General features: G+C 40.1%; 3 protein-coding genes across 3 annotated transcripts; all 3 read left to right on the top strand.

Moving 5' to 3' along the window:
• The first annotated feature begins 470 nt into the window (after positions 1 to 470).
• Positions 471 to 35,287, top strand: LOC142140864 (hydroperoxide isomerase ALOXE3-like). The gene is made up of 15 exons (XM_075198824.1): positions 471 to 633; positions 870 to 1,056; positions 2,234 to 2,438; positions 2,781 to 2,862; positions 7,681 to 7,803; positions 19,965 to 20,068; positions 20,570 to 20,742; positions 20,903 to 21,049; positions 23,462 to 23,665; positions 24,431 to 24,517; positions 24,712 to 24,881; positions 26,628 to 26,749; positions 27,531 to 27,631; positions 34,406 to 34,576; positions 34,823 to 35,287. The coding sequence occupies exons 2-15, from the start codon at positions 910 to 912 to the stop codon at positions 35,000 to 35,002; spliced, it is 2,016 nt and encodes a 671-aa protein (XP_075054925.1). The 5' UTR covers positions 471 to 633; positions 870 to 909; the 3' UTR covers positions 35,003 to 35,287.
• A 12,313-nt stretch (positions 35,288 to 47,600) lies between these two features.
• On the top strand, positions 47,601 to 73,146 carry LOC142140865 (polyunsaturated fatty acid lipoxygenase ALOX15B-like). Its single transcript, XM_075198825.1, has 14 exons — positions 47,601 to 47,879; positions 49,071 to 49,275; positions 49,633 to 49,714; positions 52,540 to 52,662; positions 56,627 to 56,730; positions 57,211 to 57,383; positions 57,544 to 57,694; positions 58,565 to 58,767; positions 59,535 to 59,621; positions 59,816 to 59,985; positions 60,272 to 60,393; positions 61,177 to 61,277; positions 72,231 to 72,401; positions 72,648 to 73,146. Exons 1-14 carry the CDS (start codon positions 47,733 to 47,735, stop codon positions 72,825 to 72,827), a joined length of 2,019 nt encoding a protein of 672 aa, XP_075054926.1. The 5' UTR covers positions 47,601 to 47,732; the 3' UTR covers positions 72,828 to 73,146.
• A 12,726-nt stretch (positions 73,147 to 85,872) lies between these two features.
• On the top strand, positions 85,873 to 111,148 carry LOC142139792 (polyunsaturated fatty acid lipoxygenase ALOX15B-like). The gene is made up of 14 exons (XM_075197662.1): positions 85,873 to 86,233; positions 87,426 to 87,630; positions 87,986 to 88,067; positions 90,891 to 91,013; positions 94,951 to 95,054; positions 95,535 to 95,707; positions 95,868 to 96,014; positions 96,893 to 97,096; positions 97,862 to 97,948; positions 98,142 to 98,311; positions 98,598 to 98,719; positions 99,504 to 99,604; positions 110,555 to 110,725; positions 110,972 to 111,148. Exons 1-14 carry the CDS (start codon positions 86,087 to 86,089, stop codon positions 111,146 to 111,148), a joined length of 2,013 nt encoding a protein of 670 aa, XP_075053763.1. The 5' UTR covers positions 85,873 to 86,086.
• The last annotated feature ends 33,031 nt before the right edge of the window (positions 111,149 to 144,179 follow it).

Genomic DNA, 144,179 nt, shown 5'->3' on the forward strand with positions numbered 1-144,179 from the left:
TTGTTAAAAATAAACCAGTTGACATAACATAGCCTGCGTATCTAAACACATATATTATATGGATTGTGGTGCTTATAGCCAGTTACATAACTTTACTGAATCAACAGCTTCCTAACAGGGGTTTTACTGGTTAACTGACTAAATGTGCACTGACAATGAATGATAACAGTTGCTCCTGTAATGTAAGACCTAACAGATATGATTACAGTGTAAAATGCAGTACAGTGCTATTAATATACGTTGTATTACTTTACACTCAATATAGGTTTCATGTTGTATGATTTTTCATTATATGTATTTTAAGCCCAATGTATTCTTGTCTCCATATATATATATACATCTCAAATACCTATATTAGGTTTTGTATGCTATATTGAGTACTAACATTGAAGCGTAATGTGCTCCAATTGGGAACTGAGATGTAAAAAGGGAGTCGTCCTCACTGACACTAGGACATAAAAAGGACCCACAGACACGCTGATTCATACAGACTCTCACACGTGCTGTATCTAGTATACATTATTTTGGTCAATCATTTCTTCTTTCATGGTATAACTTTAATGTATTTTGTACACGGGACTTTTTCCATAAACAGAGGTCACGTTGTAGAGCAACAGAAGACTCCCTGATTACGTGAGTATGGGTTTAATTGATTTTTATGCTGAGAAAAATCGTGGAGAGTTCAAGATTTGGCTTTTTAGCTCTTCAGATACAGATTATGGTGTAGAATAAATAAAAGCATTCTTACAGTTGGTAAAGATAAGAAGTAATTGAGAAGTTTAATGGAAATTCTAATACTTTGCACATGGAGGAGCAAGATATTTTGTATGGTATAATATCCTAATCTAAAACATTCCCGACTTTTCTAGTTTCCTACAGTGCTTCTCTCGCAAGGTCACTGGCTCCGACATGGGGATCTACAAGCTGAAAGTTGCAACAGGGAAGGACCTGTGTGCTGGGACCTCTGATCAAGTTTCCATTGTTCTTGTGGGGGTCCAAGGCGAAAGTGCTAAACATCAACTACCCCATAAGTGGAATAACTTCAAACCTGGAGCAGTGAGTATCTTATAAGAGTCACAATATGGGAATAATGTTATACTACAAATAAATAGAATTAAATAAGGATTTCACTCAAACTAAAACATATTTACAGATGATGCTCTATAAGCTTATTGCTTGGCCTCTTTTAAACAGGTGAATATAAAATTTATAGGGGTCACTGACCCAAGCTTAGCCTGCTTGAAACAGGCCTAGCGGTAAGAGGAGAGAGTGGTAGTCATGGAACCATTACAGCCAATGGGAACCCCAGTGGATCCGGCAAATCCAAGGTGGTTCTTGTTATTCTTTCATTTTCTATAGAATCAGATCACTATGTTTTATTTTCAAAGATCGGAAACCAGAGAGAGTTTATAATAAGGAAACATCTTATTTAAAGTAAAATAGCAATATGTGTGGGACCGACAGTAATAAATCTTCAGAACAGTGCCGGCAAGTCATTGCTACAGTTTCTAAAATAAAACTCATATATACCATGTTACAAATATGCATGCTTTGGCTGAATAGCCTTTAAAAAAAACAACTTGTTAGTGGAAATACCATTTAAAAATTAATGTGAATATACTGAATATTTCGTTAGTCCCTACTATGTATATCTGTCATAAGCATTTTTTTCAGATATAGGAAAGTAGAACATTACATATGTTAATTATTGTGTACATTTTTAAAGGTCTCATAAACAATTATATTACGCAGTGGATAGACCCCAGAAGGGCTACTGTTCTTGTATATAACTTAAAAAGGTCTAGCCTAACCCTTAAACCATTCTGTATCCAATGAAATAAGAAACAATTCATAAAAAACACAAGTTAGGATTTAAAGAAAAGTAAAAACAACTACATATATTCTATTGGAATTCTACCCCCTTGTACGACTTGTCATGAAGAAATGTTAGAATGTTTTATATTTGATTGTTTCTTTAATTAATTCATATAATGGAATTCCCTGATAACTACATGTTAAACATATAAACCAAGACGTCTGCAAAATATGCAATTTTCTATAAAAATGCTATTACCATTGTTATATACTTGTCTATGTCCACAAGGTCCCTGAACTCTATTGGAAAAAAAACTATCACATCTCCTTGTATAAATGGGACACTCATGGTCTACCCTAGTGAGGATTCTAGACTTATTCCATGCAAGTTTTTTAAGGCTCTACTCTGCTTTTCTAGGTAACTGACTTTGATGTTAACATTGAGGAAGATCTGGGAGAGCTCCTGCTGATTCGGCTGTCAACAGAGCACTACAAAAAATTTAATATGGATGCCTGGTACTGCCGGTATGTTGACGTGACCTGTCCCAATGGTCAACTCTACCAGTTCCCTTTCTATCGGTGGATCCCTGCCTTTACTACTGTGGAGATCCCAGAGGGGAAGGGTGAGTTGGAATTTATTGCAGGACTTGGATATAGATAGGAACGCTTACCCAACTTATACTTTAGTAATTAATGCATCACAAAATCACTAATATAAGTCGCTCCACTTGAATGTTAGTGCACAGGACTAGATATTACAGAGCTGAGAAGACTGGCTCTATGTAGAATTGCTGCTCAGCACAGGAGTACATGTCACACTATAATTGTGAAGGTTTCCATGTGGGGACTATCTGGTACTTAAAGAGATGGTTTAGCCATGTGAGACATGTCACATTTACTTAATTACAATAAAAACTGTACTGGTGGTTGTTGGAGGCTGTGTCATGACAAATTCTCTCTTTCAGGAATTATATTATCTGGGAAAACTGATCCTATTCTTCAGCAACAACGGAAAGTAGAACTGGAGAAGGAGAGAGAAACACACAAGTGAGTGACCAATGTACATGAAGTAATGTTTTGTTTACCTGCTGCCTATGGAAAAATGTCTTGTCTTCCAGGGGAGAGGAGATTCACTTACAATTTTAGATTTTTTGAAAACTGGGACACAAGTAATACTTGCCACAGTATATATATATATATATATATATATATATATATATATACAATCAAAATAGAAGATATATCTGGCGCTAATCACCACAGCGTGACAATTTTGAATTAAAATAATATAGTATCAGTCCCACATATAAAATCCATAAAAATCACTTTACTTTTGTAAGAGTGGCAGCCTCAGTAGCCTGAAACCAGATGGTTGGTCCGGACGGATGCAATGCTGTAATACAAAGACAGGCAGGGCGCCTCTAAGTGGAATATCAAATATACAAGGTGGAAATGCGTAATAATATGCGTACCGTAAGGTAAGCAGCAATGGGTTTCCTGGAAAAAATGGAGCAGTCTCTGCTGTTCTTATAGTCCTCCAAATCTCCACCAATCAGTCATACAATATAAAAAGGAGCAAACATAGTGTAACACTGAAATGTAATTGGTAAGGGCCGTTCACCAAATACCCCACAATCCTATGGAGTGTCTGAGATTATTGTCTCAGATTATCATATACAGGACACCCAAATGAGTGCAACAAATATGTAATAAAATCTGCGTACCAAAAATCATGTAGATCTCACGTCTAGGAACTTAAGACATATGCAACATCAATGACTTCACAGTCCCAGCTTAGACTAACACTAATCAGTGTCCTCTTTCCATTAGGATGTCACTTTGCAAAGAGAATGCTATTAAACGGGTTGCACTGATAACTGTTATCTGCAACCCGTTTAATAGCATTCTCTTTGCAAAGTGACATCCTAATGGAAAGAGGACACTGATTAGTGTTAGTCGAAGCTGGGACTGTGAAGTCATTGATGTTGCATATGTCTTAAGTACCTAGACGTGAGATCTACATGATTTTTGGTACGCAGATTTTATTACATATTTGTTGCACTCATTTGGGTGTCCTGTATATGATAATCTGAGACAATAATCTCAGACACTCCATAGGATTGTGGGGTATTTGGTGAACGGCCCTTACCAATTACATTTCAGTGTTACACTATGTTTGCTCCTTTTTATATTGTATGACTGATTGGTGGAGATTTGGAGGACTATAAGAACAGCAGAGACTGCTCCATTTTTTCCTGGAAACCCATTGCTGCTTACCTTACGGTACGCATATTATTACGCATTTCCACCTTGTATGTATATATATATATATATATATATATATATATATATATATATATATATATATATATATATATATATATGTAACCAAGTATGTTACCTGGTGCCTTATTCCAACCAATCATTTGTTTGCTTTTAATTTATAAACTATACTAGATAAATGACACAATCTGATTAATCAGTATGAGCTGTAGCATATATTACTTGTACACCAATTTTCAAAAAATCAAAAAGTTTTAAGTGAATCTCCCATCTATATATATATATATATATTGTATATCCATTAGAGATAAGCAGTCGGGTTCGGAGATATCTGACAGGTCCATATTTTGGGTTTCCGAGTCGACCAAGCCATGACTCGGTCTTGAGTGCCAAACTCTTATTTGAATCAAGTCAAAACACCATTTCTGGTAAAATTTTGGTTCTCATGAGTTGGGTCGATATCTTCTATATAGAGCCCTCCCACCACTGTTTTAATTTGCCATTTTCGAAGTGATAGTATATGGGTCGGTGGTTTGCTGCAATTCTGTGCTCAAAAAAAATCGCTTGTACAGGGTTGGACAGGGTGAAAGAAGCAATTTATAATGCAAAAACTGTGATTTTATTGCAGAAATGTAGAGTTTATTTAGAGATCAGTCTGCTGGAATTGTCTGCTGATCAATTGTGTGAGAGAGTGAAGAGTAGACAAGCAGTGTCTACTGGTTGTTTTAATAATATAGTATAGTATATATGGTATAGACAAGCAAGGTGCTGTATGACTGTGAGCAGCACATGCCAAAAAACAAATATATTTCTTGTTTTTAAAGAAAATGTAAATAGCTAACTTTCCATTCACCACCCACAGTGGCAAAAAGGACTCAGACTATGCCCAGATTTTGCTAGTAGGGGTCCTGTTACTTCTGACACCCATACTAGAATGCCTATTGAAAAAGCGTGCCCAACACAGTCATGTATCTTCCATAACTTCCCCTGCACCACTTTCTCACTCAGAATACAAGTCTGTCACCTCTAAAACAGCCACATCAATACATGAAATGAACACTCAGGCTGAAGAACAACTTGGGCATCTAAAGGTATCATGGATACCTTTAGACGCCATAAGTGTTATATGCAAGTCTGATATCAGATTCTGACACTGTAATTATAGAGCAGCTTTCTTCTGAAATGTCTCAAACATTTGCAAATGTGAGTATAAGTAGTAATGATGATGATTTAGACTAATAAATTGAGGATGCTACTTTGGAACTTACAAACATACAAGAGGATGAGGGAAATAATTGTGGATCTAAAAATGAATGTGTTGTACTTGTACATGATAATGAGGAGAATGATGATGATTGTGTCAAAGTACAGAAGCCACCAATGGTACCACCTCATGCCCATGATAAGCGCATTGTCATGCCAGGGCATTAGACTCAAAATATAACCTCTTGTATTTGGAAATGTTTTCATCCCAACCCAGACAACATTTGTTAAGTAAACTGCAGCCTTCGTGGTGCCACAGTAAGTAGATGTAGGGACGTTGATAATCTAGGCACCTCCTCCCTGTTATGTCACTTGCAGCGAGTTCATTCAAGAAGTTTTTCAAATGGGAAATCGTGTGTAGTAACAAACAGCCCAGCATCAGCTAGCAGCCGAATGAATGGCCACCTAATGCAGTCTTCACCGTCAATACCTTCATCAAGTTCTTAATTTTTCAGCATCAAATTTTCCAATTCAAACTGACTCCCCTAAAGCAATCCATGATTTCCAAGAGACATTCTTGTGCACTACAGCTGCTGCTGAGGGTGATACTTCTATACAGACAGGTACCAAGAAGAATATGCAAAGTTATAAACAACAATTGTCTGTGAAGCTAGGGTTTTACAAAAGGAACTAAGCATAACAGTCAGCATCCTGTTGCACATTGGATCACTGAAGCCATGATAGCTATGTTAGCATTGGATTTGAGTCCATTTCCCACCATCAATGCATCAGGTTTTAGCTGATTAGTGGAGGTCCACATTATCAAATTTCATCTCGTTTCCACTTCTGACAAACAGCGATTCCTCAGCTGTGTCGGGAGGTTGAAGAAACAATAGGTTGGACACTAAAAAATGCCATTGTACCAACTATTTACTTAACTATGGATATGTGGAAAAGCAGCACTGGTAAAACAAAAGACTAGATGACCATGACAGCCCACTGGCTGGGAGCAGCATTCGCCAAAAAACAAATATATTTCTTGCATTTAAAAACCTGTTATTCAGTCTGAATGCAATTGTGTGAGGGGCATTATAAGAGACATCTTTAGTAGTAAGCAGCCCCAAAACAGGGTGTTCTTTGACTCTGAGGAGCACCCCCCGTCACAGAAAAAAATAAAACATCTAAAAAGGATATTTTTGAAGAACATATTGTCTAAATTTGAATTATATTGCGGAGCAGCGTCAGAAGAATCGTAAGGTAACATTCCCTCCTTTCCCTATCTCATTGGGCATCACCTGGTGTGGTCGCAGCTGCAAGTAGCTCCAACTTCAAGTAACTTTACTCAGTCCACAGATCAGGAGCATCCCAGTACCAGTGTCAGCAGTAGTAGTGCTTTTTCGACCTCTACTAGTGTGGAAGTCGAAAAATTGGATGAAGTAAACCAAATTGATTAATTTTGTTTTACCATGCGATTGTGATTAATACGCCACGTGTTATGACGCAATTGCACGGGTTCATTAAACACACATTTACATTTGCACTTACACTTGTAAATAATACACATTTGTTAAGGTTCCAATCCACATTTATTTATTGGTAAAATGTATTAGATTGTTTATTTATGCATAGATAATACTATAGTAAAGGTATTTATGGTTCAGGTGTTTTAAAATGTAAAGAGTTTGGTCTCATATTAAAGCTTATTTCTCCAGCATTAACCCGTTTTGGACAGAGTAGCGATCGCAAGTCTTAGTCATACAAGTCCCAGCATGCTTTGCCAGTAGATAACCATGAGATAGGTGGCAAGGCATGCTGGGATTGTAGTTTCACATCACCTGGAGAGCCGCAGGTTGCCTACCCCTGGTCTATGTGGTCGACATCTAGACTTTACTTTGGTCGACATTAGGAAAGTTGACAACATTAGTTTGACAGTTCAAGTGTCGACACTATTAGGTCGTCAATTCACATTGTCAACAGTATTATTGAGGTAAACAATTCAAATTTAGAGTGGTAGAGTGGTTTGTGTTAAGGTTAGGGATATTATGGTCAACCTAAAAATACTGTCTACATTTGAATTGTCTACCTAATAAAACTGTCGATGTCATCAATGTCGACTTTGCAACCATATCTATATTATAGCTTTGACATTTAAAAGTAGATCATATCTGTTGAACATATGTATCACACCCAACAAGAAGTAGTAGGGTAGTGGAATTCCACACTTCATAGATTATATATATTCTCATGTTTTGTTTCCAAATATAAATGTTTTGTTTCTAAATATAAACAGAAGGTCTGTGAATCAGTAAATGCATTGTTGATGTATGATTGGCTTATATGAATGTATTCTATAGCATATACTTACTTTGTGTCCTGCAGGTGGAAAGTCTATGCAGAAGGTGCCCCTCACTGCATCGATGTAGAAAAGGCTACGGATCTGCCAGCTAATGACCAGTTCTCCTTCCTAAAACGGACCAGCTTTGGCTACACTTTGATATCTACGTATGTATCTAGTCTGAGAAGACTACAACCTAGTCATAAAACTGTAATGACCCCTGAATCCCAAACCTGACTCTTATTACTATTTATACATTAACGTCTACCTCTGTGGGGTTAGCTGGTATGTTTTAAGGTTCTAATCTATCTGTTGTGTGCAGACATATAACTGAGCTTTCAAAGTCTGCTGCTCAGTTCACAGGTGAGAAACAGTACAAGGTAGAATCTTCATCATCATCAGCTATTTATATAGTGCTACTAATTATGCAGCGCTGTACAGAGAACTCACTCACATCAGTTCCTGCCCCATTTGGAGCTTACAGTCTAAATTCCCTAACACACACACACACACACACACACACACAGACAGAGAGAGAATAGGATCAATTTGAAAGCATCTAATTAGCCTATTAGTTTGTTTTTGGAATGTGGAAGGAAACCGGAGCACCTGGAGGAAATCCACGCAAACACAGAGAGAACATACAAACTCCCCACAGATAAGGCCATGGTCAGGAATTGAACTCATGACCCCATTGCTGTAAGGCAGAAGTGCTAACCACTAAGCCACCATGAATCTTATGATTTAATGTTACAAATACTCATGAAGAAAGTATATTTCTACATGGATATCATTAATGGTGAAGTGCTAACAAAGATAGTGACCAGGATTATTGATCCCTATGTAAAATACTGGAAAAGTAATAATAAATAATATTTATGAGGGGCACTCCTAACATAATTGATACAGATCAATAGAAATTTAGGTGTGTGAATAGTTCCAGATTATGATCCCCCTATCAGAGACGGTCATAGAATTCTATATGTCGTCATTAAGGACAGAAAGATACATAAAAAAATCTAACTTATTTTGTACCCATAAAATGTTGCAATGTTAAGAAGAGAAATATTCTAATATTAAAATAATTGAGTGTTCATAGGGCGTCATTTCAAATATGGACCTAAAATGTGAGTAATATGGGAATTATATGGAATTGGACCCAACTATATGAGCCATACAATCTCTACTGTTGCGATTAAATGTAACTTTTTTGAGACACTTAATATAAGTATTAGTTTTCGAACCCCGGAGGGGAATGTATTTTGAACTGTAACATTGGTAAGAGTACTTCTGTCTATCCACTAATAATTGTGGTTTTGTGGTTGGGTACAATCCCATATAGTTTCCATGTTACTCACCTTTTAGGTCAGTGGTTCCCAAACTTTTGCAGTTCGCGGCACCCTTAGAGTCTCCAAAAATTTTTCAAGGCACCCCTCCAAAAAAATTACCGAGCAGTCCCGTTTTATAAGTAGTCAAAAAGACGTAATAAGTATTTAGGTCAGAACAGAAATACTTATTTAGTTGTATACAAAAATAATACACATAAATCCAAGGGAAAAGAATTTATTTATGTATATGTTTTTCAATTATATTTCTGTCAAAGAATAATTTACAGCTAACACACTCTTTGCCCCCTGCATCCACACACACAGTGCCCCCTGCATCCACACACACAGTGCCCCCTGCATCCACACACACACACACACACACACACACACTGTGCCCCCACGCTCTGCCCCCTCAGCCTCTGTCCCCTCAGCCTGCTCTGTCCCCTCAGCCCGCTCTGTCCCTTCAGATCGCTCTGTCCCCTCTGCCCGCTCTGTCCCCTCAGCATCTGCCCGCTCTGTCCCCTCAGCCTCTGCCCGCTCTGTCCCCTCAGCATCTGCCCCTTGCTGTGCCCTCAGCATCTGCCCCTTGCTGTGCCCTCAGCATCTGCCCCTTGCTGTGACCTCAGCCTCTGCCCGCTCTGTCCCCTCAGCATCTGCCCCTTGCTGTGCCCTCAGCCTCTGCCCGCTCTGTCCCCTCAGCATCTGCCCCTCGCTGTGCCCTCAGCATCTGCCCGCTCTGTCCCCTCAGCATATGCCCGCTCTGTCCCCTCAGCATCTGCCCGCTCTGTTTCCTCAGCATCTGCCCGCTCTGTCCCCTCAGCCTCTGCCCCTCGCTGTGCCCCCGCCGTGGACAGGAAGAAAAAAAAACTACTTACCAATCCAGCGGCGCCTGGGACCCAGCATCCTCCTCCTTCCTCGTTTCTCACTGAATGCCGGGCGTGACGTCACACCCGGCATTCAGTGAAAAACGAGGAAGGAGGAAGGAGGAGGATGCTGGGTCCCGGGCGCCGCCGGATTGGTAAGTCGTTTTTTTTTCTTTTTCCTTCCTCTTCTTCCTGTTCACGGCACCCCTGTGACAGTGCCGCGGCACCCCTGGGAGCCGCGGCGCACAGTTTGGGAACCTAGGTTTTAGGTCCATATTTGACTTTAGGCTCGGTTCGGTACTTGGATCTGCTATGTTCGAGTGTGTTCGGTTCTCGGGGAACCGAGTGTGAGCATCTCTAATCTGTGTCTCTTATGTTAGGATTGCCCCTCATAAATAGTATATCCTCTTTTTTTTAGTATCTTAGTAGCGTGTGTGTATGTATGCGTGTGCGCTCCTGTATATGTGTAATATATATATAGCACATCAATTCCTGTAAAACAAGATTGGAAACCAGCACTCCATATAAAAATACGCTTTATTATTACTTTTAAAGTCCATTATATTATCCATGGCATGAAATCAGATAAAAAGAATTCAGCAGCATGTCAGAAAAAGACGGAAACAACATAATTGTTTCACAAAATGCTCATCTTGTGCTGGTGTTCATGGAACAGAGCTCATGATAGCGTATGTCATAAAATACCCAACGGCCGTTCCGGTGCTCCTATGGCACCTTTATCTTTATTATTAGCAACCCTTGATAAAGGTGCCATAGGAGCACTGAAATGGCCATTGGATATTTTATGGCATACACGATCATAAGCTCTGTTCCATGAACACCAGCACAAGATGAGTATTTTGTGAGACAATTATGCTGTTTATCTTTATTTATTTTTTTTACATTCTGCTGAATTGTTTTTATCTGATTTGCTGCCATGGATGATATAATGGAATATATATATATATATATATATATATATATATATATATATATATATATATATATATATATATATATACACACACACACACACACACAACACATGCATGCACACACTATAGAGGGAAGACCCTATATACTGTACATACTAATCATTGTTTGATCTATTATTCTAAGGGGACTATTTTTATATATATATATATATATATATATATATATATATATATATATATATATATATATATATATATATGAAAAGTAATTATTGAACAACTGGTATCATCTAGTCCGATGGGAGGTATCCAGAAGTCACAGAAGAAGGTTTCTGTAAGCCCCACTGATGGGATTTTCAACTTGTCTAATCATGAATTAAGTAAATCTGAGATGAGCATACTCAACAAGGGGCTATCATTTGCCCCTACAAAACATCTTAATAAATTCCAAATGTTTATTGATGTACAAAAATATGTCCGTAAACTAACATTGAAGAGATATTTTGTCAAACATGATACGGCCTGTCTAAAGAATTTTGAATCACCTTCCAAATCAGACTTAAAATTACCATCTAAGTTTTATCCGTTAGAATCAAAAAGTAGCCATTTACATATTTTTCAAGATCTTGTAACTCAGGACCTTTGCTATTCTGAGAATGCCAATATGAGCTACGATAATCTTACTCAATTGGAGAAACAAGCTTTAAATGATTTACATACTAATGAAAACATAGTTATAAAATCGGCAGATAAGGGGGGAGGGACAGTAATCCTTAATCGATCTGACTATGTAGCGGAAGCACATAGATTACTAGGCGACCATTCATCCTATCATTAACAAGCGATCCTACTCAAGAGTATGTAGATTCATTACGGATAATATTATGTAGAGGACTCTATGATAACATCATAAAAAAGAGGAATTTCAATTTTTGTTTACGTCTAGTCCCGTGATTCTTATTTTTTACTATCTTCCGAAAGTCCACAAGGACCCAATAAAACCACCGGGTCGCCCCATAATATCTGGCATTGATTCTTTGACCTCAAATGCATCAAAATATGTGGACGTCTTTCTGAATAAATATGTAATTACCCTAGAATCATATCTTAGGGACACGAATAATGTCCTTCAGATATTACAAGATTTTAAATGGGAGAGTAGTTTTTTCTGGGTCACAGTCGATGTCCAATCTCTATACACGTCGATCCAGCATGAGAAGGGCATCAGTTTTTGTAGGAAAATTCTGGACAAAGATTTGTCCATCTCAGCTAAACATAAGGATTTTATTTGTGACCTTATTTACTTAATTTTGTCTCACAATTATTTTAGTTTTTTGGAGTCTTTCTATTTACAAACGTGTGGCACGGCCATGGGTACAGCATTTGCGCCGAGTTTTGCCAACCTCCATATGGGGAGTTGGGAAAACAAGTATATATACCAGTGTAGCGCTTATTTGGATAAGAATAAATTATATAAACGCTACATTGATGATATTTTAATTGTTTGGAGTGGCAATTTGGAAGAATTTGGAGAATTCATGGAGTACCTTGGTAGTAATGAGTATAACCTTAAGTTTACTTACAATATCAGTAACATACAGGTTGAATATTTAGATCTAATTCTCACATCAGAGAACACCAGAATTGTCTCAAAGAACTATATTAAAAAAGTGGATACAAATAGCTATCTCCACTATAAAAGCTGCCACCAAAAAAAGTGGAAAAATAACATACCCTTTTCACAATTCAATAGACTTAAACGCAATTGTAGCAATAATAGGGACTTTGAAGAACAGCTTACAATATATGCCAATAGATTTAGGGAGAGAGGATATCCCAGTGAATTAATTGAGGAAGCCGTCGATAAAATCAAAGGACGAGATTGATCCGAAACTCTTAAATATACAATAAAACAAACAAAAAACAAAATGGTCCCTTTTATAACAGAGTTTAATAAAAGTGAGAACATTATCACATCAACACTCAATAAGCATTGGGGTATCTTAAAGAGAGACCCGATCCTATCTAGGATTCTTCCAGAAAAACCAATGATAGTTTTTAGAAAGAATAGAAATTTGAAGGAATTGTTGGCTCCGAGTTTATTATCCAATACATCTGGGATGCAAAAACCGGCCACTTTTCTTCCAGACATTGTAGGATCCTTCAGGTGTAATCATTGCAACATATGTAAATATCTCAATCCAGCTAAAACATATTTCATGAATTTTAACAACAGTAGGAAATATGTCATCAAACAACGTATGGATTGTCTGACATCCTCCGTTATTTACATGTTAGAATGTTCATGTCAGCTGAGATACGTAGGAAAAACTAAACGCCCACTTACAATCCGTATTCAGGAACATGTTCGCAATATTAAACACAGAATGGAGAGTCACTCTGTCTCTAGGCACTTCTCCCAGGCACACAATGGAGACCCTAGTTGCCTTAGATTTCTGGCACTAGAAAAGGTCTCATTGTCTGTCAGGGGAGGAGATCTCCAACAAAAACTATCATGCCGTGAAATGTTCTGGATTTTCAAACTGGGTACACTTATTCCAGCAGGACTTAATGAGAACTACGAAATAGCCCCTTTTTTGTAGTTACTCATGTTTCGGTAACCCCTCTCCCGTTTTTCTGTTATATTTCATCTCAGATCCAATGTAACCTTTTTCTATTTCTCCCCCAATACCAATATCACATTGATGATAATCATTCTTGAATTGTTTCAGATATTTCAAAAATTTATTTTATTTTTTATCTAGACACCATGTAGTTCTCGTGGTTGATTATAGTTCTAGTGATACTTTAGTACTCGAGTACACTGTGGATTGTAGTCATTCGTAGAAATGACGTTAGGGTTATTATGTTGCATATTAAGATAATAGCACTATTCACCTATTTTGCACTATGAAAGAATTCATCTAGACACCCATTTTTGATATCTCATTAGTGTCATTAGATGGATGAAACAGATAGTCTCTACACTTTATTATTATTAAAAAAAATAGTATTTTTTTATATATGTTCACAGATTACAAAATAAAAGATAGGATATAGTATTTGTGATTTAAGAATGATCACTGAAATGTATCTTGTGGATCCTTAAGATTCTATTTATTGTTTTATTTATGTTTATTTCACTTCCGTTTTTGTTGCTCTATGTATTTGTATTGATAAAGCTATTTCTGTTTTCTGCGCATGCGCGATGATGGGCTCACGCCGCGCATATGCTAACATAGTTTGGCTCTGTTATAAATAACTTGAGCTTATGTGCCATGTAAATATCAAAAGAAGAGGTCATGCAATCATGGGGGACTCTCTTTATTAATTTATTTATTAATTTGTTTAGTTTACCACTTCCGTGTCTGTTTGTTCTCTGCTCTTGTAATAATAAAGCTATTTTTACGTTCGGCGCATGCGCGATAAGTGGCGGTCAACGTGCATGGGCAAATTAACGAGGCTGTGTTATAAATAGCCACAACAGGTAGTACATGTATATTTTATGCTCCTGATGAAGTCTTGAGTGGTGCAAGACGAAACGCGTTGAGCTGTATCCAGTGTGTTTTCCAATACCTCATGTGAGTGCTTTTATTATATTTTATTAAATTTTTATATGCATACCAAAATATCTTCCGTTTTTTCAATCTTATGCATTTTCGCCATCTGGATGAGGTTGTGACTGTGAAGTCATTGGTGTTGCACACGTTTTAATATCCTTCAGAAGTGGGACACTTCATGATATCTGGTACGCAGATTCTGATGTTTTTTTCTGCACTCATATGGGTGTCCTGTAAATCAGTAATTTGGGACATCAATCCCACACACCCCATAGGACTGTGGGGAATTTGGTGATATTGCCCTTATTAAGAATATTACAGTGTTATACTATGTCCGTTTTTTCTGCATTATTGTACTGATCGGTGGAGATCTAGAGGATTACAAGCACAGTAAAGACTACTCCACTATCTCCTAAAGACCCATCACTGTCTACCTCACGGTACGCATGCTATTGTTCTATTCCACGTTGTATATTTGATATTACACTCAGAGGCGCCCTGCTTGTTCTTTTGTTACAGCATATATATATATATATATATATATATATATATATATATATGAAAAGTAATTATTGAACAACTGGTATAATCTAGTCTGATGGGTTTGCTTTTATTTAATCCATATGTAATTCAGAATGTGCATAACTGACTTATTGCATGAACGCGAGCTGATACTTTTTTGTGATTTCGGTGGGTATGTATCACTCTACCATGTTACCTAGGAATCATTAATCTTTTTACAATATCTAGATCTCCACTTTAAATTCTGTGAATGCATTGCAGCACATCTATATGTGTTTACCCTGAGCTATTGACCCTTATGCTTACAAAACATCAGGTGGTTCTAGACTAATTCATAGTAGTTACGGAAATAGGTAAAAATGAAGAATTTAATTTTTACCTGGTGTTATGTTTCTTCTAACAGTCTGTTCAAAGGAAATTGCCTAGTATACTTACCAAGATCGTCCTAGTTTCAATGTGCCCCCCTTTATTTTGAACTCTCCTATACATATGTGACTTTTTATATCTGTTTGCTAAGCTCAATATAATTACAAATATACCATGTACAAGTTTAGTGATAATAGCTGGGTATAGTGAGCTTTGCTTCATATAACTTTGTTCCTGAAGATGCACTGAAGCAAGAGTTTATAAATGCCAACATAAATACATTTATTAATAGTAATTATTCAATACCATCTCTTCACCACTAATCTAGACTGTGATCAGATGTCAGGGCCGGACTGGGACTAAAAATCAGCCCTGGCATTTAAATTACACAGGCCCACCTGAGGCCCAGTAGGAAAGAAATAGTGTGAGGTTTCCCTTTACAAGGCAGCGCCGCTTTAAATTTAAGCTGCGAAGACGTCGATCTCCCGCGAGTTGAGAAAAACGGGGTATGATACATTTACCCCCTGGTGTTTAATCAATACAACCCATGTTTTATAATTAGGCCTCCCTCCAGTCTAAACATTAAAATACTAGTATTCACATTTAATAAACCTATATACCTCCCTCCAAACAACCCCAACAATAAATTAAATCGCATTTACGTTTAAGAAATATACCTATTTCCCACAACCATCACTGCCATGAAATAATTCCTATTCACATTTAATAAATAGACGTTATTTTTTTCCCAAACAGCCCTACTTTCAATTAATAGCCCCCAAATCATATTATGCCAGAAGAGTGCCCCAGTTCGTACAATAGTATGCCCAATTGATATTATACCACAATACTGCCCCCAGTTGATATTATGCCACAATAGTGCCCCCAAATCATATTGTGCCATACAGTAGTGCCTCCAAATCCTGTGTGGCATCCTGGCTCTTCTCACCCCCCCTGGGTGGCATCCTGGCTCTTCTCCCCCCCCTCTGAGTGGCATTCTCCTGTCTCTTCTCCCCCGCTGAGTGGCATCCTGTCTCTTATCCCCCCCCATCTCCTGAGTGGCATCCTGTCTCTTATTCCCTTCCCCCTCGAGTGGCATACTGTTTCTTACCCCCCCACCGAGTGGCATACTGTCATGTCTCTTATTTCCACCCCCCTAGTGGCATACTGTTTCTTATTATCCCCCCCCGAGTGGCATACTGTCTTGTCTCTTATTTCCCCCCTCCAGTGGCATACTGTTTCTTATTATTCCCCCCCCCCCCTGAGTGGCATACTGTCTTGTCTCTTATTTCCCCCCCAGTGGCATATTGTTTCTTATTATTCCCCCCCTCCCCCGAGTGGCATACTGTCATGTCTCTTATTCCCCCTCAGTGGCATACTGTTTCTTATTATTCCCCCCCCCCGCCCCCGAGTGGCATACTGTCTTGTCTCTTATTTCCCCCCCCAGTGGCATACTGTTTCTTATTATTCCCCCCCATGTGGCATACTGTCTTGTCTCTTATATCCCCCCGTGGCATCCATTCACTTCTCCCCGTTTTCTATGTACAATCGTCCTCCCCCCCTTTATTGTACTCACCTGCATGTCTCTACTCATTTCCGCTGTCATCTGCCTTTTTCTGCTGTCCGCTCCTCTGGCAGCTGCAGGACCCGGCCAGGGCATGCAGCGCTGCGCGCGGCACATTTCTTCTGGTGGCTGGTTCCTGGGGAGGAGCCAGCCACCAGGAAGCCTGTCAATGACAGGCTGTACTACACTGACTGCCCTGGACGCGATCATGTGAGTATACAAATACTCACATGATCGCTGCGCAGGGGACCGGACCGGCCCAACTGACAATCGGCCCTTCTGGCAAATGCCCGAAGTGCCGGATGGCCAGTCAGGCCCTGTCAGATGTAATGTGTTTAAGTTAATGTAATGCTTATTTTTATGCACCAATTGTTTGTTTAAAGATTTTTTTGCTGGCCTTTGTAGGGTGAGGTTAATGGGGGATGATTGCAGTCTATCATCATCATCATCACCATTTATTAATATAGGGCCATCAATTTCACAGCACTGTACAGAGAATACGTTTATCATTCACATTAGTCCCTGCCACAAAGGTGTTTACAGTCTAAACTTCCTAACACACACGTCTCCGCTATCCTTACATATTCAGTCTGTATTGCTGCAAGTCTGTGTTGTCAGCTTGGCTAATATTTTAGTGTGTGCTTGTTACAAGTTTGCAACTATATATATATATATATATATATATATATATATATATATATATATATAGCATAATTGATAGTTATACAGGAGATAAACATGGGGTAATGAGGGGAACAACCTGCTACCTGGAAATACTGCTCAAGGAGGACAACATCTAACACTCTCCTGTTACGTTATCCTCATGCATCTGGCTTATGCACTCCCTGCACACTCCCTACTGAACTGTTTGAAAACATTGATTCATAAAAATGCATGTACTTTTATTTTTGTTGTTTCTTGTGACCTCTTCTCCCCACTCCACCTTTATGCTGATGTTATCTATCACCCTCAGGTTCTCATTCTGAATACCTTGACAACATTTCCACCTAGCTTTCTTACATCCTTTCCACTGACCTACCCATTCTTATTCTATTTCAACATCCATATGAACAACTCTACTGGCACTGCCACCTCTAAACTCCTCTCACTTAATTCATCCTGATATCTCTCCCAATGGATATCATCTCCCATCCATCATGATGTACACTTACTAGACCTTGTGTTCTCCCATCTCCACCCCCACCTGCACCCCATGCGCACAGTGCAACACCTAAATGGCTTTGACCTGATTCTCTGCTCAGCCTCGCTTGAACTATTACTCTTTCCTATATCTAACCTCTTCTGCCCTAATGCTGCAGTGCCATTCTACAACATAACATTCACAGTTGCAAATCCAAACTCTAACTCTGACACTCCAAACAGAAAGTGCTCTAGTACCACCAAGAGTGAATGGAGAAATACTCATTCTAATGCAGACTTCCTCCATTACAAATGTTTACTGTCTTCTTAGTATACCATCGTCTCTCTCTTACTTTACTTTAGATCCTTAATATCCACCAAGTTAATCCAACCCCACCACCTGTTTGCCGCCATCAACTTGCTTCTCTGCCCACCTCACCATTCTCTACTAGTTCCCTTACTGCTCATGATTTTGCTACTTACTACTAATAAACTCATCAGATTAATCACCCTATACCCAACTTCTCTTCCATTTAGCTACTCACCCTCAGTTCTTTCTTGATTATTACTGAAGACAATGTCTTCATATTCCTTGATTCCTCTTCCCTCTCAACCTGTCCTTTCAATCCCGTTCCCACCCAACTCCTCCAGACCTTGCCCCCAATACTTGACTGCATCTAGCTCACCTCTTCAACATGTCCCACTCCACGGGTGCTTTCCATTCCATCTTCAAACATGTGCACATCTCTTCTCATCAAGAGTCCATCCCTTGACCCTAATTCTCTCTTGCTACCACACCATTTCTCTACTCCCTTTGCTTCCAGCCTTTTGAAGTGGGCTGTGTATAACCAGATGATACACTTTATCTGCTCACTCTCTTAATGACACTTTACAATCAAGCTTCCTCCTTCTGCATGCCATGAGACTATCCTCTCTAGAGTGCCATATTATCACTTCTCACTACTCTTCTTCCTTGACCTCTCTGTCCTCATCTCTTTGAAACCCTTCACTACCTTGGCCTTCACAGCACTGTTATCTCCTGGTTCACTTCCTACCTTCTAAACATAGCCAGAATATGCCCCTTTCTCATTCAGGACGATCCCAAACCCATATCAAATATCTCATTATCTCCCGCCCTGACTAATACAACCACTTCTATTCGTCTTTCACCTCTACAAACCATCCTAAACACTGAGATGAGACTGATCTTTCTTTATTGTCACTCTACATCTGCTGCAACACTCTGCTAAACCATATACTGGCTTCCCATTCCTCCAGAACTCAATTTAAACTACTCACATTCATCCTCAAACTCCACCAACTCCTCATATACCCCTGACATCATCTGAGATATACTACCTCTCTGCCTCTTTGACCTGCATCTGACCTATTCCTCTTCTCCTTTCTGGAAACCACCTCTAACTACCACCTCCAAGACTTCTGCCATGCTGCTCCTCACTTATGAAGATCCCTATCCTACCTGACAGAACTCCACCCCCAACTTTCAATATTTAAAGTGATCTCTCAAAACCCCCCTCTTAATTATAGCCTATCCTGCCCCCAACTGAATCTACTATATTTTTCTACCAGCTACAGTTCTGGGTCCCCTGTGAGTCCTTCTAGCTCCTAATGTGTCAGCATTGCCCTTTACCTCTAGATATATAGGCAATTGTATTTTGAAGGATTTGTAACTCTGACAGTCCGGTGCTGCAGTGTTTTGTGGTGTGTTACAAATAAATGCTGATCATGATGATGAACCTGTAGAAGATGAAGTACCTCTTGGTCAGTCACCCAAGGTATCCTAATGTTTTATCTTTTTATTCAGGAAAGAAAGACTTGAAATTAATTAACTTATTGACCCCCACAAAATAAAACCACAGCAATGATCTCTATCTTCTTATTTGAACATACTAGTTCCCATCTTGTGCATTGATATGGTTACTTCTCTTTCAACTTAGCTATTAGATGTTAGAGTAATAGACTTAGTCCAGGCAATTGTCAGTACTGTGCCTATGGTTGTTTGACACCTTTATCCTACTTACTCTCACAGAGGACTTGAAATGAAGTTGAAAGGATTCACAGACAATCAGGATTCATGGTCTAATATAGAAGATATTAAATTGGTGTTTTGCCTCAGACAGTCAGAACATTCAGGTATGTTTATATTGTCTCTTTCCAGAACTTCTATACAGCCGAATTTTACCTCAAAAACATCTCATGCAAAATGAGCTTTATGTTACTCTTTGAACTATGCAATTTATCTGTTCTGATAACACTCACCTAATTCTGCATGAAAAGAGATGTCCTTATATATATCAGCCTACAAAGGTCTTAAACTCCAAACTACTTGCCTGTAATGACTAAAATAAAATTAATCTGTAGAAAATATAATGTTGGCAAAATGCATGTTTACTTTGATATTTGGATGGTAATTATACACTACTGAGAGTAGGAATAACTGACTTGAAGGTTTGTGTGATTACTTTTGAGTCATTATTAGAAGTTTCTCCTCTCATAACATTAGAATCTTATTCCCATGTTGTTGTACAATCTTGTGAAATGATTTGTATTGTTCACAGTAAAAATCTTGGTAGCTCCACCTTTCACACATAATAATTGTATAATGTTTCTGGACATCATGTCTTTTCTCCATAGAGGAGGTGTCTGAGATATGGAAAGAGGATTACTTCTTTGGTGGCCAATTTCTGAATGGAATTAACCCTAGACTAATCAAAAAATGCTTCAAAATCCCTGAAAACTTTCCAGTTGGTGATGATATGGTGGCTGCATCTCTGGGGACGTCCACCAACCTTCACAAAGAGCTAGAGGTGGGTTTTGTATAGCAAGTGATGACTAGTGTTGGTTCTTGAATGGAAATGACTTAGAAACTTGTTGACTCTCCCATTTATTCCTTTTGTGCATATTCAATTTAAACGTATGCTTTTTGACTCATATATCTTTCAGTAAACTGCATGATATGTCTTGCAGAATGGCAACATCTTTCTGGCAGATTACAAGTTTCTTCATGGGATCCCACCCAACAACTCTATTAATGGAAAACAACAATACATTGCTGCCCCTATGTGTCTACTGTGGAAAAATAATCAAAATCAACTTGTCCCAATAGCCATCCAGGCAAGTTTCAATTTTGTAATGTCTATTTACTGTAAGAGGTAAAAACAAATTACATGAAAAATTATTCAGAATTCTGTTCTTTTTGAAATATCTAGTATGGTGTCCAATATAATAATCCAGGGCCACCTTAACTACATTATGGGCCCCCGGGCAATGCAGTGCACCGGGGCCCCTAAATATAAATAAATAAATAAATATCTATCATATAAAAGCCTAGCGGCGTGTGTTAGTCTGTGTGTGGAAAAAAAAAAACAAGCTGCAGCGCCACCTGCTGGGCGGAGTTATACACTGACCTACTAAATTCTTAGCATTATCTAATATATAAAAGTAAAAGCCTAGCGGCGTGTGTTAGTGTGTGTGTGTAAAAAACTATTTTCTCAGAAAGGGCTCATCCAATTGACCTGAAATTTAGTATACTGACATTATTTGAAAAAAAAATTAGAATAGTGAAGTCAGTTAACTTCCATCACCCCCCCTTCTCCCCGTGGGAGGGGTAGTAAAGGCTAAATTTACGAGTTGAGGGCTCAAACTCATTTTCGTGAGGTAATTTTACCTCATGAACACACATGTGTAGCGGCGTGTGTTAGTGTGTGTGTGTGTGTGTGTGGAAAAAACTATTTTCTCAGAAAGGGCTCATCCAATTGACCTGAAATTTAGTATACTGACATTATTTGACAAAAAAATTAGAATAGTGAAGTCAGTTAACTTCCATCATCCCCCCTTCCCCCCGTGGGAGGGGTAGTAAAGGCTAAATTTACGAGTTGAGGGGTAAAACTCATTTTCGTGAGGTAATTTTACCTCATGAACACACATTAAAAAGGGCGCTTGCGTCGGGAAGTAACGCTCTTCCCCTGAGGAGGCCTGGGCTAGGCCCAAATGCATGATAAGAACCTTTTTAAGACCTTAAGTAGTTTGATTTGACTAGAATGCATGAGTATCATGCACGGGTTAACTTGTGTGTATATATATATATATATATATATATATATATATATATATATATATATATATATATATAATCACTTTTTTTACATTCATATATTCTTTTTTTTTTCACACACACACTAATATATATATATATATATATATATATATATATATATATATATATATATATATATATATTAGTTTGTGTGTGTAAAAAAAAAGAACATATGCATGTAAAAAAAGTGATTTTATATATATATATATATATATATATATATATATATATATATATAATATATCTCTTTTTTGTTTTATATATATATATATATATATATATATATATATATATATATGTATATATATATGGGCCCCCTTAACTTTCCTTAGGTCCGGTTCCCTTCTCTTCTTTTTTCTGCGCTGAGTCTCTTCTGCGCTCCTCCATGCTGTACATGCAATTAATGTTGGGCGTGACATCACGCCCAACATTCCCTGCGAGCACAGTATGAAAGAGGGGACCAGGGAGGGAGCCGGATCGCCAGCTGACGTGACCACGTGACCGCAGGGGGTAAGTATTGTCTTTCTTTTTTTTCTTTTGCATGATTTTTTTTTTCAGCGCTGCCTCAGATGGGCCCCCTTGCCCGCAGGGCCTCCGGGCACCTACCCTTTGTGCCCAATGGAAGAGATGGCCCTGTAATAATCTAGATACATGACAATAGACACCAAAAACTTTCATGGCTCCAGTTTTCCCCAGTCCTGTAGATCAGCAATCCAGTAATTGGAACATGTTTGCTGGTATGGCCACAAACTTCAGGGCACCAATTCCTCCAAATGAGTTCTGCACATTCTTCTTATATGTCTTCTTTAAAGAATAGTGAAGGTTTAGCACATCAGCATGCTGATAACTGTATACAATGTGGTACACTGCATACCTTTTGTTCCCAGTAACAGTCTTGGCACTTGTATGTCCTTGAACATGGGAAAATTATCTGTGAAAGGTATTAAGGAGCTAAAAATAAATTATTTACAGCAGATACATATCAAAACCAGATTTAGACCCCAGTTGGTAGACAAACAGATTGTACGCCTTCTGGCTCATTCTTCCAACCCAAATCAGAAGACCCTGCTCTTAAATTAGAACAATGTTTACTTGAGCATAAATTAATTTGTGGTTTCCCCACCTGTTGACCAAATGGTAATTGACTCATTTAGAAAATTCCTAAGAAACATCAGTTGAAGCATTACTTGGATACACGTTTTTTTCACAACTAAGATTCCCTAACATTTTAATATATTCAGCTGTTTTATGGTTAAACACATGAAAATGTCTCTGCAGTACAAAGGGCTTATTCACAAATTTTAGCATAGCTGCACATGCAGTGAAGATGCACTGATCGCTTCTAAACCACATGGTATAGGATACGTAGATGATAAAGAATATGTGGATCTAGATGGTGCTGTAGAGTGACACATCTGTTTCTCTTACAGTTGATGCAAACCCCAGGAGAGAACACTCCAATTTTTCTACCCAATGACTCTGAATCTGACTGGTTACTGGCCAAGATCTGGGTGCGCAATTCTGACTTCCAAGTGCATGAAGTGGACACTCACCTTCTCCGCACTCATCTCTTCGCTGAGGTTTTTAACATTGCAACCACCAGGCAACTTCCAATGGGCCATCCAGTGCACAAGGTGAAACCTGTTTAAACCATGGTCCTGAAGAGAGTTTGGCTCACTGCAGTGTTTCAATAAACAAGAGAAAGGGTCAACCACATAAAGACCTTCATTGTGGCTTAATGTTGGTAACATATGTGGATGCTAACTATTTAGTTACCATCAAGGCATAGGTCGTCATTTAGCATTGCTAAATATTGCTAATCTTGTTTCCAAGGTCTTTAAATTTTCCATGTTGTTGTTGTGGTTCATATGGCGAATTGGATTGTTTAATCGGGAAGAGCTGAATGCAAATATCATCCACTGCCTGACAGCATAAGATCTGTATTTATATTTTATTATTGTAGACTTTGGTTTGATTTGTGGAAATGTTCAATAAGAAGACATTTTTGTGGCCTACAAAGCATCAGATGACATTTTCCTAATTTTAAATAATGGTGTAGTCATTGTGTTTTCTGATGGGACAAAATGAAATGGTGCTATGATCATGCCTCTCACAAACTAACATGATCATTTGTCTAAGACTTGATTAAATATTTTGACATCAGCCATTCCAATATATGCCGGAATTGTAAACACCACTAATGCAGGACTTTTACGGACTTGTTTTCACTTTCTTAATAGGCTATCATTTTTGAGCTGCTGATTCTAAGGCACAAATTACTAATTGAAGCAGATTTGAAGGGCTTTATATTTTCTGCATGTAAAATGAATCTCATCAGGCCCTCATTATGGCCTAGAATAGATGTGTCTATAAGCAGTATTTCTTTCTCCCCCCACCAGCTTATTACTCCACATCTTCGCTTCACCCTGGAAATCAATGTCCTTGCCAGAACTCAGCTCATTGGTCCTGGAGGCCTCTTTGATCAGGTGAGACCCTGACTATGCAAAGGTTACACACAGTCTTCATTCCAATGCCAGCTCCAATCTGTTTAGTGCTTTGTCTTGACTTGATCCTGTAATATCAGCATTTACAGTACCGCGGTCTATAAATGATTGTCAGGAAATTAACAAAATGCAAAATTGCAGAAAACATATCTAACACTTAGTCCACTTTTCTCCAGGCTGTGGTGACTGGAAATGGAGGTATTGCAATACTGCTGAAAAGAGCAATGGATGAGGTCACTTACAGCAGCCTCTGTCTCCCTGAAGACATCCAGACAAGAGGAATGGAGTCCGTTCCCAATTACCTGTACAGGGATGATGGGATGAAGATCTGGCTGGCTGTGGAGAGGTAAAGATGCAAATAGATTTGCAGAACATTGGCCTGTCTCAACTACCCAACCAGAGGGAGATGACCTAATTTCCATCTTTAAAAATCCTCAAACTGGTTTATACATACAAGTTTCCATACAGCATAAAAATGCTATAAAGCAACCAACACATAGCAATTTCTCAAACATGTCTTATAAGGTGTGTTCCAGACATCTATAATCCCAGACCCCCTTCTAGCCCCCTTTCTAGCCCATGTATACTCTCCATATTTCACCATCATCAACATTTATTAATATAGCGCCAGCAAATTCCGTAGCGCTTTACAATTGGGAACAAACATTGATAAGACAATACTGGGTAATACATACAGACAGAGAGGTAAGAGAACCCTGCTCGAAAGCTTACAATGTATAGGACAATAGGAGTTAGAAACACAAGGACATGTGCTACATCATATTTTACAATGGACCAGCTAGACTGCAAAGGTAAAAGTATTGAGTGTGCTGTGTGTGTTGCAATGTTGGTCAGAGGGTTGTTGTCTTGCGTTAGCAGTGTAGAGGATTGTAGTAGGGTAATCTAGGGAAATTAAGATGCTGGTTGAGGAATATCATAACCTTGTCTGAAGAGGTGGGTTTTCAGAGAATGCTTGAAGGTTTGAAGACTAGAGGAAAGTCTTACTGTGCGTGGGAGGGAATTCCACAAAGTGGGTGCAGCCCGGAAAAAATCCTGTAACCGAGAATGGGAGGATGTGATGAGAGTGGAGGAGAGACGTAGATCTTGTGCAGAACGGAGGTGTCCAGTAGGGAGATATTTTGAGACAAGTGAGGAAATGTATGTCAGTGCAATTTTGTTATTCGCCTTGTATGTTAGTAGAAGAATTTTATATTGGATTCGTTGAAATACAGGCAGCCAATGTAGAGAATGACAGAGTGGCTCAGCAGAGGAATAACGGTTTGTAAGGAAAATCAATCTAGTCACTGCGTGCAAAATAGATTGTAGGGGTTCAAGTCTTAGTTTGGGAAGACCAGTAAGGAGGGAATTGCAATAGTCGATGCGGGAGAGGATGAGTGCATGAATTAATGTTTTTGCGGTGTCTTGTGTCAGATATGTGCGTATTCTGGAAATGTTCTTTAGGTGTATGTAACATGATTTAGATATAGAGTTGATGTGGGGAATAAACGACAGTTGTGAATCAAGGATTACACATAGGCAACGAGCTTGCAGGGTGGGATTTATGGTCATGTTATCAACATAAATAGAAATGTCAGGCAGGAAGCTTCTGTTTTTGGGTGGGAATATTATTAATTCAGTTTTTGAAAAATTGAGTTTGAGTTGCCGAGAAGACATCCAAGATGAAATGGCAGAAAGACAGTCAGTAACGCGAGACAACACAGATGGTGAAAGATCAGGAGAGGATAGATAAATTTGTGTATCATCCACATAGAGATGATACTGAACTCCAAAGGAACTTATTAGTTTTCCAAGAGAAGTACTGTAGATAGAGAATAGCAGAGGACCTAGGACTGAGCCTTGTGGTACTCCCAACTGATAAGGAAGTGGAGCAGAGGTGGATCCAGAGAAATTAACACTGAAAGAGCGATTAGATAGATAGGATGAGAACCAGGACAGGACAGTGCCTTCAAGACCTAGGGAATGTAGCGTTTGTATGAGGAGAGAGTGGTCAACAGTGTCAAATGCAGCAGAGAGATCCATACTTGAAATGCAATTATTTGTACCTCCAATATTTTTTTATTTCTCCCCTCAGCTTTGTGTCCAACATAATTCATTACTACTATGAGAGTGATGCAGTGGTCAGTGCAGACCCTGAACTTCAGGCTTGGGTAGCAGAGATCTTTAAAGAAGGTTTCTTGTCATATAAATCTTCAGGTAAGAATTAAGAACTTTCTACTGTATTTCGTTAATCTGAGTTGCAAAGCACACTGGTCAGTCCGACTGTTTTATGTCCTTCCATCCTCATCCTCTTCTCCAAAGCTTATGCTGGCCTCACAGTCAATGTGTCTAGTATGGTAAAGGGAAAAGGAAGAACGACTATTTGAATGGGGCACTCTTGGGATACTAACATGTCAGCATTTACATTACGGTTCTAATCAACAGAGTAAAAGACCTACCTAAACAAATTATAAATTCAAATTTAGCTTTTGTTATATAATCATAAAATATAAATTAAAATTCGATATTTAGTATATTTCTACTACTGAGGGAGCACACAGTTATTGAGAGAATATAGAACTCAATATGTACTTTCACAAATACTATTAAAACTGGTTTGAAGTTGACTATCAGCTTGCAGTCACTTTGGACATTGATACTGGCATTCAGACCAATGGTATCAGCTTGTAGTCACTTTGGACATTGATACTGGCATTCAGACCAAGGGGATCAGCTTGTGTGTGGCTGACTTTAGATATATAGCTTTCAAGACAATGCTTTCCTGGCCTTTAAAAAGCTTGGAGACAAATTGAATAACATATAGCTTGACTCTAGCAACACTAAGATTGCTTCCTGATATTAAAATTCTCTGTATATGGTAATTATGTTACATACATTAGAATTTTGCAAGATTCCTTTTTGCATCAAATCACATTTTAGATCATCCTGTAGAGTGTTGGTGGGGTCTAGTTTATTAATGGACTATTCTCTCTGATAGGAATGCCATCGTCTTTGGAGACCAAGTCCTCTCTGATCAAGTTCCTGACCATGGTTATCTACACTTGTTCTGCTCAGCATGCAGCTGTCAACAGTGGTCAGGTGAGTGACACAGAGCATCACAACGTAGAATGTTATAAACTTACTATGCAGAGTGAGTCTTTCCTATTTTCTTTGTCATTCACTGGGGGACACTGGACCATGGGTTATAAAGCCTCCTTCAGGACATGGGCACTTTAAATAATTCTAACAATTAAATTCTCCTCCCTCTTATACCTCCGCATCCTACAGGGAAATCAGTGCCCTCATTACAGGGTGTTCTTTTCTGGGCTGCCTCGGCTGCCTGTTTCTCTTATTTTTTTTTATTTTAATTTTTGGTCACCTAGAGCAGATAGTCCTGCTGGGCAGCAGACCGCATCGGGAGAGCGGCAAGGTAAGTTCTCCTTCCGGGCACCGGAAGGAGATGTTAAAAATGTGGTCAGCTTCTGGTGGGGCCTGGAGCCTGCCAAGCAACCGCACTGTAGAGCGAGGGCTCTACTTGGGAAGCAGGATCAGGTGGGGCCACCTCATCAAAGGCAGGCCTTCACTAGGCACAGTCGTAGCACAAGGGGGTGTCCTCTAGGATGCTGGCTGCACACATGCTGGGCCCTGGGGGGAGGTGTAGACCCCTGCACTATATTATTCACCTCCTCCCTGACGGATTTCAGCTGTGTTCTGAAGATCAGTCTAAACCAGTCACTTTGCCAGCAACTCTGCTAACTCTTTAACTACTCTTTTTCTTATAATGTTGGATAAAGAGAGGTCTATGACTATTAAGTCCTACGGGGGGTGCAGGCCCAAGCAGCATCATTGCACTCCCCTCCTTGACTGATTTCAGCTATGTAATGAAGATCAGACATTGTGCCATTAGCTATACTCTCTTCTGTCTCTACAGCAGCAGGTAAATACTGCTAGCTAGAGTAGGATTGCATTGGAATTATGTGATATATTCGTGCTCAAATTCTGGTGAGTTTTATTGTTTATTGGTACCTTGTTCACGTTTCAATATTGTGTACTTTGTATCTGCCTTTTTGCTGCGCTTTTTCTTTTCAGATTGGAAAAGAGAGGACTATAACTACCAAGTCCTGGGGGGAGGTGCAGGTACAAGCAGTATAATTTACAGCAAAGAAAAAGATCTAACTGGCGCACCATAGGTGTAATTGGATGATAAAATGAATATATATAATGTATATAATATATAAGAGTATAGTGATAAATTATTAATTATTATATTTGATCAGTAGCACATCTGTAATATGGGGTGTGTTAGGCCCCACTTAATCAAGGCAAACTATAAAGAGAGAAAAAGATTATTACAGCACTACAACTGGTCAAAATATAACCATGTCACACATGATGCTGAAAAGTTATATTAAAAAGAATTTATTTATAATATAAACAGTATCACATCTAAATAGATAAAAAAAGTCTCTTAAAAATGCACATATAACACACATATAAAAAATATCTGAATGTGAGCTAAAAATAATAAAAACAAACACAAGTGTAAGTTGTAATAACGCTGTTCCAATAGCTTTGAAAAATGATAAAGCTTAAGAACTCGTTTGATTTTGCAATCTCCAAGATCACTAATAGGAGTTCAACTAAGAAAATTACATGTAGAGACTCTTAAGGAAAGTCGTACCGTGCTGATGTAAATGGATAAAATAAAGTTTTTCAATATTATCCAAAGGTACAGAAAGGATATTTGGGCCACTTCACCCGATTGATGTCTTTGGTCCCGTATTTTTTTTAAAGGTCCCAATCGCTCATTGAAATGACTGAAAATAGATTTAACTTCCAATTTAGTGGAACAGCACAGAGATTTATCCTGATGCATTTCATCACCTGCGCATTAATTTCTTCAGAGGGGAAATACAGCTACACATTTGGCTAGATTTACTAAGCTGCGGGTTTGAAAAAGTGTGGATGTTACCTATAGCAACCAATCAGATTCTAGCTTTCATTTGTTTAGTACCTTCTACAAAATGACAGCTAGAATCTGATTGGTTGCTATAGGCAACATCCCTACTTTTTCAAACACGCAGCTTAGTAAATCTAGCCCATTGTGTTAAGCCACTTTTGTTTTCAATTCCGAGCCACTTTCGCACACTCTCGGAATTGAAAACGAGTCAAAACGTCAGATCTCAGAAGTTTTGGATGCTATAAGTACTGCCCTCCATGGTGTTCTAGCGCCATTTCACAGAGGGACACAGAAGGGGTAACGGGTAGCACAGTCTGTAGAGCAGTTGGGCAGCTTGATAGGTAGAATAGAAAGAGGGGGTAGCAGTGTTCAAAGTCTACAGTGACATTCAAGAGAGCTCCATTGCTAATTGTCATTGCTGAAATACAAAGAGTAGGTCTGGCAGGCTTGGTCTTCTAAATCTACAGTCTTTGTTTGAAAGTGTATGAAAATAATATTATGACCTGTCAGGTGTTCAAAAGTGACTGCAAATTACTTGAAATTAGTGTTATGAGATTAATAATAATAGGAACAAAAATAGAGCAAAATTATGTGATTTTAGCAATTTTTTTAATAAATACAGATCCAAAACCAAAACACATGAGGGTGATTTTGCCAAAACCAAAACATGAAGTTAATCCAAAACCAAAACCAGAACATGGGGGTCAGTGAACATCTCTAATTAAAACCTATTTGCATCGTGTTGGCAAAAAAACTAGAAAAAAACAATATACCATAATAACAATATGAACATTTTTTTACCTGAATTCTATAAACCCTTTCTTGTTTTATATTAATTCTGTATAACATAATTAAAAGTTTATTAAAATTTCCGAAAAGATATGACCATGGAAAACAGGTTTGAAGTTTATATAAACTTGTAAAGACAAATGTCAAATGTTATCACTTGCATATCAAGCTATTATTAAATTTATCTTTACTAGTAACAATTGCTTTATAGTTATATAAAAAATTACCCAACATTTATCTTAATCACAAAAAAATAGAACCCCGCTAAAATCAACCTAGATGGAACTTGAACTCCCAAGATCACAATCAATGCTGTTCCCATAGTATTGTCTATTGTGTTGTGCCACCAGAAATCTGGTCCTCATCTTCTGAAAATCTTTATATATTTTGTTGTGTATAACAATTAGTCAACATTTATCCTATTAACTATCAAAAAAAAAAGTCAGCTAGAAAAGACCATTCAAAGCACTGAGTAGCTTAATAGTTCCTAATTGACAAGTTCCTATTGTTGCAAGTAAACACGGTAAATAACAGAAGTATGGTCTGTCGGATCTTCTATAAAGGAGAGAGGACTCTCTGACACATTTCGTCTGATCACAACAAACTTTCTCAAAGCAATGGAGTCCTCTCTATAGTATCCAACTATATAAAGCTTGAGCACATCTTGAATGTTAAATGAGACTTCTGAGTACACTTGACCAACATCCCAGAGAATTAACTCTTTTGTAATATTTTACAAATACACATTCTTAGACATTTTAAATCATAAACTTTTACTAATGATAAAATTAAGTTTACCATGCCGATTGAAACTTTCAACATACAGAAAAAAGGGGGATTTAGGAAGATCTGACTTCTCACATATATAAAAAAATAATTGAGTAAATATATATCTATAAAGTTCAATTAAATACATGCACATGTCCATACATATGTATAATGCATAAAAGCAGACATATGATGATATATTCATATTTGACTACAAAAATAGATAAATATTCATGTTAATATATAACCAGAACCCCTCAAAGAAGAGCTCAATATCTTTTTAAAAATTAAAACAAATAAACTAAAACTGACTAATAACCTACATCAATGGGTGTCAGCTAGTAATTGAACTCTGTTCATAGAGATATAAATGTACTGAATAGATGTAAAACTAGGATTTATTTTCACAAAAAACCCTACAAAAAGACGTCCTAAACAGTGTATCTATATATTCTACCTACAAATACCAATCATTAAATTCAATTTTATTATTTAACCCATCTGGTGACAGTCTGCAATTTAAAAATCTATGCGGCTTCGCCCCGACACAGATTTGTAGAGTTCATTTTAGAGTTCATATAGAAGAGTCTTCTCTTCTATAGTTCTTCGATAGTTCATTGTAGATTACTATTTTTGGATTAAAAGCTGCTGACAACAGATGAAAACATCAGTGGTGAGTATTCTGGGTATTTATTTATTTTAATAACAATATGTGGTACAAATGAGGGTGTTTTGTGTCTTCATTGGGGTTTTATTATTTTTAATAAATGTATGTGGTTTTAATGAGCTTGTGGTGGTTTGTAAACATATTTTCTTTTGTGGAACTACAGGTCCAAGCCAGCCCATGGTGTCAGGGCATGTTGGCACTTGTTGTTCTCTAAGTGCCAACATAACCTGGCTGCCATGGGAATGCTAATGCTTGTAATTATACAAGTATCAGCACACACTGTTTAGGGCACCCTGGCTTGATGGGACTTGTAGTTCCACAAAACAAAATGGTGGTCATTTATTTTACACTTTTATCTCCATTTATTACCCTACACCCACCACCCAGGGGTGTAGGAAGAGACCTAGTGCTTTCAGCACTGTGCTGGCTGTCCCAAGAGGAGGGGCCCGCTCATTATTTTTATTTTTTTGCCAGACCCCTCTCCCTAGAGAATCCATCCCAGCACCGAACAGCCTGGGGTTGGTTGCATTTTAGCGGGGGACCCCTGCCACGTGTCCCCCTGTTATAGTGCCACCAACCCGGCTGGTTTGCCTAGTGCTGGTTATGTGAAATGGGTGGGTCCTCACGCAAATTTTTTCCAGGATTTTCACGTAACCAGCAGTAGGCTGCCAGCACTAGGGTTAATAGTGAATAGAGGGGGACTCCACGCTTTCTTTTTTTTTTTTATCAGTTTTTTTATTAGTTTTGACAGCTGTCGGGACCTCCCGCTCTATAGACAGGGCAGTGTAACAGTGATGGGTTTACTAATCTCGCAGCTAGATAAGGAAAACACAGCAGAGTTTGCTAAACACAGGGGTGTTTCACATTGCAGCAAAGTTCCAGAGATGACCAGCGATTTTGAAAATCGGGGTAAAAATTGCAGCTTCTGACTACTTTCTCACTACCTATCTCCCTGTGAACTAGCTATAATTGCCATGCGGATAGCCAATCCCACATTACTTACAGCTGGTGGGATTTTCTTCCAGTGTTAGTATAAGACAGTGGGAGGTGTTATCTTTCCAAAAGCTTTTTCTGTTAAGGTATCAGAAAGATTCTTTCAGCAGGATGATCCTCGGGACACTCAGCACTCATGTTTAGGTGGAAATACTAAGATTAATAGGGTGTTTCTATTGGCTCTTAGATGAAAGCTGCTCTTCTGGAGGTTGAGCTGGCAGCATTAACAGGGCCTGTCCCCTGGCTATATAAACTTGGACAATTGTGGCAACAGATGTTTGCCCCTAGTGCTGAGAGGCTGTCTCCTTTCACTGTCCGTTCTTGCAAAGCTTACGATAAGTATTCTAGAATAAAGAGCGATGCTAAACGTTCTAGCTCAGGGTTACCTTCAATCACGTGGAAATCCCATGCAGATTCAATTGGACAATTCCACCACAGTGGCATACGTCAACATCAGGGATATACAAATTCTCTATTGCAATAGGCTTCTAGAATTATTACTGGTTCCCTCTAATGGCGATGCTTCCTGCAACCTTAAAGGGTATGACAGAAAGGAGTCGATGTGCAGTTGTGGCACCAGACTGGTGAAGCCAGTCATGGCAGAGATTGGCACAGCTGGCTTTATTGGTGTAATCGGTGAGCACCTTGTGGATGGCTCATCATGGGGCTTCGGCCGGGCAGTTTGGTTGGCTGCCACATGGGGCTCTATACATACCTTTACAATTCTAAGGTCGATAGATTTAGGTATAGGGTGCTGCGCACTACTAGTTTGTGAGCGTACCCACCCAAAGGGAGTAGCTTTGATACATCACAATTGTCCAGTGTCCCCCAGTGGCTGATAGAGAGAACTAGATTTTAAACTTGCGCTAAATTCTTTTCTCTTAGTCCATGATGAACACTGAGTGCCCACCCAATTAAGCTCTAGATATCCTGGGAAGAAGTTTACCAAAGTTAAATGTTCCTTTAGGGATGAAGTAATTTTTCTCTATCTCTCTTTATTGTTTCTTTTTGGTTCTGTCCTGTGGGACTTGGTTAGTATAATAACTGATTTCCCTGCAAGATGGGGAGGTATAAGAGTGAGGAGCATTTAATTGATAGAATTATTTCAAGTGTCCATGTTCTGAAGGAGGTTCTATACCCCATGGTCCAATGTCCCCCATGGACTAAGAAAAGAATTTAATGTAAATATAAAATCTAATTTTATCCTTGATTTGGAGGTTTTGAGGCTGTACATCAAAAATTATCACTAAGACTATCTATACGAGTCATTGAAAAACAGGATTTCTAACACAATAACTACAGTATGTGTTGCACAAACTCTTGTCAAATTTTTCACACCCTATTTCCATTTGCTTTATGCATGATTGACAGATGAAACATTTAACTAACAACTGATACACACATGTTGTAAGCCTACATTTGATATTATGCAAAGAAACCACATGGGTGTTTCATGTGACAATATTTACTGGTCCTGTGACAATATTTACTGGTCCATGTGGAAAATATATTTAGTTTCAGAGATACAAAATATTACATTTACACTCAAGAGCTAGATCTTCCTTTATAATGTATTATGGCAATGTGTAAATATCCTATGTATAATTAGGAAAATATTGAGAAGATGATTATGCATTTGTGGATAAATTATTCATACATATAAACATGTTTCAGATGATCAATGTTTCTATTGCAGTTTGACTTCTATGCCTGGATGCCCAATGGTCCCACATCCATGAAAACCCCCCCTCCCACAGCTAAAGGGGTCAGCACACCCCAGAGTATCCTGGATGCATTGCCAGAAGTAAACACTACCACTACTGGAATGACCACAGTGTGGCTGCTTAGTAATGAGCCAAGAGACCGGGTGAGTACTATTATCCTGTACGGACATAAAAGCAATAAGCAGATCTGCTCCTTTTGTGTTTCTAGTCTGGGGAATATGTAAGAGAGAATTCTTGCGCAGATCATGATATATACAGCTGTCCATTCATGTACATGCAGCTCTGCTCTGTAATGTATTGATGAATGGACTCAGTCAATACATAAAGAAATCATGGCTAAATTTTGGCTAAAAAAGCTTCCATTAATCAGATTCCTTATTGCTCTCCAGAGACGTTTAGGGGATTACCCTGATGTGCGTTTTACAGAGGAGGGCCCACAGAAGTTCATAAAGGATTTCCAGAACAAGTTGGATGAAATTTCCAAGTCCATTACTGAACGGAACACGAACATGTTTTTGCCTTATACCTTTTTGAATCCCGGAGTGATTGAGAACAGTGTCTCTATCTAACATTGTGTCAGTGTCCTGATCGTCACTGAGTACCTTCTTTTGGGATATGACTAGGTATCCCAATTGTAAAGCGCTACAGAATCTGCTGGTGCAATTTAAATAAAGGTTGATGATGAAGATTTAGGGAGCAGATAGTTTTTGATTAGCTGGCAATTTTCTGCAGTATTGTGATTAAAAAGTTGTCAAGTGGAGCTTTTTTCATTCAAAGATGTAGTTCATGTCATATAAATTAAATGTTCATATTTTCCCCTATATAGATTCATTATTCTTTGAGCGCGCTGCATGTCACATTTTGTAATAAAATCTCTAATTGCTCTTTGTGTTTTGATATTGATTTATAACTATTGGCATTGACAAAAGGGAGGGGGTCATCTGGTGTGTGGATAAATGGGATTAACATTTCGTGAAATGTGTGCAGAATGCTTCTGAAAACAAAAGAGAATATGTTTGCTGTTTGTAATATTCCTGGACTTTGTAGTATACCTATTTTTAATGCTGTCTCCTTTTCCTAAACATTATTTAAAAAAAACCTGTCTGTAAATTTCTATAAAATATATAGACATTTATTATTTGATCTCCATATATAAAACATACACCATAAAAGAGCAATTGAAAGGGCAATATATAAATCTTGGACTCAGAAGACAGACCTTATAAAACAGTATTGCATTCATTGGTTAGTGTGGTTCAGTAATTTAGTGTCCAATCCATTCTGCTCTCAATCCAAACATAAACAGAACAAACTAGCAGTACTGATAAATATATATGGTTGTCAGTCATTGAGGATCCAAAAGTAAATCCACAATCATGCAAACACTTTCATATAAATTGTCTGTCCGTATTAGACAGTCCATGTCAGTTTTGAAGAATGCAAAATACAGTTTAGCAAGAGATACTTCCAGTTAGTAGTGTGTCCTCTTACAGTTTCCAATCATCCTTAATCACTGATATGTTCTGCACTAGCCGGTACACTGCATATGCACACAGTCCTGCAAGAATCTCTTAATGCCAATGTCCATGAACGGATCAAACTGAAAAGTCCTTATTTTTCAGTTTGGCAATGATGAAACACTGAGTATCCCTATTAATACTTGTGTGTTTTGGCACAAGTAACGACTTCTTCAGAAGGATTGAAACCATGTCTTTGTAGAACTTTTGATCAATAACATTGTGGTGTCCAGTCGGGTGGGGTACGGTTTTTCGGTTTCGAAAAAATCCGACACCCACTTGACCTACGAAAAAAGCAGGAAAGTTTTAAAAAACAATGGTAATATTTATAGACTTCCTTTTAAAGCGACTGTGAACATCACTGATGGACCCGAATGCACACCCTAGCTCTCTTACCACTCCAGATCAGGGAAATTAGATTTTTATTAATGTTTTGGAAAACCTTCAATGGTAGATACAATGGGAAGTGCTGGAGGGGGTATAAGTACTTCGGTTGGATCACCATTTGTATTAGGTTGATCCTAAAATTGACCTTGAGAGGAAGCTTATGACATGTATGGCTTTTGGTCTTTAAATATTCTGTTATTGGGTCAATATTTAGAGCAATAACTTTTAATGCATAGGCTGTAATCCAGATACCTAAATATTTAAACCTGTCGGTCCACAGAAGTGATTGACAGTACACAGCAACTGGCGAAGGTTGCCACCCTATCGGAAAAACAACAGATTTGTCCCAGTTGATCTTGTCCTGCATATAAACCAAAGTCCTCAACCACCTCTAAAAGGTGAGATAAAGACCTATCAGGTTCCTCAAGGAAGACCAACATGTCATCTGTGTAAAGTGCTATGCTGTCAGTGATTCCTCCCATCTTTATGCCTCTAATGTGCTCATGGGAGCGGATTAAACAGGCCAGGGGCTCAATCGCTAAAGCAAACAGGGCAGGGGATACAGTGCAGCCGTGTCGAGATCCCTGACCCAGACCAGTTATAGTAGCCTAACAAGACTAATAAACCTGGGTCCTAAGCCAAACTGCTCCAGCACATGCCAGAGATAGTCCCGCTCAACCGAGTCAAAGGCCTTAGCCGCATCCATGGCCTCGACCACTGCCCTCTCCCCAGTCGACCGGATCCTCTGAATCTGTCTAACATTAGTAAGCGTAGATTTGCCAGGCATAAACTCTGCCTGATCTAGGTGGACAATCTCATGAATGAACCCATTAAGCTGTATGGATAGAATTTTAGCCAGAATTTTGGTTACTGGTATCTGTGGTAATCAGGGAGATAGGGTGATATGAACCCGGATACAAAGTGCTACGTGCCGGTCTCCCGCGGCACCTACCCTGGAGCCAGCGCACTCACCTGTCTCCTCAGTGCTCCGTCTCCCTCTGCGATGTCTCCATAAGCAGTTTAGGCGCAGGCCTCCTGCACCCTCTCTTCAGGAATGGGTGCACTCACCGCTGCTGCGTCCCCGCCGGCTGACGCTGTCCATCAGACGTTTCTGCGCATGTGCAGAATCGTCTGCCTCTTCTCAGCTTCTTCCTCATCCTATTGGTGGAATATTCCTATATTAGAACAGTCCTATATTAGACTCCTTGTGTCTCTTCTCAGCACTGGTTCTTTGAGTCTGCTCTATCCTCTGTGATGGAAACAGCTCCCTGGGCTACGGCATTACTGCTCTCTACTGATTCCTGTTTTCTCCTAGCTTCCTGTGTGTCAGCGCTCTGGTGATCCTGCGCACTCTGTGTGGCTGCCAGCATTTCCACTCCTTAATGGTTACTCTGAAGTTCTTCACTACCTTCCACTCATTAGTGGTAACACCACAGATCATCGCTACATTCCACTCATTAGTGATAACACAGCAGATCATCGCTACATTCCACTCATTAGTGGTAACACCGCAGATCATAGCTACATTCCACTCCTTAGTGGTTACTCTGAAGTTCATCGCTACATTCCACTCCTTAGTGGTTACTCTGAAGTTCATTGCTACATTCCACTCCTTAGTGGTTACTCTGAAGTTCATTGCTACATTCCACTCCTCAGTGGTAACACCACAGATCATCGCTACATTCCACTCCTTAGTGGTTACTCTGAAGTTCATCGCTACATTCCACTCCTTAGTGGTAACACCACAGATATCGCTACACTCCATTCATCAGTGGTAACGGCTACAAACATCCAGTTCTCCTACCTCTTCTACATCCCTCCATGGGGCTACTACCTGTCAATCCTTCGCTCCCTCTCTCACGGTTCATTGGGAACTTCTCTAGGGGGCCATGACCTGCAAGTGGAAGCCGCAAAGTCCAAATTCCCTTGCGGGAATCTCTGGCGAACACCTTCCATTTGTTAGACTCCGCGCCCCTAGGTGAAGTCACACCAATCCCAGTTGAACTGCAAGGATCCAGTTTCTCCTCGTTGATACCGTAACACAAAGGTTCTTTTTCAGGTTTCAATATATGGATGACTATGGCTTCAGACATAGAAGGGGGAAGTGAACCATACTCCAGCAATTGATTGTAGGTGTCTAACAGCCTAGGGACAAGGAATTCTTTGTATTGTTGGTATACTTCTATCGGTATACCATCAATGCCCGGTGCTTTATGGTTGGAAAATGAAGAGACGGCTGTCACAATTTTCTCCTCAGTACAGGGGGGTCCAAGAGGTCAACCGCTTCTTGGGATAGCCTACCGTTAAAGTAGGTTATAAGTTGAGTTGGCGTGTATGGAGCTTGCATGGAATATAGATTACTATAGTATTCATAGAACACTCCCGCAATTTTGGCCCCCGTATATTGTTTAATATTATATTTGTCTATGATACCTGGGATTGACCTATTAGACATTTCATCTCTTGCTTGACACGCCAAGTAAATCCCTCCCAAGTCGGCTTAGAAATATTGATTATGTCTGGAGAAGAGAAGCCTTTGACTGTGCTTGTCATATAGTAATTCAGTCCAATCAGACTGTGCTTGAAGCCAGTTCAGTCTATCCTCTACAGCACGAGACATAATGTATAGGACCTCAAGGTCTTTGCATCTCTGCAAAGACCTTGAGGTCCTATACATTAGGTAGGAGCTTACATCCTAAGGGAGGTCCTACCCTCCCTTAGGATGTAAGCTCATTTGAGCAGGGGCCTCTTCCCTTTGTTCTCCATACCTGTTCATCTGCTCCGTCTTTACTGCATTAGCCTGCCTGGAGTCTCTGAAGTTTTGGTATTTTTTGTTTACTGTGTGTTATGTTTCACCTTGGTTAGTCTACTGTTTGTGCTGTGTACGACGCTGCGGAACTCTTGTGGCGCCTAACAAATAAAGGATAATAATCTCTGCACCAGCTCTTCCTCTTTTTGCTTGTTAAGTTTTTTAATACTCGCTATCTTCCTTATAAAGGTACCCCTCATAAAGTCCTTGAACTAGTCCCAAATCACAGCTGGGTTGACTCCCATCTTATTGTCTCTTTAAATTACTCATCCCAGAGGCATGTCAGGCCAGTACTCCCTCCAAGTTTGGACAACCAATGCAGATTAAGTTTCCAGAATTGTAGTCCCCGTTCAGGCTTAAAATCAAAGACTGCTTAGATAGAAGAGTGGTCAGAGATGCCTCTAGGAAGGTAGTCCACCCCAGATACCAAGGGGACCAGAGTGTGTGAAGCCAAGACTATATATATTCTTAATAGGGAGTGGTGGGTGCAGGAGTGACAAGAAAAATGTTTAACCTCCGGGTTTCTAAATCTCCAAACATCCACCAGACCCAGATCGTCAATAAGTTTACCAAAGGCAGAGGACCCATTGGGTAGTGACAGAGGGTCTTCACACCACCTATCTATGGATACATCTATTACATTAATGAAGTCTCCTAGATATAGCACTGGTGTGTCCGGAGCTGTGACAACAAATGCGGCAACCTTACACATAATGTCATTACTATATGGAGGGAGGATGTAGACAGCCAAAACAGTAAATGGGGGTGTTATTGAATGAGGCCCTAATAAAAACATATCTGCCCTCTGTGTCAATCTGTATCTGGTCTAAAACATGACAACTTTTCCTTTCCCACCCTGTATACCCATTCTAATTAAGGCATACCTAGATCCCTCAAAAATCAAAACATCCTATCGATTATTTCCTAAATCCTAGCAAGAGAAAACCTAGACCCCTACTATCTAAATAATAGACAAAGCTTAACTCCGCTAGAACATTTTCTCTGACTTCAGTAGCAAAATATAGAAATATCCCATATACAAGCAAGCCCATCACTAGGTACAATTCAATGATCTTTTTGCCGGGCAGGTAAACATCTTTCAAGCCAATCCTCTGCCTCTCGCGGAGAAGTAAAAAATGGAACTTGCCATCCACTGTGTTCCTGAGTCTGGAGGGAAATAGCATAGCATAAAGAGCTGGTGTTTTTGCAGCTTTTTCTTGATTGAGGTGAACTGTGAACAAGCTTTTTGGACCTCTACCGCAAAGTCTGGAAACACCATTATTGTTTGATTTCCAAACTGTACGGGGCCTTGCTGTCTGGTCATCCAAAGGATCATATCTGTTTTTGAAGTGCTTCAGCTTGGCAATAAAGGTACGAGCTGGGGCACCTGGCTGTGAGCCCTTTCCACAATGAAGTGCAGGGAGAACTCCTCTGTCGAATTCTTTTATGAGCCAATCTTCTAGAAATAATTCAGGTTTGACGCCTTCCACTCTTCCTGGCAACCCAACAAATCAAAGATTGTTGCGACAAAGCCTGCCTTCCATATCTGTCATCTTAATTTTGCATTGGCCAATCTGGACAGTCAGATCGGAATTCTCTCCACGAAGGGGGGGTAGTAGAATCCTCAAGATTAGAGAGTCTATGTTCCACCTCTCCCGCTCTTTCCAGCATCCCTTGAAGGTCATGACGTATTAACGAGAGGTTGGCCTGGACCTCATCAATTTTGTCCATAACCCTCTTCTCTCAGGATGTGATGGCCAACAGGACCTGTTGGAGGGATGGGGGATCAGTCTGCATTGCAGGAGACGGGGAAGACTGAGAGACAAGGGGCGGTGAAGAAATCATCCTGGAGCTCTGAGATTAATTGGTTTTTCGAGTACTTTTCTCCATTTTAGCCGTTGTCGCAGTGGCGTGGTTTGGCATGCCCATATTACAAATCCCAAGACTGCACTGTGGTTCCAAACTGTTTTCTATTAATTGTCAACCGCAGTGTTACAGACTTCCTCTAACAGTATACAACAATAAGTCCCAGACTACAAACCCCAGTGCTGTATGAACATATTTGTGAAGTGAATACAGCGAACAAGTCCCAATTTACAGACCCGAGTACTGTAAGTACATATTATTGTGACTCCCGTTCTGTATGTATAATATCCTTGGCCTGTCACAAGAATGAGTCCCAATCTACAGACCTCTACAGACCTCTGTGTTGTATTTTGTATTGTGTGCTTGATACAATAGTATTTTACAATTAAACGATACTTATGTGTATTTGGTAAACTGAAAATGTTTATTCCAGCAGATCAGGTATATGCTAGGCAACAAGTTAGTATCCTTATTGTCAGTGATGTATCTCCACAGTCTTGAACAGATGATTTTGATACAAGTGTGCAATCGAGTGTCCTTGAATATAGATGTGCAGTAGTAAAAGAATGACAAGGTGGAGTCACCTCTATTTTTAACATGCACAGGCGATATATAAGGTAAACACTACCCTTAAAATACAGTACTTAGCACTATTACAGGCATTCAAATAATAAAGGGGGTCAGTCACTTTAGAGGATGATTAGGAAGTCACTGTGATGTTGAGGCATATAGGGAGATATACAGAAGGTATAGCAGACAAATATGTAAGGCAGCGGTTCCCAAAGTGTGCATCGCGGCTCCCAGTGGTGCCGCGCCGCTGTCACAGGGGTGTCATGGTCAGGATAAAAAAAACATAAAAGTTTCCAATCCGGTGGTACCCGGGACCCAGCATCCCCCTCTCTCCTGCCGCTTCTCACTGAATGTCGTGGAGTGATGACGGATTGGTAAGCAGACAGAAGAAATAGAAAGAGAAGGCCAATTATGGTAAGTAAAGAGATGGAAGGGAAATAGTGATAGGAAACAGTAATGGGAGGCAGAGTCAGTATGAAGGAGGGCACAAAGTGCATGGATGAAGGAGGGCACAGAGTGTGTGAATTAAGGAGGGCAGAGAGTGCGTGAATGAAGAGGGGCAGAGTCAGTATAAAGGAGGGCACAGAGTGTGTGGAAGAAAGAGGGCACAGAGTGTGTTGATGAAGGGGGTACATAGTGTGAGGATGAAGGGGGCACAGAGTGTGAGGGTGAAGGGGGTACATAGTGTGAGGATGAAGGGGGCACAGAGTGTGAGGATGAAGGGGGTACATAGTGTGAGGATGAAGGGGGCACAGAGTGTGAGGATGAAGGGGGTACATAGTGTGAGAATGAAGGGGGCACAGAGTGTGAGGATGAAGGGGCACAGTGTGATGATTTTTGTACATGTTTTTTAATTTTGTTTGATCTTATTCCTCTGAATATCAGCTGCAGAATTATAATTGAAAAAAATGTATAAAAATAGTATTTTCCGTTGGATTTATGTGTATTATTTCTGCAAACAACTTACTAATTATTTCTGTCCTAACCTAAACACTAATTACGTTACTTTGATCCAACTACTTATAAAAGGGACTGCTCGGTAATTATTTTGGAGGGGTGCCTTGAAAAAATATGGAGACTTTAAGGGTGCTGCGAACTGAAAAAGTTTTGGAACCACTGATGTATGGCTTCAAAATGGTGGCAAGTGGCAGTTATTATGCAGGCTCACTTTTTCCCTTCCCTCAATCTCAAACGATTTACCACTGTAAAGTCTCAGAGGGACAAAATACAGGTGCCTGAACACTTAGCTGGGAGGAGATCTATGACCCAGATGGCAGACATAATCTGGAATAAACAGCCGGAGGCTGAGCGCTACACCTTTGCTCACAAAATATCGGAATTTGGAGACCAGAGAGGTAAGATATCAGGATAATTGATCTGATGTAGCAGGATAGCTATGAAGTGTACGTTAACTCTACAGCTGGTTAGGCCACGCCCATATAGTGCCCATTTTAACAATCAAATGAACTGATAAAATTGACCCCACTGTTTATTGACATATGTAAGTGTACATGTACTATAAAGCAAAATGCAGTTTCCAACAAATAAAAGTTTTTAAAAGTTTATATGTCTGTGTAGAGAATAAGAATCCTAATCACAGCAATGGACAGTTTAATGTGACATACAAAAATGGAAAAGATAAAACAATTTGATATTCAAAATTGAACCTACATGCGTTGGCAATACCCAACAACTTAAAAATCCACTTTATTCCTTGTAGCAACTTTTACGTAGTGCCAGGGATTTTCAAAATATTTCTGGCCAATTATAGTAACAAACTAGACAGCACAATATAACATTGGCCGAACAGTTAACATGCATGTTGCTTGCTTGGAGCCTAAAGGTAGTAAAGGCGATCAGCAAGTGACAAATGTGGTTCTCTGTGGACACTTTGACTCACCAAAAACGCTAGTTTATGGGCATACTGTGCAGGCACTCGGATAACTCCAAAGACAATTCCATCTTGCACCACTTTTCTTTTCTGACATTGCTGTGTGGCAATGTTTCCTAGATGTCATATTAGCTGCTGTGTGTTTGTGTCATTGCTCTGCCGCTTAGCATCCAGCCAGATCTCTGCAGTCTTTGGCCGAAAGTGGATGAAAATATTGTGACCTGTGAGGTTGTCAAAATTGACTGGAAATGACTGGAAATTAGTGTTATTGCGATTAATAATAATAATGTAGGAACAAAAAAGAGCCAAATTATGTGATTTTTAGCATATTTTAGCCATTTAAAAAAAAAAAATTCAGATCCAAAACCAAGACATGTGAGGGCGGTTTTGCCAAAACCAGAGCACAAAGTTAACACAGATCCAAAACCAAAACACGGGGGTCAGTCAACATCTATAATTTGAACCCAAGGTTGGAATTGTTTCTCAGGGATTATATTGCCACTGTATTTGTCTTCTGGTTATACATGGAGGACATGCTATTACCATCATTCATTCTGCCTACTTGTGAGGAAATGCCCCTTCAGCAGGAGGAGCACTGGAAACAAACAAATTGATCTGTGCATATCACTACTTGGGGAAAAGGATTCCCTAACAGCCATCTGTTCCAGTGTCGGGTGACACTTACATTCATTTGTCAAGAAAATACCAAGACAAGGTTGTGTCTCTGCAGAATGCCAGCATCCTGTCTGAGTATACTTATTTACTAGCAATTATGTGACAGTCATACTTTGCAGTAATTACATCTCTTTACACAAGGATCGTTTTTATGTGATTTAGAGCTATTAAGAGTAGAGATGCTCACTGACCCCCTTCAACTGGTTTGGGTTTTGGATCTGAATTAGCTTTGTGTTTTGGTTTTGGCAAAATCACCCTTGTGTGTTTTGGTTTTGGTTTTGTATTTTTTAGAAAAAATCCTAAAATATGCTAAAATCACATAATTTAACTTTTTTTTTGTTCCTACAATATTATTAACCTCAATAACACTAATTTTAAGTCATTTGCAGTCAATTTTGACCACCTCACAAGTGACAATATTATATTCATATACTTTCGGACAAATACTGCAGCGACCTGTTAAGGAGGAAGAAGTGGAAGGATTTGGTGTGGGACTGGATATAAGAGGTAAAGCTGAGGGCTGAGTCATGGGTTACTCCAAGGCAGCTGGTTTGGGTGACAGGAGAAAGAGTGATGTTGTCAACCAAGAGGGAGATATTGGGAGGGATAATGACAACCAACCCCAGGCTGTTCAGCTAAGGGCTGGATTATCTAGGGATTATCTAGGGAGTGGGGTCTGCAAAAAAATTGTGCGAGCCCCCCTTTAGGAAGACCTAGCCCCTGGGGTGATGGGTGTAGGTCAATAAAGCGTGAAAAGTAGACAACAAGTGAAAAAACACCATTTTAGTTTGTGGAACAACAATTCCCAGCCAGCCCTGGCTGTCATTAACAGTCTGTGCATGCTGGTGCTTGTAGAACTACAAGCACCAGCATACCCATGGCAGCTAGGGTATGTTGACACTTGGAGAACCATAAGTACCACCATGCGCTGACACCAAGGGCGCCGCACAATAAAATATAATATATAAATAGATGAGTGGTCTATGTATACTGTAGGGGGTTTTCCCATGCTGTCAAGGAAATCCCCCAATAGTATAAATAGGCCTCGCGTCTGTTTATATTACACTAGCATTTCTTCTTTTCTTGTACACAATAGCTATCCAAATTTTACATAGTACCCAAAATTTTGGGGGAAAAGGTGCGTCTTATACATGGGGAAATACGGTATATGTTAAAAAACGTATAAATACACATACATAAGACACAAACAAATTTGGCAAAATGTTTGCAAATAACTCTTGTGTGTACCTGACTCTCCTTCCTACTGACAAGATTTTCCTCATTTCATGGCTTTACTACTTTGGTTTATTTAGGTTTTTCGGGTGGCAGTTACTATTTATAACAATGGAAAAAGCCAGGCGCTGGGAAGGTTCTGTGATGTTCATATAATTTACATACCCTTCAATGGGGAGAGGCGGACATTATCAAACCAGATAAAATGTAACAATGTTTATTATATCATATTCTAAAAATATTTTTAGAAGAGTAGACATTGTTGTTTTTACTAGTGTTTATTGCCCGGGCATTGTTATGTCTTTTTTATTTTCTTTATCAGTATATGTTTTTCCGTATAGCACTATATGCTCAATGACAAACGGTGCCTGATGACCAGAGAGAACGTGATCATCATCGCCAAGCAAATATATTTCCTCAGCAAATTGCCCGTCACAGAGAAAACAATCGAAGAGTGAACAGGACAGAGGTAATATCACGTCAATGCCTACAAAGTCAGTGAACAGGATGCCACACCATACTTGATGTCGGTAAGTTAAAATATTAATGCTCATAACTGTAGTCCCATGAACAGTATTGAATTTGAATTTTGCCACACTGAGCAGCCATCTGACAAACCATTCAATCAATGCTGCTACAAGGGTAAAGTCAAATTGGGTGCAAACAGGTTCAACATGATCTTATTCTTATCCATCATTTTGACAGGCTTTTACCTAGTATCAATATAACCACTAATGTGACTTAAGGAAAGTTTTGCACATTTTTTTGAGGTTGGGTGGGGGGACTTTTAATTTCTTCAACCGAGTCATCATTCTTTATAAAGTAACCAACAGTCAATACAATATGATAAGGGCTTTAATTTGAGGGGATGAACAGACTTTTTTGAACAAGTTAGTGTGTTGAAAAAAAATACCTAATTTTAGATGCCGATGTATTGCCTGGGTATTTGTACATTTAAATAACTAATTGCACTAATAAAAAATGGAGAATAACAATATTTTTTGGCTTCAGCCACTGCATTGTTAAAAATAAACCAGTTGGCATAACATAGCCTGCGTATCTAAACACATATATTATATGGGTTATGGTGCTTATAGCCAGTTACATAACTTTACTGACTCAAGCGCTTCCTAACAGGGGTTTTACTGGTTAACTGACTAAATGTGCACTGACAATGAATGATAACAGTTGCTCCTGTAATCTCACACCTAACAGATATCATTACAGTGTAAAATGCACTACAGTGCAATTAATATACGTTGTATTACTTTACACTCAATATAGGTTTCCTGTTGTATGATTTTTCATTATATGTATTTTAAGCCATATGTATTCTCGTCTCCATATATATATATATATATATATATATATATATATATATATATATATATATCTACATCTCAAATACCTGTATTAGGTATTGTATGTTATATTGAGTACTAACATTGAAGCGTAATGTTCTCCCATTGGGAACTGAGATGTAAAAAAGGAGTCGTCCTCACTGACACTTTGACATAAAAAGGACCCCCAGATGCACTGATTCATACAGACTCTCACACGTGCTGTATCTAGTATACATTATTTTGGTCAATCATTTCTTCTTTCATGGTATAACTTTAATGTATTTTGTACACAGGACTTTCTCCATTAACAGAAGACACATTTTAGAGCAACAGAAGACACCCTTATTACGTGAGTATGGGTTTAGTTGATTTTTATGCTGAGAAAAATCATTGAGAGTTCACGTTTTGGCTTTCTAGCTCATCAGATACAGATTATGGTGTAGAGAAGTGGTGGGCAAACTCAGTCCTCAAGGGCTACCTCCAGTTCATGTTTTTAGGATTTCTTTGATCATGCACAGCTGAGTAAATCTATTTGGCTGGGTCAGTAATTATCCCAGCTGTTTCTACAGACAGGAATCCTAAAAACATGAACTGTTGGTAGCCCTTGAGGACTGAGTTTGCCCCCCCCCCTGGTGTAGAGCAAATAAGAACATTGTTACAGTTGATAAAGATATGAAGAAATTGAGAAGTTTTTCAAAGGAAATTCTAATAATTTGTACATGGAGGAGCGAGATATTTTGTATGGTATAAGAGAGGGGTGTGTATCAGTGTTCTCTCTAAGCTGAGCAATCTGGAAATGATAGAGTTAAACCTGTATCTTACTAGGAAACATCCAGCAGATTTTGAATACAAATCTTTAGGGTGGAGCCCTCATTAGAGTGACCTTTTACCTCTTTCCTTACCAGATTGCTCAGTTTAGAGGGAACACTGGTGTGTATGCTAGTCTAAAACATTGCTGACTTTTCTAGTTTCCTACAGTGCTTCTCTCACAAGGTCACTGGCTCAGACATGGGGATCTACAAGCTGAAATTTGCAACAGGGAAGGACCTGTGTGCTGGAACCTCTGATCAAGTATCCATTGTTCTTGTGGGGGTCCAAGGTGAAAGTGCTAAACATCAACTGCCCCATAAGTGGAATAACTTCAAACCTGGAGCAGTGAGTATCTTTAAGAGTCACAATATGGGAATGTTATACTACAAATAAATAGAATTAAATAAGGATTTCACTCAAACTAAAACATATTTACAGATGATGCTCTATAAGCTTATTGCTTGGCCTCTTTTAAACAGGCGAATATAAAATTCATAGGGGTCACTGACCCAAGCTTAGCCTGCTTGAAACAGGCCTAGCGGTAAGAGGAGAGAGCAGTAGACATGGAACCATTACAGCCAATGGGAACCCCAGTGGATCCAGAAAATCCAAGGTTGTTCTTGTTGTTGTTTCATTTTCTATAGAGTCAGATCACCATGTTACATTTTCAAGGATCGGAAACCAGAGAGCGTTTATAATAAGGAAACATCTTATTTAAAGTAAAATAGCAATATGTGTGGGATTGACAGTAATAAATCTTCAGAATAGTGTCTGCAACAAAAGATAAAATATTACTCCAGAGTCGGCAAGTCATTACATTTTCAAAACTAAAACTCGTATATACCATGTTACAAATATGAATGTTTTGGCATAATAGCCTTTAAAAAAAACATCTTGTTCGTTACAATCCCATTTAAAAATGAATGTAAATATACTGAATATTTAGTTAGTCCCTACAGTGTATATCTGTCATAAGCTTTTTTCGTATATAGGGAAGTAGAAGATTATATATGTTAATTATTGTGTACCTTTTTAAAGGTCTCATTAACAAAATATGTTACGCAGTGGATAGACCCCAGAAGGGCTACTGTTCTTGTATATAACTGAAATAAGTCTAGGCTAACCCTTCAACCATTCTGTATACAATAAAATAAGAAACAATTCATAAAAACACAGGTTTGTATCAGAGGAACTGTAAAATCTACATATATTCTATTGGCATTCTACCCATGTATACAACTTGTCATGAAGAAATGTTAGAATGTTTTATATTTGGTTCTTTAATTGATTCATATAATGGATTACCCTGATATTTACATGTTAAACATATAAACCAAGAAGTCTGCAAAATATAAAATTTTCTAGAAAAATTCCATTACCATTGTTATATACTTGTCTATGTCCACAAAGTCCCTGAACTCTATTGGAAAAAACGTCACATCTCCTTGTATAAATGGGACACTCATGGTCTACCCTAGTGGGAATTCTAGACATATTCCATGCCAAGTTTTTTAAGGCTCTACTCTGCTTTTCAAGGTAACTGACTTTGATGTTAACATTGAGGAAGATCTGGGAGAGCTCCTGCTGATTCGGCTGTCAACAGAGCACTACAAGAAATTTAATATGGATGCCTGGTACTGCCTGTATGTTGAGGTGACCTGCCCTAATGGTCAACTCTACCAGTTCCCTTTCTATCGGTGGATCCCTGCCTTTACTACTGTGGAGATCCCAGAGGGGAAGGGTGAGTTGGAATTTATTGCAGGACTTGGATACAGATAGGAACTCTTACCCAACTTATACTTGCATTTAATAAATGCATCATAAAATCACTAATATAAGTCTCTCCAGTTGAATGTTAGTGCACAGAACTAGATATTACAGAGCTGAGAAGACTGGCTCTATGTAGAATGGTACATGTCACACTACAATTATGAAGGTTTCCATGTGAGGACTCTTATACTGAATGAGATGGTTTACTCATGTTAGACTTTAATATCAATCACTAGTTACCCATGTATCATGTCACATTTACTTAATTACAATAAAAACTGTACTGGTGGTTGTTGGAGGTGGTATCATGACAACCTCTCTCTTTCAGGAATTATATTATCTGGGAAAACTAATCCTATTCTTCAGCAACAACGGCAAGTAGAACTGGAGAAGGAGAGAGAAACACACAAGTAAGTGACCAATGTACATGAAGTAATGTATTGTATGCTTGCTGCTTATGGGAAAATGTCTTGTCTTCCAGGGGAGAGGAGATTCACTTACATTTTTAGATTTTTTGAAAATTGGTGAATAAGTAATATATGCTACAGTATATATGTATATATAAGCGTCTTTTTTAATGGGTGTTCATGAGGTAAAATTACCTCACGAAAATGAGTTTGACCCCTCAACTCGTAAATTTAGCCTTTACTACCCCTCCCATGGGGGGGGGGGAAGGGGGGATGATGGAAGTTAACTGACTTTACTATTCTAATTTTTTTGTCAAATAATGTCAGTATACTAAATTTCAGGTCAATTGGATGAGCCCTTTCTGAGAAAATAGTTTTTTCCACACACACACACACACACACACACTAACACACGCCGCTACACATGTGTGTTCATGAGGTAAAATTACCTCACGAAAATGAGTTTGAGCCCTCAACTCGTAAATTTAGCCTTTCTGAGAATAGTTTTTTCCACACACACGCGGCTAGGCATTTACTTTTATATATTAGATAATGCTAAGAATTTAGACGGTCAGTGTATAACTCCGCCCAGCAGGTGGCGCTGCAGCTTGGTTTTTTTTTTCCACACACAGACTAACACACGCCGCTAGGCTTATATATATTAGAGATATATATATATATATATATCTCCATCCAAGCATGTTAACTGGTGCTTTATTCCAACTAATCATGTGTTTGCTTTCAATTTCTGAACTACACTGGATAAATGACACAATCTGATTAATCAGCATGAGCTGTAGCATATATTACTTGTTCGCCAATTTTCAAAACATCTACAAAATTTCAGTGAATCTCAGAGAGATATATATATATATATCTATATCAGAGATAAGCGGTCGTATTCTGAGATACCTGACAGGTCCAAATTTTGGGTTTCCGAGTCGATTAAGCCATAACTCGGTCTTGAGTACCATACTCGGATTTGAAATCAAGGCAAAATACCATTTCTGGTAAAATTACAGTTCTCATGAGTTGGATCAATATATTCTAAATATAGCCCCCATTTTAGAAGTGATAGCATGTGAGTTAGAGGTTTGCTGCAACTCTGTGCTCAAAAAAACAAAACGCTTGGACAGGGTGAAAGAGGTAATTGATATTGCAATAGCTGTGATTTTATTGCAAAAATGTAGTTTATTTAGAGATCAGTCTGCTGATCAATTGTGTGTGTGTGAGGGAAGAGTAGACAAGCAGTGGCTACTGGTTGTAATAGTATATTATAGTATATATGGTATAGACATCTGAACTATTTAGTGCAGTAAAAGCAGGGTGCTGTTTGACTGTGAGCAGCACAAATATATTTCTTGTTTCTAAAGAAAATGGAAATGGCTAACACGCCATATACCACTCGCAGTGGCAAAAAAGACTGACTATGCCCAGATTTTGCTAGTAGGGGTCCTGTTACTTCTGACACACATACTAGAATGCCAATTGAAAAAGCGTGCCCAACACAGTCATGCATCTTCCATAACTTCCCCTGAACCACCTTCTCACTCAGAATGCAGGTCTGTCATCGCCAAAACAGCCATATCAATACATGAAATGAACACTTAGGCTGAAGAACAACTTGGGCACTCACAGAATCCTGAGGAGAGTCTAAAGGTATCCATGAGTGCTATATGTGAGTCTGATATCAGATTCTAAAACTGTAATTATAGAGCAGCCTTCTTCTCAAATGTCTCAACCATTTGGAAATGTGAGTATAAGTAATGATGATGATTTAGACAAATAAATTTAGAATGCTACTTTGGAACTAGCATACCAGTACCAGCAGTAGTAGTAATTTTTCGGCCTCTATTAGTAAAAAGGTCATGCAGGAGCAAAGTGTAACAAAGGGTGCTCAAAATTCAAACTGTTAATCTCAAAGAAAACATCAGCCCTTGGTGTAAGGATTAAGGGAAAAAAAATCTGACTGTGGTGATTTGTACAAAAAAATGAAGATAGCCAACATTCCATACACCACCTGCAGTCTGTCTAATGAGTACTGATTACTGCCTCTACACTTTCCATGATGCATGCTGTTTAATGTTAAAAATATTTTTTTCTGTGGTCTGTCTCCCAGCAATTTTCTCCTGGGTGCAGCCCACCTTCATCTATCAGCAAGTGCTCTGGCATAACGTTTCATAGGGATGGTAGCATGCTTTGCACACAATTTGGTGGTTCAGAATTTCTCTAAAATTCTGAGGTCATTGCAGAAGATGGTGCCTATGGCCCATAAAGTTTCTGGACAGTTTTGGCATCAGTAACTGCATGTAGATCATTGCGGAAGCTGCTGAAAAAAATATTTACCATGCTACCAACTGATGTAAGCGTTTATGTGGTCGACAGCTAGACTTTAATTTGGTCGACATTAGGAAAGTTGACAACATTAGTTCGACAGTTCAAGTGTCAACATTATTAGGTCAACAATTCACATGGTCAACAGTATTATATGGTTAGTGTTAGGGATATTGTCAACCAAAAAGTACTGTCTACATTTGAATTGTCAACCTAATAATAGTGTTGTCATTATTGTCGACTTTGCAATCCTATCTATATTATAGCATCGACCATATAAATGTAGGTCATGTAACTCTTGTACATATGTATCACACCCAGCAAGAAGTAGTGGAATTCCACACTTTATAGATATAGAATATATATATATATATATATATATTTCTCATCTTTTGTTTCTAAATATAAACAGAAGGTCTGTGAATCAATAAATGCATTTTTGATTGGATTATATGAATGTATTCTATAGCATACACTTACTTTGTGTCCTGCAGGTGGAAATTTTATGCAGAAGGTGCCCCTCACTGCATCGATGCAGAAAAGGCTACGGATCTGCCACCTAATGACCAGTTCTCCTTCCTAAAACGGACCAGCTTTGGCTATACTATGATATCCACGTATGTATCTAGTCTGAGAAGACTGCAGCACAGTCATACAACTGTAATGACCCCTGAATACCAACCCTGACTCTTATTCATACTTGCCAACTTTTTCTAGTTGGTGTCCGGGAGCTGCCGGGGGGAGGTGGGCTTGAGAGGAGGCGGGACCCGAAAATTGCATAGTTTTGGACCGTGACGTAATGATGCAAACACGTCATTTTACAGTGGGGGTGGGGCCAAATGCCGCAATTCCAGGAGAATCGCTGCATTTTGGACCTATTTCTGTCCACTTCACTAGGAAGTGGACAGATGAAGGAGACTGCCATACAATCACAGGAGTCCAGGAGACTCACCTGGAATCCAAGAGTCTCCCAGACATTCCGGGAGAGTTGGCATGTATGCTCTTATTACTATTTATCAGTTAGCTTCTACCTCTGTGAGCAGTGGCGCACGCAGGATTTTTATAGGATTGTATACAGCACCGCCGCGGACGCTTCATTGACAGCGCCGCGGTTGCTATATAGTACAGTGCCGCTATGTAGGGGCACTTTAGCGGAGGGGAGGGGTTTCTGGGGACCCAGAAACACCCCCTGCGTGTGCCCCTGGGGTGGTTACCTGGGGTGTATCAAGGTTCTAATCTATTTTTATATCTGTTGTGTGCAGACATATAATTGAGCTTTCAAAGTCTGCTGATCAGTTCACAAGTGCAGAAACCGTACGAGGTAGAATCTTAGGATTTAACGTTGCAAATACTCATGAAAAAAGTATATTTGTACATGGATATCATTAATTTTGAAGTGCTAACAGAGATAATGACCTGGATTATTGATCCCTATGTAAAGTACTGGAAAAGAAGGTGAAATATTATTTTTGAGGGGGCACTCCTAACATAAGGAATACAGATCAATAGAAATTTAGGTCTGTAAATAGTTCCAGATTATGATCCCCCCCCCCCCCTCCCCCAATCAGAGACTGTAAAATATACATAAAACACTATAAAGAAGAAAAAGCTAACTTCTTTTGTACCCATAAAATGTTGCAGTGTTAAAAAGAGAAATATTCTAATTTTAAAATAAGTGAGTGTTCATAGGGTATAATTTCAAATATGAACCTAAAAAGTGAGTAATATGGGAATTATATGGAATTAAACCCAGCCATGAGAGGAATACAAGCTCCATTGTTGCGATTAAATGTAACTTTTTTGAGGCACTTAATAGAAGTATTAGTTTTCGAACCCCGGAGAATAATGCACTTTGAACTGTAACATTGATAACAGTACATCTGTCTATCCACTAATAACTGTTATTTTGGGTTCAATCCCATATAATTTCCATGTTTCTCACCTTTTAGGTCCATATTTGAATTTATGCCCTATGAACACTCGCAAATTACAAAATAAAAGTTAGATTTTGTCTCTGCTTAGTATATTTTATGTATCTTTTTGTCCTTGATAACAAAATAGAGAGATCTATGACAGGCCCATAATCTGGAATTATTTATAGACCTAAATGTCCATTGATCTGTATCGCTTATGTTAGGATTGCCCCTTATAAATAGTATGGGGTAAATGTATCAACCTCCGGTTTCTTGAACTCCCACGAGTTCGGTGTCTTCGCAGCAGGTTGATACATTTACCCCTATATCTCCTTCTTTTAGATTCTCAGTAGTGTGTGTACGTATATGTGTGCGCTTGTATATGTATGTATATATATATATGTGTGTGTGTGTGTGTGTGTGTGTGTGTGTGTGTGTGTGTGTATATATATATATATATTATGGGGTAATGAGGGGAACAACCTTCTACCTGGAAATACTGCTCAAGGAGGACATCTAACACTCTCCTGTTCCGTTATCCTCATGCATCTACCATATGCACTGCCTGGACACTCCCTACTGAACTGTTTGCAAACAATAAAAATGCATGCTCTTTTATTTTTGTTTCTTGTGACCTCTTCACCCCACTCCACCTCTATGCTGCTGTTATCTATCACCCTCAGGTTCTCATTCTGAATTCCTTGACAACATTTCCACCCGGCTTTCTTACATCCTTTGTTCTGACCTACCCATTCTTATTCTATTTCAACATCCATATGAACAACTTTACTGGCACTGCCACCTCTAAACTCCTCTCGATTAGTTCATCCTGGTACCTCTCCCAATGGATATCATCTCCCATCCATCATGATGTACACTTACTAGACCTGTTCTCCCATCTCCAGCTTCTCAAAATTTGCCTTCCTGCTTTCTGATCACCACCTCATTTCCTTTTACCTCACCTTGCCTCCTGCAATCCATGCGCACAGTGCAAAATCTAAATGGCATTGACCTGATTCTCTTCTCAGCCTCACTTGAACTATTCCTCTACCCTATATCTAACCTGTTCTGCCCTAATGCTGCAGTGCCATTCTACTACACAACATTCACAGTTGCAAATCCAAACTCTAACTCTGGCACTCCAAACAGAAAGTGCTCTAGTACAACCAAGAGTGATTGGAGAAAAACTCACTCTAATGCAGACTTCCTGCATTACAAATGTTTCCTGTCTGCTTAGTATACCACAGTCTCTTACTTTACTTTAGATCCTTAATATCCACCAAGTTAATCCAACACCACCATCTGTTTGCTGCCATCAACTTGCTTCTCTGCCCACCTCACCATTCTCTACTTCTTCCCTTACTGCTCATGATTTTGCTACTCACTACAAATCAACACCATCTGTAACAAAATCATCTCATCAGAGTTATCACCCTATACCCAACTTCTCTTCCATTCAGCTACTCACCCTCAGTTCTTTCTCGCTTATTACTGAAGAAAATCTCTTAATATTCCTTGATTCCTCTTCCCTCTCAACCTGTCCTTTCAATCCCATTTCCACCCAACTCCTCCACACCTTGCCCCCAATACTTGACCTCTGTCCTCATCTCCTTGAAACCCTTCACTACCTTGGCCTTCACAGCACTGTTATCTCCTGGTTCACTTCCTACCTTCTAAACATAGCCAGAATATTCCTCGCTCATTCAGGACGATCCCAAACCCATATCCAATATCTCATTATCTCCCGCCTTGACTACTACAACCACTTCTATTCGTCTTTTACCTCTACAAACCATCCTAAACGCTGAGACGAGACTGATCTTTCTCTACTGTCACTCTACATCTGCTGCAACACTCTGCTAAACCATATACTGGCTTCCCATTCCTCCAGAATTCAATTTAAACTACTCCCATTCATCCTTTAAATGCCACCAACTCCTCCCCTCATATACCACTGACATCATCATGAGATATACTACACCTCTGCCTCTTTGACCTGCATCTGACCTATGCCTCTTCTCCTCTCTGGAAACCACCTCTAACTACCACCTCCAAGACCTCTGCCATGCTGCTCCTCACTTATGAAGATCCCTATCCTACCTGACAGAACTCCACCCCCAACTTTCTATATTTAACGTGATCTCTCAAAACCCCCCTCTTAATTATAGCCTATCCTACCCCCAACTGATACTACTATATTTTTCAACCAGCTACAGTTCTGGGTCCAATCTGAGTCCTTCTAGCTCCTAATTTGTCAGCATTACACTTTACCTCTAGATATATGTGCAATTGTATTTTGAAAGATTTGTAACTGATAGTCCGGTGCTGCAGAGTTTTGTGGTGCTTTGCAAATAAATGATGATCATGATGATGAACCTGTAGAAGATGAAGTACCTCTTGGTCAGTCAGCCAAGTTATCCTAATATTTTATCTTTTTATTCAGGAAAGGAAGACTTGAAATTAATTAACTTCTTGACCCCCACAAAATAAAACCACAGCAGTGATCTCTATCTTCTTATTTGAACATACTAGTTTCCATCCTGAGCATTGATGTGGTTATTTCTCTTTCAACTTAGCTATTAGATGTTGGAGTAATAGACTTAGTCCAGGCAATTGTCAGTACTGTGCATATGGTTGTTTGACACCTTTATCCTACTTACTCTCACAGAGGACTTGAAATGAAGTTGAAAGGATTCACAGACAATCAGGATTCATGGTCTAATCTTGAAGATATTAAATTGGTGTTTTGCCTCAGACAGTCAGATCATTCAGGTATGTTTATATTGTCTCTTTCCAGAACTACTTCTATAAAGCAGAATTTTACCACAAAAACATCTCATGCAAAATGAGCTTTGTTACTCTTTGAACTATGCCATTTATCTGTTCTGGTAACACTCACCTAATTCTGCATGAAAAGAGATTTCCTTACATGTCAGCCTACAAAGGTCTTAAACTCCAAACTACTTTCCTGTAATGACTAATATAAAATTATCTGTAGAAAATATAATGTTTGTTTAGTTTGATATGGTAATCATACACTACTGAGACTAGGAACAACTGACTTGTTAATGAAGGTTTGTGCGATTACTTTTGAGTCATTATTAGAAGTTTCTCATCTCATAACATTAGAATCTTATCCCCATGTTGTTGTACAATCTTGTGAAATGATCTGTATTGTGCACAGTAAAAATCCAGGTAGCTCCACCTTTCACACAGTATAATGCTTCTAGACATCGTGTCTTTTTTCCCTAGATGTGGTGGCTGAGATATGGAAAGAGGATTACTTCTTTGGTAGCCAATTTCTGAATGGAATAAACCCTATGCTAATCAAAAAATGCTTCAAAATCCCTGAAAACTTTCCAGTTAGTGATGTTATGGTGGCTGCATCTCTGGGGACGTCCACCAACCTTCACAAAGAACTAGAGGTGAGTTTTGTATGGCAAGTGATGACCAGTGGTGGTTATTGAATGCAAATGACTTTGAAACTTGTTGACTCTCCCATTTATTCCTTTAGTGCATAGTTAATTCAAACTTATGCTTTATGACCCATATATCTTTCAGTAATCTGCCTGATATGTCTTGCAGAATGGCAACATCTTTCTGGCAGATTACAAATTTCTTCATGGGATCCCAGCCAACAACTCCATTAATGGAAAACAACAATACATTGCTGCCCCTATGTGTTTACTATGGAAAAATCATCAAGATCAACTTGTCCCTATAGCCATCCAGGCAAGTTTCAATTTTGGAATGTCTATTTACTGTAACTGGTAAAAACAAATTGAATGAAAAATTATTCAGAATTCTGTTCTTTGAAATATCTAGTATGGTGTCCAATATAATAATCTAGATACAGGACAATAGACATAAACTTTTATGGCTCCAGTTTTCCCCAGTCCTGTAGATCAGTAATCCAGTAATTGGAACATGTTTGCTGGTATGGCCACAAACTTCTGGGTACCAGTTGCTTCAAATGAGTTCTGCACATTATATGTCGTCTTTAAAGCATAGTGATGTTTTAGTATATCATCATGCTGATAACTGTATACAATGTGGTACACTGCATACCTTTTGTTCCCAGTAACAGTCTTGGCACCTGTATGTCCTTGAACATGGGAAAATGATCTGTGAAAGGTATGAAGGAGCTAAAAATAAATTCTTTACAGCAGATAGATATCAAAAAACAGATTCAGACCCCAGTTGGTAGACAAACAGATTGTGCGCCTCCTGGCTCATTCTCCTAACCCAAATCAGAAGACCCTGCTCTAAAATTGTAACAATGTTTACTTGAGCAAAAATTAATTTGTGGTTTCCCCTCCTGTTGACCAACTGGTAATGGACTCATTTAGAAATATCCTAAGAAACATCAGTTAAAGCATTACTTGGATACACGTTCTTTTTCACAACTAAGATTTCCTAACATTTTAATATATTCAGCTGCTTTATGGTTAAACACATGCAAATTTCTCTGCAGTACAAAGGGCTTTTTCACAAATTTTAGCATAGCTGCACATGCAGTGAAGATGCACTGATCGCTTCTAACCACATGGTATAGGATACGTAGATGATAAAGGATATGTGGATCTAGATGTGCTTTCTCTTACAGTTGATGCAAACCCAGGAGAGAACAATCCAATTTTTCTACCCAATGACTCTGAATCTGACTGGTTACTAGCCAAGATCTGGGTGCGCAATTCTGACTTCCAAGTGCATGAAGTGGACACTCACCTTCTCCGCACTCATCTCTTTGCTGAGGTCTTTAACATTGCAACCACCAGGCAACTTCCAATGGGCCATCCAGTGCACAAGGTGAAACCTGTTTAAACCATTGTCCTGCAGAGAGTTTGGCTCACTGCAGTGTTTCAATAAATGAGCTATGGGGCCAACTACATGAAGACCTTCATTGTGGCTTAATGTTGGGAACATATGTGGATGCTAACTATTTAGTTACCAAGGCATATGTCATCATTTAGCATTTCTAAATATTACTAATCTTGTTTCCAAGGACTTTAAATTTTCCATGTTGTCGTTCATATGGCGAATTGGATTGTTTAATCTGGAAGAGCAACATACAAATATCATCCACTGCCTGACAGCATAAAATCTGTATTTATATTTTAATATTGTAGACTTTGGTTTGATTTGTTGAAATGTTCAATAAGACAGTTTTATGCTCTACAAAGCATCAGATGACATTGTCCTAATCTTAAGTAAGGGTGTAGTCATTGTGCTTTCTGATGGGACAAAATGAAATGGTGCTATGATCATGCCTCTCACAAACTACCATGACCATTTGTCTAAGACTTGATTAAATATTTTGACATCAGCCATTCCAATATATGCCAGAATTGTAAACACCACTAATGCAGGACTTTTACTGACTTGTTTTCACTCTTAGTAGGCTATCATTTTTGAGCTGCTGATTCTAAGTCACAAATTACTAATTGAAGCAGATTTTAAGGGCTTTATATTTTCTGCATGTAAAATGAATCTCATCAGGTCCTCATTATGGCCTAGAATAGATGTGTCTATAAGCAGTATTTCTTTCTTCCCCCCCCCCCCCCCCCCCCCCCCAGCTTATTACTCCACATCTCCGCTTCACCCTGGAAATCAACGTCCTTGCCAGAACTCAGCTCATTGGTCCCGGAGGCCTCTTTGATCAGGTGAGACCCTTACTATGCAAAGGTTACACACAGTCTTCATCCCAATGCCAGCTATAATCTGTTTAGTGCTTTGTTTTGACTTGATCCTGTAATTTCAGCATTTACAGTACAGCGGTGTATAAATGATTGTCAGGAAATTAACAAAATGCAAAATTGCAGAAAACATATCTAACACTTAGTCCACTTTTCTCCAGGCTGTGGTGACTGGAAATGGCGGTATTGCAATACTGCTGAAAAGAGCAATGGATGGGGTCACTTACAGCAGCCTCTGTCTCCCTGAAGACATCCAGACAAGAGGAATGGAGTCCATTCCTAATTACCTGTACAGGGATGATGGGATGAAGATCTGGCTGGCTGTGGAGAGGTAGAGATGCAAGTAGATATGCAGCATATTGGCCTGTCCCAACTACCCAACCAGAGGGAGATGACCTCATTTCCATCTTTAAAAATCCTCAAACTGGTTTATACATAAGTTTTCATACAGCATAAAAACGCTATAAAGCAACCAACACACAGCAATTTCTCAAACATGTCTTATAAGGGGGGTTCCAGACATCTATAATCCCAGCCCCATTTCTAGCCCATGTATACTCTCCATACTTGAAATTCAATTCTTTGTACCTCAATATTTTTTTTATTTCTCCACTCAGCTTTGTGTCCAACATAATTCATTACTACTATGAGAGTGATGCAGTGGTCAGTGCAGACCCTGAACTTCAGGCTTGGGTAGCAGAGATCTTTAAAGAAGGTTTCTTGTCATATAAATCTTCAGGTAAGAATTAAAAACTTTGTACTGTATTTAGTTAAACTGAGTTGCAAAGCACACTGGTCAGTCTGACTGTTTGATTTCTTTCCATCCTCATCCCCTTCTCCAAAACGTATGCTGGCCTCATACTCAATTTGTCTAGTATGGTAATGGAAAAAGGAAGATCAACTATTTGAATGGGGCACTCTTGGGATACTAACATCTCGGCATTTACATTATGGTTCTAGTCAACAGAGTAAAAGACCGACCTGCACAAATTATAAATTCAAATTTAGCTTTTATTATATAATCATAAAATATAAATTCAAATGCGATATTTAGTACATTTCTACTACTGAGGGAGCACACAGTTATTGAGAGAATATCTAAATAGTATTTGTGAAAGAACATATTGAGTTAAACTGGTTTGAAGGTGAGTATCAGCTTGTATATGATCATCTCTTGGCTGTACTAACAGGTCAAAGTTTTGCAATTACCTACATGTACAGTCACTTTGGACATTGATACTGGCATTCAGACCAAGGGGATCAGCTTGTGTGTGGCTGACTTTAGATATAGAGTTTTCAAGGCAATGCTTTCCTGGCCTTTAAAAAGCTCGGAGACAAATTGAATAACATATAGCTTGACTCTAGCAGCACTAAGATTGCATGCTGATATTAAAATTCTCTGTATATGGTAATTATGTTACATACATTTGAATTTTCCAAGATTCCTTGTTGCTTTAAATCACATTTTAGATCATCCTGTAGAGTGTTATCTAGTTTATTAATGGACTATTCCCTCTGATAGGAATGCCATCGTCTTTGGAGACCAAGTCTTCTCTGATCAAGTTCCTGACCATGGTTATCTTTACTTGTTCTGCTCAACACGCAGCTGTCAACAGTGGTCAGGTGAGTGACACAGAGCATCACAACATACAAGGTTATAAACCTACTATGCAGAGTGAGTCTTTCCTATTTTCTTTGTCATCCACTGGGAGACACTGGACCATGGGGTATAGAGCCTCCTTTAGGACATGGGCACTCTAAATAATTCTAACAATTAAATTCTCCTCCCTCTTATACCTCCCCATCCTGCAGGGAAATCCGCTTTTTAGAGTGCCCTCATTACAGGGTCTTCTTTTCTGGGCTGCCTGTTTCTTTTATTTGAATTTTTGGACACCTAGAGCAGGCAGTCTTGCTGGGAACCAGACCACACCGGGAGAGCGGCAAGGTAAGTTCTCCTTCCTGGAACCGGAAGGGGATGTTAAAAATGTGGTCAGCTTATGGTGGGGCCTGGAGCCTGCCAAGCAACCGCACTGTAGAGCCAGGGCTCCACTTGGGAAGCAGGATCCGGTGGGGCCGCCTCATCAAAGGCAGGCCTTCACTAGGCACAGCCGTAGCACAAGGGTGTGTCCTCTAGGATGCTGGCTGCTGATGTGCTGGGTCCTGGGGGGAGGTGTAGACCCCTGTACTATATTATTCGCCTCCTCCCTGACTGATTTCAGCTGTGTTCTAAAGACCAGTCTAAACCAGTCACTTCGCCAGCAACTCTGCTGCCTCTTTACCTACTCTTTTTCTTATAATGTTGGATAAAGAGAGGTCTATGACTATTAAGTCCTAAGGGGGGGTGCAGGCCCAAGCAGCATCATTGCACTCCCCTCCTTGACTGATTTCCGCTATGTAGTGAAGATCATTGTGCCATTAGCTATACTCTGCTCTGTCTCTATAGCAGCAGGTAAATACTGCTAGCTAGAGTGGGATTGCATTGGAATTATGTGATAAATTTGTGCTCAAATTCTGGTGAGTTTTATTGTTTACTGATACCTTGTTCACGTTTCAATATTGTGTACTTTGTATCTGCCTTTTTGCTGCGCTTTTTCTTTTCAGATTGGAAAAAGAGAGGACTATAACTACCAAGTCCTGGGGGGAGGTGCAGGTACAAGCAGTATAATTTACAGCAAAGAAAAAGATTTAACTGGCGCACCATAGGTGTAATTGGATGATAAAATGAAAAAATATATATATATATATATATATAAAGTATAGTGATAAAATATCAATTATTACATTTGATCAGTAGCACAGCTGTAATATGGGGTGTGTTAGGCCCCACCTAAGCAAGGCAAATTATAAACAAAAAAAAAAATTATTACAGCGCTGCAACAGGTCAAAATATAACCAAGCCACACATGATGCTGAAAAGGTATATTAAATAGAATTTCTTTATAATATAAACAGTATCACATCTAAATAGATAAAAAAAAGTATCTTAAAAATGCACATATAACACACATATAAAAAAATATCTGAATGTGAGATAAACATAAAAACAAACACAAGTGTAAGCTGTAATTACGCTGTTCCAATAGCTTTGAAAAATGATGAAGCTTAAGAACTCATTTGATTTTGTAATCTCCAAGATCACTAATGGGTCCCAATCAGTCATTGAAATGACTGAAAATAGATTTAACTTCCAATTTAGTGGAACAGCATGGAGATTTATCCTGATGCATTTCATCACCTGCACATTAATTTCTTCAGAGGTGAAATACAGCAACACATTGCATTAAGCCACTTTCGTTTTCAATTCCGAGCCACTTTTGCGCACTCTCGGAATTGAAAACGAGTCAAAACGTTGTCAGATCTCAGAAGTTTTGGATTCTAGAAGTACCGCCCTCCATGGTGATCTAGCGCCATTTTACAGAGGGACACAGAAGGGGTAGCACAGTCTGTAGAGCAGTTGGGTAGTGTCATATGTAGAATAGAAAGAGGAGGGGGTAGCAGTGTTCTTAGTCTACAGTGACATTCAAGAGAGCTCCATTGTTAATTGCCATTGCTGAAATACAAATACTAGGGCTGGCAGGCTTGGTCTTCTAAATCTACAGTCTTTGTTTGAAAGTGTATGAAAATAATATTGTGACCTGTGAGGTGGGTCAAATGTGACTGCAAATTACTTGAAATTAGTGCTATGAGATTAATAATAGGAACAAAAATAGAGCAAAATTATGTGATTTTAGCAATTTTTTTTAATAAATACAGATCCAAAAAACCCCCCAAAACACATGAGGGCGATTTTGCCAAAACCAGAACACGGGGGTCAGTGAACATCTCTAATTAAAACCTATTTGCATCATGTTGGCAAAAAAACAAGAAAAAACAATATACCATAATAACAATATGAGCATTTTTTACCTGAATTCTATAAACCCTTTCTTGTTTTATATTAAATCTGTATAACATTATAATTAAAAGTTAATTAAAATCTCCGAAAAGATATGACCATGGAAAACAGGTTTGAAGTTTATATAAACTTGTAAAGACAAATGTCAAACATTATCACTTGCATATCAAGCTATTAAATGTATCTTTACTAGTAACAATTGCTTTATAGTTATATAAAAAATTACCCAACATTTATCTTAATCACAAAAAAATAGAACCCCGCTAAAATCAACCTAGATGGAACTTGAACTCCCAAGATCACAATCAATGCTGTTCCCATAGTATTGTCTGTTGTGCCATTAGAAATCTGGTCCTCATCTTCTGAAAATCTTTATATATTTCGTTGTGTATAACAATTAGTCAACATTTATTCTACTAACTATCAAAAAAAAATGGTCAGCTAGAAAAGACCATTCAATGCACTGAGTAGCTTAATAGTTCCTGAACGACAAGTACCTATTGTTGCAAGTAAACACTGTAGATAACGGAAGTATGGTCTGTCGGATCTTCTATAAAGGAGAGAGGTTTCTCTGACACATTTCATCTGATCACAACAGACTTTCTCAAAGCAATGCAGTCATCTCTATAGTATCCAACTATATAAAGCTTGAGCACATCTTGTGATTGGTGAATCAATGAATGTTAAATGAGACTTCTGAGGACACTTGACCAACATCCAGAGAATTAACTCTTGTAATATTTTACAAATACACATTCTTAGACATTTTAAAACAATAAAATCCATAACTTTTAATGATAAAATTAAATTTAACATGCCGACAAACTTTCAACATACAGAAAAAAGGGGGATTTAGCAAGATCTGACTTCTCACATATGAGATAACTAATTGAGTAAATATATAGCTATATAGTTCAATTAAATATACACATGTCAATACATATGTATAAGGCATAAAAGCACAGACATACACTGATATATTCATATTTGACTACAAAAAGAAAAATATTAATGTTAATATATAACCAGAACCCCTCAAAGAGCTCAATATTTTTTTTTCAAATTACAACAAATAAACTAAAACTGACTAATAACCTACATCAATGGGTGAACTCTCTTCATAGAGAAATAAATGTACTGAATAGATGTAAAACTAGGATTTATTTTCACAAAAAACCCTACAAAAAGACGTCAAAAACAGTGTATCTATATATTCTACCTACAAATACCGATCATTGAATTCAATTGTATCATTTAACCCATCTGGTGACAGTCTGCAATTTAAAAATCTATGTGGCTTCCCCCCGACACAGATTTGTAGAGTTCATTTTAGAGTTCATATAGAAGTCTTCTCTTCTATAGTTCTATAGTTCATTGTAGATTTCTATTTTCGGATTAAAAGCTGCTGACAACAGATGAAAACATCAGTGGTGAGTATTCTGGGCATTTATTATTTTTAATAAAAATATGTGGTATAAATGAGGGTGTTTAGTGTCTTTATTGGGGTTTTATTATTTTTAATGTATGTGGTTTTAATGAGGGTTATTTAACATTTTCTTTTGTGGAACTACAGGTCCCAGCAAGCTCAGGTGTCAGGGCATGTTGGCACTTGTTGTTCTCCAAGTGCCAACATACCCTGGCTGCCATGGGTATGTTGGTGCTTGTAGTTATACAAGTATTGGCATGCCCACACTGTTTAGGGCACCCTGACTTGCTGGGATTTGTAGTTCCACAAAACAAAATGGCATTCATTTATTGTTTTACACTTTTATCGCCATTTAGTACCCTACGCCCACCGCCCAGGGGTGTAGGAAGAGCCCTAGTGCTTTCAACATTGTGCTGGTTGTCTCTAGAGGGAGGGCCAGCTCATTTTTTTTCGGCGTACCCCACTCCCTAGGGAACCCCTGCTGCGTGTCCCCCTGTTATAGTGCCACCAACCCGGCTGGTTTGCCTAGTGCTGGTTATGTGAAATCAGGGGGACCCCCACACAAAATTTTTCCATGATTTTCATGTAACCAGTAGTAGGCTGGCAGCACTAGGGTTACTAGAGGGGGACTCCATGTGTTTGTTTGTTTTTTTTTAAACCTTTATTTTTTCAGTTTTGACAGCTGTTCGGACCTCCGGCTCTATAGACAGGGCAATGTAACAGTGATGGGTTTACTAATCTCACAGCTAGATAGGGACAACACAGGAGAGTTTGCTAACAACAGGAGTAATTGACATCGCAGCAAATCACCAGAGATGACCAGCGATTTTGAAAATCGGGGTAAAAATCGCAGCTTGATACATTTCAGAAACTTTTGCACTAAAATCGGGGGGAAGTTTATCATCATTGATTTGCCGTGATTTTAATACGCTGAAAAAATCGGACCTTGATATATTTACCTACAGATCTCTGAACTCCTAGGACTTTTACTCTTCCATCCGTAACAAAAACCTCCATTTTATTACTTTAGCTTATCTTAATGATGTATGTCCCAGGTGTAAAATAAATATTAATATAATGTAGATCAGACACTGTGCCAGCAGTGCAACTCTCCTCTGTCTCACCAACCTCCGGTATTCACCTCTACCTGGGGCGGGATTGAATTGGGGATTGTTCTATATCTGATGAATTAAATTTGTATCTCTTGATACCTGGTTCACTTTTCCATATTGTGTACTCTGTACTTTTTTTTCCTGCTCTTTTATCTTTTTAGGCTGGATAAAAAGGTCTATGCATACTGGGTTCTGGGGGGAAGGTACAGGTAGCATAATTTGCTCTCCCCCCCCCTGACTGCTTTCAGGTATATACTGAATATCAGTCTAGATCAGACACTGAAGTTCAGCTCTCCTCTGTTTCCCCAGCAGAAGATAGTTACTTCTAGCTGGAGTGGGATTGTATTGGGGATTGTGAAGTATATTTTTGCACAATTTACTGATGAGTTTATTGCTGTCTGTTGATACCTAGTTCTCCCTTTCTATATTGTGCACTCTGTATTTGCCGTGGATTATCTTCCTTGCTTGTCAGGCCAAATAAAGGGAGGTCTAGGATGGCGGGGCTTCATCTGTGACTTGTCATAGTTATGTAAAATATCAGGATATCACCAAGTGGACAGTCAGACATGGATGCCTTTGGCAGGAGGCCACATGTCGTAAGCGCTGGCTAGGATCACCTCCGGCTTGGGCTAAGGCACTAGCGCAGTCTAATTCAGCATTTGCCTAGTAGCTCGCTTCACTTCCACTGGTTGTAGGAGAAGGGACCTGTCCTTCCCTCGATTTCACTGAATCTTCAGCCAATTACCCAATGCTTCTCTTAGCAATTCCAAAAGGCGAGCCGGGTTGGGCGATATGCATGGTTAAAACAGTACTTGTTCTCCGCAATTAAAAAAAATTGCTGTGCTAGTTGCGGACCCAAACACTACATAGGTTTAGGTTATATGCATATTTTAGACACTTTATCCCTTACCAGAGTAGGTTACAAGGGAAATTCCACCTAGGGGGTCGTCTTTATAGCGTGACTGTCTAATGTCACGTCTATTCTTATCCATGAATACCACAGCCCTTAAGAATGTTTGAGACCATTCTTAAAACTAGTTAGCTAGTGGCTGGTGCTTTACTGAGACCCATTTTAGCCTCAGATAAGGTCAACTAGACTAAAAAAAAGTAGAAAAAACTATTTCTCATACTTTCGGTAGCCGTGGAGTACGGGCCATAATGGGTTGTCGTCGTGTGGTTTCTCAGCTTTTGTCGGTGTGGTCTTTGTGATTTGGTTCTGTTCTGTGTATCCGAAGGATGTTTGAAATGTTGAGCTGCGGTGGTAGTTCTTGATGAAGAATCAAGATGTCTTGATGCAGGTAAGAGAAATTGAGAATGGGTTAGAGGGTGAAATAATTTTGGAAGTAGGAGTAAAATGAAATAATAGGGGTTAGAGATGGTGTAAATGAAATAAAGTATGGAAAATTGCTTTAAATGGACATACCGGGTATGGTGGTCCAGGATCTCTCGGCTGCATTTGATACCGTCGACCACTCTCTTCTCATACAAACGCTGCAATCCCTAGGTCTTCAAGACACAGTTCTATCCTGGTTCTCATCTTACCTCTCTAATCGCTCTTTCACTGTTAATTTCTCTGGAGCCACCTCTGCTCCGCTTCCCCTATCAGTTGGAGTACCACAAGGCTCGGTGCTAGGTCCTCTGCTGTTCTCTATCTATACCGCTTCTCTTGGAAATCTAATAAGTTCCTTTGGCTTTCAGTATCATCTCTATGCGGATGATACCCAAATCTATCTATCCTCTCCTGATATCTCGACATCTGTGTTGTCCCGTGTAACTGACTGTCTTTCTGCCATTTCATCTTGGATGTCCTCTCGTCAACTCAAACTTAATCTTTCTAAAACAGAGTTAATAATATTCCCACCCGCCAACAAGAGCATACCTGACATTTCTATCTCTGTTGATAACATGACCATAAATCCCACCCCACAAGCTCGCTGCCTAGGTGTAATCCTTGATTCACGCCTATCCTTTGTTCCCCACATTGACTCTATATCTAAATCATGTTACATACATCTAAAGAACATTTCCAGAATCCGCACATATCTCACACAAGACACTGCTAAAACCTTAATTCATGCACTAATCATCTCCCGCATTGACTATTGCAATTCCCTCCTTACTGGTCTTCCCAAAAACAGACTCAAACCCCTAAAATCTATTTTGCATGCTTCGGCAAGACTGATTTTCCTTGCAAATAGCTATTCCTCTGTTGAATCACTCTGTATGTCTCTACACTGGCTGCCTGTCTTCTACCGAATCCAATATAAAATACTTTTACTAACCTACAAGGCCATCAACAAAGCTGCACCAACATACATCTCCTCTCTTGTCTCAAAATATCTCCCAACTCGGCAACTCCGTTCTGCAAAAGATCTGCGTCTCTCATCCACCCTCATTACATGCTCCCATTCCCGGTTACAGGACTTTTTTCGGGCTGCACCCACTCTATGGAACTCTCTCCCTCGCACAATAAGACTCTCCTCTGGTCTACAAACTTTCAAGCGTTCTCTGAAAACCTACCTATTCAGACAAGCTTATAATATTCCTCAACCACCATCTTAACCTCACTACCTTTAGCCTGTTACACAATTTCACACAAGACAACTACCCCCGAACCAACATTGTTGTGTGACAGGATCATTTAGCTTATGAGTCACCCTACATTTGCAGTCTGGCTGGGCCAAGATGCAAAATGTATACTTAACCTCATGTGTCAATCTCCCATTGTCCCATAGATTGTAAGCTTGCGAGCAGGGCCTTCTCACCTCTTTGTCTGTTTTACCCAGTTTGTTTATTAGTTTATTACGTTTGTCCCCAATTGTAAAGCGCTACGGAATATGTTGGCGCTATATAAATAAATGATGATGATGATGATGATCTGTTGGAGGTGGAAGTAAGAGGTAATAGAAATGAAGATTGAGATGAAAGGAGAATGTGGTGTAGTAATGGATAGAATTGGGAGTAGTATTGTCTGTAGAGAGGGATATAGTGCAGGAATGTGGTGTAAGAGAGAGTAATGTAGGAAGGGAAAAGAGTGTGGTGCAGGGAAATATGAGGCTGGAGGCCAAGTTTAGGGGTTTTAGAAGGAAGAAAAGGAGGAATCAGTGTAATACAGATAGAAATTGACATAGTAATGCAAGTAGAGATAGGGATGTGGATAGAAACAAAATTAGAGTGTAAGTAGAGTAGAGATTAAAATGTACTGTAGGTATAAGTGGGTAAAATATATTAGATTTCAGGAGCAGGAATGATTGTACAATTAACAATAGGAGAGTAAGAAGATAGTAGGGATAATCATAAACCAGATTGTAGGTAGTAGTACAGATTGGACAGGGTTATGAATGTAGGTAGAAGTGAAAGGTAATATAGAAAATTATTAACATAGATACAGAGTAATTGAAGGAGATGGGTGGGGATGAGTACAGGAAGAAAACAATATAGAAATGCAAATAAATAACAATCTATAAACATAAAAATAGAAAAATAATAATAAATGCTAAAGTAATAAAAATAGAAGTGAGAATAAATAGATTATAAATGAAAGCTTTAAAAAAGAGAAACTAAATGGCAAACTGTTCTTGTAGTGTAGGTATGTACCAAATGGGTTTCACCACATATAGTGGCTTCCTCAGTGTGTTCTGCATACAGAATAGTCAGCCATCTTTGGATGCCGCCTATTTGAATCCCCTGGCCCATTTTGGCACTAAAATTTCTTTTTCTAGTTTTGCTAGGTGGAGTAACCCGTGCCAGTAGCGCATACACACCAACACCCACACAAGCCTAGCGTAATAATGCACCAAAAAACTGGGTCAACTGGACCACAGAAAAGTGGTCAGAGCAACTCTTTGCAGGATTGCTGTCTGGGTGGCATTGGTCTGTAATGGCGATCTTGGCGGTACACATCTGGGAAGAATAAGTATATCTGGGGACACAGCTCTGGATACTGGTAAAACCAGGGGCCAGAATTTCATCTTGATGGTCTCAGCTTGCCAAGGCAATTTTATCAATGCTTGGGTGCCAGATGCAGAGTCAAAAGGAGTCGGGATTCCTTGTATTTTACGGTGATGTCTATTTGGGGTTGACTTGGATAAGATTATTAGCCAGATGAACAGTGAAAGGGCTACTACTGGTACAACTGCCAAGAGCGTAGGACGATTGGTTTCAGGCCTTTTTGTGTAGCGGTAAAGGCACAGGGTTCAGAAATCACTGTCAGTTCCCAGCTCCTTGTGGAGGACAGCAGAGAGTTAAGCAAACTTTTTCCACTAAGATGCTATCAGCCAGGTCCTCGGAATAACAGGCTGCATGATGGACATTCTGCCCACCCGTAGAGGCAGTCGTGTGTGTCATTCTGCTGATTTTATAGGGGTCAGTGGTTCAGTTCCACTTCAGATTCCTGGGTGAGAAAATAGATTGATTTCCTACCTTCTCACTACCTATCTCACTGTGGACCAGCTTTAATTGCCATGCGGATAGCCAATCCCACATTACTTACAGTGGGTGTGATTTTCTTCCAGTGTTAGTATAAGACAGTGGGAGGGGTTATCTTTCCAAAAGCTGTTTCTGTTACGGTATCGGACAGATTCATTCAGCAGGATAATCCTCTGGACACTCGGCACTTATTAATCTGAGTATTTCCACCTAAACATAAGGTGTTTCTATTGGCTCTCAGATGGAAGCTGCTCCTCTGGAGGTTGAGATGGCAGCATTAACAGGGCCTGTCACCTGACTATATAAAATTGGGCAATTGTGGCAACAGATGCTTGCCCCTAGTGCTGAGAGGCTGTCTCCTTTCACTGTCCGTTCTTGCAAACCTTACAATAAGTATTCTAGAATTAAGAGCGATGCTAAACGTTCTAGCTCAGGGTTACCTTCAATCATGTGGAAATCCCATGCAGATTCAATTAGACAATTCCACCACAGTGGCATACGTCAACATCAGGGATATACAAATTCTCTATTGCGATAGGCTTCTAGAATGATTACTGGCTCCCTATAATGGCGATGATTCCTGCATCCTTAAAGGGTATGATAGAAAGGAGTGGAGGTGCAGTTGTGGCACCAGACTGGTGAAGCCAGTCATGGCAGAGATTGGCACAGCTGGCTTTATTGGTGTAATCGGTGAGCGCCTTGTGGATGGCTCATCATGGGGCTTCGGCCGGGCAGTTTGGTTGGCTGCCACATGGGGCTCTATACATACCTTTACAATTCTAAGGTCGTTGGATTTAGGTATAGGGTGCTGCGCACTACTAGTTTGTGAGCGTACCCACCCAAAGGGAGTAGCTTTGATACATCACAATTGTCCAGTGTCCCCCAGTGGCTGATAGAGAGAACTAGATTTTAAACTTTCGCTAAATTCTTTTCTTAGTCCATGATAAATACTGAGTGCCCACCCAATTAAGCTCTAGATATCCTGGGAAGAAGTTTACCAGAGTTAAATGTTACTTTTTCAGGGATGAAGTAATTTCTATCTCTCTTTATTGTTTCTTTTTGGTTCTGTCCTGTGGGACTTGGTTAGTATAATAACTGATTTCCCTGCACGATGGGGAGGTATAAGAGTGAGGAGCATTTAATTGATAGAATTATTTCAAGTGTCCATGTTCTGAAGGAGGTTCTATACCCCATGGTCCAATGTCCCCCATGGACTAAGAAAAGAATTTAATGTAAATATAAAATCTGATTTTATCCTTGATTTGGAGGTTTTGAGGCTGTACATCAAGCATTATGACTAAGACCATCTAGTCATTGAAAAACAGGATTTCTAACACAATAACTACAGTATGTGTTGCACAAACTCTTGTCAAATTTTTCACACCCTATTTCCATTTGCTTTATGCATGATTGACAGATGAGACATTTAACTAACAACTGATACACACATGTTGTAAGCCTACATTTGATATTCTGCATAGAAACCACATGTGATTCATGTGACAATATTTACTGGTCCATGTGGAAAATATATTTAGTTTGAGATACAAAATATTACATTTACACTCGAGCTAGATCTTCCTTTATAATGTATTATGGTAATGTGTAAATATCCTATGTATAATTGGGAAAATATTGAGAAGATAATTATGCATTTGTGGATAAATTATTCATGCATATAAAAATGTTTCAGATGATCAATGTTTGTATTGCAGTTTGACTTCTATGCCTGGATGCCCAATGGTCCCACATCCATGAAAAACCCCCCTCCCACAGCTAAAGGGGTCAGCACACCCCAGAGTATCCTGGATGCATTGCCAGAAGTAAACACTACCACTACTGGAATGACCACAGTGTGGCTGCTTAGTAATGAGCCAAGAGACCGGGTGAGTACTATTATCCTGTACGGACATAAAAGCAATAAGCAGATCTGCTCCTTTTGTGTTTCTAGTCTGGGGAATATGTAAGAGAGAATTCTTGCGCAGATCATGATATATACAGCTGTCCATTCATGTACATGCAGCTCTGCTCTGTAATGTATTGATGAATGGACTCAGTCAATACATAAAGAAATCATGGCTAAATTTTGGCTAAAAAAGCTTCCATTAATCAGATTCCTTATTGCTCTCCAGAGACGTTTAGGGGATTACCCTGATGTGCGTTTTACAGAGGAGGTCCCACAGAAGTTCATAAAGGATTTCCAGAACAAGTTGGATGAAATTTCCAAGTCCATTACTGAACGGAACACGAACATGTTTTTGCCTTATACCTTCTTGAATCCCGGAGTGATTGAGAACAGTGTCTCTATCTAACATTGTGTCAGTGTCCTGATCGTCACTGAGTACCTTCTTTTGGGATATGACTAGGTATCCCAATTGTAAAGCGCTACAAAAACTGCTGGTGCAATTTAAATCAAGGTTGATGATGAAGATTTAGGGAGCAGATAGTTTTTGATTAGCTGCCAATTTTCTGCAGTATTGTGATTAAAAAGTTGTCAAGTGGAGCTTTTTTCATTCAAAGATGTAGTTCATGTCATATAAATTAAATGTTCATATTTTCCCCTATATAGATTCATTATTCTTTGAGCGCGCTGCATGTCACATTTTGTAATAAAATTCAAACAATCTCTAATTGCTCTTTGTGTTTTGATATTGATTTATAACTATTGGCATTGACAAAAGGGAGGGGATCATCTGGTGTGTGGATAAATGGGATTAACATTTCGTGAAATGTGTGCAAAATGCTTCTGAAAACAAAAGAGAATATGTTTGCTGTTTGTAATATTTCTGGACTTTGTAGTATACCTATTTTTCATGCTGTCTCCTTTTCCTAAACATTATTTAAAAAAAACCTGTCTGTACATTTCTATAAAATATAGACATTTATTATTTGATCTCCATATATAAAACATACACCATAAAAGAGCAATTGAAATGGCAATATATAAATCTTATACTCAAGACAGCCCTTATAAAACGTGTCGAAGTATAAAACAGTATTGCATTCATTGGTTAGTGTGGTTCAGTAATTTAGTGTCCAATCCATTCTGCTCTCAATCCAAACATAAACAGAACAAACTAGCAGTACTGATAAATATATATATGGTTGTCAGTCATTATGAGGATCCAAAAGTAAATCCACAATCATGCAAACACTTTCATATAAATTGTCTGTCTGTATTAGACAGCCCATGTGAGTTTTGAAGAATGCAAGACACAGTTTAGCAAGAGATACTTCCAGTTAGTAGTGTGTCCTCTTACAGTTGCCAATCATCCTTAATCACTGATATGTTCTGCACTAGCCGGTACACTGCATATGCACACAGTCCTGCAAGAATCTCTTAATGCCGATGTCCATGAACGGATCAAACTGAAAAGTCCTTATTTTTCAGTTTGGCAATGGTGAAACACTGAGTATCCCTATTAATACTTGTGTGTTTTGGCACAAGTAACGACTTCTTCAGAAGGATTGAAACCATGTCTTTGTAGAACTTTTGATCAATAACATTGTGGTGTCCAGTCGGGTGGGGTACGGTTTTTCGGTTTCGAAAAAATCCGACACCCACTTGACCTACGAAAAAAGCAGGAAAGTTTTAAAAAACGATGGTAATATTTATAGACTTCCTTTTAAAGCGACTGTGAACATCACTGATGGACCCGAATGCTGACCGCAAGTGATCTCGGTTGAAGAGGTGTAACCCTTAACCTCCCATAAGAGCATGTGATATTGACCAAATAATTGATGCCTATCTTATTATAGGAGCCACCTTGCTAGGTCTGGCTTAGTTAGCTCACCCAAGAAGTGTCCGAAAGTTGTGTTCTGCAAATCACCTAACCAGGGGACCAAATGTTTAAGCTGAGAAGCAAGATAATAAATTCTAAGATTGGGCAGGTTCAATCCTACTGAATTTTTGGTTCTACATAATGTGTTAAAGCACACCCTAGCTCTCTTACCACTCCAGATCAGGGAAATTAGATTTTTATTAATGTTTTGGAAAACCTTCAATGGTAGATACAATGGGAAGTGCTGGAGGGGGTATAAGTACTTCGGTTGGATCATCATTTGTATTAGGTTGATCCTAAAATTGACCTTGAGAGGAAGCTTATGACATGTATGGCTTTTGGTCTTTAAATATTCTGTTATTGGGTCAATATTTAGAGCAATAACTTTTAATGCATAGGCTGTAATCCAGATACCTAAATATTTAAACCTGTCGGTCCACAGAAGTGATTGACAGTACACAGCAACTGGCGAAGGTTGCCACCCTATCGGAAAAACAACAGATTTGTCCCAGTTGATCTTGTCCTGCATATAAACCAAAGTCCTCAACCACCTCTAAAAGGTGAGATAAAGACCTATCAGGTTCCTCAAGGAAGACCAACATGTTATCCGTGTAAAGTGCTATGCTGTCAGTGATTCCTCCCATCTTTATGCCTCTAATGTGCTCATGGGAGCGGATTAAACAGGCAAGGGGCTCAATCGCTAAAGCAAACAGGGCAGGGGATACAGTGCAGCCGTGTCGAGATCCCTGACCCAGACCAGTTATAGTAGCCTAACAAGACTAATAAACCTGGGTCCTAAGCCAAACTGCTCCAGCACATGCCAGAGATAGTGCCGCTCAACCAAGTCAAAGGCCTTAGCCGCATCCATGGCCTCGACCACTGCCCTCTCCCCAGTCGACCGGATCCTCTGAATATGTCTAACATTAGTAAGCGTAGATTTGCCAGGCATAAACTCTGCCTGATCTAGGTGGACAATCACATGAATGAACCCATTAAGCTGTATGGATAGAATTTTAGCCAGAATTTTGGTTACTGGTATCTGTGGTAATCAGGGAGATAGGGTGATATGAACCCGGATACAAAGTGCTACGTGCTGGTCTCCCGCGGCACCTACCCTGGAGCCAGCGCACTCACCTGTCTCCTCAGTGCTCCGTCTCCCTCTGCGATATCTCCATAAGCAGTTTAGGCGCAGGCCTCCTGCACCCTCTCTTCAGGAATGGGTGCACTCACCGCCGCTGCATCCCCGCCGGCTGCCGCTGTCCATCAGACGTTTCTGCGCATGTGCAGAATCGTCTGCCTCTTCTCAGCTTCTTCCTCATCCTATTGGTGGAATATTCCTATATTAGAACAGTCCTATATTAGACTCCTTGTGTCTCTTCTCAGCACTGGTTCTTTGAGTCTGCTCTATCCTCTGTGATGGAAGCAGCTCCCTGGGCTACGGCATTACTGCTCTCTACTGATTCCTGTTTTCTCCTGGCTTCCTGTGTGTCAGCGCTCTGGTGATCCTGCGCACTCTGTGTGGCTGCCAGCATTTCCACTCCTTAGTGGTTACTCTGAAGTTTATCGCTACATTCCACTCATTAGTGATAACACAGCAGATCATCGCTACATTCCACTCATTAGTGGTAACACCGCAGATCATAGCTACATTCCACTCCTTAGTGGTTACTCTGAAGTTCATCGCTACATTCCACTCATTAGTGGTTACTCTGAAGTTTATCGCTACATTCCACTCCTTAGTGGTTACTCTGAAGTTCATTGCTACATACCACTCCTTAGTGGTTACTCTGAAGTTCATCGCTACATTCCACTCCTCAGTGGTAACACCACAGATCATCGCTACATTCCACTCCTTAGTGGTTACTCTGAAGTTTATCGCTACATTCCACTCCTTAGTGGTTACTCTGAAGTTCATTGCTACATTCCACTCCTTAGTGGTTACGCTGAAGTTCATCGCTACATTCCACTCCTCAGTGGTAACACCACAGATCATCGCTACATTCCACTCCTTAGTGGTTACTCTGAAGTTCATCGCTACATTCCACTCCTTAGTGGTAACACCACAGATATCGCTACACTCCATTCATCAGTGGTAACGGCTACAAACATTCAGTTCTCCTACCTCTTCTACATCCACCCGTGGGGCTACTACCTGTCAATCCTTCGCTCCCTCTCTCACGGTTCATTGGGAACTTCTCTAGGGGGCCATGACCTGCAAGTGGAAGCCGCAAAGTCCAAATTCCCTTGCGGGAATCTCTGGCGAACACCTTCCATTTGTTAGACTCCGCGCCCCTAGGTGAAGTCACACCAATCCCAGTTGAACTGCAAGGATCCAGTTTCTCCTCGTTGATACCGGAACACAAAGGTTCTTTATCAGGTTTCAATATATGGATGACTATGGCTTCAGACATAGAAGGGGGAAGTGAACCATACTCCAGCAATTGATTGTAGGTGTCTAACAGCCTAGGGACAAGGAATTCTTTGTATTGTTGGTATACTTCTATCGGTATACCATCAATGCCCGGTGCTTTATGGTTGGAAAATGAAGAGACGGCTGTCACAATTTTCTCCTCAGTACAGGGGGGTCCAAGAGGTCAATCGCTTCTTGGGATAGCCTACCGTTAAAGTAGGTTATAAGTTGAGTTGGCGTGTATGGAGCTTGCATGGAATATAGATTACTATAGTATTCATAGAACACTCCCACAATTTTGGCCCCCGTATATTGTTTAATATTATATTTGTCTATGATACCTGGGATTGACCTATTAGACATTTCATCTCTTGCTTGACACGCCAAGTAAATCCCTCCCAAGTCGGCTTGGAAATATTGATTATGTCTGGAGAAAAGAAGCCTTTGACTGTGCTTGTCATATAGAAATTCAGTCCAATCAGACTGTGTTTGAAGCCAGTTCAGTCTATCCTCTACAGCACGAGACATAATGTATAGGACCTCAAGGTCTTTGCATCTCTGCAAAGACCTTGAGGTCCTATACATTAGGTAGGAGCTTACATCCTAAGGGAGGTCCTACCCTCCCTTAGGATGTAAGCTCATTTGAGCAGGAGCCTCTTCCCTTTGTTCTCCATACCTGTTCATCTGCTCCGTCTTTACTGCATTAGCCTGCCTGGAGTCTCTGAAGTTTTGGTATTTTTTGTTTACTGTGTGTTATGTTTCACCTTGGTTAGTCTACTGTTTGTGCTGTGTACGACGCTGCGGAACTCTTGTGGCGCCTAACAAATAAAGGATAATAATAATAATCTCTGCACCAGCTCTTCCTCTTTTTGCTTGTTAAGTTTTTTTAATACTCGCTATCTTTCTTATAAAGGTACCCCTCATAAAGTCCTTGAACTAGTCCCAAATCACAGCTGGGTTGACTCCCATCTTATTGTCTCTTTAAATTATTCATCCCAGAGGCATGTCAGGCCAGTACTCCCTCCAAGTTTGGACAACCAATGCAGATTAAGTTTCCAGAATTGTAGTCCCCGTTCAGGCTTAAAATCAAAGACTGCTTAGATAGAAGAGTGGTCAGAGATGCCTCTAGGAAGGTAGTCCACCCCAGATACCAAGGGGACCAGAGTGTGTGAAGCCAAGACTATATCTATTCTTAATAGGGAGTGGTGGGTGCAGGAGTGACAAGAAAAATGTTTAACCTCCGGGTTTCTAAATCTCCAAACATCCACCAGACCCAGATCGTCAATAAGTTTACCAAAGGCAGTGGACCCATTGGGTAGTGACAGAGGGTCTTCACACCACCTATCTATGGATACATCTATTACATTAATGAAGTCTCCTAGATATAGCACTGGTGTGTCCGGAGCTGTGACAACAAATGCGGCAACCTTACACATAATGTCATTACTATATGGAGGGGGGATGTAGACAGCCAAAACAGTAAATGGGGGTGTTATTGAATGAGGCCCTAATAAAAACATATCTGCCCTCTGGGTCAATCTGTATCTGGTCTAAAACATGACAACTTTTCCTTTCCCACCCTGTATACCCATTCTAATTAAGGCATACCTTGATCCCTCAAAAATCAAAACATCCTATCGATTATTTCCTAAATCCTAGCAAGAGAAAACCTAGACCCCTACTATCTAAATAATAGACAAAGCTTAACTCCGCTAGAAAATTTTCTCTGACTTCAGTAGCAAAATATAGAAATATCCCATATACAAGCAAGCCCATCACTAGGTACAATTCAATGATCTTTTTGCCGGGCAGGTAAACATCTTTCAAGCCAATCCTCTGCCTCTCGCGGAGAAGTAAAAAATGGAACTTGCCATCCACTGTGTTCCTGAGTCTGCAGGGAAATAGCATAGCATAAAGAGCTAGTGGTTTTGCAGCTTTTTCTTGATTGAGGTGAACTGTGAACAAGCTTTTTGGACCTCTACCGCAAAGTCTGGAAACACCATTATTGTTTGATTTCCAAACCGTACGGGGCCTTGCTGTCTGGTCACCCAAAGGATCATATCTGTTTTTGAAGTGCTTCAGCTTGGCAATAAAGGTACGAGCTGGGGCACCTGGCTGTGAGCCCTTTCCACAATGAAGTGCAGGGAGAACTCCTCTGTCGAATTCTTTTATGAGCCAGTCTTCTAGAAATAATTCAGGTTTGACGCCTTCCACTCTTCCTGGCAACCCAACAAATCAAAGATTGTTGCGACAAAGCCTGCCTTCCATATCTGTCATCTTAATTTTGCATTGGCCAATCTGGACAGTCAGATCGGAATTCTCTCCACCAAGGGGGGTAGTAGAATCCTCAAGATTAGAGAGTCTATGTTCCACCTCTCCCGCTCTTTCCAGCATCCCTTGAAGGTCATGACGTATTAACGAGAGGTTGGCCTGGACCTCATCAATTTTTTCCATAACCCTCTTCTCTGAGGATGTGATGGCCAACAGGACCTGTTGGAGGGATGGGGGATCAGTCTGCATTGCAGCATCTACTTCCGCAGGAGACGGGGAAGACTGAGAGACAAGGGGCGGTGAAGAAATTATCCTGGAGCTCTGAGATTAATTGGTTTTTCAAGTACTTTTCTCCATTTTAGCCATTGTCGCAGTGGCGTGGTTTGGCATGCCCATATTACAAATCCCAAGACTGCACTGTGGTTCCAAACTGTTTTCTATTAATTGTCAACCGCAGTGTTACAGACTTCCTCTAACAGTATACAACAATAAGTCCCAGACTACAAACCCCAGTGCTGTATGAACATATTTGTGAAGTGAACACAGCGAACAAGTCCCAATTTACAGACCCTCGTGCTGTAAGTACATATTATTGTGCTTGGTAGCAGAGTATATCCCGGTGTATAGACTCCCGTTCTGTATGTATAATATCCTGGGCCTGTCACATGAATGAGTCCCAATCTACAGACCTCTGTGTTGTATTTTGTATTGTGTGCTTGATACAATAGTATTTTACAATTATACGATACTTATGTGTATTTGGTAAACTGAAAATGTTTCTTCCAGCAGATCAGGTATATGCTAGGCAACAAGTTAGTGTCCTTATTGTCAGTGATGTATCTCCACAGTCTTGAACAGATTATTTTGATACAAGTGTGCAATCGAGTGTCCTTGAATATAGATGTGCAGTAGTAAAAGAAGGACAAGGTGGAGTCATCTCTATTTTTAACATGGACAGGCGATATATAAGGTAAACACTACCCTTCAAATACAGTACTTAGCACTATTTCAGGCATTCAAATAATAAAGGGGGTCAGTCACTTTAGAGGATGATTAGGAAGTCACTGTGATGTTGAGGCATTTAGGGAGATATACAGAAGGTATAGCAGACAAATATGTAAGGCAGCGGTTTCCCAAAGTGTGCATCGCGGCTCCCAGGGGTGCCACGCCGCTGTCACAGGGGTGTCGTGGTCAGGATAAAAAAAACATAAAAGTTTCCAATCCGGTGGTACCCGGTACCCAGCATCCCCCTCTCTCCTGCCGCTTCTCACTGAATGTCGTGGAGCGATGACGGATTGGTAAGAAGACAGAAGAAATAGAAAGAGAAGGCCAATTATGGTAAGTAAAGAGATGGAAGGGAAATAGTGATAGGAAACAGTAATGGGAGGCAGAGTCAGTATGAATGAGGGCACAGAGTGCCTGGATGAAAGAGGGCACAGAGTGCCTGGATGAAAGTGGGCACAGTGTATGTGGATGAAAGCGGGCACAGAGTGCATGGATGAAAGAGGGCACAGTGTGTGTGGATGAAATAGGGCATATAGTGCATGGATGAAGGAGGTCACAGAGTGTGTGAATTAAGGAGGGCAGAGAGTGCGTGAATGAAGAGGGGCAGAGTCAGTATAAAGGAGGGCACAGAGTGTGTGAAAGAAAGAGGGCACAGAGTGTGTGGATGAAGGGGGTACATAGTTTGAGGATGAAGGGGGCACAGAGTGTCAGGGTGAAGGTGGTACATAGTGTGAGGATGAAGGGGGCACAGAGTGTGAGGATGAAGGGGCACAGTGTGATGATTTTTGTACATGGTTTTTAATTTTGTTTGATCTTATTCCTCTGAATATCAGCTGCAGAAATATAATTGAAAAAAATGTATAAAAATATTATTTTCCGTTGGATTTATGTGTATTATTTCTGCAAACAACTTACTAATTATTTCTGTCCTAACCTAAACACTAATTACGTTACTTTGATCCAACTACTTATAAAAGGGACTGCTCGGTAATTATTTTGGAGGGGTGCCTTGAAAAAATATGGAGACTTTAAAGGTGCTGCGAACTGAAAAAGTTTTGGAACCACTGATGTATGGCTTCAAAATGGTAGCAAGTGGCAGTTATTATGCAGGTTTACTTTTTCCCTTCCCTCAATCTCAAACGATTTACCGCTGTAAAGTCTCAGAGGGACAAAATACAGGTGCCTGAACACTTAGCTGGGAGGAGATCTATGACCCAGATGGCGAATAAAATCTGTAATAAACAGCCGGAGGCTGAGCGCTACACCTTTGCTCACAAGATATCAAAATTTGGAGACCAGAGAGGTAAGACATCAGGATAATTGATCTCATGTAGCAGGATAGCTATGAAGTGTACGTTAACTCTACAGCTGGTTAGGCCACGCCCATATAGTGCCCATTTTAACAATCAAATGAATTGAAAAAATTGACCCCACTGTTTATTGACATATGTAAGTGTACATGTACTATAAAGCAAAATGCAGTTTTCAACAAATAAAAGTTTTTAGAGGTTTATATGTCTGTGTAGAGAAACCCGTATAAGAATCCTAATCACAGCAATGGACAATTTAATGTGACATACAAAAATGGAAAAGATAAAACAATTTGATATTCAAAATTGAACCTACATGCGTTGGCAATACCCAACAACTTAAAAATCGACTTTATTCCTTGTAGCAACTTTTACGTAGTGCCAGGGATTTTCAAACTATTTCTGGCCAATTATAGTAACAAACTAGACAGCACAATATAACATTGGCCGAACAGTTAACATGCATGTTACTTGCTTGGAGCTTAAAGGTAGTAAAGGCGATCAGCAAGTGACAAATGTGGTTCTCTGTGGACACTTTGACCCACCAAAAACGCTAGTTTATGGGCATACAGTGCAGGCACTCGGATAACTCCAAAGACAAATCCATCTTGCACCACTTTTCTTTTCTGACATTGCTGTGTGGAAATGTTTCCTAGATGTGCTATAAACTGCTGTGTGTTTGTGTCATTGCTCTGCCGCTTAGCATCCAGCCAGATCTCTGCAGTCTTTGGCCGAAAGTGGATGAAAATATTGTGACCTGTGAGGTTGTCAAAATTGACTTGAAATGACTGGAAATTAGTGTTATTGCGATTAATAATAATAATGTAGGAACAAAAAAGAGCCAAATTATGTGATTTTTAGCATATTTTAGCCATTTTAAAAAAAAAAAAATTCAGATCCAAAACCAAAACCAAGACATGTGAGGGCGGTTTTGCCAAAACCAAAGCACAAAGTTAATACAGATCCAAAACCAAAACACGGGGGTCAGTCAACATCTATAATTTGAACCCAAGGTTGGAATTGTTTCTCAGGGATTATATTGCAACTGTATTTGTCTTCTGGTTATACTTGGAGGACATGCTATTACCATCATTCATTCTGTCTACTTGTGAGGAAATGCCCCTTCAGCAGGAGGAGCACTGGAAACAAACAAATTGATCTGTGCATATCACTACTTGGGGAAAAGGATTCCCTAACAGCCATCTGTTCCAGTGTCGGGTGACACTTACATTCATTTGTCAAGAAAATACCAAGACAAGGTTGTGTCTCTGCAGAATGCCAGCATCCTGTCTGAGTATACTTATTTACTAGCAATTATGTGACAGTCATACTTTGCAGTAATTACATCTATTTACACAAGGATCGTTTTTATGTGATTTAGAGCTATTAAGAGTAGAGATGCTCACTGACCCCCTTCAACTGGTTTGGGTTTTGGATCTGAATTAGCTTTGTGTTTTGGTTTTGGCAAAATCACCCTTGTGTGTTTTGGTTTTGGTTTTGTATTTTTTAGAAAAAATCCTAAAATATGGTAAAATCACATAATGTTACTTTTTTTTGTTCCTACATTATTATTAACCTCAATAACACTAATTTTAAGTCATTTGCAGTCAATTTTGACCACCTCACAAGTGACAATATTATATTCATATACTTTCGGACAAATACTGCAGCGACCTGTTAAGGAGGAGGAAGTGGAAGGATTTGGTGTGGGACTGGATATAAGAGGTAAAGCTGAGGGCTGAGTCATGGGTTACTCCAAGGCAGCTGGTTTGGGTGACAGGAGAAAGAATGATGTTGTCAACCAAGAGGGAGATATTGGGAGGGATAATGACAACCAACCCCAGGCTGTTCAGCTAAGGGCTGGATTATCTAGGGATTATCTAGGGAGTGGGGTCTGCAAAAAAATTGTGCGAGCCCCCCCTTTAGGAAGACCTAGCCCCTGGGGTGATGGGTGTAGGTCAATAAAGCGTGAAAAGTAGAGAACAAGTGAAAAAACACCATTTTAGTTTGTGGAACAACAATTCCCAGCCAGCCCTGGCTGTCATTAACAGTCTGTGCATGCTGGTGCTTGTAGAACTACAAGCACCAGCATACCAATGGCAGCTAGAGTATGTTGACACTTGGAGAACCATAAGTACCACCATGCGCTGACACCAAGGGCGCCGCACAATGAAATATAATATATAAATAGATGAGAGGTCTATGTATACTGTAGGGGGTTTTCCCATGCTGTCAAGGAAATCCCCCAATAGTATAAATAGGCCTCGCGTCTGTTGATATTACACTAGCATTTCTTCTTTTCTTGTACACAATAGCTATCCAAATTTTACATAGTACCCAAAATTTTGGGGGAAAAGGTGCGTCTTATACATGGGGAAATACGGTATATGTTAAAAAACATATAAATACACATACATAAGACACAAACAAATTTGGCAAAATGTTTGCATATAACTCTTGTGTGTACCTGACTCTCATTCCTACTGACAAGATTTTCCTCATTTCATGGCTTTACTACTTTGGTTTATTTAGGTTTTTCGGGTGGCAGTTACTATTTATAACAATGGAAAAAGCCAGGCGCTGGGAAGGTTCTGTGATGTTCATATAATTTACATACCCTTCAATGGGGAGAGGCGGATATTATCAAACCAGATAAAATGTAACAATGTTTATTATATCATATTCTAAAAATATTTTTAGAAGAGTAGACATTGTTGTTTTTACTATTGTTTATTGCCCGGGCATTGTTATGTCTTTTTTATTTTCTTTATCAGTGTATGTTTTTCCGTATAGCACTATATGCTCAACGACAAATGGTGCCTGATGACCAGAGAGAACGTGATCATCATCGCCAAGCAAATATATTTCCTCAGCAATTGCCCGTCACAGAGAAAACAATCGAAGAGTGAACAGGACAGAGGTAATATCACGTCAATGCATATAAAGTCAGTGAACAGGATGCCACACCATACTTGATGTCGGTAAGTTTGATGAAACAAATATTAATGCTCATAACTGTAGTCCCATGAACAGTATTGAATTTGAATTTTGCCACACTGAGCAGCCATCTGACAAACCATTCAATCAATGCTGCTACAAGGGTAAAGTCAAATTGGGTAGAAACAGGTTCAACATGATCTTATTCTTATCCATCATTTTGACAGGCTTTTAACCAGTATCAATATAACCACTAATGGGACTTAAGGAAAGTTTTGCACATTTTTTTTGAGGTTGGGTGGGGGGACTTTTAATTTCTTCAACCAATTCATCATTCTTTATAAAGTAACCAACAGTCAATACAATATGATAAGGGCTTTAATTTGAGGGGATGAACAGACTTTTTTGAACAAGTTAGTATGTTGAAAAAAAATACCTAATTTTAGATGCCGATGTATTGCCTGGGTATTTGTACATTTAAATAACTAATTGCACTAATGAAAAATGGAGAATAACAACATTTTTTTGCTTCAGCTACTGCATTGTTAAAAATAAACCAGTTGGCATAACATAGCCTGCGTATCTAAACACATATATTATATGGGTTATGGTGCTTATAGCCAGTTACATAACTTTACTGACTCAAGCGCTTCCTAACAGGGGTTTTACTGGTTAACTGACTAAATGTGCACTGACAATGAATGATAACAGTTGCCCCTGTAATCTCACACCTAACAGATATCATTACAGTGTAAAATGCACTACAGTGCAATTAATATATGTTGTATTACTTTACACTCAATATAGGTTTCCTGTTGTATGATTTTTCATTATATGTATTTTAAGCCCTATGTATTCTCGTCTCCATATATATATATATATATATATATATATATATATCTACATCTCAAATACCTGTATTAGGTATTGTATGCTATATTGAGTACTAACATTGAAGCGTAATGTTCTCCCATTGGGAACGGAGATGTAAAAAGGGAGTCGTCTTCACTGACACTTTGACATAAAAAGGACCCCCAGATGCACCGATTCATACAGACTCTCACACGTGCTGTATCTAGTATACATTATTTTGGTCAATCATTTCTTCTTTCATGGTATAACTTTAATGTATTTTGTACACAGGACTTTCTCCATTAACAGAAGACACATTTTAGAGCAACAGAAGACACCCTTATTACGTGAGTATGGGTTTAGTTGATTTTTATGCTGAGAAAAATCATTGAGAGTTCACGCTTTGGCTTTCTAGCTCATCAGATACAGATTATGGTGTAGAGAAGTGGTGGGCAAACTCAGTCCTCAAGGGCTACCTCCAGTTCATGTTTTTAGGATTTCTTTAATCATGCACAGCTGAGTTAATCTATTTGGCTGGGTCAGTAATTATCCCAGCTGTTTCTACAGACAGGAATCCTAAAAACATGAACTGTTGGTAGCCCTTGAGGACTGAGTTTGCCCCCCACTGGTGTAGAGCAAATAAGAACATTGTTACAGTTGATAAAGATATGAAGAAATTGAGAAGTTTTTCAAAAGAAATTCTAATAATTTGTACATGGAGGAGCGAGATATTTTGTATGGTATAAGAGAGGGGTGTGTATCAGTGTTCCCTCTAAGCTGAGCAATCTGGAAATGATAGAGTTAAACCTGTATCTTACTAGGAAACATCCAGCAGATTTTGAATACAAACCTTTAGGGTGGAGCCCTCATTAGAGTGACCTTTTACCTCTTTCCTTTCCAGATTGCTCAGTTTAGAGGGAACACTGGTGTGTATGCTAGTCTAAAACATTGCTGACTTTTCTAGTTTCCTACAGTGCTTCTCTCACAAGGTCACTGGCTCAGACATGGGGGTCTACAAGCTGAAATTTGCAACAGGGAAGGACCTGTGTGCTGGAACCTCTGATCAAGTATCCATTGTTCTTGTGGGGGTCCAAGGTGAAAGTGCTAAACATCAACTGCCCCATAAGTGGAATAACTTCAAACCTGGAGCAGTGAGTATCTTATAAGAGTCACAATATGGGAATAATGTTATACTACAAATAAATAGAATTAAATAAGGATTTCACTCAAACTAAAACATATTTACAGATGATGCTCTATAAGCTTATTGCTTGGCCTCTTTTAAACAGGTGAATATAAAATTCATAGGGGTCACTGACCCAAGCTTAGCCTGCTTGAAACAGGCCTAGTGGTAAGAGGAGAGCGCAGTAGACATGGAACCATTACAGCCAATGGGAACCCCAGTGGATCCAGAAAATCCAAGGTTGTTCTTGTTGTTGTTTCATTTTCTATAGAGTCAGATCACCATGTTACATTTTCAAGGATCGGAAACCAGAGAGCGTTTATAATAAGGAAACATCTTATTTAAAGTAAAATAGCAATATGTGTGGGATCGACAGTAATAAATCTTCAGAACAGTGTCTGCAACAAAAGATAAAATATTACTCCAGAGTTGGCAAGTCATTACATTTTCAAAACTAAAACTCGTATATACCATGTTACAAATATGAATGTTTTGGCATAATAGCCTTTAAAAAAAACATCTTGTTACAATCCCATTTAAAAATGACTGTAAATATACTGAATATTTAGTTAGTCCCTACAGTGTATATCTGTCATAAGCTTTTTTCGTATATAGGGAAGTAGAAGATTATATATGTTAATTATTGTGTACATTTTTAAAGGTCTCATTAACAAAATATGTTACGCAGTGGATAGACCCCAGAAGGGCTACTGTTCTTGTATATAACTGAAATAAGTCTAGGCTAACCCTTCAACCATTCTGTATACAATAAAATAAGAAACAATTCATAAAAACACAGGTTTGTATCAGAGGAACTGTAAAATCTACATATATTCTATTGGCATTCTACCCATGTATACAACTTGTCATGAAGAAATGTTAGAATGTTTTATATTTGGTTTTTTAATTGATTCATATAATGGATTACCCTGATATTTACATGTTAAACATATAAACCAAGAAGTCTGCAAAATATGAAATTTTCTAGAAAAATTCCATTACCATTGTTATATACTTGTCTATGTCCACAAAGTCCCTGAACTCTATTGGAAAAAAACGTCACATCTCCTTGTATAAATGGGACACTCATGGTCTAGCCTAATGAGAACTCTAGACATATTCCATGCCAAGTTTTTTAAGGCTCTACTCTGCTTTTCAAGGTAACTGACTTTGATGTTAACATTGAGGAAGATCTGGGAGAGCTCCTGCTGATTCGGCTGTCAACAGAGCACTACAAGAAATTTAATATGGATGCCTGGTACTGCCTGTATGTTGAGGTGACCTGCCCCAATGGTCAACTCTACCAGTTCCCTTTCTATCGGTGGATCCCTGCCTTTACTACTGTGGAGATCCCAGAGGGGAAGGGTGAGTTGGAATTTATTGCAGGACTTGGATACAGATAGGAACTCTTACCCAACTTATACTTGCATTTAATAAATGCATCATAAAATCACTAATATAAGTCTCTCCAGTTGAATGTTAGTGCACAGGACTAGATATTACAGAGCTGAGAAGACTGGCTCTATGTAGAATGGTACATGTCACACTATAATTGTGAAGGTTTACATGTGGGGACCATCTTATACTGAATGAGATGGTTTACTCATGTTAGACTTTAATATCAATCACTAGTTACCCATGTATCATGTCACATTTACTTAATTACAATAAAAACTGTACTGGTGGTTGTTGGAGGTGGTATCATGACAACCTCTCTCAGGAATTATATTATCTGGGAAAACTAATCCTATTCTTCAGCAACAACGGCAAGTAGAACTGGAGAAGGAGAGAGAAACACACAAGTAAGTGACCAATGTACATGAAGTAATGTCTTGTATGCTTGCTGCTTATGGGAAAATGTCTTGTCTTCCAGGGGAGAGGAGATTCACTTACATTTTTAGATTTTTTGAAAATTGGTGAATAAGTAATATATGCTACAGTATATATGTATATATAAGCGTCTTTTTTAATGTGTGTTCATGAGGTAAAATTACCTCACGAAAATGAGTTTGACCCCTCAACTCGTAAATTTAGCCTTTATTACCCCTCCCATGGGGGGGGGGGGGATGATGGAAGTTAACTGACTTTACTATTCTAATTTTTTTGTCAAATAATGTCAGTATACTAAATTTCAGGTCAATTGGATGAGCCCTTTCTGAGAAAATAGTTTTTTCCACACACACACACACACACACACACACACACTAACACACGCCGCTACACATGTGTGTTCATGAGGTAAAATTACCTCACGAAAATGAGTTTGAGCCCTCAACTCGTAAATTTAGCCTTTCTGAGAATAGTTTTTTCCACACACACGCGGCTAGGCATTTACTTTTATATATTAGATAATGCTAAGAATTTAGACGGTCAGTGTATAACTCCGCCCAGCAGGTGGCGCTGCAGCTTGGTTTTTTTTTTCCACACACAGACTAACACACGCCGCTAGGCTTATATATATTAGATATATATATATCTCCATCCAAGCATGTTAACTGGTGCTTTATTCCAACTAATCATGTGTTTGCTTTCAATTTCTGAACTACACTGGATAAATGACACAATCTGATTAATCAGCATGAGCTGTAGCATATATTACTTGTTCGCCAATTTTCAAAACATCTACAAAATTTCAGTGAATCTCAGAGAGATATATATATATATATATATATATCTATCTCAGAGATAAGCGGTCGTATTCTGAGATACCTGACAGGTCCAAATTTTGGGTTTCCGAGTCGATTAAGCCATAACTCGGTCTTGAGTACCATACTCGGATTTGAAATCAAGGCAAAATACCATTTCTGGTAAAATTACAGTTCTCATGAGTTGGATCAATATATTCTAAATATAGCCCCCATTTTAGAAGTGATAGCATGTGAGTTAGAGGTTTGCTGCAACTCTGTGCTCAAAAAAACAAAACGCTTGGACAGGGTGAAAGAGGTAATTGATATTGCAATAGCTGTGATTTTATTGCAAAAATGTAGTTTATTTAGAGATCAGTCTGCTGATCAATTGTGTGTGTGTGAGGGAAGAGTAGACAAGCAGTGGCTACTGGTTGTAATAGTATATTATAGTATATATGGTATAGACATCTGAACTATTTAGTGCAGTAAAAGCAGGGTGCTGTTTGACTGTGAGCAGCACAAATATATTTCTTGTTTCTAAAGAAAATGGAAATGGCTAACACACCATATACCACTCGCAGTGGCAAAAAAGACTGACTATGCCCAGATTTTGCTAGTAGGGGTCCTGTTACTTCTGACACACATACTAGAATGCCAATTGAAAAAGCGTGCCCAACACAGTCATGCATCTTCCATAACTTCCCCTGAACCACCTTCTCACTCAGAATGCAGGTCTGTCATCGCCAAAACAGCCATATCAATACATGAAATGAACACTTAGGCTGAAGAACAACTTGGGCACTCACAGAATCCTGAGGAGAGTCTAAAGGTATCCATGAGTGCTATATGTGAGTCTGATATCAGATTCTAAAACTGTAATTATAGAGCAGCCTTCTTCTCAAATGTCTCAACCATTTGGAAATGTGAGTATAAGTAATGATGATGATTTAGACAAATAAATTTAGAATGCTACTTTGGAACTAGCATACCAGTACCAGCAGTAGTAGTAATTTTTCGGCCTCTATTAGTAAAAAGGTCATGCAGGAGCAAAGTGTAACAAAGGGTGCTCAAAATTCAAACTGTTAATCTCAAAGAAAACATCAGCCCTTGGTGTAAGGATTAAGGGAAAAAAAATCTGACTGTGGTGATTTGTACAAAAAAATGAAGATAGCCAACATTCCATACACCACCTGCAGTCTGTCTAATGAGTACTGATTACTGCCTCTACACTTTCCATGATGCATGCTGTTTAATGTTAAAAATATTTTTTTCTGTGGTCTGTCTCCCAGCAATTTTCTCCTGGGTGCAGCCCACCTTCATCTATCAGCAAGTGCTCTGGCATAACGTTTCATAGGGATGGTAGCATGCTTTGCACACAATTTGGTGGTTCAGAATTTCTCTAAAATTCTGAGGTCATTGCAGAAGATGGTGCCTATGGCCCATAAAGTTTCTGGACAGTTTTGGCATCAGTAACTGCATGTAGATCATTGCGGAAGCTGCTGAAAAAAATATTTACCATGCTACCAACTGATGTAAGCGTTTATGTGGTCGACAGCTAGACTTTAATTTGGTCGACATTAGGAAAGTTGACAACATTAGTTCGACAGTTCAAGTGTCAACATTATTAGGTCAACAATTCACATGGTCAACAGTATTATATGGTTAGTGTTAGGGATATTGTCAACCAAAAAGTACTGTCTACATTTGAATTGTCAACCTAATAATAGTGTTGTCATTATTGTCGACTTTGCAATCCTATCTATATTATAGCATCGACCATATAAATGTAGGTCATGTAACTCTTGTACATATGTATCACACCCAGCAAGAAGTAGTGGAATTCCACACTTTATAGATATAGAATATATATATATATATATATATATTTCTCATCTTTTGTTTCTAAATATAAACAGAAGGTCTGTGAATCAATAAATGCATTTTTGATTGGATTATATGAATGTATTCTATAGCATACACTTACTTTGTGTCCTGCAGGTGGAAATTTTATGCAGAAGGTGCCCCTCACTGCATCGATGCAGAAAAGGCTACGGATCTGCCACCTAATGACCAGTTCTCCTTCCTAAAACGGACCAGCTTTGGCTATACTATGATATCCACGTATGTATCTAGTCTGAGAAGACTGCAGCACAGTCATACAACTGTAATGACCCCTGAATACCAACCCTGACTCTTATTCATACTTGCCAACTTTTTCTAGTTGGTGTCCGGGAGCTGCCGGGGGGAGGTGGGCTTGAGAGGAGGCGGGACCCGAAAATTGCATAGTTTTGGACCGTGACGTAATGATGCAAACACGTCATTTTACAGTGGGGGTGGGGCCAAATGCCGCAATTCCAGGAGAATCGCTGCATTTTGGACCTATTTCTGTCCACTTCACTAGGAAGTGGACAGATGAAGGAGACTGCCATACAATCACAGGAGTCCAGGAGACTCACCTGGAATCCAAGAGTCTCCCAGACATTCCGGGAGAGTTGGCATGTATGCTCTTATTACTATTTATCAGTTAGCTTCTACCTCTGTGAGCAGTGGCGCACGCAGGATTTTTATAGGATTGTATACAGCACCGCCGCGGACGCTTCATTGACAGCGCCGCGGTTGCTATATAGTACAGTGCCGCTATGTAGGGGCACTTTAGCGGAGGGGAGGGGTTTCTGGGGACCCAGAAACACCCCCTGCGTGTGCCCCTGGGGTGGTTACCTGGGGTGTATCAAGGTTCTAATCTATTTTTATATCTGTTGTGTGCAGACATATAATTGAGCTTTCAAAGTCTGCTGATCAGTTCACAAGTGCAGAAACCGTACGAGGTAGAATCTTAGGATTTAACGTTGCAAATACTCATGAAAAAAGTATATTTGTACATGGATATCATTAATTTTGAAGTGCTAACAGAGATAATGACCTGGATTATTGATCCCTATGTAAAGTACTGGAAAAAAAGGTGAAATATTATTTTTGAGGGGGCACTCCTAACATAAGGAATACAGATCAATAGAAATTTAGGTCTGTAAATAGTTCCAGATTATGATCCCCCCCCCCCCTCCCCCAATCAGAGACTGTAAAATATACATAAAACACTATAAAGAAGAAAAAGCTAACTTCTTTTGTACCCATAAAATGTTGCAGTGTTAAAAAGAGAAATATTCTAATTTTAAAATAAGTGAGTGTTCATAGGGTATAATTTCAAATATGAACCTAAAAAGTGAGTAATATGGGAATTATATGGAATTAAACCCAGCCATGAGAGGAATACAAGCTCCATTGTTGCGATTAAATGTAACTTTTTTGAGGCACTTAATAGAAGTATTAGTTTTCGAACCCCGGAGAATAATGCACTTTGAACTGTAACATTGATAACAGTACATCTGTCTATCCACTAATAACTGTTATTTTGGGTTCAATCCCATATAATTTCCATGTTTCTCACCTTTTAGGTCCATATTTGAATTTATGCCCTATGAACACTCGCAAATTACAAAATAAAAGTTAGATTTTGTCTCTGCTTAGTATATTTTATGTATCTTTTTGTCCTTGATAACAAAATAGAGAGATCTATGACAGGCCCATAATCTGGAATTATTTATAGACCTAAATGTCTATTGATCTGTATCGCTTATGTTAGGATTGCCCCTTATAAATAGTATGGGGTAAATGTATCAACCTCCGGTTTCTTGAACTCCCACGAGTTCGGTGTCTTCGCAGCAGGTTGATACATTTACCCCTATATCTCCTTCTTTTAGATTCTCAGTAGTGTGTGTACGTATATGTGTGCGCTTGTATATGTATATATATATATGTGTGTGTGTGTGTGTGTGTGTGTATATATATATATTATGGGGTAATGAGGGGAACAACCTTCTACCTGGAAATACTGCTCAAGGAGGACATCTAACACTCTCCTGTTCCGTTATCCTCATGCATCTACCATATGCACTGCCTGGACACTCCCTACTGAACTGTTTGCAAACAATAAAAATGCATGCTCTTTTATTTTTGTTTCTTGTGACCTGTTCTCCCCACTCCACCTCTATGCTGCTGTTATCTATCACCCTCAGGTTCTCATTCTGAATTCCTTGACAACATTTCCACCCGGCTTTCTTACATCCTTTGTTCTGACCTACCCATTCTTATTCTATTTCAACATCCATATGAACAACTTTACTGGCACTGCCACCTCTAAACTCCTCTCGATTAGTTCATCCTGGTACCTCTCCCAATGGATATCATCTCCCATCCATCATGATGTACACTTACTAGACCTGTTCTCCCATCTCCAGCTTCTCAAAATTTGCCTTCCTGCTTTCTGATCACCACCTCATTTCCTTTTACCTCACCTTGCCTCCTGCAATCCATGCGCACAGTGCAAAATCTAAATGGCATTGACCTGATTCTCTTCTCAGCCTCACTTGAACTATTCCTCTACCCTATATCTAACCTGTTCTGCCCTAATGCTGCAGTGCCATTCTACTACACAACATTCACAGTTGCAAATCCAAACTCTAACTCTGGCACTCCAAACAGAAAGTGCTCTAGTACAACCAAGAGTGATTGGAGAAAAACTCACTCTAATGCAGACTTCCTGCATTACAAATGTTTCCTGTCTGCTTAGTATACCACAGTCTCTTACTTTACTTTAGATCCTTAATATCCACCAAGTTAATCCAACACCACCATCTGTTTGCTGCCATCAACTTGCTTCTCTGCCCACCTCACCATTCTCTACTTCTTCCCTTACTGCTCATGATTTTGCTACTCACTACAAATCAACACCATCTGTAACAAAATCATCTCATCAGAGTTATCACCCTATACCCAACTTCTCTTCCATTCAGCTACTCACCCTCAGTTCTTTCTCGCTTATTACTGAAGAAAATCTCTTAATATTCCTTGATTCCTCTTCCCTCTCAACCTGTCCTTTCAATCCCATTTCCACCCAACTCCTCCACACCTTGCCCCCAATACTTGACCTCTGTCCTCATCTCCTTGAAACCCTTCACTACCTTGGCCTTCACAGCACTGTTATCTCCTGGTTCACTTCCTACCTTCTAAACATAGCCAGAATATTCCTCGCTCATTCAGGACGATCCCAAACCCATATCCAATATCTCATTATCTCCCGCCTTGACTACTACAACCACTTCTATTCGTCTTTTACCTCTACAAACCATCCTAAACGCTGAGACGAGACTGATCTTTCTCTACTGTCACTCTACATCTGCTGCAACACTCTGCTAAACCATATACTGGCTTCCCATTCCTCCAGAATTCAATTTAAACTACTCCCATTCATCCTTTAAATGCCACCAACTCCTCCCCTCATATACCACTGACATCATCATGAGATATACTACACCTCTGCCTCTTTGACCTGCATCTGACCTATGCCTCTTCTCCTCTCTGGAAACCACCTCTAACTACCACCTCCAAGACCTCTGCCATGCTGCTCCTCACTTATGAAGATCCCTATCCTACCTGACAGAACTCCACCCCCAACTTTCTATATTTAACGTGATCTCTCAAAACCCCCCTCTTAATTATAGCCTATCCTACCCCCAACTGATACTACTATATTTTTCAACCAGCTACAGTTCTGGGTCCAATCTGAGTCCTTCTAGCTCCTAATTTGTCAGCATTACACTTTACCTCTAGATATATGTGCAATTGTATTTTGAAAGATTTGTAACTGATAGTCCGGTGCTGCAGAGTTTTGTGGTGCTTTGCAAATAAATGATGATCATGATGATGAACCTGTAGAAGATGAAATACCTATTGGTCAGTCAGCCAAGTTATCCTAATATTTTATCTTTTTATTCAGGAAAGGAAGACTTGAAATTAATTAACTTCTTGACCCCCACAAAATAAAACTACAGCAGTGATCTCTATCTTCTTATTTGAACATACTAGTTTCCATCCTGAGCATTGATGTGGTTATTTCTCTTTCAACTTAGCTATTAGATGTTGGAGTAATAGACTTAGTCCAGGCAATTGTCAGTACTGTGCATATGGTTGTTTGACACCTTTATCCTACTTACTCTCACAGAGGACTTGAAATGAAGTTGAAAGGATTCACAGACAATCAGGATTCATGGTCTAATCTTGAAGATATTAAATTGGTGTTTTGCCTCAGACAGTCAGATCATTCAGGTATGTTTATATTGTCTCTTTCCAGAACTACTTCTATAAAGCAGAATTTTACCACAAAAACATCTCATGCAAAATGAGCTTTGTTACTCTTTGAACTATGCCATTTATCTGTTCTGGTAACACTCACCTAATTCTGCATGAAAAGAGATTTCCTTACATGTCAGCCTACAAAGGTCTTAAACTCCAAACTACTTTCCTGTAATGACTAATATAAAATTATCTGTAGAAAATATAATGTTTGTTTAGTTTGATATGGTAATCATACACTACTGAGACTAGGAACAACTGACTTGTTAATGAAGGTTTGTGCGATTACTTTTGAGTCATTATTAGAAGTTTCTCATCTCATAACATTAGAATCTTATCCCCATGTTGTTGTACAATCTTGTGAAATGATCTGTATTGTGCACAGTAAAAATCCAGGTAGCTCCACCTTTCACACAGTATAATGCTTCTAGACATTGTGTCTTTTTTCCCTAGATGTGGTGGCTGAGATATGGAAAGAGGATTACTTCTTTGGTAGCCAATTTCTGAATGGAATAAACCCTATGCTAATCAAAAAATGCTTCAAAATCCCTGAAAACTTTCCAGTTAGTGATGTTATGGTGGCTGCATCTCTGGGGACGTCCACCAACCTTCACAAAGAACTAGAGGTGAGTTTTGTATGGCAAGTGATGACCAGTGGTGGTTATTGAATGCAAATGACTTTGAAACTTGTTGACTCTCCCATTTATTCCTTTAGTGCATAGTTAATTCAAACTTATGCTTTATGACCCATATATCTTTCAGTAATCTGCCTGATATGTCTTGCAGAATGGCAACATCTTTCTGGCAGATTACAAATTTCTTCATGGGATCCCAGCCAACAACTCCATTAATGGAAAACAACAATACATTGCTGCCCCTATGTGTTTACTATGGAAAAATCATCAAGATCAACTTGTCCCTATAGCCATCCAGGCAAGTTTCAATTTTGGAATGTCTATTTACTGTAACTGGTAAAAACAAATTGAATGAAAAATTATTCAGAATTCTGTTCTTTGAAATATCTAGTATGGTGTCCAATATAATAATCTAGATACAGGACAATAGACAACATAAACTTTTATGGCTCCAGTTTGCCCCAGTCCTGTAGATCAGTAATCCAGTAATTGGAACATGTTTGCTGGTATGGCCACAAACTTCAGGGTACCAGTTGCTTCAAATGAGTTCTGCACATTATATGTCGTCTTTAAAGCATAGTGATGTTTTAGTATATCATCATGCTGATAACTGTATACAATGTGGTACACTGCATACCTTTTGTTCCCAGTAACAGTCTTGGCACCTGTATGTCCTTGAACATGGGAAAATGATCTGTGAAAGGTATGAAGGAGCTAAAAATAAATTCTTTACAGCAGATAGATATCAAAAAACAGATTCAGACCCCAGTTGGTAGACAAACAGATTGTGCGCCTCCTGGCTAATTCTCCTAACCCAAATCAGAAGACCCTGCTCTAAAATTGTAACAATGTTTACTTGAGCAAAAATTAATTTGTGGTTTCCCCTCCTGTTGACCAACTGGTAATGGACTCATTTAGAAATATCCTAAGAAACATCAGTTAAAGCATTACTTGGATACACGTTCTTTTTCACAACTAAGATTTCCTAACATTTTAATATATTCAGCTGCTTTATGGTTAAACACATGCAAATTTCTCTGCAGTACAAAGGGCTTTTTCACAAATTTTAGCAAAGCTGCACATGCAGTGAAGATGCACTGATCGCTTCTAAACCACATGGTATAGGATACGTAGATGATAAAGGATATGTGGATCTAGATGTGCTTTCTCTTACAGTTGATGCAAACCCCAGGAGAGAACAATCCAATTTTTCTACCCAATGACTCTGAATCTGACTGGTTACTAGCCAAGATCTGGGTGCGCAATTCTGACTTCCAAGTGCATGAAGTGGACACTCACCTTCTCCGCACTCATCTCTTTGCTGAGGTCTTTAACATTGCAACCACCAGGCAACTTCCAATGGGCCATCCAGTGCACAAGGTGAAACCTGTTTAAACCATTGTCCTGCAGAGAGTTTGGCTCACTGCAGTGTTTCAATAAATGAGCTATGGGGCCAACTACATGAAGACCTTCATTGTGGCTTAATGTTGGGAACTTATGTGGATGCTAACTATTTAGTTACCAAGGCATATGTCATCATTTAGCATTTCTAAATATTACTAATCTTGTTTCCAAGGACTTTAAATTTTCCATGTTGTCGTTCATATGGCGAATTGGATTGTTTAATCTGGAAGAGCAACATACAAATATCATCCACTGCCTGACAGCATAAAATCTGTATTTATATTTTAATATTGTAGACTTTGGTTTGATTTGTTGAAATGTTCAATAAGACAGTTTTATGCCCTACAAAGCATCAGATGACATTGTCCTAATCTTAAGTAAGGGTGTAGTCATTGTGCTTTCTGATGGGACAAAATGAAATGGTGCTATGATCATGCCTCTCACAAACTACCATGACCATTTGTCTAAGACTTGATTAAATATTTTGACATTAGCCATTCCAATATATGCCAGAATTGTAAACACCACTAATGCAGGACTTTTACTGACTTGTTTTCACTTTCTTAGTAGGCTATCATTTTTGAGCTGCTGATTCTAAGTCACAAATTACTAATTGAAGCAGATTTTAAGGGCTTTATATTTTCTGCATGTAAAATGAATCTCATCAGGTCCTCATTATGGCCTAGAATAGATGTGTCTATAAGCAGTATTTCTTTCTTCCCCCCCCCCCCCCCCCCCCAGCTTATTACTCCACATCTCCGCTTCACCCTGGAAATCAACGTCCTTGCCAGAACTCAGCTCATTGGTCCCGGAGGCCTCTTTGATCAGGTGAGACCCTTACTATGCAAAGGTTACACACAGTCTTCATCCCAATGCCAGCTATAATCTGTTTAGTGCTTTGTTTTGACTTGATCCTGTAATTTCAGCATTTACAGTACAGCGGTGTATAAATGATTGTCAGGAAATTACAAAATGCAAAATTGCAGAAAACATATCTAACACTTAGTCCACTTTTCTCCAGGCTGTGGTGACTGGAAATGGCGGTATTGCAATACTGCTGAAAAGAGCAATGGATGGGGTCACTTACAGCAGCCTCTGTCTCCCTGAAGACATCCAGACAAGAGGAATGGAGTCCATTCCTAATTACCTGTACAGGGATGATGGGATGAAGATCTGGCTGGCTGTGGAGAGGTAGAGATGCAAGTAGATATGCAGAATATTGGCCTGTCCCAACTACCCAACCAGAGGGAGATAACCTTATTTCCATCTTTAAAAATCCTCAAACTGGTTTATACATAAGTTTTCATACAGCATAAAAACGCTATAAAGCAACCAACACACAGCAATTTCTCAAACATGTCTTATAAGGGGGGTTCCAGACATCTATAATCCCAGACCCCTTTCTAGCCCATGTATACTCTCCATACTTGAAATTCAATTCTTTGTACCTCAATATTTTTTTTATTTCTCCACTCAGCTTTGTGTCCAACATAATTCATTACTACTATGAGAGTGATGCAGTGGTCAGTGCAGACCCTGAACTTCAGGCTTGGGTAGCAGAGATCTTTAAAGAAGGTTTCTTGTCATATAAATCTTCAGGTAAGAATTAAAAACTTTGTACTGTATTTAGTTAAACTGAGTTGCAAAGCACACTGGTCAGTCTGACTGTTTGATTTCTTTCCATCCTCATCCCCTTCTCCAAAACGTATGCTGGCCTCATACTCAATTTGTCTAGTATGGTAATGGAAAAAGGAAGATCAACTATTTGAATGGGGCACTCTTGGGATACTAACATCTCGGCATTTACATTATGGTTCTAGTCAACAGAGTAAAAGACCGACCTGCACAAATTATAAATTCAAATTTTAGCTTTTATTATATAATCATAAAATATAAATTCAAATGCGATATTTAGTACATTTCTACTACTGAGGGAGCACACAGTTATTGAGAGAATATCTAAATAGTATTTGTGAAAGAACATATTGAGTTAAACTGGTTTGAAGGTGAGTATCAGCTTGTATATGATCATCTCTTGGCTGTACTAACAGGTCAAAGTTTTGCAATTACCTACATGTACAGTCACTTTGGACATTGATACTGGCATTCAGACCAAGGGGATCAGCTTGTGTGTGGCTGACTTTAGATATAGAGTTTTCAAGGCAATGCTTTCCTGGCCTTTAAAAAGCTCGGAGACAAATTGAATAACATATAGCTTGACTCTAGCAGCACTAAGATTGCATGCTGATATTAAAATTCTCTGTATATGGTAATTATGTTACATACATTTGAATTTTCCAAGATTCCTTGTTGCTTTAAATCACATTTTAGATCATCCTGTAGAGTGTTATCTAGTTTATTAATGGACTATTCCCTCTGATAGGAATGCCATCGTCTTTGGAGACCAAGTCTTCTCTGATCAAGTTCCTGACCATGGTTATCTTTACTTGTTCTGCTCAACACGCAGCTGTCAACAGTGGTCAGGTGAGTGACACAGAGCATCCCAACATACAAGGTTATAAACCTACTATGCAGAGTGAGTCTTTCCTATTTTCTTTGTCATCCACTGGGAGACACTGGACCATGGGGTATAGAGCCTCCTTTAGGACATGGGCACTCTAAATAATTCTAACAATTAAATTCTCCTCCCTCTTATACCTCCCCATCCTGCAGGGAAATCAGCTTTTTAGAGTGCCCTCATTACAGGGTCTTCTTTTCTGGGCTGCCTGTTTCTTTTATTTGAATTTTTGGACACCTAGAGCAGGCAGTCTTGCTGGGAACCAGACCACACCGGGAGAGCGGCAAGGTAAGTTCTCCTTCCTGGAACCGGAAGGGGATGTTAAAAATGTGGTCAGCTTATGGTGGGGCCTGGAGCCTGCCAAGCAACCGCACTGTAGAGCCAGGGCTCCACTTGGGAAGCAGGATCCGGTGGGGCCGCCTCATCAAAGGCAGGCCTTCACTAGGCACAGCCGTAGCACAAGGGTGTGTCCTCTAGGATGCTGGCTGCTGATGTGCTGGGTCCTGGGGGGAGGTGTAGACCCCTGTACTATATTATTCGCCTCCTCCCTGACTGATTTTCAGCTGTGTTCTAAAGACCAGTCTAAACCAGTCACTTCGCCAGCAACTCTGCTGCCTCTTTACCTACTCTTTTTCTTATAATGTTGGATAAAGAGAGGTCTATGACTATTAAGTCCTAAGGGGGGGTGCAGGCCCAAGCAGCATCATTGCACTCCCCTCCTTGACTGATTTCCGCTATGTAGTGAAGATCATTGTGCCATTAGCTATACTCTGCTCTGTCTATAGCAGCAGGTAAATACTGCTAGCTAGAGTGGGATTGCATTGGAATTATGTGATAAATTTGTGCTCAAATTCTGGTGAGTTTTATTGTTTACTGATACCTTGTTCACGTTTCAATATTGTGTACTTTGTATCTGCCTTTTTGCTGCGCTTTTTCTTTTCAGATTGGAAAAAGAGAGGACTATAACTACCAAGTCCTGGGGGGAGGTGCAGGTACAAGCAGTATAATTTACAGCAAAGAAAAAGATTTAACTGGCGCACCATAGGTGTAATTGGATGATAAAATGAAAATATATATATATATATATATATATATATATATATATATATATATGAGTATAGTGATAAAATATCAATTATTACATTTGATCAGTAGCACAGCTGTAATATGGGGTGTGTTAGGCCCCACCTAAGCAAGGCAAATTATAAACAAAAAAAAAAATTATTACAGCGCTGCAACAGGTCAAAATATAACCAAGCCACACATGATGCTGAAAAGGTATAAACAGTATCACATCTAAATAGATAAAAAAAAGTATCTTAAAAATGCACATATAACACACATATAAAAAAATATCTGAATGTGAGATAAACATAAAAACAAACACAAGTGTAAGCTGTAATTACGCTGTTCCAATAGCTTTGAAAAATGATGAAGCTTAAGAACTCATTTGATTTTGTAATCTCCAAGATCACTAATGGGTCCCAATCAGTCATTGAAATGACTGAAAATAGATTTAACTTCCAATTTAGTGGAACAGCATGGAGATTTATCCTGATGCATTTCATCACCTGCACATTAATTTCTTCAGAGGTGAAATACAGCAACACATTGCGTTAAGCCACTTTCGTTTTCAATTCCGAGCCACTTTCGCGCACTCTCGGAATTGAAAACGAGTCAAAACGTTGTCAGATCTCAGAAGTTTTGGATTCTAGAAGTACCGCCCTCCATGGTGATCTAGCGCCATTTTACAGAGGGACACAGAAGGGGTAGCACAGTCTGTAGAGCAGTTGGGTAGTGTCATATGTAGAATAGAAAGAGGAGGGGGTAGCAGTGTTCTTAGTCTACAGTGACATTCAAGAGAGCTCCATTGTTAATTGCCGTTGCTGAAATACAAATACTAGGGCTGGCAGGCTTGGTCTTCTAAATCTACAGTCTTTGTTTGAAAGTGTATGAAAATAATATTGTGACCTGTGAGGTGGGTCAAAAGTGACTGCAAATTACTTGAAATTAGTGCTATGAGATTAATAATAGGAACAAAAATAGAGCAAAATTATGTGATTTTAGCAATTTTTTTTAATAAATACAGATCCAAAAAACCCCCCAAAACACATGAGGGCGATTTTGCCAAAACCAGAACACGGGGGTCAGTGAACATCTCTAATTAAAACCTATTTGCATCATGTTGGCAAAAAAACAAGAAAAAACAATATACCATAATAACAATATGAGCATTTTTTACCTGAATTCTATAAACCCTTTCTTGTTTTATATTAAATCTGTATAACATTATAATTAAAAGTTAATTAAAATCTCCGAAAAGATATGACCATGGAAAACAGGTTTGAAGTTTATATAAACTTGTAAAGACAAATGTCAAACATTATCACTTGCATATCAAGCTATTAAATGTATCTTTACTAGTAACAATTGCTTTATAGTTATATAAAAAATTACCCAACATTTATCTTAATCACAAAAAAATAGAACCCCGCTAAAATCAACCTAGATGGAACTTGAACTCCCAAGATCACAATCAATGCTGTTCCCATAGTATTGTCTGTTGTGCCATTAGAAATCTGGTCCTCATCTTCTGAAAATCTTTATATATTTCGTTGTGTATAACAATTAGTCAACATTTATTCTACTAACAATCAAAAAAAAAATGGTCAGCTAGAAAAGACCATTCAATGCACTGAGTAGCTTAATAGTTCCTGAACGACAAGTACCTATTGTTGCAAGTAAACACTGTAGATAACGGAAGTATGGTCTGTCGGATCTTCTATAAAGGAGAGAGGTTTCTCTGACACATTTCATCTGATCACAACAGACTTTCTCAAAGCAATGCAGTCATCTCTATAGTATCCAACTATATAAAGCTTGAGCACATCTTGTGATTGGTGAATCAATGAATGTTAAATGAGACTTTTGAGGACACTTGACCAACATCCAGAGAATTAACTCTTGTAATATTTTACAAATACACATTCTTAGACATTTTAAAACAATAAAATCCATAACTTTTAATGATAAAATTAAATTTAACATGCCGACAAACTTTCAACATACAGAAAAAAGGGGGATTTAGCAAGATCTGACTTCTCACATATGAGATAACTAATTGAGTAAATATATAGCTATATAGTTCAATTAAATATACACATGTCAATACATATGTATAAGGCATAAAAGCACAGACATACACTGATATATTCATATTTGACTACAAAAAGAAAAATATTAATGTTAATATATAACCAGAACCCCTCAAAGAGCTCAATATTTTTTTTTCAAATTACAACAAATAAACTAAAACTGACTAATAACCTACATCAATGGGTGAACTCTATTCATAGAGAAATAAATGTACTGAATAGATGTAAAACTAGGATTTATTTTCACAAAAAACCCTACAAAAAGACGTCAAAAACAGTGTATCTATATATTCTACCTACAAATACCGATCATTGAATTCAATTGTATCATTTAACCCATCTGGTGACAGTCTGCAATTTAAAAATCTATGTGGCTTCCCCCCGACACAGATTTGTAGAGTTCATTTTAGAGTTCATATAGAAGTCTTCTCTTCTATAGTTCTATAGTTCATTGTAGATTTCTATTTTCGGATTAAAAGCTGCTGACAACAGATGAAAACATCAGTGGTGAGTATTCTGGGCATTTATTATTTTTAATAAAAATATGTGGTATAAATGAGGGTGTTTAGTGTCTTTATTGGGGTTTTATTATTTTTAATGTATGTGGTTTTAATGAGGGTTATTTAACATTTTCTTTTGTGGAACTACAGGTCCCAGCAAGCTCAGGTGTCAGGGCATGTTGGCACTTGTTGTTCTCCAAGTGCCAACATACCCTGGCTGCCATGGGTATGTTGGTGCTTGTAGTTATACAAGTATTGGCATGCCCACACTGTTTAGGGCACCCTGACTTGCTGGGATTTGTAGTTCCACAAAACAAAATGGCATTCATTTATTGTTTTACACTTTTATCGCCATTTAGTACCCTACGCCCACCGCCCAGGGGTGTAGGAAGAGCCCTAGTGCTTTCAACATTGTGCTGGTTGTCTCTAGAGGGAGGGCCAGCTCATTTTTTTTCGGCGTACCCCACTCCCTAGGGAACCCCTGCTGCGTGTCCCCCTGTTATAGTGCCACCAACCCGGCTGGTTTGCCTAGTGCTGGTTATGTGAAATCAGGGGGACCCCCACACAAAATTTTTCCACGATTTTCATGTAACCAGTAGTAGGCTGGCAGCACTAGGGTTACTAGAGGGGGACTCCATGTGTTTGTTTGTTTTTTTTTAAACCTTTATTTTTTCAGTTTTGACAGCTGTTCGGACCTCCGGCTCTATAGACAGGGCAATGTAACAGTGATGGGTTTACTAATCTCACAGCTAGATAGGGACAACACAGGAGAGTTTGCTAACCACAGGAGTAATTGACATCGCAGCAAATCACCAGAGATGACCAGCGATTTTGAAAATCGGGGTAAAAATCGCAGCTTGATACATTTCAGAAACTTTTGCACTAAAATCGGGGGGAAGTTTATCATCATTGATTTGCCGTGATTTTAATACGCTGAAAAAATCGGACCTTGATATATTTACCTACAGATCTCTGAACTCCTAGGACTTTTACTCTTCCATCCGTAACAAAAACCTCCATTTTATTACTTTAGCTTATCTTAATGATGTATGTCCCAGGTGTAAAATAAATATTAATATAATGTAGATCAGACACTGTGCCAGCAGTGCAACTCTCCTCTGTCTCACCAACCTCCGGTATTCACCTCTACCTGGGGCGGGATTGAATTGGGGATTGTTCTATATCTGATGAATTAAATTTATGTCTCTTGATACCTGGTTCACTTTTCCATATTGTGTACTCTGTACTTTTTTTCCTGCTCTTTATCTTGTTAGGCTGGATAAAAAGAGGTCTATGCATACTGGGTTCTGGGGGGAAGGTACAGGTAGCATAATTTGCTCTCCCCCCTGACTGCTTTCAAGTATATACTGAATATCAGAGGAGAGCTGAACTGCAGTGTCTGATCTAGACTGTTTCCCCAGCAAAAGATAGTTACTTCTAGCTGGAGTGGGATTGTATTGGGGATTGTGAAGTATATTTTTGCACAATTTACTGATGAGTTTATTGCTGTCTGTTGATACCTAGTTCTCCCTTTCTATATTGTGCACTCTGTATTTGCCGTGGATTATCTTCCTTGCTTGTCAGGCCAAATAAAGGGAGGTCTAGGATGGCGGGGCTTCATCTGTGACTTGTCATAGTTATGAAAAATATCAGGATATCACCAAGTGGACAGTCAGACATGGATGCCTTTGGCAGGAGGCCACATGTCGTAAGCGCTGGCTAGGATCACCTCCGGCTTGGGCTAAGGCACTAGCGCAGTCTAATTCAGCATTTGCCTAGTAGCTCGCTTCACTTCCACTGGTTGTAGGAGAAGGGACCTGTCCTTCCCTCGATTTCACTGAATCTTCAGCCAATTACCCAATGCTTCTCTTAGCAATTCCAAAAGGCGAGCCGGGTTGGGCGATATGCATGGTTAAAACAGTACTTGTTCTCCGCAATTAAAAAAAATTGCTGTGCTAGTTGCGGACCCAAACACTACATAGGTTTAGGTTATATGCATATTTTAGACACTTTATCCCTTACCAGAGTAGGTTACAAGGGAAATTCCACCTAGGGGGTCGTCTTTATAGCGTGACTGTCTAATGTCACGTCTATTCTTATCCATGAATACCACAGCCCTTAAGAATGTTTGAGACCATTCTTAAAACTAGTTAGCTAGTGGCTGGTGCTTTACTGAGACCCATTTTAGCCTCAGATAAGGTCAACTAGACTAAAAAAAAGTAGAAAAAACTATTTCTCATACTTTCGGTAGCCGTGGAGTACGGGCCATAATGGGTTGTCGTCGTGTGGTTTCTCGGCTTTTGTCGGTGTGGTCTTTGTGATTTGGTTCTGTTCTGTGTATCCGAAGGATGTTTGAAATGTTGAGCTGCGGTGGTAGTTCTTGATGAAGAATCAAGATGTCTTGATGCAGGTAAGAGAAATTGAGAATGGGTTAGAGGGTGAAATAATTTTGGAAGTAGGAGTAAAATGAAATAATAGGGGTTAGAGATGGTGTAAATGAAATAAAGTATGGAAAATTGCTTTAAATGGACATACCGGGTATGGTGGTCCAGGATCTCTCGGCTGCATTTGATACCGTCGACCACTCTCTTCTCATACAAACGCTGCAATCCCTAGGTCTTCAAGACACAGTTCTATCCTGGTTCTCATCTTACCTCTCTAATCGCTCTTTCACTGTTAATTTCTCTGGAGCCACCTCTGCTCCGCTTCCCCTATCAGTTGGAGTACCACAAGGCTCGGTGCTAGGTCCTCTGCTGTTCTCTATCTATACCGCTTCTCTTGGAAATCTAATAAGTTCCTTTGGCTTTCAGTATCATCTCTATGCGGATGATACCCAAATCTATCTATCCTCTCCTGATATCTCGACATCTGTGTTGTCCCGTGTAACTGACTGTCTTTCTGCCATTTCATCTTGGATGTCCTCTCGTCAACTCAAACTTAATCTTTCTAAAACAGAGTTAATAATATTCCCACCCGCCAACAAGAGCATACCTGACATTTCTATCTCTGTTGATAACATGACCATAAATCCCACCCCACAAGCTCGCTGCCTAGGTGTAATCCTTGATTCACGCCTATCCTTTGTTCCCCACATTGACTCTATATCTAAATCATGTTACATACATCTAAAGAACATTTCCAGAATCCGCACATATCTCACACAAGACACTGCTAAAACCTTAATTCATGCACTAATCATCTCCCGCATTGACTATTGCAATTCCCTCCTTACTGGTCTTCCCAAAAACAGACTCAAACCCCTAAAATCTATTTTGCATGCTTCGGCAAGACTGATTTTCCTTGCAAATAGCTATTCCTCTGTTGAATCACTCTGTATGTCTCTACACTGGCTGCCTGTCTTCTACCGAATCCAATATAAAATACTTTTACTAACCTACAAGGCCATCAACAAAGCTGCACCAACATACATCTCCTCTCTTGTCTCAAAATATCTCCCAACTCGGCAACTCCGTTCTGCAAAAGATCTGCGTCTCTCATCCACCCTCATTACATGCTCCCATTCCCGGTTACAGGACTTTTTTCGGGCTGCACCCACTCTATGGAACTCTCTCCCTCGCACAATAAGACTCTCCTCTGGTCTACAAACTTTCAAGCGTTCTCTGAAAACCTACCTATTCAGACAAGCTTATAATATTCCTCAACCACCATCTTAACCTCACTACCTTTAGCCTGTTACACAATTTCACACAAGACAACTACCCCCGGACCAACATTGATGTGTGACAGGATCATTTAGCTTATGAGTCACCCTACCTTTGCAGTCTGGCTGGGCCAAGATGCAAAATGTATACTTAACCTCATGTGTCAATCTCCCATTGTCCCATAGATTGTAAGCTTGCGAGCAGGGCCTTCTCACCTCTTTGTCTGTTTTACCCAGTTTGTTTATTAGTTTATTACGTTTGTCCCCAATTGTAAAGCGCTACGGAATATGTTGGCGCTATATAAATAAATGATGATGATGATGATGATGATCTGTTGGAGGTGGAAGTAAGAGGTAATAGAAATGAAGATTGAGATGAAAGGAGAATGTGGTGTAGTAATGGATAGAATTGGGAGTAGTATTGTCTGTAGAGAGGGATATAGTGCAGGAATGTGGTGTAAGAGAGAGTAATGTAGGAAGGGAAAAGAGTGTGGTGCAGGGAAATATGAGGCTGGAGGCCAAGTTTAGGGGTTTTAGAAGGAAGAAAAGGAGGAATCAGTGTAATACAGATAGAAATTGACATAGTAATGCAAGTAGAGATAGGGATGTGGATAGAAACAAAATTAGAGTGTAAGTAGAGTAGAGATTAAAATGTACTGTAGGTATAAGTGGGTAAAATATATTAGATTTCAGGAGCAGGAATGATTGTACAATTAACAATAGGAGAGTAAGAAGATAGTAGGGATAATAACCATAAACCAGATTGTAGGTAGTAGTACAGATTGGACAGGGTTATGAATGTAGGTAGAAGTGAAAGGTAATATAGAGAATTATTAACATAGATACAGAGTAATTGAAGGAGATGGGTGGGGATGAGTACAGGAAGAAAACAATATAGAAATGCAAATATATAACAATCTATAAACATAAAAATAGAAAAATAATAATAAATGCTAAAGTAATAAAAATAGAAGTGAGAATAAATAGATTATAAATGAAAGCTTTAAAAAAGAGAAACTAAATGGCAAACTGTTCTTGTAGTGTAGGTATGTACCAAATGGGTTTTACCACATATAGTGGCTTCCTCAGTGTGTTCTGCATACAGAATAGTCAGCCATCTTTGGATGCCGCCTATTTGAATCCCCTGGCCCATTTTGGCACTAAAATTTCTTTTTCTAGTTTTGCTAGGTGGAGTAACCCGTGCCAGTAGCGCATACACACCAACACCCACACAAGCCTAGCGTAATAATGCACCAAAAAACTGGGTCAACTGGACCACAGAAAAGTGGTCAGAGCAACTCTTTGCAGGATTGCTGTCTGGGTGGCATTGGTCTGTAATGGCGATCTTGGCGGTACACATCTGGGAAGAATAAGTATATCTGGGGACACAGCTCTGGATACTGGTAAAACCAGGGGCCAGAATTTCATCTTGATGGTCTCAGCTTGCCAAGGCAATTTTATCAATGCTTGGGTGCCAGATGCAGAGTCAAAAGGAGTCGGGATTCCTTGTATTTTACGGTGATGTCTATTTGGGGTTGACTTGGATAAGATTATTAGCCAGATGAACAGTGAAAGGGCTACTACTGGTACAACTGCCAAGAGCGTAGGACGATTGGTTTCAGGCCTTTTTGTGTAGCGGTAAAGGCACAGGGTTCAGAAATCACTGTCAGTTCCCAGCTCCTTGTGGAGGACAGCAGAGAGTTAAGCAAACTTTTTCCACTAAGATGCTATCAGCCAGGTCCTCGGAATAACAGGCTGCATGATGGACATTCTGCCCACCCGTAGAGGCAGTCGTGTGTGTCATTCTGCTGATTTTATAGGGGTCAGTGGTTCAGTTCCACTTCAGATTCCTGGGTGAGAAAATAGATTGATTTCCTACCTTCTCACTACCTATCTCACTGTGGACCAGCTTTAATTGCCATGCGGATAGCCAATCCCACATTACTTACAGTGGGTGTGATTTTCTTCCAGTGTTAGTATAAGACAGTGGGAGGGGTTATCTTTCCAAAAGCTGTTTCTGTTACGGTATCGGACAGATTCATTCAGCAGGATAATCCTCTGGACACTCGGCACTTATTAATCTGAGTATTTCCACCTAAACATAAGGTGTTTCTATTGGCTCTCAGATGGAAGCTGCTCCTCTGGAGGTTGAGATGGCAGCATTAACAGGGCCTGTCACCTGACTATATAAAATTGGGCAATTGTGGCAACAGATGCTTGCCCCTAGTGCTGAGAGGCTGTCTCCTTTCACTGTCCGTTCTTGCAAACCTTACAATAAGTATTCTAGAATTAAGAGCGATGCTAAACGTTCTAGCTCAGGGTTACCTTCAATCATGCGGAAATCCCATGCAGATTCAATTAGACAATTCCACCACAGTGGCATACGTCAACATCAGGGATATACAAATTCTCTATTGCGATAGGCTTCTAGAATGATTACTGGCTCCCTATAATGGCGATGATTCCTGCATCCTTAAAGGGTATGATAGAAAGGAGTGGAGGTGCAGTTGTGGCACCAGACTGGTGAAGCCAGTCATGGCAGAGATTGGCACAGCTGGCTTTATTGGTGTAATCGGTGAGCGCCTTGTGGATGGCTCATCATGGGGCTTCGGCCGGGCAGTTTGGTTGGCTGCCACATGGGGCTCTATACATACCTTTACAATTCTAAGGTCGTTGGATTTAGGTATAGGGTGCTGCGCACTACTAGTTTGTGAGCGTACCCACCCAAAGGGAGTAGCTTTGATACATCACAATTGTCCAGTGTCCCCCAGTGGCTGATAGAGAGAACTAGATTTTAAACTTTCGCTAAATTCTTTTCTTAGTCCATGATAAATACTGAGTGCCCACCCAATTAAGCTCTAGATATCCTGGGAAGAAGTTTACCAGAGTTAAATGTTACTTTTTCAGGGATGAAGTAATTTCTATCTCTCTTTATTGTTTCTTTTTGGTTCTGTCCTGTGGGACTTGGTTAGTATAATAACTGATTTCCCTGCACGATGGGGAGGTATAAGAGTGAGGAGCATTTAATTGATAGAATTATTTCAAGTGTCCATGTTCTGAAGGAGGTTCTATACCCCATGGTCCAATGTCCCCCATGGACTAAGAAAAGAATTTAATGTAAATATAAAATCTGATTTTATCCTTGATTTGGAGGATTTGAGGCTGTACATCAAGCATTATGACTACGACCATCTAGTCATTGAAAAACAGGATTTCTAACACAATAACTACAGTATGTGTTGCACAAACTCTTGTCAAATTTTTCACACCCTATTTCCATTTGCTTTATGCATGATTGACAGATGAGACATTTAACTAACAACTGATACACACATGTTGTAAGCCTACATTTGATATTCTGCATAGAAACCACATGTGATTCATGTGACAATATTTACTGGTCCATGTGGAAAATATATTTAGTTTGAGATACAAAATATTACATTTACACTCGAGCTAGATCTTCCTTTATAATGTATTATGGTAATGTGTAAATATCCTATGTATAATTGGGAAAATATTGAGAAGATAATTATGCATTTGTGGATAAATTATTCATGCATATAAAAATGTTTCAGATGATCAATGTTTGTATTGCAGTTTGACTTCTATGCCTGGATGCCCAATGGTCCCACATCCATGAAAAACCCCCCTCCCACAGCTAAAGGGGTCAGCACACCCCAGAGTATCCTGGATGCATTGCCAGAAGTAAACACTACCACTACTGGAATGACCACAGTGTGGCTGCTTAGTAATGAGCCAAGAGACCGGGTGAGTACTATTATCCTGTACGGACATAAAAGCAATAAGCAGATCTGCTCCTTTTGTGTTTCTAGTCTGGGGAATATGTAAGAGAGAATTCTTGCGCAGATCATGATATATACAGCTGTCCATTCATGTACATGCAGCTCTGCTCTGTAATGTATTGATGAATGGACTCAGTCAATACATAAAGAAATCATGGCTAAATTTTGGCTAAAAAAGCTTCCATTAATCAGATTCCTTATTGCTCTCCAGAGACGTTTAGGGGATTACCCTGATGTGCGTTTTACAGAGGAGGTCCCACAGAAGTTCATAAAGGATTTCCAGAAGTTGGATGAAATTTCCAAGTCCATTACTGAACGGAACACGAACATGTTTTTGCCTTATACCTTCTTGAATCCCGGAGTGATTGAGAACAGTGTCTCTATCTAACATTGTGTCAGTGTCCTGATCATCACTGAGTACCTTCTTTTGGGATATGACTAGGTATCCCAATTGTAAAGCGCTACAAAATCTTCTGGTGCAATTTAAATCAAGGTTGATGATGAAGATTTAGGGAGCAGATAGTTTTTGATTAGCTGGCAATTTTCTGCAGTATTGTGATTAAAAAGTTGTCAAGTGGAGCTTTTTTCATTCAAAGATGTAGTTCATGTCATATAAATTAAATGTTCATATTTTTCCCTATATAGATTCATTATTCTTTGAGCGCGCTGCATGTCACATTTTGTAATAAAATTCAAACAATCTCTAATTGCTCTTTGTGTTCTGATATTGATTTAGAACTATTGGCATTGACAAAGGGGAGGGGGTCATCTGGTGTGTGGATAAATGGGATTAACATTTCGTGAAATGTGTGCAGAATGCTTCTGAAAACAAAAGAGAATATGTTTGCTGTTTGTAATATTTCTGGACTTTGTAGTATACCTATTTTTTCATGCTGTCTCCTTTTCCTAAACATTATTTAAAAAAAACCTGTCTGTACATTTCTATAAAATATAGACATTTATTATTTGATCTCCATATATAAAACATACACCATAAAAGAGCAATTGAAATGGCAATATATAAATCTTGGACTCAGAAGACAGCCCTTATAAAACAGTATTGCATTCATTGGTTAGTGTGGTTCAGTAATTTAGTGTCCAATCCATTCTGCTCTCAATCCAAACATAAACAGAACAAACTAGCAGTACTGATAAATATATATGGTTGTCAGTCATTATGAGGATCCAAAAGTAAATCCACAATCATGCAAACACTTTCATATAAATTGTCTGTCCGTATTAGACAGTCCATGTGAGTTTTGAAGAATGCAAGATACAGTTTAGCAAGAGATACTTCCAGTTAGTAGTGTGTCCTCTTACAGTTTCCAATCATCCTTAATCACTGATATGTTCCGCACTAGCCGGTACACTGCATATGCACACAGTCCTGCAAGAATCTCTTAATGCCAATGTCCATGAACGGATCAAACTGAAAAGTCCTTATTTTTCAGTTTGGCAATGATGAAACACTGAGTATCCCTATTAATACTTGTGTTTTGGCACAAGTAACGACTTCTTCAGAAGGATTGAAACCATGTCTTTGTAGAACTTTTGATCAATAACATTGTGGTGTCCAGTCGGGTGGGGTACGGTTTTTCGGTTTCGAAAAAATCCGACACCCACTTGACCTACGAAAAAAGCAGGAAAGTTTTAAAAAACGATGGTAATATTTATAGACTTCCTTTTAAAGAGACTCTGAACATCACCGATGGACCCGAATGCCGACCGCAAGTGATCTCGGTTGAAAAGGTGTCCGACACTACTGTTGTCATCGCAATTTGTATTCATCTGAATTTAAAGTGGCAATGTCGGGCCCCCGCAGGTTAAGTGTTTAAACACTTAACCCGACATTGCCACTTTAAATTCAGATGTATACAATTTGTGATAAACAGTAGCGCCGGACACCTCTTCAATCGAGATCACTTGCGGTCGGCATTCGGGTCCATCAGTGGTGATCAGAGTCTCTTTAAAGGTAAGCCTATAAATATTACCATCGCTTTTTAAAACTTTCGTGCTTGTTTTGCAGGTGAAGTGGTTGTTGAAATAGTGGTAATCGTATTAATGATTACCACCGGTCCAGTCACTATGTTGGAGGTGATAATTAGGACCAGTGTTCCAAATATATTTTCAGCTTTTGCCAGGAGGTGCAGAGGTGGGTACAGTAACAGGGCTTTTTGGAGAAGTGGAAAGATTACCCTAAAACCTCGCTCCTTAAAGGGACCGAGAAGAGAAAGTAAGAGGTTCCCCTACACAGCAGAGAAACACAAAAAGTGAATTCCGCTTCAAATTGCACCTATAAAAGTGGCTCTCAAGAACATTCATCAAGGAAAAAATAGTTCCCCATTTCTCGTCTGATAAAGAGGAAGAGGTCATCTGGTTTTGGTGCATTGCGGGTAGTACAGGTGCAGCCACATCTGAGAGAAGAATATTGGTGAACACAGGGAAATTCTATTTTAAGGGTGAGAGTATTAACTTTTACATAATATAATTGTTATATTGAGGCATAGGATAAATGGAGATCATAAGGAAACTGGCACAAACATTTAAAAATTCAGTTAAATTATGTGAGGATTAATGTGGAGTTAACTAATCTGGTTGTGATTGGTTTTCATCAAAATGTAAAAAAATTGATAGGTATGTTGTGGTAAAATAAATAATTATTTTTATATTAAAATTGCCCAGCTTGATCATAAGAAAAAAGTACAGGGCAATACCAGAAAAAAAAGTAAAAATTAAAATACAAAAAGAAAAAGAGAAAAATACTATAAACAAAACCTTGAGAATGAATGGAAAGTGTAAATCCGCAAGAAGTAATATTTAAAAGACATGAATTTATTGGTTATGATAATAATTGCTTTATGGCGGCTAAGCAGTATTCTAGTTTGACAAATTATATGGTATGCGTATATATTTCTTATATATTTATATATATTTATGTATTTATACAGAGTGAAGGTTTCCTAGTTGTTACATCTGGAATTGATAGGAAAAGGACACTGTTAAAAATAAAGATTAGTATTTACATATTATGAATGGCAAGGGTTAAAATGATTTACTAATACTACACACATGTCTTTGTTAACATCTAGCATATCATATGTTTGATTAGCAAGGAAATGGTTAATAGATGTAAGAATTATTAAGTGTAATTTCATTGTAGCATGACATGAAAACAATGGTTTTTTTGTGGATACTTTACCATTGCTTAAATTAGAAACTTAGGGCCTCATTCATTAAGGAACTTAAATTAAGACGTTTCTTATTTAAGTCTCCTGGACAAAACCATGTTATAATGCAAGGGGTGAAAATTAGTTTTCTGTTGTGCACATAAGTTAAATACTGACTGTTTTTTCATGTAGCACACTTATATGGGTGGGTAAGGCTGGTGACTGCTTTGTTCACTTTTTTGTGGTCTTGAGAAAAGGTCTGTGTTATGGACTGGAACATCTGTTAGAAGATAAAAAATAAGAGTAAAGAGTTCTTAACTAATGAAAGTCTGGTAAGTGCCCTCTTTCTAAAAACTTTTGTTAGAGCTGCCTGAGGGAGCTAGAGACACAGAGGAGCACCAAAGCAAGGGGACTTTGGACAAGTATTTACATGAGTGCAGAGATATACTGTATATATGTTTATTAGCCATGGGATGCAAAGCAACTACTCGCTGTGGAGAAAGAAGAAGCTGAGGATGAACCACTTTAGATGCCAACCTTATCTTCCCCTGCTGGATCTGGCAAAGTCACTGACCTCATGAATGGTATCCATAAAACCCTTTGGGAGATGAAGGACCAGTACGCGTCACATTATATGCACACACTAGCAATGTTTGACACAATACTGGTTGCCATCCTCAATAGGGTGGTCCATCCAGCCCAAGGCCTGGTCTTGCATCTGGCCCCAGTGTGCTTGAGCCAGAGGGAGCAAAGGCTTAACCACATAAATATCAGTTTTAGCGATGCTGACTGCTGTGCCTTAGCAAGCAGTACTGTATGCTAGGAGTACAGTGGCACCTGACTGAAAGACACTGACCATGGTTGCAATTTTTTGGCATGCCCCATCTCCCTAGGGAATCCAGCCCTGTGCTGACCAGCCTGTGGCTGGTTGTCATTATGGCAGAGGGACCCACACTGTGGGCTTCCCTGCTATAGTGCCACCAGCCCCAGCTGGCAGTGCCTAGAGTTAGTTCTAGTAAAATGAGGTGGACTCCAAATTTCGCTAGTGCTAGGTTGGCAGCACTAGGGTTAATCTGTGTAAGGAGCATGCTTTTTAGATATTTTTATTTATATTGTTGTGTATTATTTTACCATATTGTGTTGGCAGGCTGTATTGTATTTGGGGGGTGGGGGTTAATGTTTGTGTTTGTGACTGTCGACATTACTACTGTCAACAGTCACAATGTCACCATTAAATCTGTCGACATTTACACTGTCACCATTTTGGTGTCAACAGATTCACCGTCACCAGAATGTATATCCCCTTTCAAGTCACTATAGGCAATCAGGACAATCCAGCGTTTTCATACATCACCAAGACCATGCTGGGGTTTTAGTGGTTTAAATAACACAACACCCACACCTTTTGGGTACCGTTGCTTTCAACATGCTTGGTGTACTTACCCAGATGCTTTTTTTTGTTAATTACCTGTATATTTACCTTTCAATAGCCATAGAAGCGTAACTCAGTTTGTTTGTAATACATTAAAAACTTTCCTTTATTGTACCATCCCTCTCTGACCTTTTTCTCTTCTTGTATTTTCAAATGATGGGATGCAGAATCTTGCTTTTGCCTATAAAGTAATAGTCTCCACTGTAAGTATTCTTTCAGGTATATAAATATTGTATGTTCCTGACAAATGCTGCACTCTCCATTTAAATATTTATAAAGCATCCAGAGTAAACGACTAGACCATCAAAATGAGTGGGAGAAGTTCCGTTCATAAAATCTATAAAAATGGTCAATCCCCAGAAATGCATCAACCAGCCCCAGTACTAGATAGCCTAGGCTGGTTCCCACTAAACAGGGGGAAAGCGAACATGTAATCCCATTGCTATATGTAAGTCCCATGTTAAAAGCCAGCCCCAGACCAGACAGTTTTAGCTACTAACAAGAAAACCTACAGTGTAGGATACACCTTTCTTATCACCAAAACCAAGTATAATTGTAGCATAATAGTGAAAAAGCCAAATAACACACACACACACACACAATTGTTAAGTAAATCCATTGCAATCCAATGGGATCATCTTCATACAATCCACAGGAAAAACTATTTAATGGCAATTCTTAGGAATTATTCTTCATTTGTAATCCAAGCAAGATTTATTTACAATTCCAGGGAAAATTTTCTTCTGGAAATAAAAATGAAAGACAAAGTGGTTTTGACACGTTAAATTATGTTAAAATTCTACCCCACTTCCACTCCTGAGTATTACTGTGGGATTCCCACATTTTGCTTAATTCAGCAGGATCCCACTTTTTACAATTCCTTTTTGGTCTTAAATGCTTAGAACCAAGGGAGTGATATAATAAAGGTGTCACAGGCTATATAGTGGATGGTGCCTACTTGCTGGGATTGACACTACTGAACTTGGAGGCACAGAGTTTAACGTGCCCCTGGTCTTTGCCAGGGGCCCCCACAAGGAGGTTTGGATTTTGCCTCAAGGGACATCTTCCAGCAATGTCATAAGTGCGTGAGGATGGTTAAACAGTCCGAGTTCAAGCCAATCAGGATGCGCACTGCAAATGGGAAATCCAGAAGATTGGTCAAAGAATACCAAGAGGTCAAATGTCGGGAGTATGTTCAGAGCCAAAACAGAGTCCATCAGAGAAGTCAGGGAAAGCCTGGTCAGAAATCCGGAATAGAACAACCATATACCAGAACACTGGGAATAGTGCAAAAATGCTGATTAGACGTAATACTCTGGGTGACAGAGCCTTCCTTATATAGGTAGCAGATATAATCTAACTGCTGGCGGTGGTGACGTCACCACTCAGAGCATGCATAGAGCGGCCAGCACTGAGGCGGAAGAAATAGGTCTGGTTGCTGGGTAATGTATGTGTGTGTTTCAGTGTGCGATGGGTGGTTTGGAGTTTGAAAATAAAATTTTAATGTGAAAAATTTGAGAAGGGATCACAGTGAGATAGGAAATGTTATGCACTACAGTTTTGTTTTCAGTTTACATATTTCCAGGACTGCTTCCTTGTCAATTATGACCTACAAATCTCTATTTGTTTTTTTTAAATACCTTTTTGTAAATATCTTCAATCTATAGGCCTAACAATTACCTCAATAAACATTCATAGTTAGCAGACATTCTAGATTAGGGCTGGTTAAATCTTATGAGTTAGGCAACAAAGCCACATGAAATGTTATTGTTGACACCAGTGGTCGATGTGGAAATTTAGAAGTAGCAGTATGCAAATTTAGGTATGTAAAATGTAAGTGAAAGGAATGTGATAGTTTTACAATGAAGGAAGTGACGGTATGACATTCCCCACTGGTTGGCACCGAAAATCTCAGTGGGTGCACTCCTACCCCTTGAGTCAAGTTGTCTTCTAATCTAACGTCATTCTATCTGTCCTTGTTCCTATTATGGTAACAAGTGACAGAGAAAGATGGTGTTTCTTGTTTATTCTGAATTTGGTACATGAATATTACATGTTGAAGTGTGGTTTTTCTGTTTAGACAGATGACTCCTGCTTATCTCTCCTCAGTCACCATTCTCTGTATAGCGAAGACATAATGTCCTTGTATGTTTCTTGCTTTGTCTCAACAATTACATCTCAGTTGAAGAAGAATATGTAGACTGTTATTTGAGGAAAATGCAGGCAAGCAATGTGATTCTTGTGCCAGTAAATGAACTAGACAAGTGTCCTTTTCTATGAGATGCTTACGCTTATAGTGTTTCTTGAAGCACCATTCTCCAGTTGCTGAGACAGGTGTTGGTGAAAATGACAAGAAGTCATGAATGGGGCTAATTATGTGACAATGTGTGATAATAGAATAGGTTCCCACAAGAGTTTTATCTTATTGCAGTAAGTAGTAAATTTTACTAAAATTTTATGGCTAGGGGCCACCCTGTTTTTGCAGACTGCTTCACTTCACAATCTAGCCGTCCGCATGTCCGCCCGAGCAGCAGTGTTACGTGGTGCACGTCCAATGTGATTACTTGCATTGGCCGCATGTCACTGAATCTCTGTCCGCCTATCAGCGCGTAGGGAGGTGCTGCTGCTCAGACGGGCATGCGGACAGCTGGATCAGCCCATTTAGCCATTGGCCAGAAGTGCCAGATGGCCACTCCGGCCTTGATGAAGAGGTTGGTGGTGTAGATTGCAGGTTCTGGGATCTAGCTGAGAGAAGGGAGCTAGCTGATGTTGGACTGCTTGTTGTTATATTTAGCATAAGTTTCTGATTTTCTTAAGAGCTGGCTCTGAACTTGCTTCACATGGCATAAACCAAGATGGTTTAAGTCCCTACCTCTACTGACTGTGGCTTTACACACACTACAAATGGCTGGACAACTGTTTTCTGGATTTGGATAAAAATAATTCCACACATAATTGGTGGATTTTTTGGTATTATGCCAAGGCATGACAATGGCCTTCATTTTATCACTGGCAAGAACTGCTTCTGCTGGTGCAGCAACCAAGCAGCTCGCTGAAGTCTTAGAGTTCATTGACAGCCCTGTTAGCTTAGCTGCCTTAAGCCCATTATTAACCTGCTTTGTGGGGACCCAAACAAACCCAGCACTTTAGCCACAAAAGTGGCACTCTTTGTCGCTGAAATGCTTGGTTTGTTAAAGTGTGCATGTCTTTTTTAAGATCCAACATAAGGGTGGGTGGGACAGCCCAAGGACAATTCCATCTTGCACCACTTTTCTGCCACTGCTGTGTGACAATGTTTCCTAGATGTGCTATGAACTGCCGTGTGTTGCGCCATTGCTCTGTCAATTAGTAACCAGCTAACTCGCTGCAGTCTTCGAGTTCATTGGTTTGTTAAACTGTACCTGCTACCCCTCCTGTTTCTGTGTGAGTTTGTTAAACCTTTTTAACATATTTTTCAAGGACAATTCCATCTTGCACTGTTTGACATTTTGACCTTGGGCTATCAGCTTGAGTAACAGTCGACAATTCAGGTCTCAACAGTATTATTAGGATGCCAATTCACATTGTGGACAATATGATTAGGTAGACTATTGAAATGTGGACAGTATTATTTAAGGGCTAGGGATATGGTTAAAGACAGGTCTAGGGATAGGCACAGGTGTAGGGACAGGGAAAGGGACAGGTCTAGGGTTAGGCACATGTGTATGGATAGGGATAAGGACAGGTCTAGGGATTGGGACAGGGTTAGAGTCAGGGACAATACTGTCTACATTTGAATTGTCAACATAAAAAATACTGTCTACATTTCAATTGATGTCCTAATAATACTGTCGATGTCAGTATATTGTCGACTTTAAAACCTTGTCTACTTTGCTGCCCATGTTATGTTGCTGTCAATCCAACATAAAGGTGGGTGGGAGGTCTGAAGAACAATTCCATCTTGCATCAGTTTTCTTCTCGCCACTGCTGTGTGGCAATGATTCCTAGATGTGCTATGAACTGCCGTGTGTTTGTGCCGTTACTAATCGACAGAGCAACCAGGCAGCTCACTGCAGTCTTAGAGATCATTGATAGCACTGTTAACTTAGCTGCCTTAAGCCCATTGTTAGCCACAAAACTAACACTCCTTGTTGCTGAAGTGTTTGGTTTATTAAACTGTGCATGTCCTTTTTAAGATCCATTATAAGGGTGGGTGGGAGTTTCCAAGGACAATTCCATCTTGCACCACTTTTCCTTTCAGCTACCGCTGCGTGGCAATGTTTATTAAAAGTACTATAAACTGCCATGTGCTTTGCAAAACTTAGCTTTTCCATGAGACCCATTGGTGATGCAGATGAGTCAGCACAACATTTTTACATCTGGTCTGGTCTAAAAAAAAATTGGCCAAAATGTGTGACACTTCTGCCGAAACTCCACCTGATCCTACTATTTACATCCAAAGAATGGTGGAGGATTATTTTAATGCCAGCATACAAACAGTCATGACAGACAGTCCCTTTACATACTGGGATAAAGGCAATTTGGAGACCGATGTACAAACTCGCTTTGCAATACCCTCCAGTGTGTACTCATAAAGAGTTTTCAGCATAGCTAGCTAGGCGGGAACCTTGTCAGCGATCTGCGTAAGAGGCTATAGCCTTTTAATGTGGAACATATGATGTTCATCAAAATGAACTACAATTTCCACGAAGAAGGCCTTTACCGGCAAATACATCAAAGTACAGAGACTTCTGTAATGGTGGATTTTATGGGCTATTTATTTATATTGTGTGAAGATGATGTACACACTGATGAGGGGGAGGATGATGACAACAACAACATCTTGCCACTGTAGAGTTCATTGACAGCACTGTCGGTTTAGCTGCCTTAAGGTCATTGTTAGCTTGTCTTGTGGGAGCCCAAACAAATCAAGCACTTCAGCCACAAAAGTGGCACTCCTTGCTGAAGAGCTTGGCTTGTTAAACTGTACCTGCTTCCCCTCCTGTTTCTGTGTGAGTTTGCTAAATCTTTTCTTTTTTTTTTTTTTATTGTAAAGAAACAACTTTAATTCTAACATTTAAATAAAGTTTGTAAGCTTTAAGCCGAAAATAACATTAGATGATTACACACTACTGTAGTGAAGGTCAATCAAACAAATTACAAATAATTCTTAACCAATGGCAACAATGCTTTAAAAAACACATTTTATTTACGCTTGTGATCTGAGGTTCTTCATATGATGTACCACAACACTTTTCATTATATTTGAAGAATAACTCCACCCTATATCAAAGCCATGATCAACCAAAAAAACACTACTACTGTCCCTAAGGGTGCCCTGTTTATTTTAAATGGCACAACTCAGATATTAGATTAAATTCCTTTTAAAGGTACAAATGTTCAAAAACTTTTGTTTATATAGAGCGAGACGCAGATATTTTTTCAATCTGTTCCTCTTGAGCTTTATTACAGACTGCAAATGTAATGGTCAGCATGAATAATATATGGATGTCATCAGAAATAGTCCACCTTTTACAGGAAAAACAGCATTTTATTTAAAGTAACTGCAACAACATGAATTTCAGTAGCTGTAGAAGAGAACTTAAGAAACAACAGTTTTGCGCTCCTGAAATGTGTTGTCATAATTAAAATACAGTAAGGTCTGTATTAAATAGTGTCCATTTTTTGAATAAAGTATTTTTATTGAGATTGTTTAGCTAGAACATACAAATAACATATCTAACATTCAAATTAAATAAACATCTATCCCTGCCTATGTCGCTATAAACATTATACAGTAGTATCTTGTGAACTTTTAGGCCGATAATACCATCATTGTATTTTTATTGCACTACAGCCTAAATTTATTGAAGCTGCATAGGGCTGAGAGCTAAACGTCTGCCTGGTGATTCCCCAATTCCATCATATCATCCTGATGAGGGTGGATAACATAACTTGATTCATACTAGTGGTGATATATCTTATGGTATTTATGCATGGCTTTTCAACTATCATACATGAGCTGTTCATGCCTCCATACCTCATTAACTAGATTGATCCAGTGAGATACACTAGGTGGTCCAGTCGCCTTCCATCCCCTTGCTATATTAACCTTAAAAAAAATATATATTTGAAGAGTGGGTTATTTAAATTTTCTTTTAGTGTAGTGCCAAACAGACATATTTTAGGGCATAACAAAGGGGTCATAGGTAGTGTGGAGGAAATGAAGTCCCATATTTGGCTTCAGAAGGACTGGACAACTGGGCATGACCATAAAATATGCCAAAAAGTGCTCTCAGTGATACCGCACCAGGGACACTCTGAAGAAGCGCACAGTCCCATTGCTTGGGTCTTGGCTGGTGTTAAGTAAACCTGTGTACCATGTAAAAATGGATCTGCTGAAACTTAAGACAAGATGTGGCATGTCTAGTATTTCCCACCACCATATTCCACTCCTCATTATAAAGAACCCCTACATAGCCTTCCCATTTTATTCTGAGGAGATCTAATCCTCTCGTGGACACCTGAGGCAATAGTATGGCATTGAGCAGCGAAATAGTCTTATATGACCCTATAGGTCGTAATATATTTTTAATCGTAGAAGCTGACATATGAAGCAAACCCTCAAGAAGCTGGGCATTCAGGGAATGTCTCAGCTGCAGATACCGGAAGAACTGATTGTTGGGTAATGGGAAGGTCGCTCTCAATTGTTCATATGTAGTTAATTGATTGTCTATATATATTTGACCAATTGTGTGAATTCCCACATCCTTCCACAGCATTGAACCCTCCAACCCAACCAGTTTCCTGAAACCAGTTTTGAACCATAAGGGAGTGTCCGGGTCTGACCCTTAACCTCCCATAAGAGCATGTGATATTTGCCAAATAATTGATGCCTGTCTTATTATAGGAGCCACCTTGCTAGGTCTGGCTTAGTTAGCTCACCCAAGAAGTGTCCGAAAGTGGTGTTCTGCAAATCACCTAACCAGGGGACCAAATGTTAAAGCTGAGAAGCAAGATAATAAATTCTAAGATTGGGCAGGTTCAATCCTCCTGAATTTTTGGTTCTACATAATGTGTTAAAGCACACCCTAGCTCTCTTACCACTCCAGATCAGGGAAATTAGATTTTTATTAATGTTTTGGAAAACCTTCAATGGTAGATACAATGGGAAGTGCTGGAGGGGGTATAAGTTTTTTGGATCACCATTTGTATTAGGTTGATCCTAAAATTGACCTTGAGAGGAAGCTTATGACATGTATGGCTTTTAGTCTTTAAATATTCTGTTATTGGGTCAATATTTAGAGAAATAACTTTTAATGCATAGGCTGTAATCCAGATACCTAAATATTTAAACCTGTCGGTCCACAGAAGTGATTGACAGTACACAGCAACTGGCGAAGGTTGCCACCCCATCGGAAAAACAACAGATTTGTCCCAGTTGATCTTGTCCTGCATATAAACCAAAGTCCTCAACCACCTCTAAAAGGTGAGATAAAGACCTATCAGGTTCCTCAAGGAAGACCAACATGTCATCCGTGTAAAGTGCTATGCTGTCAGTGATTCCTCCCATCTTTATGCCTCTAATGTGCTCATGGGAGCGGATTAAACAGGCCAGGGGCTCAATCGCTAAAGCACACAGGGCAGGGGATACAGTGCAGCCGTGTCGAGATCCCTGACCCAGACCAAACAGGGCTGTCGTAATTCCATTAACACTCATTGTTGCCGCTGTGCAGAATATAGTAGCCTAACAAGACTAATAAACCTGGGTTCTAAGCCAAACTGCTCCAGCACATGCCAGAGATAGTCCCGCTCAACCGAGTCAAAGGCCTTAGCCGCATCCAAGGCCTCGACCACTGCCCTCTCCCCAGTCGACCGGATCCTCTGAATCTGTCTAACATTAGTAAGCGTAGATTTGCCAGGCATAAACTCTGCCTGATCTGGGTGGACAATCTCATGAATTAACCCATTAAGCTGTATGGATAGAATTTTAGCCAGAATTTTGGCATCTGTGGTAATCAGGGAGATAGGGTGATATGAACCCGGATACAAAGTGCTACGTGCCGGTCTCCCGCGGCACCTACCCTGGAGCCGGCGCACTCACCTGTCTCCTCAGTGCTCCGTCTCCCTCTGCGATGTCTCCATCAGCAACTTAGGCGCAAGCCTCCTGCACCCTCTCTTCAGGAACGGGTGCACTCACCGCCGCTGCGTCCCTGCCGGCTGACAATGTCCATCAGACGTTTCTGCGCATGTGCAGAATCGTCTGCCTCTTCTCAGCTTCTTCCTCATCCTATTGGTGGAATATTCTAACAGTCCTATATTAGACTCCTTGTGTCTCTTCTCAGCGCTGGTTCTTTGAGTCTGCTCTATCCTCTGTGCTGGAAGCAGCTCCCTGGGCTACGGCATTACTGCTCTCTACTGATTCCTGTTTTCTCCTGGCTTCCTGTGTGTCAGTGCTCTGGTGATTCTGCGCACTCTGTGTGGCTGCCAGCATTTCCACTCCTTAGTGGTTACTCTATAGTTCTTCACTACCTTCCACTCATTAGTGGTAACACCACAGATCATCGCTACATTCCACTCATTATTGATAACACAGCAGATCATCGCTACATTCCACTCATTAGTGGTAACACCGCAGATCATTGCTACATTCCACTCATTAGTGGTAACACCGCAGATCATAGCTACATTCCACTCCTTAGTGGTTACTCTGAAGTTCATCGCTACATTCCACTCGTTAGTGGTTACTCTGAAGTTTATCGCTACATTCCACTCCTTAGTGGTTACTCTGAAGTTCATTGCTACATTCCACTCTTTAGTGGTTACTCCGAAGTTCATCGCTACATTCCACTCCTTAGTGGTAACACCACAGTTCATCGCTACATTCCACTCCTTAGTGGTTACTCTGAAGTTCATCGCTACATTACACTCCTTAGTGGTAACACCACAGATATCGCTACACTCCATTCATCAGTGGTAACGGCTACAAACATCCAGTTCTCTTACCTCTTCTACATCCCTCTGTGGAGCTACTACCTGTCAATCCTTCGCTCCCTCTCTCACGGTTCATTGGGAACTTCTCTAGGGGGCCGTGACCTGCAAGTGGAAGCCGCAAAGTCCAAATTGCCTTGCGGGAATCTCTGGCGAACACCTTCCATTTGTTAGACTCCGCACCCCTAGGTGAAGTCACACCAATCCCAGTTGAACTGCAAGGATCCAGTTTCTCCTTGTTGATACCGTAACACAAAGGTTCTTTATCAGGTTTCAATATATGGATGACTATGGCTTCAGACATAGAAGGGGGAAGTGAACCATACTCCAGCAATTGATTGTAGGTGTCTAACAGCCTAGGGACAAGGAATTCTTTGTACTGTTGGTATACTTCTATCGGTATACCATCAATGCCCGGTGCTTTATGGTTGGAAAATGAAGAGACGGCTGTAGCAATTTCCTCCTCAGTACAGGGGGGGTCCAAGAGGTCAACCGCTTCTTGGGATAGCCTACCGTTAAAGTAGGTTATAAGTTGAGTTGGCGTGTATGGAGCTTGCATGGAATATAGATTACTATAGTATTCATAGAACACTCCCGCAATTTTGGCCTCTGTATATTGTTTAATATTATATTTGTCTATGATAGCTGGGATTGACCTATGAGACATTTCATCTCTTGCTTGACACGCCAAGTAAATCCCTCCCAAGTCGGCTTGGAAATATTGATTATGTCTGGAGAAGAGAAGCCTTTGACTGTGCTTGTCATATAGAAATTCAGTCCAATCAGACTGTGTTTGAAGCCAGTTCAGTCTATCCTCTACAGCACGAGACCTAATGTATAGGACCTCAAGGTCTTTGCATCTCTGCAAAGACCTTGAGGTCCTATACATTAGGTAGGAGCTTACATCCTAAGGGAGGTCCTACCCTCCCTTAGGATGTAAGCGCATTTGAGCAGGGCCCTCTTCCCTTTGTTCTCCATACCTGTTCTTCTGCTCCGTCTTTACTGCATTAGCCTGCCTGGAGTCTCTGAAGTTTTGGTATTTTTTGTTTACTGTGTGTTATGTTTGACCTTGGTTAGTCTACTGTTTTTGCTGTGTACGCTGCGGAACTCTTGTGGCGCCTAACAAATAAAGGATAATAATAATAATCTCTGCACCAGCTCTTCCTCTTTTTGCTTGTTAAGTTTTTTAATACTCACTATATTCCTTATAAAGGTACCCCTCTTAAAGGCCTTGAACTAGTCCCAAAGCACAGCTGGGTTGACTCCCATCTTATTGTCTCTTTAAATTACTCATCCCAGAGGCATGTCAGGCCAGTACTCCCTCCAAGTTTAAACAAACAATGCAGATTAAGTTTCCAGAATTGAAGTCCCCGTTCAGGCTTAAAATCAAAGACTGCTTAGATAGAAGAGTGGTCAGAGATGCCTCTAGGAAGGTAGTCCACCCCAGATACCAAGGGGACCAGAGTGTGTGAAGCCAAGACTATATCTATTCTTAATAGGGAGTGGTGGGTGTAGGAGTGACAAGAAAAATGTTTAACCTCCGGGTTTCTAAATCTCCAAACATCCACCAGACCCAAATCGTCAATAAGTTTACCAAAGGCAGTGGACCCATTGGGTAGTGACAGAGGGTCTTCACACCACCTATCTATGGATACATCTACTACATTAATGAAGTCTCCTAGATATAGCACTGGTGTGTCCGTAGCTGTGAAAACAAATGCGGCACCCTTACACATAATGTCATTACTATATGGAGGGGGGATGTAGACAGCCAAAACAGTTAATGGGGGTGTTATTGAATGAGGACCTAATAAAAACATATCTGCCCTCTGGGTCAATCTGTATCTGGTCTAAAACAAAATTAAGCTGTTTTCTAATTAACACTGAAACACCTCTGGAGTAAGTAGAATGGGTGGCATGATAGGCCCAACCCACGCAAGGTCTCTTAAGGGAAAGAACCTTGTTACCAGTAAGGTGGGTTTCCAGGAGACATGCCACATCAGGACTGGATTTTCTGACCTGACGTAGCACCAATGAACGCTTAATTTTATCATTTAACCCACTAACCTTCCGGGCGAGCAGACCTCCACGCTGGGCAGGTTTACTCACAGTTAGGGTTGCCATAATAGTCTATCATCTGGATGAGACACATTGCAGGACCACACCACTGGAAAGTCTGGAAAAGGGATATTTGCCTTCAAGCAGCTCTGTGCAGCAACCAGTATAGTACAGCAGTAACATATTATCCTAGAGTATGTAGAAAAAGACAGTTCAACTTGATTAAGTAGATGAGAACATATGATATAGCGACCTACAACTAACATGACAACTTTTCCTTTCCCACCCTGTATACCCATTCTAATTAAGGCATACCTAGATCCCTCAAAAATCAAAACTTCCTATCGATTATTTCCTAAATCCTAGCAAGAGAAAACCTAGACCTCTACTATCTAAATAATAGACAAAGCTTAACTCCGCTAGAACATTTTCTCTGACTTCAGTAGCAAAATATAGAAATATCCCATATACAAGCAAGCCCATCACTAGGTACAATTCAATGATCTTTTTGCCGGGCAGGTAAACATCTTTCAAGCCAATCCTCTGCCTCTCGCAGAGAAGTAAAAAATGGAACTTGCCATCCACTGTGTTCCTGAGCCTGGAGGGAAATAGCATATCATAAAGAGCTGGTGTTTTTGCAGCTTTTTCTTGATTGAGGTGAACTGTGAACAAGCTTTTTGGACCTCTACCGCAAAGTCTGGAAACACCATTTTTGTTTGATTTCCAAACCGTACGGGACCTTGCTGTCTGGTCATCCAAAGGATCATATCTGTTTTTGAAGTGCTTCAGCTTGGCAATAAAGGTACGAGCTGGGGCACCTGGCTATGAGCCCTTTTCACAATGAAGTGCAGGGAGAACTCCTCTGTCGAATTCTTTTATGAGCCAGTCTTCTAGAAATAATTCAGGTTTGACGCCTTCCACTCTTCCTGGCAACCCAACAAATCAAAGATTGTTGCGACAAAGCCTGCCTTTCATATCTGTCATCTTAATTTTGCATTAGCCACCTGGACAGTCAGATCGGAATTGTCACTCACCGGACTGTGAGTGCTACTTCTAAGGTAGCTAGGAACCGTGTCCGTCCATTATAATGAGGTACTGCGCATGTGCAGTCCCTTCTAACCTTCAGTTCTGTTCCTTTAACTTAATTGGCTGATCAGGCAACACTCCCTATATTAAGCACCTGTGGTCAATACCATGTTGCCTGATCTTGGAGTCTCATTCCTCATGAGTCTCTGAAGGTGTTCCAGTGCCTCCTCGTGTGTTCAGCTGATGCTGATTCCTGTTTGCCATTTGTGGTTTCCAGACCACTTCTACTCCTCGTGTTCCTAGTGACTTCAGCAGCTGATTCCTATCCGCTGCCTCCGTGAATCTACAGTTACAGATTACTTCAAACTCTCCTGTGTTTCATCGTGACTCCAGCAGCTGATTCCTATCCGCTGCCTCCGTGTGTCTAACAAGTTACAGATCTCTCCAACTCTCCTGTGTTACATCGCTACTGTTCCAGCTGATTCCTGTTAGCTACTTCAGCGTGTCTACAGAGTCCTGCTCGTCTCAGCGCTCCAGTCTGCATTCTACCTGTCGTCAGCTGACCCGCTGCCTACTGCTTCTACAGTGTGTCCATTTGTGTCAACTTGCCTGTTAGCATCGAGTCTACGCTCCTCGGCTTCCAGCTCTGCTACATCGCTTCAGCTCTCCCGTGGTCTCCTGCTGTTCAATTCGATATACTACTGCTTCCTGAGTATTTTGTTGTCCTTGCTGGCCTACCTACAGTGCGCTGCACCTACCTGCCGCTTCCATTCTGCAAGGACTTCTCATCTCGTCAGTTCCCTGCCGCTCAGGTATCCCTGCAGCTATCTCTAACAGCCTGCTCATCTGAACCACGGTATGCATACTTCTCATTGACTGTGCTGGTGTATTGCATATCCATCTGGACTGAGTTGTTCTCCTCCGGAGTTTCCATCCTCTGAGACTATTGCTATTATTGACTGTGTTTCCTTTTGCTGGACTATTCTAGTGACTTTGTTTATCTGTGCAGTGCTGTTCATTCATTATTATTATTGTGTGCAGTTCAACGTGGGATCAAGTTCAGTGTACCTGTGTAGACTCTGCATTGCATTTATCTCCTCGTGTCCTTCCTCACATATATATTCAGTGGTACAACTTGCTAGAGGCAGACCACTGATTCCTGTTTCCCTGTGTCACCAGTTGCATATATCCTCTCACATAAGCAGTGGTACAACTTGCTACACGCAGACCACTGACTTCCCCGTTACCTTCACCTGGATTCCATTCCTTCACTTCAGACAGTGGTAAAACTTGTTATACGCAGACCGCTGACTTCCACCTCCTTATTACTCCTGGACATTCCTTCTCACTATAGCAGTGGTACAACTTGCCGTGCGCAGACCCTTGACTACCCTCACATGTCCTTGTCCATCCGGATCCTCGTGTTCAGTTACCTATTGTTTACCAGTGCTGCTAGTCATAGACTTTCTGAGCATTCTCTAACCATCTGCTGTTTCCAGTTCCATTATCACCCTGTCACCAGAGTATCATATACCAACTCTACTGCTCTGATAAGACCATCTGTCACGGGCACTAGGAGTCTTTACCCAGGGATCACCAGATGGTAGGCTTACCAGAGCAATGTAGATGGTAATAGGGTACTCTGGTAGCTGGGTGATCACGGAACATGAAATGATGGCCGATGAGATGCTCAGGAAAGTCTATGACTAGCAACACTGGTAATAATGAGGTAATGATACACAAGGAACTGTATGGACAAGGACACGTGAAGGTAGTCAGTGGTCTGCGATAGCAAGTTGTACCACCGCTATAGTGAGGAGGAATGTCCAACCGAAACAAGGAGGTGATGAGAGTCAGCGGTCTGCGGGTAGCAAGTTGTACCGCTGTCTGAGTGAAGGAATGGAATCCAAGTGGAGGTATCCAGGTAGTCAGTGGTCTGCGGTAGCAAGTTGTACCACTGCTATGTGAGAGGATAATGGAACAGGTGATACCGGAAACAGGGATCAGTGGTCTGACATCAGCAAGTTGTACCACTGAATATATATGTGAGGAGGTGCACGGGGGAAGACTGCAACACAGGATATACACAGGCACCTTATACACGATCCACAGTAATATGCACAATATAGATATATATATATATGTAAATGACTGATCAGGTCTGCAATCTAGAAAGTCTCTTGAAGTAGTCCAGCACAATGATAACACAGTCAATGATGGCAATAGACTCAGCGGATAGCAGACTCCAGAGAGAACCAAACACAGTCCAGCAAGATATGCAATACACAGCACAGTCAATGAGAAGTATGCATACCGTGGTTCAGCAGTAGCAGTCAGATGGGATTGCAGCGGTACCTGAGCGGCTGGAGGCCGACTGGATAGGAAGTCCCTGGATAGGTGAAGCAGCGGTCTAGCAGGTGCAGCGCACAGGTGAGTAGACTGACAGGGACACGAATCCACAGGAGTCAGCAACACGTGGAACTGGACTCATAGGAAACCCAGGAGAATGGAGATGATCCAGCAGAGGGTAGTAGAAGAGATACAAATCCAATGCTGACAGGAGGGTAGAGACCAGTGGAACACGTGAAGGCGTGGAGAGTGGATCAGCAGGAGATGGACGATAGCGCTGACCACAGCGGCAGGACTCAGCGGCACACGGAGGTAACCAGTAGCAACCACAGGAACCAACAGCGATGGGAAACAGGAGTGCAGCGCAGGGCAGGAGCTGTAGATCACGAAGGGTAGCAGATGGTAATGAAAAGCGGCAGTCTCGAGGAAGTCACAGCAAAGGTGAGATGAGAGTGTAGTGCACGGAGGCAGCGGATAGTAATCAGCTGGCAGTCACGATGTTGAACAGAGGCGAGTTGCAAGCAGGAGACTGCAGTGCACAGAGGCAGCGGATAGTAATCAGCTGGCAGTCACGATGTTGAACACAGGCGAGTTGCAAGCAGGAGACTGTAGTGCACGGAGGCAGCGGATAGGAATCAGCAAACAGACTTGATGAGAAGCAGGTGAGTGAAGTAAAAGCTGGAGTGCACGGAGGCAGCGGATAGCAATGAGCAAACAGTCACATAGATGTAAAATAACGAAGAAGTGGTTAGAAGACTGTAGTGCACGGAGGCAGCGGATAGGAATCAGCACACAGTCCTGATGATACAGTTGATGGTAGAAGTGGTATGGGAACCACAGCAGTAGAAGTGGTTTGGAAACCACAGGAATCAGCAGCGCTGAATACACGAGTAATACAGGAACACCTTCAGAGACTCATGAGGAATGAGACTCCAAGATCAGGCAACGTGGTGGTGACCACAGGTGCTTAATATAGGGAGGTTGCCTGATCTGCCAATTAAGTTAAAGGAGTATACACTGAAGTATAGAAAAGGGCTGCGCATGCGCAGACCCTCAGGTTGGCGGACGGCCACGGTTCCTAAATGTCCGGGAAGAGGCACTCACGGTCCGGTGAGTGACAGTACCCCCCCTTTTAAAGGTGGGCACCGAACGCCTGGAACCGGGCTTGTCCGGATTTTTGGAGTAAAACTTCTTCAAAAGGGCAGGAGCATTAAGATCTTCAGCTTTGATCCAAGAGCGCTCCTCAGGACCAAAGCCCTTCCAATGAACGAGGAAGTGGAGGACTCCTCGCGAAATTTTTGCATCTAGTACCTCGGTAATCTCAAAATCCTCCTCCTGATGAACTTGAACTGGCTGCGGAGCTGAGGGAGGAGTTGAAAAACGGTTGATAATAAGAGGTTTGAGCAAAGATACATGGAAGGCATTAGAAATCCGAAGACTCTTAGGAAGAAGGAGTTTCACACATACTGGATTGATAACTTGAATGATCCTATATGGACCAATAAAACGAGGGGCGAATTTCATGGATGGAACCTTCAAACGAATATTTTTTGTGGATAACCAGACACGATCTCCAATTTTTAGTGGTGGAATAGCCCGCCTCTTCTTATCAGCGAAAGATTTATATTTGACAGATGTCTTCTTTAAACAGGTTCTGACCTGAGACCAGATATTTTTAAAGGTCTGACAAACCGTTTCCACCGCAGGAACTTGGGTGGGCGGGAGGGCAGGAAATTCCGGAAAAGACGGATGGTGACCGTAGACCACAAAGAATGGAGTTTTGGATGATGACTCATGGTACATGTTGTTATGGGCGAACTCAGCCCAAGGGAGTAACTCTACCCAGTTGTCTTGATTGGCTGATGAAAATATCCTTATAAAAGTCTCAAGATCTTGATTGACACGTTCGGTTTGTCCATTGGATTGTGGATGGTAAGAAGATGAGAGTGCTAATCGTATGCCCAAGGTTTTACAAAGGGCTCGCCAGAATCTGGGCACGAATTGTACTCCTCTATCAGACACAATCTCAGATGGACATCCATGGATACGGAAGATCTCTTTAATGAAATGTTCAGCCAGGATAGACGAGGAAGGCAAACCAGACAGAGGGATGAAATGAGCCATCTTCGAAAATCTGTCCACTACCACCCAAATAGTGTTATGGTTCTTACTAGGTGGTAAGTCAGTAACGAAATCCATACTAATATGGGTCCATGGTTTGGACGGAATGGGTAGTGGTCGCAGCAACCCTGCTGGGGTTCTGCGGGAGGATTTGAATTGCGAACATAATTCACAGGAAGCAATGAACTCTTTGACGTCTCTCCTCATTGAAGGCCACCAGTAACTTCGAGAGAGGATCTCAAAAGTCTTGTGTTCACCGGCGTGTCCAGAAAAACGAGAGGCATGGAACCACGAAAGGATTTTCCTCCTTAGAGTAGGAGGCACGAGGGTCTTCCCAAATGGTAGCGTTTTGGTGGATGAAGCAGCCAGTGAGATACATTTGGGGTCTAGAATGGTATGGTTGGAAACCTCTTCTATATCAGAGGACGTAACAAAGGCTCTAGATAAGGCATCAGCTTTTTTGTTCTTGGCAGCTGGTTTGAAGGTAATTATTAATTCAAAACGGGAAAAGAAAAGAGACCATCTTGCTTGACGAGGGTTCAAGCATTGGGCAGACTGGAGATATGACAAGTTCTTATGATCCGTGAAGATCGTCACCGGATGGCGAGCTCCCTCCAACAAGTATCTCCATTCCTCTAATGCGGCTTTGATAGCCAGTAATTCCTTGTCTCCGATGGTATAATTCTTCTCTGCGGGTAGGAGACCCCGAGAATAGAAGGCACAAGGGTGGAATTTTTGCTGTTCCGAGCGTTGGGAGAGAATAGCTCCTAAGCCCACATTAGAGGCATCTACTTCTAGAAAAAAGGGGAGTGTCACATCAGGCTGACGAAGGATTGGAGCCGAAGAGAAGGACTCTTTTAATGTTTGAAAGGCTTGAATAGCCTCAGTAGACCATTGCTTAGGATTAGCCCCTTTTCGAGTCAGGGCCACAATAGGAGATGCAATGGAAGAAAAGTCTTGAATGAAGCGTCTATAGTAATTGGCAAAACCTAAAAAACGCTGGATGGCACGAAGAGTAGTTGGCTGGGGCCAATGTAGTACAGCATTTACTTTGTCAGGATCCATCTTCAGACCAACTCCGGAAACAATATACCCCAAGAATGGAATCTGGGGTAATTCGAATGAACATTTTTCTAATTTACAGAACAATGAATTTTTCCGTAGCCTGGAGAGGACTTCTGCCACATGTTGGTGGTGAGAAGGCAGGTCCTGTGAAAAAATCAATATGTCGTCCAGGTAGACGACGACACATACATATAATAAGTCCCGAAAAATCTCATTGATGAAGCCCTGAAAAACAGCGGGGGCATTACATAGCCCGAAAGGCATTACCAGATATTCGTAATGCCCGTCTCTGGTGTTAAACGCCGTCTTCCATTCGTCACCGGAACGGATTCTGATTAAATTGTAGGCACCACGAAGATCCAACTTAGTAAAAATACGGGCTCCCTTGATGCGGTCAAATAGCTCAGTGATCAACGGAATGGGATACCGATTCTTGATAGTAATGGCATTGAGTCCACGAAAATCTATACAAGGGCGTAATGATCCATCCTTCTTTTTGACAAAGAAGAACCCAGCTCCAGCGGGCGAGGTGGAAGGTCGAATGAACCCACGCTGGAGGTTCTCCCGTATATATTCAGATGTAGCTTGAGTTTCAGGTAACGAGAGTGGATAGACCCGGCCCCTGGGAGGAGTCTTGCCAGGAAGAAGATCAATCGGACAATCCCAAGAACGATGAGGAGGAAGACGTTCAGACTGAGCTTTATCAAAAACATCGGTAAATGAAGCATATTGAGGAGGGAGTCCCGGTGAAATAGCTGAGATGGAAGCTTGCTGTACCTTGAGAGGGATGACTTGGGAAAGGCAATGATGGTGACATTCAGGCCCCCAAGACGTGACTTGAGGGGTGCGCCAGTCAATCTGGGGAGAGTGACACTGAAGCCATGGAAGGCCTAGGACAATCGGACTTGTCGTAACAGGAAGAATTAAAAACGATATCTCTTCATGATGCAGAGCACCAATCTGAAGGGTTACTGGAGACGTACTCTGGGTGATGAGACCGTTGATGAGACGTGATCCATCGATAGCCGTCACAGTAATGGGAGTTTTTAAGGTAATCATTGGTAGAGACCATTGATTAACTAACGATTTGGAAATAAAATTTCCTGCTGCTCCGGAATCAATCAATGCCTGTGACTCAAAGGTCTTGGTAGCAAAGGAAATAGTCACATCAAAAGCGCAGACTTTAGATTTCATAGACGATGGAGAGGACTCCAGGGACCCTAACTTCACCTCTCCAGAACTAGTTAGGGCCTGGCATTTCCCGATCTCTTAGGGCAGGAGCTGAGGACATGAGTGGAATCAGCACAATAGATACAGAGTCTATTCTTGACTCTTCGTTTCCTCTCCTCAGAAGATAACTTGGAACGTCCTATCTCCATGGGAATCACAGCGGGTGACACTGGACGAAATTGAGGGTTAGAGCGAAAAGGTGTTTTAGCAGAAGTCGTTTTCTCAGCCTCTCTTTCACGAAATCTCATATCAACACGATGGCATAGAGAGATCAAATCTTCAAGTGACGAAGGAAGCTCTTGGGTAGTCAGTGCATCTTTAATTTTATCGGAAAGCCCCTGCCAGAAGGCGGCAACTAGGGCTTCAGTGTTCCACTGAAGTTCAGAGGCTAAGATCCTAAATTGAATGACGTACTGGCCTACAGTATGAGATCCTTGTCGCAGACGGAGGATGCTGGAAGCAGCGGAGGTCACACGACCTGGTTCATCGAACACACTTCGGAATGTAGAAATGAATTTGGCACTATCTTGTAATATTGGATCGTTCCTCTCCCACAGAGGGGAGGCCCAAGCCAGGGCTTGTCCTGAAAACAAAGAGATAAGATAGGCCACTCTGGAACGATGGGTAGAAAAATTTTGAGGTTGGAGCTCAAAATGGACTAAACATTGGTTAAGGAAACCCCTACAAGTTTTGGGGTCTCCATCGTACTTTGACGGAGTAGGCAGGTGAAGCGTGGAAGCTATAGACACCTGGGATGGCAATGGGGAAACGGAGGAAAGCACAGGAGCTTCAGTAGTAGCTGTCACAGTCTGTCCAGATGTTCCTTGGGAGGTTAATGACTGATAACACTGAAGTAACAGCTGTTGGCGGGCATCCTGTTGCTCCATACGGCTAACCAGATGTTGCAGCATCTCCTTGGCGGTAGGTTCCACATCTGGGTCTGTCATGGCCTGATCTTACTGTCACGGGCACTAGGAGTCTTTACCCAGGGATCACCAGATGGTAGGCTTACCAGAGCAATGTAGATGGTAATAGGGTACTCTGGTAGCTGGGTGATCACGGAACATGAAATGATGGCCGATGAGATGCTCAGGAAAGTCTATGACTAGCAACACTGGTAATAATGAGGTAATGATACACAAGGAACTGTATGGACAAGGACACGTGAAGGTAGTCAGTGGTCTGCGATAGCAAGTTGTACCACCGCTATAGTGAGGAGGAATGTCCAACCGAAACAAGGAGGTGATGAGAGTCAGCGGTCTGCGGGTAGCAAGTTGTACCGCTGTCTGAGTGAAGGAATGGAATCCAAGTGGAGGTATCCAGGTAGTCAGTGGTCTGCGGTAGCAAGTTGTACCACTGCTATGTGAGAGGATAATGGAACAGGTGATACCGGAAACAGGGATCAGTGGTCTGACATCAGCAAGTTGTACCACTGAATATATATGTGAGGAGGTGCACGGGGGAAGACTGCAACACAGGATATACACAGGCACCTTATACACGATCCACAGTAATATGCACAATATAGATATATATATATATGTAAATGACTGATCAGGTCTGCAATCTAGAAAGTCTCTTGAAGTAGTCCAGCACAATGATAACACAGTCAATGATGGCAATAGACTCAGCGGATAGCAGACTCCAGAGAGAACCAAACACAGTCCAGCAAGATATGCAATACACAGCACAGTCAATGAGAAGTATGCATACCGTGGTTCAGCAGTAGCAGTCAGATGGGATTGCAGCGGTACCTGAGCGGCTGGAGGCCGACTGGATAGGAAGTCCCTGGATAGGTGAAGCAGCGGTCTAGCAGGTGCAGCGCACAGGTGAGTAGACCGACAGGGACACGAATCCACAGGAGTCAGCAACACGTGGAACTGGACTCATAGGAAACCCAGGAGAATGGAGATGATCCAGCAGAGGGTAGTAGAAGAGATACAAATCCAATGCTGACAGGAGGGTAGAGACCAGTGGAACACGTGAAGGCGTGGAGAGTGGATCAGCAGGAGATGGACGATAGCGCTGACCACAGCGGCAGGACTCAGCGGCACACGGAGGTAACCAGTAGCAACCACAGGAACCAACAGCGATGGGAAACAGGAGTGCAGCGCAGGGCAGGAGCTGTAGATCACGAAGGGTAGCAGATGGTAATGAAAAGCGGCAGTCTCGAGGAAGTCACAGCAAAGATGAGATGAGAGTGTAGTGCACGGAGGCAGCGGATAGTAATCAGCTGGCAGTCACGATGTTGAACACAGGCGAGTTGCAAGCAGGAGACTGCAGTGCACAGAGGCAGCGGATAGTAGTCAGCTGGCAGTCACGATGTTGAACACAGGCGAGTTGCAAGCAGGAGACTGTAGTGCACGGAGGCAGCGGATAGGAATCAGCAAACAGACTTGATGAGAAGCAGGTGAGTGAAGTAAAAGCTGGAGTGCACGGAGGCAGCGGATAGCAATGAGCAAACAGTCACATAGATGTAAAATAACGAAGAAGTGGTTAGAAGACTGTAGTGCACGGAGGCAGCGGATAGGAATCAGCACACAGTCCTGATGATACAGTTGATGGTAGAAGTGGTATGGGAACCACAGCAGTAGAAGTGGTTTGGAAACCACAGGAATCAGCAGCGCTGAATACACGAGTAATACAGGAACACCTTCAGAGACTCATGAGGAATGAGACTCCAAGATCAGGCAACGTGGTGGTGACCACAGGTGCTTAATATAGGGAGGTTGCCTGATCTGCCAATTAAGTTAAAGGAGTATACACTGAAGTATAGAAAAGGGCTGCGCATGCGCAGACCCTCAGGATGGCGGACGGCCACGGTTCCTAAATGTCCGGGAAGAGGCACTCACGGTCCGGTGAGTGACACCATCAGCGGGTGATACTGGGTAAAGACTCCTAGTGCCCGTGACAGGAATTCTCTCCACGAAGGGGGGTAGTAGAATCCTCAAGATTAGAGAGTCTATGTTCCACCTCTCCCGCTCTTTCCAGCATCCCTTGAAGGTCATGACGTATTAACGAGAGGTTGGCCTGGACCTCATCAATTTTGTCCATAACCCTCTTCTCTGAGGATGTGATGGCCAACAGGACCTGTTGGAGGGATGGGGGATCAGTCTGCATTGCAGCATCTACTTCCGCAGGAGACGGGGAAGACTGAGAGACAAGGGGCGGTGAAGAAATCATCCTGGAGCTCTGAGATTAATTGGTTTTTCGAGTATTTTTCTCCATTTTAGCCGTTGTCGCAGTGGCATGGTTTGGCATGCCCATATTACAAATCCCAAGACTGCACTGTGGTTCCAAACTGTTTTCTATTAATTGTCAACCGCAGTGTTACAGACTTCCTCTAACAGTATACAACAATTAGTCCCAGACTACAAACCTCAGTGCTCTATGAACATATTTGTGAAGTGAATACAGCGAACAAGTCCCAATTTACAGACCCCCGTGCTGTAAGTACATATTATTGTGCTTGGTAGCAGAGTATATCCCGGTGTATAGACTCCCATGCTGTATGTATGTATAATATCCTGGGCCTGTCACAAGAATGAGTCCCAATCTACAGACCTCTGTGTTGTATTTTGTATTGTGTGCTTGATACAATAGTATTTTACAATTAAACGATACTTATGTGTATTTGGTAAACTGAAAATGTTTATTCCAGCAGATCAGGTATATGCTAGGCAACAAGTTAGTGTCCTTATTGTCAGTGATGTATCTCCACAGTCTTGAACAGATGATTTTGATACAAGTGTGCAATCGAGTGTCCTTGAATATAGATGTAGTAGTAAAAGAATGACAAGGTGGAGTCACCTCTATTTTTAACATGCACAAGCGATATATAAGGTAAACACTACCCTTCAAATTAGGGATGTGCACCGGCGACTTTTGAGGTCTCGTGTTTTGTGTTTTGGATCCGGATTTTCGTTATTTTTGAGGTTCGGATTTGTCTCGCAAAACACTTGACGAAAGGTCTCGGTTCGGATTTAAGGTATTGGATTCGGATTTTTTTTGAAAAAAACATAAAAAGTTTAAAAATCAAGTTTTTGGGCTTATTTTCACTCCTAGGCTATTATTAACCTCAATAACATTCAATAACAAGCATTTCCACTAATTTACAGTGTATTCTGAACACCTCACAATATAGTTATTAGTCCAAAACGTTGCAACAAGGTATCTTTCTGGACTGCGTAGAGGAGTGGGTCACCACAATATATATTAAAAACCCTGAACTTTTATGATTCGCACCAATAATTGTACCTGGACTGCGTAGAGGAGTGGGTCACCACAATATATTAAAAACCCTGAACTTTTATGAATCGCACCAATAAATGTACCTGGACTGCGTAGAGGAGTGGGTCACCACAATATATTAAAAACCCTGAACTTTTATGAATCGCACCAATAAATGTACCTGGACTGCGTAGAGGAGTGGGTCACCACAATATATTAAAAACCCTGAACTTTTATGAATCGCACCAATAAATGTACCTGGACTGCGTAGAGGAGTGGGTCACCACAATATATTAAAAACCCTGAACTTTTATGAATCGCACCAATAAATGTACCTGGACTGCGTAGAGGAGTGGGTCACCACAATATATTAAAAACCCTGAACTTTTATGAATCGCACCAATAAATGTACCTGGACTGCGTAGAGGAGTGGGTCACCACAATATCTTAAAAACCCTGAACTTTTATGAATCGCACCAATAAATGTACCTGGACTGCGTAGAGGAGTGGGTCACCACAATATATATAATAAGAAAACCATCAACTTGTTTGATTCGCACCAATAAATGTACCTGGACTGCGTAGAGGAGTGGGTCACCACAATATATTAAAAACCCTGAACTTTTATGAATCGCACCAATAAATGTACCTGGACTGCGTAGAGGAGTGGGCACTGGGCACCACAATAAAATATATAAAAAACCTTCAACAGGTCTGCATTACACTACACATACGGCTGCTCCTCCATCCTCTCCATCATATACATGTTGGAGTTTTAGCGTGTGACAACCTCTTGTTTTTGATAATGTCAGTGCATTTTGAATATTTTTCAATTTGCCCCACACCACTGAATGTACTTTATCTATGATACGCATCTATCTATCTTGACTGCGTAGTGTGGTGGCCCCGGTACACAATTTGGTACCGAGGCCACAATATAATTAAAAAACCCTCCACGTGTCAGAATTCCACCAAACAAGTATCTGGACTGCGTAGTGGGGTGGCCCCGGTACCCAACTTGATACCGGGGCCACAATAAAATAAATACACCCTCCACGTGTCAGAATTCCACCAAACAAGTATCTGGACTGCGTAGTGGGGTGGCCCCGGTACCCAACTTGATACCGGGGCCACAATAAAATAAATACACCCTCCACGTGTCAGAATTCCACCAAACAAGTATCTGGACTGCGTAGTGGGGTGGCCCCGGTACCCAACTTGATACCGGGGCCACAATAAAATAAATACACCCTCCACGTGTCAGAATTCCACCAAACAAGTATCTGGACTGCGTAGTGGGGTGGCCCCGGTACCCAACTTGATACCGGGGCCACAATAAAATAAATACACCCTCCACGTGTCAGAATTCCACCAAACAAGTATCTGGACTGCGTAGTGGGGTGGCCCCGGTACCCAACTTGATACCGGGGCCACAATAAAATAAATACACCCTCCACGTGTCAGAATTCCACCAAACAAGTATCTGGACTGCGTAGTGGGGTGGCCCCGGTACCCAACTTGATACCGGGGCCACAATAAAATAAATACACCCTCCACGTGTCAGAATTCCACCAAACAAGTATCTGGACTGCGTAGTGGGGTGGCCCCGGTACCCAACTTGATACCGGGGCCACAATACCTCCTCCAAACATGCTACAGACAATTCGTCATTGAGATCCCATTAAGTATGTTAAAGACAGACAGGGTCCAAGTGTTATTAGTTGACTTTGTAAAGAAAAAAACTGTCCCTGTTGCACATAGTCGTGCAATGAAGACTTACTTTTTCATTTAAAGGCACGATCTTTCAAGTGTAGTGTTTGTAAGTCTAAGTCATATTATACTTTTGGTAAAATTGGTTTTTTTTGTTCCTCTTTATGTTAATTAATTAGTAATAGAATTAAAGTAGGAAATAGAATTAAATAGAATTAAAGTAGGAAATAGAGTGGTATAGAGTTGTAGTGTGGTATAGATAGAGTGGTCCACACAATATAATAATAAAACCCTCAACTGGTCTGAATTCCACCAAACAAGTATCTTGACTGCGTAGTGTGGTGGCCCCGGTACACAATTTGGTACCGAGGCCACAATATAATTTAAAAACCCTCCACGTGTCGGAATTCCACCAAACAAGTATCTGGACTGCATAGTGGGGTGGCCCCGGTACCCAATTTGATACCGGGGCCACAATACCTCCTCAAAACATGCTCCAGACAATTCGTCATTGACAGACCCCAGACAGACAGGGTCGTAGTGTTATTGTTTGACTTTGTAAACCCAAAAAAATGTCCCTGTTGCACTTGCACATAGTCGTGCAATGAAGACTGACTTTTTCATTTAAAGGCACGATCTTTCAAGTGTAGTGTTTGTAAGTCTAAGTCATATTATACTTTTGGTAAAATTGGTTTTTTTTGTTCCTCTTTATGGTAATTAATTAGTAATAGAATTAAAGTAGGAAATAGAATTAAATAGAATTAAAGTAGGAAATAGAGTGGTATAGAGTTGTAGTGTGGTATAGATAGAGTGGTCCACACAATATAATAATAAAACCCTCAACTGGTCTGAATTCCACCAAACAAGTATCTTGACTGCGTAGTGTGGTGGCCCCGGTACACAATTTGGTACCGAGGCCACAATATAATTTAAAAACCCTCCACGTGTCGGAATTCCACCAAACAAGTATCTGGACTGCATAGTGGGGTGGCCCCGGTACCCAATTTGATACCGGGGCCACATTACCTTCTCCAATTTCCAAGTGTAGTGTTTATAACATCTTAACACTACACTAATTCTAGCACGTCAAAACCTCTTGTTTTAAATAATGACAGGGCATTTAACTTTTGATTTAATTTATTGAATTTGTTGGCATTTTCTTTTACTTTTTGAACATGGCAAACGACTGTTGAATGGTCACATAATGCCAAAAAAAAAGGTGCAAGATGGAATTGTCCTTGGGCCCTCCCACCCACCCTTATGTTGTTGAAATAGGACATGCACACTTTAACAAACCAATCATTTCAGCGACAGGGCCTACCAAACAACTGTGGCTGAAATGATTGGTTTGTTTGGGCCCCCACACCAATAAAACAATTCATCTCTCCCTGTACAAACTAAACAGGCTCTACTGAGGAAAGATGTCGTCCTTATCCTCAACCTCTGATTCCTCTCCCCCTACAGTGTGTACTTCCTCCTCCTCACACATTATCAATTCGTCCCCGCTGGACTCCACAACCACAGTCCCTCTGTACTGTCTGGAGGGCAGTGCTGTACTTCATTGAGGAATTGATCATTCATTTTTATAAACATCATTTTTTCAACGTTGTGAGGAAGCAACCTCCTTCGCCGCTCACTGACCAGGTTCCCCGCTGCACTAAAAACTCTTTCCGAGTACACACTGGAGGGGGGACAACTCAGTTAAAAAATAGAGCCAGTTTGTACAGGGGCTTCCAAACTGCCTTTTGGAGTTCTACCACGTCACTACCTCTAGTTAATTTAGATTGCAAGGCTTGTAAATATAAATACTTTGAAGATAAAAAAAAGCAGGCTGCACAGACTGTGGAGCTAGAAAGTGAAATTAAATGGACCACGTTACTTTGGTGGCTATCTATGCCCCCCCCCCCCCGCCCTACACTTGTAGTTGAATATAAATAAAGCAGCCTGCATAGACTGTAGAACTAGCAATTCAAATATACAAAGAAATGGACAAAGGCAGTTTGGTATCTGTCTGCATCAGATCCCCTCTCCACTAGGAGTAAAACAGAAAACTTTTCAGCCGTTATATAATCTAGAATATAAATAGAAATTGAGAAATGCAATTTGGTATCTGTCTGCATCATAATCATCAACATCCTCCTCAGCGCCAGCTACATCAATATCCTCCTCCCAGTGCACAACATTCACACCTTCATTAGCCAAATCTGTAACTGGACTGTGGGTGATCCTTCCAGCATATGCAGAGGGCGTGCTGCAAATGCTGGATGGAGTCACCTCTTCCCGTACAGTGATGGGAAGGTCAGGGTTCACAACCAACAACACCCTTGGACTCGCCTTGGGGATTTGTGATGTCATCTGTTTAGAAGGCAGAGTTCTTTGCTGTTTTGTTGTTGTTGCTGACAGCATAACTCTCTTAAATTTTTTGTAGGGGGGGGGAGGAGGGCTTTGATCCTTGGGTGAAGTTGGACCACTAGTCATGAACACGGGACAGGGCCTAAGCCGTTCCTTGCCACTACTTGTCGTAATTGGCATATTGCCAACTTTACGTTTCTCCTCAGATGATTTTAAGTTTCTTTTTTTGCTGTTTTTTGAGAACTTGGGCTTTTTGGATTTTACATGCCCTGTACTAGGAGATTGGGCATCGTGCTTGCCAGACGACGTTGATGGCATTTCATCGTCTATGTCATGACTAGTGGCAGCAGCTTCAGCATTAGGAGGAAGTGGGTCTTGATCTTTCCCTACTTTATCCTCCAAATTTTTGCTCTCCATTATATGTAGCACAAGATACTGCAGAATGTGTGAACTTGGTAATATTGCAGTACCAATGGACTTATAATGCTGGATTGGTTTGCAAATTTGGTTATAATTATTATATATTTTTTTTTTTTTTAATTTTTAATTTTTTTTTACTTTTTTTTTATTTTTTACAAACTTGGGAATAATGGGGAAATAACTATGCCCTTAGAAGCACAGAGCACAGGACACAGCACCACTGGACTGAACAGGACACGGCACAGGACCCAGCAGCACTACGGAACTCAGCAGGACAGAGCACAGGACACAGCACCACTGGACTGATACTGCAGAATGTGTAAACTTTGTAATATTGCAGTACCACTGGACTTTTACTGCTGAATGTGTGAACTTGGTAATATTGCAGTACCAATGGACTTATAATGCTGGATTGGTTTTGCAAATTTGGTTATAATTATTATATTTTTTTTTTTTTTTTTCATTTTTTATTTTTTTTTACTTTTTTTTTATTTTTTACAAACTTGGGAATAATGGGGAAATAACTATGCCCTTAGAAGCACAGATCACAGGACACAGCACCACTGGACTGAACAGGACACGGCACAGGACCCAGCAGCACTACGGAACTCAGCAGGACAGAGCACAGGACACAGCACCACTGGACTGATACTGCAGAATGTGTAAACTTTGTAATATTGCAGTACCACTGGACTTTTACTGCTGAATGTGTGAACTTGGTAATATTGCAGTACCAATGGGCTTATACTGCAGGATTGGTTGTGAAAATTTTGTGGTAATTAAAAAATATTAAAGTAGTTTTTGGTATTTTATAAAAAAAAAAAATTTTTATTTTTTTAAACACAGGGGAATATTGGGGAAATAACTATGCCCTTAGAAGCACAGAGCACAGGACACAGCACCACTGGACTGAACAGGACACAGCACAGGACCCAGCAGCACCACTGACCTCAGAAGGACAGAGCACAGCACACAGCACCACTGGACTGATACTGCAGAACACAGCACAGCACAGCACAGCACTAAACAGCACAGCACTAAACAGCACAGAACTAAACAGCACAGAACTAAACAGCACAGAGGACCACCTAACACACCCTCCCTCTACCCTGATCAATGCCCGAGTGAAGATGGCGGCGACTAGCGGGGAATTTATAGGATCCGAGTATCGCGAGATCCGACAACGGGATTATGAGTCAGAGCCTCAGTTTCACTTTTGAATTTGGCGCCAATACCCGGATCTGTCTCGGATCCGACTCGGATCCGCAACGTTCGGGTGGGCTCGGATT

The sequence above is a fragment of the Mixophyes fleayi genome, chromosome 2 (assembly GCF_038048845.1).
Source record: "Mixophyes fleayi isolate aMixFle1 chromosome 2, aMixFle1.hap1, whole genome shotgun sequence".
NCBI classification, from domain to species: Eukaryota; Metazoa; Chordata; class Amphibia; order Anura; family Limnodynastidae; genus Mixophyes; species Mixophyes fleayi.

Excerpts from the sequence above, each read along its gene's own strand:
- LOC142139792 (XM_075197662.1), top strand. The coding sequence starts at position 86,087 with ATGGGGGTCTACAAGCTGAAATTTGCAACAGGGAAGGACCTGTGTGCT. Across the intron at positions 88,068-90,890 it reads AAGGAGAGAGAAACACACAA|GTGGAAATTTTATGCAGAAG; the intron begins GTAAGTGACCAA and ends TGTGTCCTGCAG. Across the intron at positions 98,720-99,503 it reads CTTGTCATATAAATCTTCAG|GAATGCCATCGTCTTTGGAG; the intron begins GTAAGAATTAAA and ends TCCCTCTGATAG.
- LOC142140865 (XM_075198825.1), top strand. The coding sequence starts at position 47,733 with ATGGGGATCTACAAGCTGAAATTTGCAACAGGGAAGGACCTGTGTGCT. Across the intron at positions 49,276-49,632 it reads GGAGATCCCAGAGGGGAAGG|GAATTATATTATCTGGGAAA; the intron begins GTGAGTTGGAAT and ends TCTCTCTTTCAG. Across the intron at positions 57,384-57,543 it reads ACCTTCACAAAGAACTAGAG|AATGGCAACATCTTTCTGGC; the intron begins GTGAGTTTTGTA and ends TATGTCTTGCAG.
- LOC142140864 (XM_075198824.1), top strand. The coding sequence starts at position 910 with ATGGGGATCTACAAGCTGAAAGTTGCAACAGGGAAGGACCTGTGTGCT. Across the intron at positions 24,518-24,711 it reads CTGGAGGCCTCTTTGATCAG|GCTGTGGTGACTGGAAATGG; the intron begins GTGAGACCCTGA and ends ACTTTTCTCCAG. Across the intron at positions 24,882-26,627 it reads ATCTGGCTGGCTGTGGAGAG|CTTTGTGTCCAACATAATTC; the intron begins GTAAAGATGCAA and ends TTCTCCCCTCAG.